We start from the raw sequence: 143,507 nt of genomic DNA, 5'->3' as shown, positions 1-143,507 counted from the left end.
AACAGGTGCCAAACATACCAATCAAGCAACCCTAGGAAAACTTTGCCAGGAGTGACCTTAAGCTAGGACAATTGTTGCCTGCTGTTGGTGCCCAGCTGCTATTTATAGGTATTGTCTAAAAAACCCACCAAGGCCTTTGCAGACAATGGCTTTGGGCTAGACAGGATTGATGTTCTAAGGCAGTAGACCAGCGGTCCCCAAACTGCGGCCCACTAAGGCCATTTATCCGGCCCGTGGGTGAGTGACAGGAGCACATCTAATTTTCCACGAATAAAATGTGGTATTTTGTTAGTAACTAATATCAATCATCAAAAAAGTTGCAAAAGTTTTTTTTCTAATTTTGTCCTCCAGTTACATTCATTTTCTTTTAGTTAAATTCCCTCCTCAAAAAAGTACACCAATTATATTTCTAACTTATTAACCATTATGCCAAAGTGCTTCCTTTTTTCTTTATACATTTTTCTATAAGCCAAGAAAACCTTGTCTAGCCAATCAGATGTTAACAAAAGAAATTTAAAAACAAGACATAAACATATATGAATTTCAGACTTCTTCCCCCCCTCCCTCTAAATAGTACATTCCCATTTTGTTTTTTACTTTAAAATAAGGTAGGTGCATTGTGTGTAGGGATTTGTTCATAGGGTTTTTTTTATAGTCCGGCCCTCCAACAGTCCTAGGGACAGTGAACTGGCCCCCTGTGTAAAAAGTTTGGGGACCCCTGCAGTAGATTCTCTTGGCCACTGCCAAGGGGCATACGACATCTCTTGAAAGACTGAGAGTTGCAGGAGAAAGTCATATCCCAGCTAGATGTCAGGAAAGAACATGAGATAGCCATCTTTAGGAGATGATGATTTGTTGGGATCTGTTCCTCATTCTAGAAACATAGAAGACTGATGGCAGAAAAAGACCTCATGGTCCATCTAGTCTGCCCTTATACTGTTTCCTGTACTGTATTTCATCTTACAATGGATATATGTTTATCCCAGGCATGTTTAAATTCAGTTACTGTGGATTTACCAACCACGTCTGCTGGAAGTTTGTTCCAAGGATTTCCACTCTTTCAGTAAAATCTAGCCCAAGAGACCCACCTACCCTATTTTTCGGAGTATAAGACGCATCGGACTATAAGATGTACCTTAGTTTTTGGGGAGGCAAATAGGAAAAAAAAATCTGCCTACCAGGTAGTCATCTGGCTAGCATCTTTAGTCTGGTCAGCTTCAGCACATTAGAGCGATGAAAAAAAGCCTGCAAAGACTTAGGGCTGGAAAAACATTCCTCAGAGAGAGTAACAGTGAAAGAGCTTGCAAGGTAGGAGGCTGGGAAGATTGTTAGCACCTCGTTAGAGGGGGGGAAGCTACAGAGTATAAAACACACACCAATTTTCAGCCTCTTTTAGGGAGAAAAAGGGTGCATTTTATACTCTGAAAAATACGGTAAGTGAAGACACAATCAGCACTTCAAGTTAACAACTGGAAGGATTTGAGCTTTGTTGGTAGCAGAATTGGGTAATATGGGTGGGAGGAGATGCCTGGTTGCAACAGATTTAGGCTCCTTCCTTCCTTCCTTCCTTCCTTCCTTCCTTCCTTCCTTCCTTCCTTCCTTCCTTCCTTCCTTCCTTCCTTCCTTCCTCCCTCCCTCCCTCCCTCCCTCCCTCCCCCCCCCCCCCCTCCCTCCTTTCTTTCTTTCTTTCTTTCTTTCTTTCTTTCATAGAAACATAGAAGACTGACGGCAGAAAAAGACCTCATGGTCCATCTAGTCTGCCCTTATACTGTTTCGTGTATTTTATCTTACAATGGATCTATGTTTATCCCAGGCATGTTTAAATTCAGTTACTGTGGATTTACCAACCACTTCTGTTGGAAGTTTGTTCCAAGGATCTACTACTCTTTCAGTAAAATAATATTTTCTCATGTTGCTTTTGATCTTTCCCCCAACTAACTTCAGATTGTGTCCCCTTGTTCTTGTGTTCACTTTCCTATTAAAAACACTTCCCTCCTGGACCTTATTTAACCCTTTAACATATTTAAATGTTTCGATCATGTCCCCCCTTTTCCTTCTGTCCTCCAGACTATACAGATTGAGTTCATTAAGTCTTTCCTGATACATTTTATGCTTTCTTTCTTTCTTTCTTTCTTTCTTTCTTTCTTTCTTTCTTTCTTTCTTTCTTTCTTTCTTTCCTTCTTTCTTTCTTTCTTATCTCTCTCTCTCTCCCTCCCTCCTTTCCTCCTTCCTTCCTTCTTTCTTTCTTCTCTCTTTCTCTCCCTCCCTCCTTTCCTCCTCCTTCCTTCCTTCCTTCCTTCCTTCCTTCCTTCCTTCTTTCTTTCTTATCTCTCTTTCTCTCCCTCCTTTCCTCCTTCCTTCCTTCCTTCCTTCTTTCTTTCTTCTCTCTTTCTCTCCCTCCCTCCTTTCCTCCTCCTTCCTTCCTTCCTTCTTTCTTTCTTATCTCTCTTTCTCTCCCTCCTTTCCTCCTCCTTCCTTCCTTCCTTCTTTCTTCTCTCTTTCTCTCCCTCCCTCCTTTCCTCCTCCTTCCTTCCTTCCCTTCATCCCTTCTCCCTCCTTCCCTGCCTCCCTCCCAAATGTATTCACCATGCATCTCACAATTCGGGCGTTTCTGAGCAGAGGTTGAGTCTCGAAATTGCTTGCATGTGTGATCCTTCTTTAAGGATCTCTTTTGTGGGTTTAATTTCAAGTATGAGAATCCTGTTACGTCTTCAGCCATTGAACCAAAAAAGCTTGCTAGCTGTGAACAGTGCACCCAGGGTTAAAATCTCATATTCTCCAGTTGTTTCCTTTGCTTTCACTTTGCAGTAAAATAACACTGAGTATTTCAAGTATTTTATAGCAATTACTAATCGTAAAATAGTGCTGGGCAAAGTAACTATTCACAGGAACCGAAACTAGAATTGCATCTGTCAAAAGGATGAAGGAACAGTTCCCGTTTCTTGGGTTATACAGTAACCTTCACCAACTGATCACCTGTGAGATAAATTGGGCCACAGTTGCCAACCTCTGTGTGCCCCAATCAGATGTGGCACCATTTCTACCTGGGAAGTACAATACAAACCCTCTCCAAGGCTACATTCTTGGAAAAGGTCCAAAGTACGCTGAAAAATGACTCAGGAGCCTCCTAATCACCCGAGCAAAAGTTGTGCAAAAGTTCGTTTATTTCAGTAATGCAGCTTGAAAGGTGAAACATAATTTATTTATTTATTTTATTCAAAATCAGGGGTCCCCAAACATTTTACACAGGGGGCCAGTTCACTGTCCCTCGGACTGTTGGAGGGCCAGACTATTAAAAAAAACTATGAACAAATCCCTATGCACACTGCACATACCTTGTTTTAAAGTAAAAAACAAAATGGGAACGTACTATTTAGAGGGGGGAGAAGATCTGAAATTCATATATGTTTATGTTTTGTTTTTAATTTTCTTTTGTTAACATCTGATTAGTTATACAAGGTTTTCTTGGCTTATGAAAAATGTATAAAGAAAGAAGGAAGCACTTTGGCATAATGGTTAATAAGTTAGAAATATAATTGGTGTTGCACTTTTTGAAGGAACATTAAGGAGGGAATTTAATTAAAAGAAAATGAATGTAACTGGTTGACAAAATTAGAAAAAAAACCTTTTGCAACTTTTTTGATGATTGATATTAGTTACTAACAAAACACTGCATTTTATTCATGGAAAATTAGATGGTACACTGTGTTGTTTGAATGTATGTTGAGAGAAAAATTTAAAAAAAATTACCCCCCCCCAAAACAGTTCTTCCTTCCTCTGTCCCTCCATTCATTTCATTCTTCCTTCCTTCCTTCCTTGTTCCCTCCATTTCTCCTTCCTTCCTTCCTTCCTTCCTTCCTCTCCACTTCTCCTTCCCTCCCTCTCTTTCCCTTTTCTTTCTTTCTCTCTCTCTTTTCCCTGTGCTCTTGTCACTCACTGGCGGGCCGGATAAATGGCCTCAGTGGGCCGCATGTGGCCCGCGGGCCATAGTTTGGGGACCGCTGCTCAAAATAATAATATATGAGAGAGACTCATTAAGTCAAGGATCTGTTGATCCTAGACTTTAATGAAGCACAGTGGATGAAGACCAGCCGATGACATGGCTCCCTAAATTAACACAGTGGAAACTTCAAGCATTTTGGAGTGTGGGCCTCTCCATTCTTCCTCCATGCTCTGGGTCCTTGGTTTCCAAATGAGATGCAAAAGTTTCCACAGTCTGTGTTGATTTACTTTTAAAAAGCATGCGCAGAAGCAAAAAATGATGCCACCAAGAGAATCAGTTCAGGGGTGTGGCAAGCCTGGGTCACTGCCAGTTCTAGTGACCCAGGCCGAGAATCTACTACCAGTTCTATAGAACCGGTACAAACTAGTAGGAACTCTGGTGTAGAGCTGTGTTTTTCAATCACCATCCATGCATTCCATCAAACATCCATAAGCAAGCAACTTCCCAAGTTTGCAGACTTTTAAAAACTTTCCACTCAACATACTTTTGAGAAATCTAGATACAGTGTTCCCTCGACTTTCGCGGGAGATGCGTTCCGAGACTTCCCTCGAAAGTTGAATTTCCGCAAAGTAGAGATGCGGAAGTAAATACACTATTTTTGGCTATGGACAGTATCACAAGCCTTCCCTTAGCACTTTAAACCCCTAAATTGCAATTTTCCATTCCCTTAGCAACCATTTAGATTATTACTCACCCTGTTTCTTTATTAAAGTTTATTTAAAAAAATATTTATTAAAGGTGGACAAAAGTTTGGCGATGACATATGACGTCATCAGGTGGGAAAAACCGTGGTATAGGGGGAAAAAACACAAAGTAGTTTTTAATTAATATTTTTAAAAATCCGTGGTATAGACTTTTTGCGAAATTCGAACCCGCGAAAATCGAGGGAACACTGTATTGCATATACAACTCATGCAGGGCATCCTAGACTGAGAAATGTCAAATTGCGGAATGAAACATTGGCTTGGAGCAAAAGTCTCTAAACTTCGCAACTTTAAGACCTGTGGACTTCAACTCCCAGAATTCCCCATGGGGCTGGCTGGGGAATTAGGGAAGTTGAAATCCATGTATCTTAAAATTCCCATGGTTGGAAAACACTGCTGTAGAGAATACAGAACAAAAGAGCAGAAGCTTCTTTTCATAGTGTAACAGTCAGCATTGGGTTGTAAAACCTTTTACTACCAGTTTGCGCAACTGTGGGTGGGCAGTATTTGTTTTTTGTTTGTTTGTTTTCCATCCATCAATCCATTTATTAGATTTCTATGCCGCCCTTCTCCTAAGACCCAGGGCGACTTACAGTAAGCAAATACAAAACATATAAGAAATCTAATACAGTGATATCTTGTCTTACAAACTTAATTGGTTCCGGGATGAGGTTCTTAAGGTGAAAAGTTTGTAAGATGAAACAATGTTTTCCATAGGAATCAATGGAAAAGCGATTAATGCGTGCAAGCCCAAAATTCACCCCTTTTGCCAGCCGAAGCGCCCGTTTTTGCGCTGCTGGGATTCCCCTGAGGGTCCCCTCCATGGGAAACCCCACCTCCAGACTTCTGTTTTTGCGATGCTGCAGGGAAATCCCAGCGGGGGAATCCCAGCATCGCAAAAATGAGCACTTTGCTGGCAACGGAAGTCCAGAGGTGGGGTTTCCCAGCGAAGGGAGCATCAGTGAAATCGCAGCATCACAAAAACACCGAAGTTCTCGAAACCCCACCTCCGGACCTCTGTGTTTTTGCGATGCTGCGATTTCACTGAGGCTCCCCTCGCTAGGAAACCCCACCTCTGGACTTCTGTTACCAGTGAAGCGCCCATTTTTGCACTCCTGGGATTCCCCTGCTGGGATTCCCCTGCAGCATCACAAAAACATGGAAGTCCGGAGGTGGGATTTCCCATGGAGGGAAGCCTCAGGGGAATCCCAGCAGTGCAAAAATGGGTGCTTCGCTGGCAACGGAAGTACGGAGGCGGGGCATCCCAGTGGCGGCGGTGGGTTTGTAAGATGAAAATAGTTTGTAAGAAGAGGCAAAAAAATCTTAAACCCCGGGTTTGTATCTCGAAAAGTTTGTATGATGAGGCGTTTGTAAGATGAGGTATCACTGTATTAAAACCTCAATACTAAAATACATAGAAATCTAGCTTAAATTATATTCTAAAAACCCTTATACACTGCTCAAAAAAAATAAAGTGAACACTTAAACAACACAATATAACTCCAAGTAAACCAAACCTCTGTGAAATCAAACTGACCACTTAGGAAGCAACCCTGATTGACAATCAATTCACATGCTGTTGTGCACATTCAACTTTGTACAGAACAAAGTATTCAATGAGAATATTTTATTCATTCAGATCTAGGATGTGTTCTTTGAGTGTTCCTTTTATTTTTTTGGAGAAGTATATTTAAAAACCAATCATCCACATTCAACCATAGGCCGGGGTAGATGTCAAAATTTGAGTGACCCCAGACGTGCCGGCAATAGTGCATTTTCAAGGTCTTACAGAAGACTGGGAGGGTGGGAGCGGTACGAATCATGGGAGGAGTTGATTCCAGAGGGCCAGGGCCGCCACAGAGAAGGCCCTTCCCTTAGGCCCCACCAGACGGCATTGCGTGGTTGACGGGACCTGAAGAAGTCCTTGGAGAGGGGCGGCATACAAATCTAATTAATAATAACAATAATAATAATAATAATAATAACAACAACAACAACAACAACAACAACAACTCTGTGGAACCTAACTGGCTGCTGGGATACATAAGGCAAAAAACAGTCCCATAGGTAATCTGGGCCCACGCCATGTAGGGCTTTATACGATAAACCGCACCTGAAAGGCTTCTACTGGGAAAAAAATACGTTTTTAATATGGACTTTTTCCTTTGAATGATTTAACCAGAACCGCCTTCTACCGCGCGAATCCCAGCGGCCGATAAGGTCCCACAGAGTTGGCCTTCTCCGGGTTCCATCGACTAAACAATGTCGTTTGGCGGGCCCCAGGGGAAGAGCCTTCTCTGTGGCGGCCCCGGCCCTCTGGAATCAACTTCCCCCGGAGATTAGAACGGCCCCCACCCTCCTTGTCTTTCGCAAGTTACTTAAGACCCACCTATATCGCCAGGCATGGGGGAACTAAGACATCTCCCCCAGGCTTATTATATTTCATGTTTGATGTGTATGTGCTGTATGGTTTTTAATTGTTGGGGTTTGTATATATTTTATTATTAGATTTGTTCCATTGTTATACTGTTTTTATTACTGTTGTGAGCCGCCCCGAGTTTTCAGAGAGGGGCGGCATACAAATTTAATAAATTGAATTGGATTGAATTAAGTCCTTCCAAAAAATATAAATCTTTGTCTTATTTATAAACAATCTTTTTTTTTTCAAACAGCAGTATCCTGTTTAACTAAAATTGGAAAATCCGGTTATTTTTATACGTCTGCTTATATCTCAACATTATGAAACCGACAGTGCTATTCCATTTCTTCTTTTTCCCCTTCTCTAGGCAAACTATACATAATGTTCTCCCGGTTAAGAATAGCCGTTCCCCCCTGTAGGTTGGCACATCGTAGCATGCATAGGAGGGAAAAGGGGAAGCCTTTGATGCTGAACCCCAGGACAAACAAGGTCAGTATCGTGGGTGAGTTATATGCCATGTCTTAAAATCACAGAAGGGTTGTGAAGCTTAAAGTAAGGTGGAAGTTTTGTGTTGGCTGGGGAATTCTGGGAGTTGAAGTCCAGATCTCTTCAAGTTGCCAAGGTTGGGAAACACTGCATTAGAGGATGAAAAATGCTGAGTTAGAGTTGTAACTTGTAACGGTTGCAAGTGAGTTGGTTACATGGTGAGGAATTGAAAACCTATTTTTATTAAATGCATCAATGTCCAGCTAAGATTCCGTCAGAAGATGTTCTCAAAAAAAAATTGGACTATGCTGAGATGAGTAGAATGACAATGAGACTTAAGGACAGACAGGACTCTGAATATTACAAGGTTTGGATGAAGTGTTATAAATGGATAGAAAGTGAGTTTAGTTAGAGTCGGGATTAAGATAAAAACAGCAAGAAAAAGAAGAGAAAAGAAATAAATTAACCCAGATGATATTACAGTATAAGGTTTTTTAATTAATACTAGTATTAAAGTATATACAAAAATAAAGAATAATAATAATAATAACAAATGTGTTTAAGATAACCTGAACACAAGAACAAGTGAACACAAGAACAAGAGGGCACAATCTGAGGTTAATTGGGGGAAAGATCAGAAGCAACGTGAGAAAATATTATTTCACTGAAAGAGTAGTAGATGCTTGGAACAAACTTTTAGCAGACGTGATTGGTAAATCCACAACTGAATTTAAGCATGCCTGGGATAATCATATATCCATCCTAAGATAAAATACAGGAAATAGTATCAGGGCAGACTACATGGACCGTGAGGTCTTTTTCTGCCTATGTTCTATATTTCTTTGTTTCTATAACTCAGTGTTTCCCAGCCGTGGCAACTTGAAGATATCTGGACTTCAATTCCCAGAATTCCCCAGCCAGCATTCGCTGGCTGGGGAATTCTGGGAGTTGAAGTCCAAATATCTTCAAGTTGCCAAGGTTGGGAAACACTGCTATAACTTAAAAATAGGAGAAATGATAAGGGAAGAGATTAAAAACACTATATTGATAGTTTGCCAAATGAAAAGGTTTTTTCTTTCTTTCTGGAAGTAGGAATCACTCAAGGAAAGGGAGGAAGTAGTTTTTTGGAGGTTAAAGGAGGAAAGGTGAGAGGAGGAGGAGGAATGGTAGGTGGGAGAGATGAAGAGTGCAAGACGGGAGTGAGGAAATGAATTTTGCATGCAGGCTATTGATTTACTAAATAAGAAAAAGGTGTAAATAAGGGTATACAAAATATGGACTAAGGTACTATTTGTAGTATGTATGCATTGACATTTGTATGGGTATGTGTTAAAAAGCAAAAAAAAAAAAATGGTTTGGCCAGAGGACTTCTCCAAACCTGGAATATGGAGCTAATTTTATCTTTCCCTCTTGCTGTCTCTATTCAGGGTATGGCTTTTACCTTAAAAGAACGTCAGATGTTGGGGCTTCAAGGACTCTTACCGCCGAAGATTGAGACGCAGGACATCCAAGCTTTACGTTTCCATAAGAATGTAGCCAAAATGACAGATCCCTTAGAGAAGTAAGAGCCTGTTGGAGGACAATTGCTTTTGGGGTGCTGATTCTCCACTCCTTGTTGGTATTGAATTCCAGTTAGGATTTGGGGAAGCACAATTGTAGATATTTATTTATTTTATTTTATTGATTGATTGGATTTGTAAGCCGCCCCTCTCCGAAGACTCGGGGCGGATAACAACAGCAATAAAACAATGTACAATAATAATCCAATAAATACTAAAAATGATTTAAAAACCCATTAATATAAAAAACCAAACATACATACAGACATACCACCCATGAAATTGTAAAGGCCCAGGGGGAAAGAGCATCTCAATTCCCCCATGCCTGGCGGCAGAGGTGGGTTTTAAGGAGCTTACGAAAGGCAAGGAGGGTGGGGGCAATTCTAATCTCTGGGGGGAGTTGGTTCCAGAGGGCCGGGGCCGCCACAGAGAAGGCTCTTCCCCTGGGTCCCACCAAACGGCATTGTTTAGTTGACGGGACATGGAGAAGGCCCACTCTGTGGGACCTAACTGGTCGCTGGGATTCGTGCAGCAGAAGGCAGTCCCTGAGATAATCTGGTCCGGTGCCATGAAGGGCTTTATAGGTCATAACCAACACTTTGAATTGTGACCGGAAACTCATCGGCAACCAATGCAGATATCCCATGTGTTCTGCCAGGCTCTCTGATAGGAGCCTCCCGAAAATTCAAGGGTACAAATTTCAGATACACACACGTTTGAAAATTCAAAACAATGTTCTTTATCACAAAAGTCAAAATAAACTAAGCATTCTTTTTGTATTGCAAAGAGCACTCGTCCCAAAACAACCGGGTAGTCTGTACAATTTCCTTTAAGCAGTCATTAAGTACTTAGCTAGCAGCTATGAAGAAACTTCACACCCCTTCTTCTTCCAATGAAGTGAGACAGACACACACACACGTTGCTCTGCTTTGGTTTCAAAGGCGTGAAAAAGCAACAAAGTCCAGCACACAAGATTCCTGCAACAGATATTCTTCCACAACGGCCAAATCCCCATGCTGCTATTTATAGCAGCAGCCCTAATTACTGGAGCCCCACCCAAACACAGGTGGCCTCCCTTATTTCCTGTAATATGTTCTTACTTGGTCTCTTCTACGCTTGCGTGGGTCCAAAATGTCATCATCTGAAGCTATAGAAGATAAGGAAGATTGACTGCCTTGGCTGTGTGCCAAGCCCTCCTCTGTCGAGTCACTCCCACTTTCTTCTTCGTCCGAGGAAACTAAACTCTGAACTGATTCTATCGGCAAAAACACAGGCCTGTGACATGTTGAAGTTTCCCCTGCATCCACCTCCCCATTCCCTGGGGCAGGAGCTGGGCCAGAGCCAACCACAACAGGCATGAAAGCTGTCTGGGTGCTTTTGGGCCAATCACAGGAAAACTTATCAGTTCTAGTCCCGCCTTAGGCATGAAAGCTGTGGGTGATCTTGGGCCAATCATCAGGAGGCTGTGAGTTCTAAACCCAATAGGATTGAAAGCCCAATAAGTAATTTTGCGCCAGAGGGAGACACTGGATTCTATTCCTGCCAGGCACAAAAGCCAGTTGAGTGATTTTGGACCAATCACCAGAAGATGTTGAGTTCGTGTCCCATTTTAGGGACCTAAGCCAGCTCGGTATCTTTGGGTCACTCTTTCTCGGCCCAACCTACCTCACAATAACACCGTGAGGAAGATAGGAGGAGGGATATTAGATATGTTTACTACCTTGAGTTATTTGTAAAAATATTTATTTATTTACTTACTTACTTATTAATTGAACTTCTATGCCTCCCTTCTCTGTAGACTCAGCGCAGCTCACAACAAGATAAATACAAAATGCAAAAATAATAACTGAAAGAGTAGTAGATCCTTGGAACAAACTTCCAGCAGACGTGGTTGGTAAATCCCCAGTAAACATGCCTGGGATAAACATATATCCATCCTAAGATAAAATACAGAAAGTAGTATAAGGGCAGACTAGATGGACCATGAGGTCTTTTTCTGCCATCAGTCTTCTATGTTTCTATAAAGCAATCAGAAATCCAAAACCTAAAAAGAATTTAAAACCTGATACGTTAAAAAACATTCATCCCATAATAAACACTGCTCAAAAAAATAAAGGGAACATTTAAAAAACAGAACATAACTTCAAGTAAATGAAACTTCTGGGAAATCAAGCTGTCCACTTGGGAAGCAACACTGATTGACAGTCAATTTCACATGCTGTTGTGCAAATGGAATAATTGTGCAAATGAAATATTCAATTAGAATATTTTCATTCATTCAGGTCTAGGATGTGTTATTGGAGTGTTCCCTTTATTTTTTTTGAGCAGTATACATTCACATCATTGGCCAGAGTAACATAGAAACATAGAAGATTTCTGACAGTCTCAAAATGGGTGAACAGTCAGTCAGGCGGTAGGGAAAGCAAGTAGGATGCTTGGCTGCATAGCTAGAGGTATAACAAGCAGGAAGAGGGAGATTATGATCCCCTTATATAGAGTGCTGGTGAGACCACATTTGGAATACTGTGTTCAGTTCTGGAGACCTCACCTACAAAAAGATATTACAAAGACGGGCTACAAGAATGGTGGAAGGTCTTAAGCATAAAACGTATCAGGAAAGACTTAATGAACTCAATCTGTATAGTCTGGATGACAGAAGGAAAAGGGGGGACATGATCGAAACATTTAAATATGTTAAAGGGTTAAATAAGGTCCAGGAGGGAAGTGTTTTTAATAGGAAAGTAAACACAAGAACCAGGGGTGGACACAATCTGAAATTAGTTGGGGGAAAGATCAAAAGCAACATGAGAAAATATTATTTTACTGAAAGAGTAGTAGATGCTTGGAACAAACTTCCAGCAGACGTGATTGGTAAATCCACAGTAACTGAATTGAAACATGCCTGGGATAAACATATATCCATCCTAAGATAAAATACAAAAAATAGTATAAGGGCAGACTAGATGGATCATGAGGTGTTTTTCTGCTGTCAGTCTTCTATGTTTCTACGTTTCTATATAAGATTGGTGTCAGAAAAAGACTTCATGGTCCATCTAGTCTGCCTTTATACTATTTCCTGCATTAACTCTAAGTAAAATATTAACATTCAATGGCCCCAAACCTGCCAGCAAAGGTAGGTTTTTAAAGCCTTACGAAAGGCCAAGAGGGTGGGGGCGGTATGAATCTCCGGAGGAAGTTGATTCCAAAGGGCTGGGGCCACCCCAGAATAGGCTCTTCCCCTAGGCCCTGCCAGACTGTATTGCCTGGTTGACAGGGCAAAATAAAGGCTGGATGAAAAGAAAACCTAATTATTTTTCCAGAATTATCCCCCAGTGTGGCTGAAAGTTTAGGTCCCGACTCTCTGGTGAAACTGTTGTCTGGATCTTGAAAAGGTGTATAATTATGTGTGCTTGTACATACATATGTATTATCCATCAATGTTTGTTTGCTTATAAAATGGATAGGCTGCCCATTTTGCCTCAAGGTAACTCTATGTTGTGTATAGTATTTTTTTAAATCACAGTAGCCTTCATTTTAAGCATTTGTTTTTCTTTCTTGACTGGGAACATATTTTATGGCCTGAGCGTTAATATATAATCTTCCTGGCTGGAGTAATCGAAAGCTGGTTAATTGACCATAAAGTGATATGCGATTGGACTGCATACTTATCAAGAGAATTCCGTCCCTAATTTACAAATGTTGACTAATCAGACTTGCATTCATTTTTGTTTTCTCCTGACACAAAGTTTTCTGCAATCTAATCCAGGCCCTGTTTTTATGGGCAGTAAATTGAAGTTCACGAAGTTTATTTCTGAATAACTACGTACAGCATTCGGGTCGGTAGTCCAAGGTCATTTTCACAGCCGCCTACTGTATACGCAGGAACTAATGTTTGCAGCCGTTTCGCCCGTAATGTGGAATATGGAATCTGAAACTGGCGTTGATTCGAATGTGCATTCCGTATTAAAAATAGCTCTTGTCACCTGCTTTGTTTTCCAGGACGACTTTCGTTTGCCTATCGTCTTCATCCCTCAGTCCAGCAAATTGGAATCTTTGCCATTCATGGTGTAGCCAGAAGGAAGATTACTGAGATAGATAGATAGATAGATAGATAGATAGATAGATAGATAGATAGATAGATAGATAGATAGATAGATAGATAGATAGATAGAAATATTATTATTATTTATTAGATTTGTAGACTCGGAGCAGCTCACAACAACAAAACACAGTACAAATCCAATAGTTAAAAAACAGTTTAAAACCCTTAATATAAAAACAGTCATACATCCCAGACAAACCATGCATAAAACGAAACGGCCCAGGGGAATCAATTTCCCCATGCCTGACGGCAGAGGTGGGTTTTGAGAGGTTTGCGAAAGGCAAGGAGGGTGGGGGCAGTCCTGATCTCCGGGGGGAGTTGATTCCAGAGGGTTCGGGGCTGCCACAGAGAAGGCTCTCCCCCTGGGTCCCGCCAGACGGCATTGTTTAGTCGACGGGACCCGGAGAGGACCAACTCTGTGGGATCTAACCAGTCACTGGGATTTGTGCGGCAGACGGCGGTCTCGCAGATATCTACTCTTTCAGTAAAATACTATTCTCTCAAGATCAAAAGCAACATGAGAAAATATTATTTGACTGAAAGAGTAGTAGATGCTTGGAACAAACTTCCAGCAGACATGGTTGGTCAATCTACAGTAACTGAATTTAAACATGCCTGGGATAAACATACTGTATATCCATCCTAAGATAAAATACAGGAAATGGTATAAGGGCAGATTAGATGGACCATAGGTCTTTTTCTGCCGTCAATCTTCTATGTTTCTATGACAGAGAATGAGGTGGCTTGATGGAGCCACTGAAATGGTCAGTCTGAGCTTAAATGGACTCCAGGGGATGGTAGAGGGCAGGAAGGCCTGGGAGAACGTTGTCCATGGGTTCACGATGGGTCGGACACGACATTGCGACCAACAACAGCAAGCATCCCCATGGTCATGAGGTCAAAATTCCACCATCTGGCAACTGGTTCATATTTCAGTGTCCTCTAGTAATTATTGCATAAGTTGATATAGAATTAATTTAATATAGAAATGAAAGTTTGAATTAAGATGGATACAATATAGAGTTTGATATTGTTTATACCAGTGTTTTTCAACCAGTGTGCCGTGGCACACTAGTGTGCCGCGAGACATGGTCAGGTGTGCCGCGAAGCTCAGAGAGAAAGAAAGCAAGAGAGAAAGAAAGCAAGGGAGAGAGAGAAAGAAAGCAAGAGAGAGAAAAAACAAGAGAAAGAAAGAGAGAGAGAAAGAGAGAGAGAGCAAGAGAGAAAAGAAAGAAAGAGAGAGAGAGAAAGAGGGAGAGAAGGAGAGAGAGAGAAAGACATAGAGGGAGGGAGAGAGAAAGAGAGCAAAAGAGAGAGGAAGGAAGGAAGAGAAAGAAAGAGGGATGGAGAGAGAGAGAGAGAAAGAGGAAGGAAGGGAGAGAAAGAGGGAGGCAGAAAGAAATAGAGTGAAGGGGAGGAAGAGAGAGAGAGAGAATTTTTTTGTCCAAACTTTTTTACCGCCCCCCCCCCCCAATGTGCCCCACAGTTTCGTAAATGTAAAAAATGTGCCGCGGCTCAAAAAAGGTTGAAAATCACTGGTTTATACTGATGTAATGTAACTTTTCAGTGTAAGGTGGGAAAAAGATTGTTGTGTTTTGAGGTTTTTTTTTATTTTGATATCATTACACAAGTACTATAGAATGTTCTTTATAATGGAAAAAAACAAGCCTCCACTGAATGATTAATAGAAAAGGAAAAGGAAAACTTATATATATGTTTTACTTTAAGCATGGTTTTAGTGTTTGTACTTATGTATTATTTTTTTATTCTATGTTGGAGAAAAATACTATTTTTATTTGAAAAAATAAAATAAAATTCAGTGTCCTAACCACCTTTTGCGACTTTCAGTGACAAGCAAAGCATATCCCAGGCAGCTTCTTTAGAAAATAAAATTCATTAGCGACAGAAAACCAATCTTGTTTTTTGATGGTTGAGATCGCTCTGCCCCAAAGAGGTAAATATTAACGCACACACATTTCAAATTGCTTCTCCACTTCTCTGCTCGCAGGTACATCTACGTGATGGGAGTCCAGGAAAGAAACGAGAAGCTGTTCTACAGGATCCTACAAGACGATATTGAACAGTTAATGCCGATTGTCTATACACCAACAGTAGGCCTTGCGTGTTCCCAGTACGGGCATATTTTTAGAAGGCCAAAGTAAGGACAGCCATGATTTCTTTAATGTTTCTGCTCTTTCATTCTGGAAACTCAATAGCTGATCTGCTATTCTTTTTTTAATTTTATGTGCATTATTTAATAAGCTGGTATTCCTTAATAAAGCACCAAGGCTTGGCCTTCTTCAAATTTATTAACAGGGCCATGTTAGCACAACTGGAGAAACTCGAATCTAAAGTTACGAGGGTTATCTCCACCCGGGTTAGAGTTCATTTCATTGCATCTCCTTCCACAAGCCCAACACATGAACCATACGTCTTATGCTATGAAGTTAGTTGGGGGAAAGAGCAAAAGCAACGTGAGAAAATATTATTTTACTGAAAGAGTAGTAGATGCTTGGAACAAACTTCCAGCAGACGTGGTTGGTAAATCCACAGTAACTGAATTTAAACATGCCTGGGATAAACATAAATCCATCCTAAATACAGGAAATAGCATAAAGGCAGACTAGATGGACCATGAGGTCTTTTTCTGCCATCAATCTTCTATGTTTCTATTCTTTTTTCTCTCTTATTTTTTAGTGGGGGTATAATGTTAGTTGTATTGTTTGAAGGGTGTTTCATTTTCTTTTCAATGTTGCTTTTAAATGTAAATAAATCAATAAAAATCTATTTTAAAAAAAGGAGAACATATATCGCAGCACCATTGAGAGTGTCTTGACATACGGCATTCTAGCTTGGTATGGGAGCAGCTCTGTAGCGAACAAAAAAGCTCTACAGAGAATTATTAAAACTGCCCAGAACATCATTGGGCTCCAGCTACCCGCCCTGGATGACATCTTCACATCTCGCTGTTCTAGGAAGGTGCATAACATTCTCAAAGACTCTTCTCATCCTGCTTACAATCTTTTTGAACTGTTGCCTTCTGGCAGAAGATACAGAACAACTAGAACTCAGACCACACGTTTAGTGAATAGTTTTTATCCCAGAGCTATACTCGCACTTAACAACGAACTAAAGGGTCACCATTAGTGAACTGTTGGACAATATTACTCAGTTTGTCATGTAGATGGTTGAGTGGTTTAGGGTGGGGAATTTGTAGTGGGTGGGACATTTTATTCTATTTTTTAATTCTATTTTTTATTCTATTTTTAAATTTACCTATTCTGATTTTATGTATGGTGGGACTGGTCTCTGGGTGTCACACGACTTTCGTTGCCAATGACAATTCATCGTTTTGACAATGACAATAAATTTGTTGTTGTTGTTGTTGTTGTTGTTGTTGTTGTTGTTATTATTATTATTATTATTATTATTATTATTATTATTATTATTATTATATACCTGGTTGATTCTTGCATTTTCTGCCTTGATTTCTTTTTGCAGGGGATTGTACATTGCCATAACAGATAAGGGCCACATCCGATCTGTTGTAAGCAACTGGCCAGAGAATGATGTGAAGGTATGGACAATGTTTTCTTTTTTTCATGTGGAACTTTCTATAGTGCCAATAGAATTCCTCGAGTGCAAATAGATAGGGGGCATGCTTGCAAGCTAAACTGTTTGCTTGTTTCAGTTAGGCTATTAAACCTTCGACAACACCGAGCAGAGAATTTTAACAGAGCGTGGATGTGTGATAAAGCCAAGACACAGACTTAGTTAAATAAGTATTATTTACATATAAACAAAATATAAACAATCCAGAATAAGCACGAAGCAAATACAGAATAATACGCACTGAGCAATTACAAGATTAGCGCAAAGCAAAATACAATACAGTGGTACCTCATCTTACGAACGCCTCTTCTAACGAACTTTTCGAGATACGAACCCGGTGTTTAAGATTTTTTTGCCTCTTCTTCCGAACTATTTTCACCTTACGAACCCAAGCCGCTGCTGCTGGGATGAAGGGGTTTCTTTTTCCCCTCTTTTTTGAAGAAAGAAAAGGGAGGGGCGGCTTGGAGGGGGAAAGAGTTTGCATTTAAAAAAGTAGGAGAACAGCGTGCTTGCAGAGGCACTGAAAGGCTGTCTTTTGAAGAAAGAAAAGGGAGGGGCGGCTTGGAGGAGGAAAGATTTTGTAGAGAACAGCTTGCTTGCAGAGGCACTGAAAGGCTGTCTTTTGAAGAAAGAAAAGGGAGGGGCGGCTTGGAGGGGGAAAGACTTTGCAGAGAACAGCGTGCTTGCAGAGGCACTGAAAGGCTGTCTTTTGAAGAAAGAAAAGGGAGGGGCGCCCCCCTTGCCTTTCCTCCTTCCCACTCACCCTTTAGCCTAGCCTTGCTTCTTCCACCCGCCCCCTTTAGCTGCTCCTCCCTGCCCTCTGTTCGCCTCCCTTCTAAAGTTTGGGATTTTCCTGAAGGATTTGCACGCATTATTTGCTTTTACATTGATTCCTAAGGGAAACATTGTTTCGTCTTACAAACTTTTCACCTTACGAACCTCCTCCTGGAACCAATTAAGTTCGTATCATGAGGTACCACGCTAAAATACAATATAGATAATAAGCACGAAGCTTATACAAGCACGAAGCCTAAACACGACTCCCCCATCGCAGGCAAAAGTAAAGGAAGTGACTGAGCAAAAGAATGAGCTTTTATAGCTTCAATGAGGAAGTGACGAAACAGCCTTGAATATTAACTCTTAAAGTACAAGTTAACTCTTTGAGTGCACATTAACTCTTTAAGCACAAGCTTAGTACAAGTGTACAATATGCAGTTTACTATGGCAATCCCTAACAACCATGTACCCTGTACTAACATAAACTATGAATTCTTTGTCACATTGTCTTTCCTTCTTCAAGTGATCTGATGCGGTTCTATATCTGCTTTTGTCCTTCAAGGCTGTTGTCGTGACTGATGGAGAACGTATCTTGGGCCTTGGGGATCTGGGAGTCTACGGAATGGGAATCCCAGTTGGCAAACTCTGTTTATACACCGCCTGTGCTGGAATAAAACCTGACAAGTGCCTTCCTGTCTGTATTGATATTGGAACGGACAATCAGGTAAGTTGTTTACATGTTCCACACCCGCCAGGTACCAGTTGCCTGTCTGTGGTGTTCATTGGCTGGGTGAGATGCCACAGAGTGGGAGTTTAGCTAGATGACCTTGAAGGTTCCGTCCAACTCTTGGTACTGCAGGTAGTCCTCGACTTACAATACAGATTATCTCTGGGACCGCCTTCTGCCGCACGAATCCCAGCGACCAGTTAGGTCCCACAGAGTTGGCCTTCTCCGGGTCCCGTCAACTAAACAATGTTGTTTGGCGGGACCCAGGGGAAGAGCCTTCTCTGTGACGGCCCCGACTCTTTGGAACTAACTCCCCCCAGAGATTAGAATAGCCCCCACCCTCCTTGCCTTTCGTAAGCTCCTTAAAACCCACCTCTGTCGTCAGGCATGGGGGAACTGAGATATTCTTTCCCCCTAGGCTTCTACAATTTATGCATGGTATGTTTGTATGTATGATTGGTTTTTATAACAAGGGTTTTTAGCTGTTTTACTATTGGATTGTCACATGCTGTTTTTACCACTGTTGTTAGCCGCCCCGAGTCCACGGAGAGGGGCGGCATACAAATCCAATAAATAAATAAATAAACAAACAAACAAACTAACTAACTAACTAACTAACTATTTTTATTTATTCATTCATTCATTCATTCATTCATTTATTTATTTAGTGACCATTGAAACTTACAATGGCATTGAAAACAGAGATTCATGACCATTTCTCACAGTTACGAGGGTCGCCCATAAGTAATACACCACATTTTTTTCTTCAGCGATTATTTATTGAACATAATGTGTTCTGCCGGGCTCTCTGGTATGAGCCTCCCAAAAATTCAAGGGTACAAATTTCAGACACACACACACACGTTTGAAAATTCAAAACAATGTTCTTTATCACAAAATGCAAAAGAAACAAAGCACCCTTTTTGTATTGCAAAGAGCACTCGTCCCAAAACAATCTTGTAGGCTGTACAATTCCCTTAATCAGTCCTTAAGTACTTAGCTAGCAACTGTGAAGAAACGTCACAGCCCTCCTTTTTCCAACGAAGTGAGACACACACACTTTGCTCTGCTTTGGTTTCAAAGGCGTGAAAAATCAACAAAGTCTGGAAAACAGCAAAGCAAGGTCCTGAAGAACTGTGATCAGATAATCTTCCACAACGGCCAAACCAACATGCTTCTGTTTGTATCATCAGTTCTAATTACTGGAGCCCCACCCAAACACAGGTGGCCTCTCTTATCTCCTGTAATATGTCCTCAATTGGTCTCTTCTACGCATAACTCTGCGCCTGCGTGGGTCCAAGACTTCCGCATCCGAATCGACCGAAGATAATGGAGATTGGCTTCCTGGGCTGTGTGCAAGCCCCCCTCTTCCAAGTCACCCCCACCTTCTTCTTCGTCCGAGGAAACTGCACTCCCTGACTCTCTCGGCAATAAAACAGGCCTATGACATGTTGATGTTTCCCCTGCATCCAACTCCACATTCCTTGGGGCAGGAGCTGGGCCAGAGCCAACCACAACACAATGTAACTTACACACAAGAAAGATTGATGTTTCTTCTACACTTCCTATTTTTCCAGGTTACCAGCGAGGCACAAGGGGGTGTATGCCCTCTCCATACCACTCCTTGTTCTAATGGCCTTGTTACTATGTCTCGGTATAGCTTGGCTATGAGACCTTTGACATACACTGAGCAGAGAATTTTAATAGAGTGTGGATGTATGGTAAGGCCAAAGAAAAAGACACAGACTTAGTTATGCTTAATAAGTACTATTTACATATATACAAAATATAAACAATCCATAACAAGCACTAAGCAAATACACTCCCTCCTCAAGGCAAAGCAAAAGTGAATGAGCGTTAAAGCATCATTGAGGGAAGGAGTTTTACTAGATAAATGGTCAAAGCAATGGAAACTGCAGTTTAATGTTTCCAAATGTAAAATAATGCACTTGGGGAAAAGGAATCCTCAATCTGAGTATTGCATTGGCAGTTCTGTGTTAGCAAAAACTTCAGAAGAGAAGGATTTAGGGGTAGTGATTTCTGACAGTCTTAAAATGGGTGAGCAGTGTGGTCGGGCAGTAGGAAAAGCAAGTAGGATGCTTGGCTGCATAGCTAGAGGTATAACAAGCAGGAAGAGGGAGATTGTGATCCCCTTATATAGAGCGCTGGTGAGACCACATTTGGAATACTGTGTTCAGTTCTGGAGACCTCACCTACAAAAAGATATTGACAAAATTGAACGGGTCCAAAGACGGGCTATAAGAATGGTGGAAGGTCTTAAGCATAAAACGTATCAGGAAAGAGTTAATGAACTCAATCTGTATAGTCTGGAGGACAGAAGAAAAAGGGGGGACATGATCGAAACATTTAAATATGTTAAAGGGTTAAATAAGTTTCAGGAGGGAAGTGTTTTTAATAGGAAAGTGAACACAAGAACAAGGGGACACAATCTGAACTTAGTTGGGGGAAAGATCAAAAGCAATGTGAGGAAATATTATTTCACTTGAAAGAGTAGTAGATCCTTGGAACAAACTTCCAGCAGATGTGGTTGGTAAATCCACAGTAACTGAATTTAAACATGCCTGGGATAAACATATATCCATTGTAATATAAAATACAGGAAATAGTATAAGGGCAGACTAGATGGACCATGAGGTCTTTTTCTGCCGTCAGTCTTCTATGTTTCTATGAGTACTGGCGCCCTCTTATGGCAAACCAGCCCAAAATATTTAAGGTGATAGTAGAAGAGACTACAATAGGTAGTTTACAATGGCAAACCCTAACAACCATGTACCTTGTACTACCAGGCCTTACTCTCTGTTCTTCTGTTCTGTTCTTCTAATGGCCTCACTCTCTGTGCCCAGCGACTAACCCTACTTCTGTCAACTGCAGATGAATGAAACTTACACACAAAAAAGAATGATGTTTCTTCTACACTCCCTATTTTTCCACGTAATCTTTGTACCATTCTATGGCCTTCCTCCATAAACTGTACACAAACGTTTGTGATTGTTCCCAACAGTTTCTTTCTCCGTAGTGAGAAATTCAACGACGATACACTGCTTGTAACATACGTAACTTACAGACACCATTTCATAACACTATACTATCTGTCTGAAGAAACGCAAAATTTACACATGCATTCTTGACAATTCAAGTAATGTATATCTAAAGTTTTGCATTCGTACCATAACTGTAGGCGGAGAGAAAAAAATGTGGTGCATTATTTTCTGGGCGACCCTCGTACAACCTCTGCAGGATAGCAATAGCATTTAGGCTTATATACTGCTTCATAGTGCTTTCACAGCCCTCCTGAAGCAGTTTACAGAATCAGCCTCTTGCCCCAAAAATCTGGGTCCTCATTTTACCCGCCTTGGAAGGATGGAAGGAACAAAACACAAATCTGGAGAATATTCTGAAAATGGCAAAGAATGGAAAGGATGGCTTGCCAAAAGAAAATATATAATAGCAATAGTAAATAGCACTTAGACTTATATACCACTTTATAGTGCTTTTACATTCCTCTCTAAGTGGTTCATAGAATCAGCCTATTGCCCCCAACAATCTGGGTCCCCATTTTACCCACCTCGGAAGGATGGAAGGCTGAGTCAACCTTGAGCCGGTAATGAGATTTGAACTGTTTGGACAGGGAGTCATTGCTCACAGTTACTCATGCCCTCATCACGCTCTCTACATGGGGCTACCTTTGAAAAGTGTTCGGAAACTTCAGATCGTGCAGAACGCAGCCGCGAGAGCCATCGTGGGGCTTCCAAGATTCGCCCACGTTTCCTCAACACTCCGTGGCTTGCATTGGCTGCCAATCAGTTTCCGGTCACAGTTCAAAGTGTTGGTCATGACCTTTAAAGCCCTACATGGAATTGGACCAGATTACCTCCGGAACCGCCTGCTACTGCACGAATCCCAGCGACCGATAAGGTCCCACAGAGTTGGCCTTCTCCGGGTCCCGTCGACTAAACAATGTCGTTTGGCGGGCCCCAGGGGAAGAGCCTTCTCTGTGGCGGCCCCGGCCCTCTGGAACCAACTCCCCCCAGAGATTAGAACGGCCCCCACCCTCCTTGTCTTTCGCAAATTACTCAAGACCCACCTTTATCGCCAGGCATGGGGGAGTTAAGATATTCCTTCCCCCTAGGCCATTATAAGTTATGCATGGTATGTTTGTGTGTATGTTTGGTTTTTATAACAAGGGTTTTTAGTTGTTTATTAATTGGATTGTTACATGCTGTTTTTATCATTGTTGTTAGCCGCCCCGAGTCTGCGGAGAGGGGCAGCATACAAAGCCAATTAATAATAATAATAATAATAATAATAATAATAATAATAATTCTGAAAATGGCAAAGAATGGAAAGGATGGCTTGCAAAAAAAAAGAAGATATAATAGCAATAGCAAATAGACTTATATACCACTTTATAGTGCTTTTACATTCCTCTCTAAGCGGTTCATAGAATTAGCCTATTGCCCCCAACAATCTGGGTCCCATTTTACCCACCTCGGAAGGATGGAAGGCTGAGTCAACCTTGAGCTGGTGATGAGATTTGAACTGCTGAACTACAGCTAGCAGTTAGCTGAAGTAGCCTGCACTGCTGTACTCTAACCACTGGGACAGACTTGTTAGCTTGCTGTGTGTGTGAGAGAGATTTTTTGCCTAGGCTGCTGGATCTCCTAATAAAGGCAACATTTACTACAGAGGGTTCACCATGTTTGGGAGATGAGTCATGTTCTGTCAGGCTCTCTGGTAGAATCCTCCCAAAAATTCATAGGTACAAATTTCAGACAAACACACGTTTGAAAATTAAAAACAATGTTTTTATAATGAAAAGTCATTTAAACCAAGCCCTCTTTTGGTATAACAAAGAGCACTGGTCTCCAAACAAACTGGTAATTTGTACAAGTCTCTTATCAGTTCTGTGATACTTAGCTTGCAGCTGTGAGGCAATTCACAGTCTTTCTTCTTTCACAAAGTGAAACACACTTTGCCCTGGTTTAGTTTCAAAGCGGGGAAAAATCAGCACACAAAAGGTCAAAGTCAGCAAGGCAGGCACGAAACACAATGATCAGATAATACTCCACAATGGCCAAACCCACAGGCTGCTATTTATAACAGCCTCACTAATTACCACAGACCCATCCAACCACAGGTGCCCTCATTTTCTTTGATAATAATCTCTCAGTTGTTGCTGCCTATGCATCGCTCTCCGCATGTATGGCTGTATCATTAACTCTTGTTCTGAATCCAAGGAGGAGAGAGATAATTGATCTCCTTCTGAGCTGTCTGCCACACTCTCCTCCTCCCTGTCACTCATGTCTTCTTGGTCAGAGGAGCCTTCATCACCAGATTCCACCGGGGGCAAAACAGGCCTGCAGCATGTGGATGTCTCCCCCAGAGCCACAGTCCTTGGGGCAGGAGCTGGGCCAGAGCTAACCACAACAAGTCAGACCAGGGAATCAGATTTGTTTAACAACTGCATGAGTTACTTAATGGCCACATACAGTAATTTGATTAATGACTTCAAGGATTCTTTCAACAACCCCAGTTTAAAAAAATGTAAAAACGGGTCTGATCAGGCGACGACTCGCTTCATAACTGCGCCACTTAGTCCCGGTCTCAATTGTGATCGTAAGTCAAGGACTTTCTGTGCAAGGAAAGGCTTTTCAGTATCTCCTGCGAATATCCGTGTTTCCAGAGTACCTCCGGAACCGCCTGCTACCGCATGAATCCCAGCGACCGATAAGGTCCCACAGAGTTGGCCTTCTCCGGGTCCCGTCGACCAAACAATGTCGTTTGGCGGGCCCCAGGGGAAGAGCCTTCTCTGTGGCAGCCCCGGCCCTCTGGAATCAACTCCCCCCGGAGATTAGAACAGCCCCCACACTCCTTGTCTTTCGTAAATTACTCAAGACCCATCTATACCGCCAGGCATGGAGGAGTTGAGACACATTTCCTCCAGGCTTTTTTTAATATATTTATGATTGGGTATGTATATGTTGTTTGCTTTTAAAAATATGATAGGGTTTTATGTGCTTTTTAATATTAGATTTGTTTTCGCTGGAATATTGTTTTTATTATTGTTGTGAGCCGCCCCGAGTCTTTGGAGAGGGCCGGCATACAAATCTAATGAATTGAATTGAATTGAATTCCTAGGAGTGGCGAAATACAGTGATCCCCCGATTATCGCGAGGGTTCCGTTCCAAGACCCCTCGCGATAATCGATTTTTCGGGATGTAGTGGTGCGGAAGTAAAAACACCATCTGCGCATGCGCGCCCCTTTTTCCATGGCCGTGCATGCGCAGATGGTGTTTTTACTTCCGCACCTGGGAAGACCCAGCAGCTGAGGAGCCGCCTGCCTGCCCGCTTGTCCGCCGCTTTTCAGCTTGTCCGCCGCTTGTCCGGCCGCCGCTTGTCCGGCCGCCGCTTTTCCGCCGCTTTTCCGCTTGTCCGCCGCTTTTCCGCTTGTCCGCCCGCCGCTTTTCCGCCCGCCGCTTTTCCGCTTGTCCGGCCGCCGCTTTTCTTGTCCGGCCGCCGCTTGTCCGCCGCTTGTCCAGCTGCCGCTTGTCCGCCGCTCTGGGAGTTGAAGACCCAGGGAAGGTTCCTTCGGCCGCCCACCAGCTGATCTGCTCGGCAGCGCAGTAGCAGCGAGGAGCCGAAGATGGGGTTTCCCCGTTGCCCACGCAAAGGGGAAACCCCATCTTTGGCTCCTCGCTGCTACTGCGCTGCCGAGCAGATCAGCTGGTGGGCGGCCGAAGGAACCTTCCCTGGGTGCCGCCCGCCGCTCGAGAGCAAGAGGGGGAGAGATAGAGAAAGAGAGAGAAGGAAAGAAAGAGATGAGAGAGGGAGGAAGAGAGTGTGAGAGAGGAAGAAGCAAGATAGAGAAAGAGAGAGAGAAAGAAAGATGAGAAAGGAAGGGAGTGACGTCATCAGGTGGAAAAATCGCGATATAGCGTTTCGCAAAGATCGAGATCACGAAACTCGGGGGATCACTGTATAATTCAGTGTCAGAGATCGGATCGGTGATTTAACTCTTTTTCCCCCCTTCTATTTTCTTAGACACTTTTGGAAGATCCGTTTTATATGGGGTTGTATCAGAAACGAGACCGCTCGCCGCTTTATGATGAACTCATCGATGAATTCATGGAAGCCATTGTAGACAGGTATAAATCCTGAGCCTTACTCCCCGGCAAGAAATGGAAATGTTACATAAATCCCTGCAGCCGGTTAGGTCCCACAGAGTTGGCCTTTTCCACGTCCCATCAACCAAACAATGTCGTTTCCTGCCTAAGCAGAGGGTTGGACTAGAAGACCTCCAAGGTCCCTTCCAACTCTGTTATTCTATTTTATTCTAATAAATTTTTTAAAATTAATTTTTAACTAATTTATATTACACACAACATAAAACAGTGCATAGTGAATTGTGCCCACCACCCAGACACACACACATTCCCCACCGCCGAATCGGGGGTGTTTCTTGTATAGTCCACTTGACCCAAGAGCAATATATATATTTACATATTATAGAGTGATTCCAATTTATTTCTTGTAGCTTGGTCTCGGATTCTGCTCGTCATATATCGTCTTACCTTGTCCCATCGTCCCATCAGTTGTCCCAACTCAGTTTCATTATCCGAATTTATCCTTTATCCATAATTTCAAATTGAATATGGTCCACCATGTACCTATACCAATTTTGCATTGTCCATTTTGTCGCATCCTTCCAACCCAAAACTATTACTGCCTGAGCGCTTTCTATTGCTGCTTTTTTTATTTCTCTAAATTCTCCCATCGCATTGCTTTTAACTAGTACTGCCATTTCCTTAGTGATTGTCCATTGTATATTTAGCATTCTATTGATATCCTCTTTCACTTTTTGCCAAAATTCCTGCACTGTCGGGCATTCCCAAAACATATGCATAAACACTCCTTTGTCTTGACACCCATGCCAACAATTCCCCCTGACATTCTGCTGAAAGTGTGCGAGTTGAACGGGATTAAAATACCACTTATGTAATATTTTCCTTCTCATTTCCCTGATTCTTGTATTTTTAATTTTCCTTATATTTTCTACTATATTTTCCATCTCTTGTACCTCTACTTTTTAGTAGAGGATTCTATTTTATTCCACGGCCAAGATGTGTAGGATCTTTTCATGGATGACTAAAATGCCTTGCTGTTCATTTTATATTCCCACGTGTGCGGTAGGGAAAGCAAGTAGGATGCTTGGCTGCATAGCTAGAGATATAACAAGCAGGAAGAGGGAGATTATGATCCCGCTATATAGAATGCTGGTGAGACCACATTTGGAATACTGTGTTCAGTTCTGGAGACCTCACCTACAAAAAGATATTGACAAAATTGAACGGGTCCAAAGACGGGCTACAAGAATGGTGGAAGGTCTTAAGCATAAAACGTATCAGGAAAGACTGAATGAACTCAATCTGTATAGTCTGGAGGACAGAAGGAAAAGGGGGGACATGATCGAAACATTTAAATATATTAAAGGGTTAAATAAGGTCCAGGAGGGAAGTGTTTTTAATAGGAAAGTGAACACAAGAACAAGGGGACACAATCTGAAGTTAGTTGGGGGAAAGATCAAAAACAACATGAGAAAATATTATTTTACTGAAAGAGTAGTAGATCCTTGGAACAAACTTCCAGCAGACGTGGTTGGTAAATCCACAGTAACTGAATTTAAACATGCCTGGGATAAACATATATCCATCCTAAGAGAAAAGACAGAAAATAGTATAAGGGCAGACTAGATGGACCATGAGGTCTTTTTCTGCCGTCAGACTTCTATGTTTCTATGTTTCTATGTGCCTTCCAGGTATGGCCAGTCCACCCTCATTCAGTTCGAAGACTTTGGCAACCATAATGCCTTCCGTTTTTTGAGGAAGTACCGAGAAAAATATTGCACTTTCAACGATGACATACAGGGTGAGTGATCGGCCCCAATGCTATTAGCATATTCCCCGTCTTCCCCTTTGGGTTCTGTGGTTTTTAAAAAAAAAAATTGGTTGGTTTATTTTTTTGTTCTTTTGCTTCTATGTGGATCCTTTTCACCCATGTGTCCTTCCTTAGGGACCGCGGCAGTTGCTTTGGCTGGATTATTGGCGGCTCAGAAAGTCATTGGGAAACCCCTAACAGACCACCAGATCCTCTTCCTTGGAGCTGGAGAAGTGAGTTTTTGCGCTGGTTTGAATCTAAGACACCTGCACAACTGGCAAACTGGAGGTTGCCAGTTGTGTTTTGGGGTTCTGGTTTTACTTTGAAGATGTTTCGTTTCTCATCCGAGAAGCTTCTTCAACTTGGATGAGAAGCATAAAGTCTTCAAAGAAAAACCCAAAAGTTCCAGTTGCCTCTTGAAAAAAGCAACTTTTGGGACCATCGTAACCTGGATGACTGAGAATCTCCATGGACATATCCAACATGTTTTCCGTTTGCCCAGGTTCGCCTGGTGCACCAGTTGCGGCCCTATTTGGACCGGGAGTCACTGCTCACAGTCACTCATGCCCTCATCACCTCGAGGCTCAACTACTGCAATGCTATCTACATGGGGCTACCTTTGTAAAGTGTTTGGAAACTTCAGATCGTGCAGAATGCAGCTGCGAGAGCAATCATGACTTCCCTAGGTATGCCCATGTCACACCAACACTCCGCAGTCTGCATTGGTTGCCGATCAGTTTCCGGGCACAATTCAAAGTGTTGGTTATGACCTATAAAGCCCTTCATGGCACCGGACCAGGGTACCTACGAGACCGCCTTCTGCCGCATGAATCCCAGCGACCGGTTAGGTCCCACAGAGTGGGCCTTCTCCGGGTCCCGTCAACAAAACAATGTCGTTTGGCGGAGCCCAGGGGAAAAGCCTTCTCTGTGGCGGCCCCGGCCCTCTGGAACCAACTCCCCCCGGAGATTAGAATTGCCCCACCCTCTTTGCCTTTTGTAAGCTTCTTAAAACCCACCTCTGCTGTCAGGCATGGGGGAACTGAGATATTCTTTCCCCCTAGGCCTTTACAATTTATGCATGTTATGTTTGTTTGTAGGGATGTTTGGTTTTACAATAAGGGTTTTTTAGTTGTTTTAGTATTGGATTTATATGATGTTTTTTATTACTGTTGTTAGCCGCCCCGAGTCTACGGAGAGGGGCTGCATACAAATCCAGTAAATAAATAAATAAATTTCTCTCACAACAATCCATTGAGGTGGGTTGGGTTGAGGTGAGAGACTGACTGGCTCAATGTCACTTAGCTGGCTTTGCTGCCTAAGGCGAGACTAGAACTCGCAGTCTCCTGCTTTCTAGCCTGGTGTCTTAAGCACTAGAGCAACTGGCACTCATTGCTATTATTTTATTTACCGTATTTTTTGGAATATAAGATACACCGGAGTATAAGATGCACCTTAGTTTTTGGGGAGGAAAATAGAGAAAAAAATCGGCTTACCAGATATTTATCTGGCTAGCATCCTTAGTCTGGTCAGTTTCAGCACCTTATTTTATTCCCTGGTTAGGACTTTTAAAAAGCCTTGTTCAGAGAGAGTAACAATGAAAGAGCTTGCAAGCGGATAAGAGCTGGTTAGGGCTGGAAGGAAACATTTGCAGCAAGTAGAGCAATACAAAAATCCTGGAAAGTCTTAGGGTTTGGAAAACATTCTTCGCAGAGAGTAACAATGAAAGAGCTTGCAAGGTAAGAGCTGGGAAGATCGTTAGCAGCTACTGAGGGCTGGAAAGAAACATTCAGAGCAAGTAGAGAATGAAAAAAAAACTACAAACACAGGATTTGGGAAACATTTTTCGCCGAGAGTAACAATGAAAGAGCTTGCAAGCTGGTAAGAGCTGGGAACATTGTTAGCATCTGGTTAGGGCTGGAAAGAAACTTATTTGAAGCAAGTTAGAGCAATGAAAAATAACCTGCTAAGACTTAGGGCTTGGAAAACATTCTTCGCAAAGAGTAACAATGAAAGAACCTGCAAGGCAGGAGCTGGGAAGATCGTTAGCACCTAGTTGAGGCTGGGGGGAAAAAGCTTTGGAAAAAAGCTACATTCAGAGCATAAGACACATCTGAATTTTCAGCCTCTTTTAGGGAGGAAAAAGGTGCGTGTTATACTCCAAAAATACAGCATTTAAAAAAATTCTGCATGGCAAATCTCTTTATAATTGTATCCTCAAAAGCTCTTTTTCTCCTTGGTGGGAAAGTGGAATAGCCATTCAATCAGCATATAAAAACCATTAGAGAGATATTCTAAATGTTATTTTCCCCTCCTTTCTTCAATGATTGTTTCAGTGCCCTGTGGAAACTGAATTCCAAACTCCTTTATCGATAATAATAATAATATACAGGGTACCTCATGATATGAACTTAATTGGTTCCAGGAGGAGGTTCGTAAGGTGAAAAGTTGGTAAGATGAAACAATGTTTCCCATAGGAATCAATGTAAAAGCAAATAATGCGTGCAAATCCTTCAGGAAAATCCCAAACTTTAGAAGGGAGGCGAACAGAGGGCAGGGAGGAGCAGCTAAAGGGGGTGGGTGGAAGAAGCAAGGCTAGGCTAAAGGGTGAGTGGGAAGGAAGAAAGGGAAGGGGGGCGCCCCTTCCTTTTCTTTCTTCAAAAGACACCCTTTCAGTGCCTGCAAACACGCTGTTCTCCTAGTTATTTAAATGCAGCCTTTTCCCCCTCCAAGCCGCCCCTCCCTTTTCTTTCTTCAAAAAAGAGAAAAAAAAGAAACCCCTTCATCCCAGCAGCAGTGGCTTGGGTTCGTAAGGTGAAAATAGTTCGGAAGAAGAGGCAAAAAAATCTTAAACACCGGGTTCGTATCTTGAAAAGTTCGTTAGAAGAGGCGTTCGTAAGATGAGGTACCACTGTATGTTATAATAATAATTTATTAGATTTGTATGCCGCCCCTCTTCGAAGACTCTCCGAAGACTTTATCGACACAGCTCTGCCAAACCATAGTTTTTCTACTCTTTGTCTCCTCCATCAGGCTGCCCTTGGTATTGCAAATCTCATTGTCATGGCTATGGTGGAAAATGGTCTTTCTACTGAAGATGCTTACAAGAAAATTTGGATGTATGATAAAGACGGCTTATTGATAAAGGTACAGTGCCTGTGAATTTGGAAAGACTCAATGCAGTGTTCGATCCATGTTGGTTTAGGTTTCCCAAGCGGTTCTTTATTTTATCATCTTCTAGGGCCGAGCGGAAAAAATTGATGTCAACCAAGAGCCCTTTACTCATCCAGCTCCAGAAAACATGCCAAGATCTTTCTTGGACGCAGTGAGGGTTCTCCAGCCTTCTTCCATTATTGGTGAGAGTTTCAGACAATTCCTGAGTTACTTTTCTGAAGGTTTTTCTGCTTCTACATTGCTGATGTTGGAGTTTCCAAGTGTTTAAAGCAGTGTTTTTCAAACTTGCAAAATTTAAGATGTGTGAACTTCTTTTTTTGAGGGGAGGGTGGGGTGGGTGGGTGTATACATTTTTTATTTTTCTGCACCTTAAAATAAAACATTGTATAAAAACAAATACTACAACAATGCTTATCATAATATATACAGTGTTCCCTCGATTTTCGCGGGTTCGAACTTCGCGAAAAGTCTATACCACGGTTTTTCAAAAATATTAATTAAAAAAGTACTTCGTGGTTTTTTCCCCTATACCACAGTTTTTCCTGCCCGATGACATCATATGTCATCGCCAAACGTTCGTCTGCCTTTCATAAATATATTTTTAATAAACTTTAGTAAATAAACATGGTGAGAATAATCTACCGTATATACTCGAGTATAAGCCGAGTTTTTCAGCCCAAAAAATGGGCTGAAAAACACAACCTCGGCTTATACTCGGGTCATTGACAAAGTCACCACACGAGGGCGCCATTGCTTGAGCCAGAGCGAGGAGGCACCAGCTTTTGTCCCCTCTCGCACGCTGTAGTTCCTCTCCCTGGCTCAAGCAAAGGAGGCAGCCATTTGCTCCAACCGAGAGGGGAAAAAAGCAATGGGAAGCCGGTGAGGTCATGTGTGTGTGTGTGTGTGTGTGTGTGCATGCCCCCTCTCCCCCCCACCGTGAAAAAAGCCAGCTACCTCTTGCTGAAACCCAGAGGCTTTTTTTTTTACTCCCTGTGTGTATTTGTCAACAGGTTTACAGTAACTATTCCTTGCTCTCTCTGCATTGCCCTTAGTTGGATTAAAAAGGCCCCCTGCTGTCAGATTCTCCTCCCCCTCCTTTGAAAGGATTTAAACTGTTTAAAAAATGGTATTTTGTGGTAGTTGCTGTCCTTGCTTGGATAGGATCTAATAATGTGTTATGAGGCAGAGCTAGACAGGAATTCTTTTTCTATCTGTCTATCTTTCTATCTATCTATTTTTCTATCTATCTATTTTTCTATCTATCTATCTATCTATCTATCTATCTATTTTTCTATCTGTCTGTCTATCTATCTTTCTATCTATATCTATCTGTCTGTCTGTCTATCTATCTATCTATCTATCTATCTATCTGTATCTATTTCTATCTATCTATCTATCTATCTATCTATCTATTTTTCTATCTTTCTATCTATCTATTTTTCTATCTATCTATCTATTTTTCTTTCTTTCTATCTATCTATCTGTATCTATTTCTATCTATCTATCTATATCTATATCTATTTTTCTATCTGTCTGTCTGTCTATCTATCTTTCTATCTATCTATATCTATCTATCTATCTATCTATCTATCTATCTATCTATCTATCTATCTATCTATCTATTTGGTTTTCTATGCTGATAACCTCACAGCAGCTAATGCTGAAGCTCTTCTTTGGATACACTTATTTATTTGTTTATTTATTTAATTGGATTTGTATGCCATCCCTCTCCAAGGACTCAGGGTGGCTCACAGCATATATAAAAACAAAACAATAATGTAAATCCAATTAATGATGAGAAGGAATCTAGTTTTGAAGGATTTTAACTCTTAGGTTTTAGCTTTGTTGCTGATCGAGCTACTTTTTTTACTTTTTAATTTATTGTTAATATTGTTAATTTGTTTACCCTCTTTTAAATTTACAGAGCTAGTTTACTGGTTTTCTTTAAAATAAATATTCTAAAACATGTCTCAATTAATGTAATTTTATTGTTTTCCATTTTTATAAGTTACCAGTAGCCACTGCATTTTCTAACCTCGGCTTATACTCGGGTCAATACGTTTTCCCAGTTTTTGTGGCAAAAATTGGTGCCTCGGCTTATACTCGGGTCGGCTTATACTCGGGTCGGCTTATACTCGAGTATATACGGTAAATGGTTGCTAAGGGAATGGGAAATTGTAATTTAGGGGTTTAAAGTGTTAAGGGAAGGCTTGTGATACTGTTCATAGCCAAATATAATGTATTTACTTCTGCATCTCTACTTCGCGGAAATTCAACTTTTGCTGGCGGTCTCGGAACTCATCCCCCATGAAAATCGAGGGAACACTGTATATAATTTTTTTTCCTTTTTCCTACTAGACATTCAACAGAGGCTTTTATAGCTCTATCCCTTTTATAATTTCATAGCTTTTTCTAGCATTATTAAATAACCACTATCAAAGATTTTTCTCCACCTTACAATAAAACATTAGCTAAATATTAACATTAATAAAACCTCTTATATCCAAATTTTCATTTAAACTTTCATATCTTCATCAAATTAATTTATCCAATGTCTAATATCATATACACAACTTATCTCATAACTATTAAACTCTCTATCTATAAAATAAAGAAAAAAACTTCCCATTTCCCAACACTTTAACTTATCAAACTCATATTCTAGAAATTCTATATGTTTAAGCTAATATTGATATCTAGGTTTTGTGTTATGTCATTATTTAGTGCTACCACCATTTCTTTTCTTTGCCATCTGGATTCTAATATTTCTCTCTCAATTCTCTTGTCTCAATTCAAAAATAATTAGTTATTTTAACTTAAATATATTTTAACTTTCCATCCATTGATGAGATGTGTGAACTTCAACTCTCAGAATCCCTCAACCAACATGGCTTACTAGGGAATTCTGGGAGTTGCACACAAGTCCAGTTGAAGTCTTGGCTGGAGAATTCTGGGGATTGAAGTCCACCCATTCTTGCCAAATTTGACAAACTACTGGTCTAGACTCTAGAGCCGTGATGGCAAACAATTCCATCTGTCCGTCCATCACCCTGGGGGGGGGAATCATTGACCCCCTCAGAGAGGGTCCGCAACTTGGGCGTCCTCCTCGATCCACAGCTCACATTAGAGAACCATCTTTCAGCTGTGGCGAGGGGGGTGTTTGCCCAGGTTCACCTGGTGCACCAGTTTCAGCCCTATTTGGACCGGGACTCACTGCTCACAGTCACTCACACCCTCATCACCTCGAGGCTCGACTACTGTAACGCTCTCTGCATGAGGCAACCTTTGAAAAATGTTCGGAAACTTCAGACCGTGCAGAATGCAGCTGTGAGAGCAATCATGGGCTTTCCCAAATATGCCCATGTCACACCAACACTCCGCAGTCTGCATTGGTTGCGGATCAATTTCCGGGCACAATTCAAGGTGTTGGTTATGACCTATAAAGCACTTCATGGCATTGGACCAGAATATCTCCGAGACCGCCTTCTGCTGCACGAATCCCAGCGACCGGTTAGGTCCCACAGAGTCGGCCTTCTCCGGGTCCCGTCAACTAAACAATGTCGGTTGGCGGGCCCCAGGGGAAGAGCTTTCTCTGTGGCGGCCCCGACCCTCTGGAACCAGCTCCCCCCAGAGATTAGAACTGCCCCTACACTCCTTGCCTTTCGTAAACTTCTCAAAACCCACCTTTGTTGTCAGGCATGGGGGAATTGAAACATCTCCCCCGGGCCCATAGTTCCCTCTAAGCTGAGCAGTGAGCAATCGCTCACTTAAAAATCATCATCAACTCAGAGTTTTCCAAACCTGCCCAGAAGCCGAGAGGGAACGAGTGAGAGGGAAGGAGAGAGAGAGGAAGAGAGAGAAACAGATAGAAAAAAGAGAGGAAGGAAAAGAGAAAGAAAAAGAATGGGAGTAAGGAAGAGAGAAAGAAAATCAAAATCTAGTTTGAAACTAGCTCAACTATTTAAGTGGCATTTTGATATTGATAGAGTTGCCCTATTATGAGCTCACTGTTATAGACACACAGTACAGTATTTTATTTTGAAATTCTCTGAGGCAAAACAGGGTGGGTTTTTTGTTTGTTTGTTTGTTTGTTTGTTTGTTTGTTTGTTTATTATTTCTGTGCCGCCCAGTCCCAAAGGGACTGCTGCTCAGACACTATACTTTCCCGCCCACCCCCCAAAAAAATTAGAGGGAACACTGCCCAGGCCTATGTAATTTATGTATGGTATGTTTGTGGGTATGTCTGCTTAAACATGGGTTTTTTTAACTATGTTAAATTTTAAATTGTATATTATTAGATTTGTTATGAATTGTTTTATTGTGTTGTGAGCCGCCCCGAGTCCACGGAAAGGGGCGGCATACAAATCTAATAAATAAATAAATAAATAAACGTATGGCACGCGTGCCGGAAGTGGCACACATAGCCATCTCTCTGGGCACGCAGAGCCAGAACAGAATAGTATTGAAAGAGAAAGAATAAAGTGAAAAGAAGTCCATTTTTACAGTCAGGACGGGTCGCAAGCGCCAGCCTTGGCGGGAACGCCGGAAAGGCAGCCCACTCGCCTCTGCATCTCATGCAGCAGGAGGAAGCGGGGCATTGCCGGTGCCCTTGAAACTATCCAGCTGTCTTTGCTCTTTTTGAGCAGAGCCAGTAAAGAAAGCAGCCTGCCGAAAAAGGGCGTGGAGGTTCACAATCTCTGAGCCACCGCGCCACATACACAATACCACACTACGGACCCTAGTTTGCAAATGTGGTCCTTGACCTACTCTGCTACACAAATAATTCCCTCAACACTGTCAAACTATTTACTATCTGCATTATTATTACTAGCAGTGTTCCCTCTAATTTTTTTGGGGGGGGGGGCGGAAAAGTATAGTGTCTGAGCAGCAGTCCCTTCGGGACTGGGCGGCACAGAAATAACAAACAAACAAACAAACAAACAAACAAACAAACAAATAAAAAACCCACCCTGTTTTGCCTGAGAGAAATTCAAAATAAAATACTGTACTGTGTGTCTATAACAGTGAGCTCATAATAGGGCAACTCTATCAATATCAAAATGCCACTTAAATAGTTGAGCTAGTTTCAAACTAGATTTTGATTTTCTTTCTCTCTTCCTTACTCCCATTCTTTTTCTTTCTCTTTTCCTTCCTCTCTTTTTTCTATCTGTTTCTCTCTCTTCCTCTCTTCCTCTCTCTCTCCTTCCCTCTCACTCTTTCCCTCTCGGCTTCTGGGCAGGTTTGGAAAACTCTGAGTTGATGATGATTTTTAAGTGAGCGATTGCTCACTGCTCAGCTTAGAGGAAACTATGATTGCTAGTAGTTTTTTCTCATTATTCCTATCACCCATTTCCTCCCACTTATGACTGTAACTTGTTGCTTGTATCCTTTTTATTAATATGGATTGTTTCCTGATTGCTTATTTGACCCCTATGACAATCATTAAGTGTTGTACCTCATGATTCTTGACAAATGTATCTTTTTCTTTTATGTACGCTGAGAGCATCTGCACCAAAGACAAATTTCTTGTGTGTCCAATCACACTTGGCCAATAAAAAGTTCTATTCTGCCCAATGAATGTATCTGGTGTGATAGTATGTGTGTCACTTTTTTATTTTAAATGTTTAGTTTTAAGAAAGTTTTTAAAATTATTATCCTATTAATTGGCCTAGAACAGGAGTGGGCAAAGTTGGCTCTTCTATGACATGTGGACTTCAACTCCCAGAACTCCTGAGCTAGCATGATTGGCTGAGGAATTCTGGGAGTTGAAGTCCACAAGTCATAGAAGAGCCAACTTTGCCTACCACTGGCTTAGAATGTTTTATTTATTGTATTTTTTACTAAAATGTTGTAAGCTGCCCCGCGTCCACGGAGAGAAGCAGCATATAAGTGCAATTAATAAATAAATAAAATAAATAAATATTCCAAATATTTCCAGGCAGGTCGGGCAGGAGCTGCCCTAAAAAGTATCGGGCTATCAATCTTTAGGGTCCCCGCAGTGTTGAGAAATTTGGACAGAGTGCGGTCACTGCGGGAACATTTTGGAGTGCAGCAACACACACATTTCCCAAATTCATTCATCGGCCGGTGCAAGATGATAGACTTAATGGCTCAGAAGCCTGACGGCAGAGATAGGTCTTTAAACTTTTGCAGAAGGTGGGGAGGGTGGGGGCAGTACAGAATATCTGGAGGGAGTTGATTCCAGAGAGCCAGGGCCACCACAGAGAAGGCTCTTCCCCTAGGCCTCGCCAGACGACATTGTCTGGCTGACGGGACCTGGAGAAGGCCGACTCTGTGGGACCTGACCGACCGCTGGGATATATTATGCTCATTTTCTTTGACCTATGGTCTAATTTCCACTTTTCAGGTGTCGCCGGGGCTGGGCGGCTGTTTTCTCATGATGTCATCAAAGCGATGGCCGACATCAATCAAAGACCCATCATCTTTGCATTGAGTAACCCCACCGTGAAAGCAGAATGCACTGCTGAGGAGGCATACACACTAACGGAGGTGAGTTAAAAATACATGAACAATTTTGGGCGACGTTTCTTCTGGGTTTCGCAGTTTGGCTCACTTGAAGGAGCTGTCCAAAGGAAGTCCTCTTGTGGAGGTGGAGAGAACTCATGATAAGATATGTTGTGGTTGGCCCGCATCTGGCTCCTTTGATTACGGACTTTGAGGAGAATGAACCAGGTCCATCTGGGTATCATAGGTCAGTGTGTTTACCAGAGGAATGGGAAAGTGAGAATAAGGGAGAGTTAGGGCCTGGGGAACCTCCAGAGACTGCAGAACCCCCAGCTGTGGTAGGGTTGGAGAGAGATATTGTGGACCCAATATTAGACACTAGGGTAAGAAGAATGCGGGGGAGACCAGAATATCTCCAGCGACGTAGATCTAGGCATTGAATACTTCTATGCGCAGCTTGTCATCACTGATATTATAAAAGGGAGGAGGATGGGAAACCTCGGTGCAAAATTTCAATGTTCCTATATGGAGAGAGAGAATTAGCAGATGAACAGTCTCTCTCTTAAATCCTTCTGCAATCCTGAAACCTTGCTTTCTGTTTTCAGGGCCGTTGCCTATTTGCGAGTGGCAGTCCATTTGGGCCTGTGACGCTGAGTGATGGCCGGTCCTTCATACCCGGCCAGGGAAACAACGCCTACATATTTCCAGGTAAAGCCTGGGAATTGCTGCCTCATTGATTATTTGTTGTTGTTATCCCAGAAAAGCGAGCTCTACTTTTTATCTATAACTACAGTTCATGTAGTCTTTTTATAGGGCCTGCTATCTTTCTAAAATCAATGGACTCTGGTAGTCCAATAGGCTGTTTGTTCATTTGTCTTCCTTCCTTCCTTCCTTCCTTCCTTCCTTCCTTCCTTCCTTCCGTCCTTCCTTCCTTCCTTCCTTCCTTCCTTCCTTCCTTCCTTCCTTCTATCCATCCTAAGATAAAATACAGAAAATAGTATAAGGGCAGACTAAATGGATCATGAGGTCTTTTTCTGCCGTCAGTCTTCTATGTTTCTATGTTACTATGCTTTGCATGAACCATACAAATGATTGTTATAATATAGAATCTTTATCTGTCTGTCTGTCGCAGGTGTGGCTCTTGCTGTTGTCCTGAGTAGCGTCCGACACATCAGTGACAATGTTTTTTTGGAAGCTGCAAAGGTAAATTAAATGAAAGGCTGGTTGGGAACTGAGCACACCCTCTTTTCCAGTTCATTCATTCATTCATTCATTCACTCACTCACTTATTCACTCACTCAGATTTTTATCTTGCCCTTACAGTGGTACCTCTACCTACCTCTACTTATGAACTTTTCTAGATAAGAACCAGGTGTTCAAGATCTTTTTGCTTCTTCTCAAGAACCATTTTCCACTGACAAACCCGAGCCTCTGAAACTGTAACCTCAAAAAGCCGGGAGAAGCCTCCGTGAGGCCTCTCTAGGAATCTCCTGGGAAGAAACACGGCCAGAAAAGGCAGGGAGAAGCCTCCGTGGGGCCTCTCTAGGAATCTCCTGGGGAGAAACACGGCCAGAAAAGGCAGGGAGAAGCCTCCGTGGGGCCTCTCTAGGAATCTCCTGGGAGGAAACAGGACCGGAAAAGGCAGGGAGAAGCCTCCATGGGACCTCTCTAGGAATCTCCTGGAAGGAAACAGGGCCAGAAAAGGCAGGGAGAAGCCTCTGTGAGGCCTCTCTAGGAATCTCCTGGGAAGAAACACGGCCATAAAAGGCAGTGAGAAGCCTCCGTGAGGCCTCTCTAGGAATCTCCTGGGAGGAAACAGGGCCAGAAAAGGCAGGGAGAAGCCTCCGTGAGGCCTCTCTAGGAATCTCCTGGGAAGAAACAGTCTAAAGGTTGACTCAGCCTTCCATCCTTCAAGGTGGGTAAAATGCGGAGCCAGTTTGTTGGGGACAATATGGTGACTCTGTAAACTGCATAGAGAGGGCTGTAAAGCCTCATAAAGCAGTATATAAATCTTAAGTGCTACTGCTATTGCTACAGGGCCAGGATGAGAGGTCTTCTCCTGGATAAAATGCCTTATTTTTCTCCTTCTTCCATTTTTTTCCTGTTTAAAAGACATTGTCCCAGCAGTTGAGTGAGGAAGAGCTGGCAGAAGGGAGACTTTATCCTGCACTTTCCAACATCAGAGAAGTATCCATTAACATTGCTATTAAGGTAAGGAGCCATTTCAGGGGGCGGTGGGAATCCAAGCAAGAAATATAGATTTCTAGTCCTCAACATTTATTGATTTGATTTGATTTGATTTGATTTGATTTGTATGCCGCCCCTCTCCATAGACTCAGGGCGGATCACAACAATAATGAAAAACAATGTATCACAAATCTAATATTAAAAAGTCTCTAAGAAACCCTTATTTAAAAAGCCAGACACACACACACAGGCATACATAGAAACATAGAAGACTGACGGCAGAAAAAGACCTCATGGTCCATCTAGTCTGCCCTTATACTATTTCCTGTATTTTATTTTACAATGGATATATGTTTATCCCAGGCATGTTTAAATTCAGTTACTGTGGATTTACCAACCACGTCTGCTGGAAGTTTGTTCCAAGGATCTACTACTCTTTCAGTGAAATAATATTTTCTCATGTTGCCTTTGATCTTTCCCCCAACTAACTTCAGATTGTGTCCCCTTGTCCTTGTGTTCACTTTCCTATTAAACACACTTCCCTCCTGGACCTTATTTAACCCTTTAATATATTTAAATGTTTCGATCATTGTCTTCCCAGGTGCGGAAGTAAAAACACCATGGAAAAAGGGGCGCGCATGCGCAGATGGTGTTTTTACTTCCGCACCACTACATCCCGAAAAATCGATTATTGCGAGGGGTCTTGGAACGGAACCCTCGCGATAATCGGGGGATCACTGTATATAGGCCAGGGGTAGATGTCTCAATTCCCCCATGCCTGACGGCAGAGGTGGGTCTTCAGAAGCTTTCGAAAGGCAAGGAGGGTGGGGGCCATCCTAATCTCTGGGGGGAGCTGGTTCCAGAGGGTCGGGGCCGCCACAGAGAAGGCTCTTCCCCTGGGTCCCGCCAGACGACATTGTTTAGTCCACAGGACCCGGAGAAGGCCAACTCTGTGGGACCTAACTGGTCGCTGCAACCACAATTGAGCCCTTTATTTCTGTTGCTAAGCAGGACCTGTCATGGTTCCAATTAACATCTGAGAAATAAATCAAGAGTCCAATCCTAGGATTTCTCCCAAGTTCCACTTTATTAAGAGAGCCATGTTGGCACACACCATAGTCATCCTGGTACTGATTTGATTTAATTAATTTAATAATTTAATTTAACCTCCGGGACCGTCTTCTGCCGCACAAATCCCAGCGGCCGATAAGGTCCCACAGAGTTGGCTTCCTCCGGGTCCCGTTGACTAAACAATGTCGTCTGGTGGGCCCCAGGGGAAGAGCCTTCTCTTTGGCGGCCCCAGCCCTCTGGAATCAACTCCCCCAGGGATTAGAACTGCCCCCACCCTCCTTGTCTTTTGTAAATTGCTTAAGACCCACCTATATTGCCAGGCATGGGTGAATTGAGACATCTCCCCCAGGCTTATGTAGGTTTATGTATGGTATGCTTATGTTGAATGGTTTTTAAATATTGGGTTTTTAATGTGTTTTCTTTTAAACATTAGATTTGTCACATTGTACATTGCTTTATTATTGTTGCGAGCCACCCCGAGTCTGCAGAGAGGGGTGGCATACAAATCTAATAAATTATTATTAATTAAATTATTAATCATTATTAATTTAATTTATTCGACTTCTAAATCACCCAATCCCGTAGAACTCAGGGCGGCTTACAACAATAAAAACAATGAAATTAAATTAATTAAGTAAGAGTGTATGAAAGCGGCTAAGAAAATAAAAACAATAAAAAAAAGATATTGATAACCAAAGGAAATAACAGTATACTGTATACCGATTGTATTTTTCCCCAGAATATAATTTGATATCAGAGAAGATGGTTTATGACTTTCCTCCTCACAAGGGAATGTAAATGATATATATTATATTGTTTGTTTATTGTTATAGTTAACATTGTTTATTGTATTTAAATAATTATTATTATGATTATAATTATTATTATTTTTGTCTGTATGTGTTTTGTTTTGTTTTTCTGTTTTTTAATTTTCCTTTTTGTTACGTTTTGTAAATGTGTATATATATATATATATTTTAAATCAATAATTTTTTTTCAAAAAAAATAAATAAATAAATAATAATAATAAAAAACAATATAATGAGAAAGGTCATAAAATGGGACAAAATTCGGTGTTCGTCTTGCTTAGCAACAGAAATTTGGGGCTAGGTTTTGGCCATATGCTCAGGGCTGCCTATAATTTAATCTTCACTTTGTTGTTTCCTTTTAGGTCATGGAATATTTATATGCCAATCACATGGCGTTTCATTACCCAGAACCAGCAGACAAAACTCAGTACATACGATCCAGAATCTGGACTTCTGAGTATGAATCCTTTCTACCAGATTTGTATGACTCGCCAGTGCCTTCCACCTACTCCTCGGGCAAAAGGCGCTCTTGAAATTCTGCTGGGACCCCCCCTGTCTGGAACAACATTTTGAAGTAGGACCGCCGAAGACCTAAAACTTTCTTTTTGTGCTAAACTTCGGAACTGGGCGCGTAGCAAACGCTGAGTTTACTCCTTAGCTTGGACTTCTCTTTTCTGAGGTGCCATTCCTATGGATGGCTGGTTCGCAAAAGTGAAATTTAATATATTTTCTATTCTCTCAATGAAGCTAAATGAACAAATAAGGGAAAACCCTTAATTCTTTTTTTTTTAATTGTTACTGGTCTGCTGTGTGATTAAGGTTTTTCTGTACTGTCTCCTGTATGACTGTAAGATGGATGGGTTTACACCAAACAGATTAATTAAGAAGACAATGTTAGTAAGTCAAGGAAAGAGATTTGGCCTAGTCCTGCTTCCTTCCTTCCTTCCTTCCTTCCTTCCTTCCTTCCTTCCTTCCTTCCTTCCTTCCTTCCTTCCTTCCTTCCTTCCTTCCTTCCTTCCATCCTCCCCTTCCTTCCTCCCTCCCTCTCTTCCTCCTTCCTTCCTTTCTTTCTTCCTCCCTCCCTCCTTCCCTCCCTCCTTCCTTCCTTCCATGCATCCTCCCTCCCTTCTCCCCTTCCTTCCTCCCTCCCTCTCTTCCTCCTCCCTCTCTTCCTCCTCCCTCCCTCCTCCCTCCTTCCTTCCTTCCCTTCTCCCCTTCCTCCCTTCCTCTCTTCCTCATTCCTTCCTTCCTTCCATCCTCCTTCCTTCCCATCCTCCCTCCCTTCTCCCCTTCCTTCCTCTCTCTCTTCCTCCTTCCTTCCTTTCTTCCTCCCTCCCTCCCTCCTTCCTTCCTTCCATCCTCCCTCCCTCCCTTCTCCCCTTCCTTCCTTCCTCCCTCCCTCTCTTCCTCCTTCCTCCATCCCTCCTTCCTTCCTTCCTTCCTTCTCTCTTTTCACAGGAGAAGCATCGAGAAATGTTGTCCTCCCTTTGTAGTCTACCAAAAAAAACCCAACCACAACAACCCTAAGTCTTCATTCTGCTGGAAGCATAAATGGGTGACCAAATCACTCTGTCCCTTTTCACACTGGTTCTGTCTTTCTGCAATCTCAGTGGTTCTCGTCGCAGCCCTACGTGTTGAATTTTGTAGCATGAATCGCACGAAGCCAGATTTGCTGAAAGGAGAGGCTTTCCCCACTTCCTTACAGGGTGGATTCAAACACACAACGCTGTCCTTTCTTAGCTCTACGTTTTCTTCCTCTCTGGGAAATGTCAATCATGGTCATCACGCAGTGCTGCCATCTCCTGGATCTCTGTGTGTCTCTATGTGCTGACATTCTGCACTTGAATAATTCAGCTTTGATGGTGGGACTTGCCTTGCATCCCTTCCCTGGCATTTGTTATACAGAGGGGCTGTTTCCTCCCTCTCTCTTCGTCTTTTCCCCAAGTTTTCTCTTTCTTTTTGTTCTTCATGCTTGAACTGTAACACTCCTGAGCTTCATGATGGCTGCTTTCCTCCCAGGTCTCTGTCCCATGGATCTCATCATTGGGGTGGGGGGGAATGTGTGCTTCGTTGTACCCCATCCTATACCCTAAACCAGGGGAAGGCAAAGTTGGATTTTCGATGACATGGACTTCAATTCCCAGAATTCATTCATTCCTTCCTTCCTTCCTTCCTTCCCTCCCTCCTTCCTTCCTTCCCTCCCTCCCTCCCTCCCCCTTCCTTCCTTCCCTCCCTCCCTCCCCCCTTCCTTCCTTCCTTCCCTCCCTCCCCCCTTCCTTCCTTCCCTCCCTCCCCCCTTCCTTCCTTCCTTCCTTCCTTCCTTCCTTCCTTCCTTCCTTCCTTCCTTCCTTCCTTCCTTCCTTCCTAATCGGCTCAGGAATTCTGGGAGCTGAAGTCCACAACTCATAGAAGAGCCATCTTTGCCTTCCCCTGCCCTAAACTAATGTTTCTCAACATTAATCATTTTAAGATGTGCGAACGTCTACCACGTTTCCCTGAAAAGAGGACCCTGTCTTATATTCTTTTGAACCCCCAAATAAGCACTTAGCCTTATTTTCGGGGAGGTCTTATTATTGTGAGGCTGTGGAGCAAGATGGGCCTTTTTTCGCCGTCTTACCTGATTTACAGCTGTCTCCCTAACCTTAACCAAAGGAAATGGTATTTTTTTGTGGGGGTTGTACCTATTTTCGGGGAAACACAGTATCCCAGAATTCCCTAGCCGGCATGCCTTAAAACGGGCAAGATTGAGAAACATCACCCTTGGAAAAAAACAGATGTCACTCCAATTAAAAATAATAATAATTTCTTTTTATCTCCAGGTAACCCAAAGGTGGTTTTTCAGGGCGCCAACTGGACTTTCTTGTTGTGTCTTTTTCGCTTCAAAATCCAAGAAGTTGTTTCAGTTGTGACAAGACAGTGAGAAATGGGAGGATTTATATTCTTTGCTAATCTGCAATCTTTTAGAGCAGTGTTTCCCAACCTTGGCCACTTGAAGATATTTGGACTTCAACTCCCAGAATTCCCCAGCCAGCATTCGCTGGGTGGGGAATTCTGGGAGTTGAAGTCAAAATATCTTCAAATGAAACACTGTTTTAGAGGATCGTTGAAGCACTTGGGGTTTAATCTCTTTCTCCAAGGTCGCCTGAGTAGTGCTCCTGATTCCTGTAGCCTGCAATTTGGATGAGAAGCGAAAAATAAAAAAGTTTAGTTGCCTCCTAAAAAAGCACTTTTGGGACAACCATGGATGACTGAGAATGGTTCTATAAAACTCCAGGTAACCTTGGTTTGTGACATGCATTTTATATATATACGTCAGATCTGGGATCTTTTATTTAAACCATATATTTATTTATTATCTGTCCGGTTCTTTATCTTACCCTGTTTCTGGGAATCTGTTCAATGATATAAAAGCTGCCCTCTTGGATAAAGTCAATCTTCAATTCGCCTGTCCAACAAAAATAAAAATGTTGATAGTAATACCATCTCCGTTTCCTCCCGATTCAATTCTGCAGGTTGCGCTGCCTGCTAGAGAAATCAATTCGATACGACAGCGCAGAATGAAAAAAATAAGTGGATGCTTTGACTTTTATTTTGTTTTATTCATCGGGGAATGCAAGAGGGCCGAGCGAACGTCCCTGCGAGAGATGATGCCGCCGCCACATTTTACTTGAAATGATAAATGAAAGGAGATGGTCTCAAAAATATCACTGATTCCCATGACTAAATCCCTTTTCTATTTCCGAGAAACAGTGAAAGGATTTCCATGTGTGTTTGACATATTCCTGACGTCTTTTCACCATACTTGGAAGTTAAATTGCCAGTTTAAATTGTCAAAAGCCTTTTGTGCCTCCAGAGATGTCAGTGCCCTATGTTTTTCAGGGTGCTGTTCATAACATTCTAAAGTATTTAAGATTATATTGTCCTTAATTTGTCTTTTAGGTAAAAATCCATTCTGATCTGACTATATAAATTCATTTAAGTATGTTTTAAGTATGTTTGCAATGATTGATGCAAAAATCTTATAGTCAACATTTAACAAAGATAATGGCCTGTAGTATTTTATATTTTGTGTATCAGTCCCTTCTTTCGGTAACAGAGAGATACAGTAGCACCTCATGATACGAACCCCTCGCCATACGAACAACCCAAGATACGAACCCAGGTTTCAGAAATTTTTTGCCTCTTCTTACGAACTTTTTCTGTCTTACGAACTCGCCGCCGCCACCACCGAGAAGCCCCGCCGCCTGGCTGACACCTTTTGAAACAGCCGGGGGGCTTCTCAGCGTCCTCCTGAACCCGAATGCCAAACCCGAACTTCCGGGTTCAGCATTCGGGAGGCTGCCGAGAAGCCCCCCGGCTGTTTCAAAAGGTAACAGCCGGGCGGCGGGGCTTCTCGGCGGCCATCCGAACCCGAACTTTTGCCGAACTTCCGGGTTTGGCATTGGAAGAATGCTGAGAAGCGCCCGGCTGTTTCAAAAGGTGACAACCGGGCGGCGTTTTTTTGCGGGGGTTTTTTTGTTGCACGGATTAATTCATTTTACATTGTTTCCTAGGTCCAAATACTCTTCAGATACCTTATAAACCTTGGCTGGTAGTCCATCAGGTCCTGGGGCTTTACCGTTCTTTTGTTTCTTAATAGCTTCTGACAGTTCCATCATTGTTATCTTAGCATCTAATAGTTTCTGAAATTTTAGGTAGATTTGCCTTTTCTAAGTATTGATAAATTTTTTCATCTTTGATAGCATTTGTTTATATACTTTTTGGTAGAATTCCCAAATTATTTCCTTTTTTCCATCTTCTTTAAAATTTAATTCTCCTTCATTTAATTCTTCATACATTGTGCCTCTTTAAGTAAGAACTGTCCCAGTGCTGTCTCTTTTTTTTTTTTCTGATGACAGGATGAATTTTCATATTAATTTGGCACCTGGAACATTACTCAGAAAGGCCTGACTGAGATCGCGCCTAGATTCAGTTTGGAATTGTAGTCCCAGCAAAGCTAGGACAGCAGCTTGAAAGAAGATTAGGGGAGGCTGCGCAATTCAACCACAAATTCGTATCAGGAAAGACTTAATGAACTCAATCTGTATAGTCTGGAGGACAGAAGGAAAAGGGGGAACATGATTAAAACATTTAAATATGTTAAAGGGTTAAATAAGGTTCAGGAGGGAAGTGTTTTTAATAGGAAAGTGAACACAAGAACAAGGGGACACAATTTGAAGTTAGTTGGGGGAAAGATCAAAAGCAACATGAGAAAATATTATTTTACTGAAAGAGTAGTAGATCCTTGGAACAAACTTCCAGCTGACGTGGTAGATAAATCCACAGTAACTGAATTTAAACATGCCTGGGATAAACATATATCCATCCTAAAATAAAATACAGGAAATAGTATAAGGGCAGACTAGGTGGACCATGAGGTCTTTTTCTACCATCAGGCTTCTATGTTTCTATGTTTCTATGCGTGATAACTATTGAGAAACATTACAATCTTTTTTTACTGTGCCCAACTGAAATATTTTGTATAGACCTTGGTTTTTTTCCTCCTAGTTTGGTTAATTGGGAAAAGATTGAGGGATGTCACCCTACCCATATCAGAAAAGCATCCTGTGCTATTATGTTTCTTTGCTTGTTTTCCTTTTTTCCGTATAATGTAGAAATATCGGTGAAACTGTACTGTTTTATCTGGGGCGCTTCGAAGGTTGCCTTATGCCAGTCGTACCTGTCCAAAGGTATATGGTGTCCATTGGTAATTTTAAAAAACGCAAAAAATAGTGTGGGGTCAACGAAGCAGTGGAAGTGATGTGCCGGTGCCTGGAGGCTGTTGGGGCCTGGATGGGTGTCAACAAGCTCAAACTCAACCCAGACAAGACGGAGTGGCTGTGGGTTTTGCCTCCCAAGGACAATTCTATCTGTCCGTCCATTACCCTGGGGGGGGAATTATTGACCCCCTCAGAGAGGGTTCGCAACTTGGGCGTCCTCCTCGATCCACAGCTCACATTAGAAAAACACCTTTCAGCTGTGGCGAGGGGGGCATTTGCCCAGGTTCGCCTGGTGCGCCAGTTGCGGCCCTATATGGACCGGGAGTCATTGCTCACAGTCACTCATGCCCTCATCACCTCGAGGCTCGACTACTGTAACGCTCTCTACATGGGGCTACCTTTGAAAAGTGTTCGGAAACTTCAGATCGTGCAGAATGCAGCTGCGAGAGCAATTATGGGCTTCTCCAAGTATGCCCATATCACTCCAACACTCCACAGTCTGCATTGGTTGCCGATCAGTTTCCGGTCACAATTCAAAGTGTTGGTTATGACCTATAAAGCCCTTGATGGCACCGGACCAGAATATCTTCGGGACCGCCTCCTGCCGCACGAATCCCAGCGACCAGTTAGGTCCCACAGAGTTGGCCTTCTCCGGGTCCTGTCGACTAAACAATGTCATCTGGCGGGACCCAGGGGAAGAGCCTTTTCTGTGGGGGCCCTGACCCTCTGGAACCAGCTCCCCCCTGAGATTAGGATTGCCCCCACCCTCCCTGCCTTTCGTAAACTCCTTAAGACCCACCTCTGCCGTCAGGCATGGGGGAACTAAAACACCTCCCCCTTGCCCATGTTGTTTTGTTGATTGATTGACTGTGTGCCTGTTTTTATATATACTGTTTTTATGAGATTACTAATTTTAAATTGTAATTAGATTGGTGGGCATTGGATTTGGTATTATGTACTGTGCTGTTTTTTATTATTGTTGTGAGCCGCCCCGAGTTTGCGGAGAGGGGCGGCATATAAATCCAATAAATCTAATCTAAATCTAATCTACTTGGTTACCCAACTTTTAACATTCTTTACCTGAGAAATAATAGGGAAAGAATATTCTTGAATTTTGTTTCAAAGTGGCCTTTTGCCCAGTTCTTCCCTTGCTTTCATGGTTTTGCAGCCATGTATGAAAACATTTCCTATTGGTCCAAGAAATGAACATGGGTTATATAATTGACCAGTGTCTGAGTAAACTATAGGAGCTCATGTTCATCAGGCTAGCACATATGGTTTAGATCAGTGTTTTTCAACCAGTGTGCCGTAAGACATGGTCAGGTGTGCCACGAAACTCAGAGAGAGAAAGAAAACAAGAGAGAGAGAGAAAGAAAGAGAGAGAGAGAGAAAGAAAGAGAGAGAGAGAGAAAGAAAGAGAGAGAGAAAGAAAGAGAAAGAAAGACAGAGAAAGTAAACAAGAGAGAGAGAAAGAGAGAGAAAGAGAGAAAGAAAGAGAGAAAGAAAGAAAGAGAGAAAAAGAAAACGAGAGAGAAAGAGAACAAGAGAGAAAGAAAGTAAGAGAGAGCAAGAGAGAGAGGGAGGGAGGGAAGGTGGGAGAGAAAGACATAGAGGGAGGGAGGGAGAAAGAGCAAAAAAGAGGAAGGAAGGGAGAAAGAAAGAGGGATGGAGAGAGAAAAAAGGGAGGGAGAGAGAAATAGAGCGAAAGGGAGGAAAAAATTTTTGTCCAAACCTTTTTAGCCCCCCCCCCTTCAATATGCCCCAGGGTTTTGTAAATGTAAAAAATGTGCCGTGGCTCAAAAAAGGTTAAAAATCACTGGTTTAGATGAATTCATAATGAGTGAGTGGTAGTTTCTACTATAAAGTATACTACAAAGCGTTGGCAGTATTTACTAGACTGTACGCTTCAGTATAAATTCAAGCCAAATAATATTTTATCTCATATATTTATCAACAAAGTTCTCAGTTGGGTTGTCTCAAATCATCCCAAGGAGGTTGAAGTTTAAGAAAGGCCCTGAATGTCTCAATGCTCAAAATAGAGGTGATAGCTATCTGCAAAGTTTAATTGGCATAATTGGCTTTAAGCATGCAGTCTGAGTAGTCTATAACAGTGCTGCTTGCAACTTTTATGTCCTGTGGACTTCAACTCCCAGAATTCCCCAGCCATGCAGAAGTCTGGGAGTTGAAGTCCATACGACTTAAAAACAGCCAAGAATGAAAAGAACTTCTGCATAAATTATGTACTGTATGCATGTAGTTGGCTGAATTTGAGTACGTGATTTAAATATTATTGTTAAAATATTAGGTTGAGATGTATCTCTTGTTGACCGATAACGTTTCAAGATGTACAGATTCCAAGAGAAATCACCTTTGAACTGTTCATTCCGGTTCCACATGTTGTAGGAGATTGTTATTGTTGTTGTTGTTATTATTATTATTATTATTATTATTATTATTATTATTATTATTATTAATTAAGTAGGAGGGGTTTTCAAATTCTGAATGCTCAGAAACAAATGCCATGTATATGTATGTTAAAAGTTTTTCGTTTTAATCACAGTTTTCAGTTTTTAATCACAAGGTTCTCTTTGGAGCACTTAACCTTGAGCTTCTTTTAGTCAAATTCGTAATAATACTTTTTTTTAATTGTAAACTGTCTGGAGTCACTTAGGTAAGATTGGTAGTATAAAAAGGTGATAAATAAAAAAAATATTTTATTTTATTTATTAATCAGATTTGTATGCCGCCCCTCTCCGCAGACTCGGGGCGGCTCACAGCAACAACAATACAATGTAAACAAATCTAATATTTAAGTTAATTTAAAAAACCCCAGTTTAGAAACCAATCATACACACTAGCATACCATACATAAATTTTATAAGCCTAGGGGGAGGGAAAATGTCAATTCCCCCATGCCTGACGACAGAGGTGGGTTTTAAGGAGCTTACGAAAGGCTAGGAGGGTGGGGGCAACTCTGATTTCTGGGGGGAGTTGGTTCCAACGGGTCGGGGCCGCCACAGAGAAGGCTCTTCCCCTGGGTCCCGCCAAATGACATTGTTTAGTTGACGGGACCCGGAGAAGGCCAAGTCTGTGGGACCTAACTGGTTGCTGGGATTCGTGCGACAGAAGGCGGTCCCGGAGATATTCTGGTCCACACTTTGAATTGTGACCGGAAACTGATCGGCAACCAATGCAGACTGCGGAGTGTTGGTGTGACATGGGCATATTTAGGAAAGCCCATGATAGCTCTCGCAGCTGCATTCTGCACGATATGAAGTTTTCGAACACTTTTCAAAGGTAGCCCCATGTAGAGAGCATTACAGTAGTCGAGCCTCGAGGTGATGAGGGCATGAGGGACATAATAATACTTTTATGGATAAATGCCATCTTTCCCTCCACCCAACTCCGCCACTCCAATTTAGGTAGAAGTACTGTCATTAAGAAAATTACATTACATCACTTTGAGATAACTTGATGAATAAATAATTCTGGCATTATTTATTATAATTCATTATTATAATAAATAATGCCAAATTCTGCCTCCCGCCCCCCCTTTTAGGGAAACTTTAGTGCCATTTAAAAATGTTTTTAATTGAAAACATGTTCCCTTGTAAATGTATTCCTGTTTGGGGGAAAAAATGGACAACCTGTCTATTCTATTCAGATGGTTTTATTTTTAAGACTTTTCTACTTGGTGATTCTCTCTTTTTTTTTTTTAAATGATGACGACTGGTGCTGTTAGTTGCTTTGAACTTCCAACAGCTGTCTTAAATGATCCCATCTGGATGCCTCTTTGGGAGTATGATGGAAAATAAACACCAATTCCGAAGGAAGAGATTTTATTTTTTTTTTAAATTTTTGGTAAAGGTCACAATTTGGATTTTTGAATTCCAGACACTGGGTGGAGTTGGAGCGGACTTTAGCTGATTAGTAAACTTGGTTTAAGTCTCCTTTAGCATCATATACTGTGGTTTCCCGAAAATAAGGTCTTATATTATATATTTTTTTGAACCCTGAAATAAGCACTTGGCCTTATTGCATGCACTCAAAACCGGATTGGGCTTATTATCAGGAGATGAATTATTTTGGAGGAAAACAGGGCATCTAATTCAACGAGGAACTTGTTCACACGAGCTGAAAACCAATAAAACCCTTTTTGGGAGCCCTAACTTGAGCCCTAATTGGCCCTAGTTTGAGACCATAGAAGAAAAAAGACATCAGTTTCTTATTGGCCATGTTTCTTTACTTTAGCCACTTGAAAGTATGTGGACTTCAACTCCCAGAATTCCTCAGCCAGCCTAGCTGGCTGAGGAATTCTGGGAGTTGAAGTCCACATACTTTCAAGTGGCCAAGGTTGAGAAGCTCTGTTATAATGTGAATAAAGGCAAATAAAAACGGCGCTTCCGATCTCTTGCATATCGTGTTGAAAACCTGAACAGGGAGTAACGGCACCTCGATTAATACTGATTAAGTAACGTGTAGATTCCATTTTTTTCTGGCAGCGAGATCTTACTTCTACACATGTGCAAGAAAGAAAATCCTGCAAGGGGACATAATAATAATAATAATAATAATAATAATAATAATAATAATAATAATAATAATAATAATAATAATAATAATAATAAATAATTTATTAGATTTGTATGCCGCCCCTCTCCGGAGACTCTACGCATGTGCGCGCGAGAGATTTCAGTGATCTTTTTGCTTCCGCGCAAAAGATTGCCAAAATCTCATGGCGCATGTGTCGTTATGAGATTTTGCTTTTGAGATTTTGAGACCACATTTGGAGTACTGTGTTCAGTTCTGGAGACCTCACCTACAAAAAGATATTGACAAAATTGAACGGGTCCAAAGACGGGCTACAAGAATGGTGGAAGGTCTTGAGCATAAAACGTATCAGGAAAGACTTCATGAACTCAGTCTGTATAGTCTGGAGGATAGAAGGAAAAGGGGGGACATGATCGAAACATTTAAATATGTTAAAGGGTTAAATAAGGTCCAGGAGGGAAGTGTTTTTAATAGGAAAGTGAACCCAAGAACAAGGGGACACAATCTGAAGTTAGTTGGGGGAAAGATCAAAAGCAACATGAGAAAATATTATTTTACTGAAAGAGTAATAGATCCTTGGAACAAACTTCCAACAGACGTGGTAGATAAATCCACAGTAACTGAATTTAAACATGTCTGGGATAAACATATATCCATCCTAAGATAAAATACGGAAAATAGTATAATGGTAGACTAGATGGACCATGAGGTCTTTTTCTGCCATCAGACTTCTATGTTTCTATGCTTCCGCGCATGCGCATAAGTAAGATCTCATTGGGGCGCATTTGCGCGCCTGCCAGACACCCAAAACTGCGGACGCAGATCAATTTTTGCTATCGGTACGGCATCCTTATCCATACCTATATCAATCCACTACTGCATTTTATTACATAAAACATTTTCCTTCTCTGCAGCAGCTGGATGACTATAATGTTGAGAGTGTGATTTCTTAAAGGACTGTTGGATGCAGCAGGCTGGTATATAAAGCCTCTCGGAGGGGAATTTAAAGAAAATTATGCCTTGGTGGGGAGTATTTCTCCCAACTCTCAGGATCTAAATCCTCCCCCCCCCCCCCTCCCGGCCTGCCCAGAGTACTGTATACAGTATTGTTTATTGCAAACGGAGCCTTTGAAAACAAACATTGTGTTTCTGAGCTGCAAATGTTTTGATAATGTTATAATTGTACAAAGAGACAAGCCGTGGTTTTGTCTATTTTCATAGTAAAAGCTTTCCCTTTTTTGCCTACAGTTATGTGTGTGGTTATTGTTGTTGTTGTTTTGCCCGAGTTGCACAAAGGCCTCTTCTCATCTACAGCAAGGACGTCTGCCGGAGTTGGTGGGCTATGTATCCAACAGCTCAGGAAAGAACCCAAAGTTAGGAAGAACTTTGGAGCTGGGGTGGTGCAGTGGTTAAGAGTGCAGCACTGCAGGCTACTTCGGCTAACTGCTAGCTGTAGTTCAGCAGTTCAAATCTCACCACCGGCTCAAGGTTGACTCAGCCTTCCACCCTTCCAAGTTGGGTAAAAGGAGGACCCAGGTTGTTGGGGGCAATATGCTGATTCTGTAAACCGCTTAGAGAGGGCTGTAAAATCACTATGAAGCAGTTCATGAAAAATCAACTCCCCCCAGAGATTAGAACTGCCCCCACCCTCCCTGTCTTTCGTAAACTACTCAAGACTCACTTATACCGCCAGGCATGGGGGAGTTGAGACACCTTTCCCCCAGGCTTTTTTTTTATACTTTGTTGTATGTTTGGTATGAATGTGCTGGTTGGTTTTTTAAATAATGATAGGGTTTTATCTGTTTTTTAATATTAGATTTGTTCCACTGCTATATTGTTTTTATTACTGTTGTGAGCCGCACCGAGTCTTCGGAGAGGGGCGGCATATGAATCAATCAATCAATCAATCAATCAATCAATCAATCAAATAAATAAATAAATAAATAAATAAATAAATAAATAAATAAATAAATGCTATTGCTATTGCTAAGAAGTTGCATTAGTAGAATTCCTTGATAGCTGCATAGCTTGTGATATCGCCACAACCTGGATCAACACGAAGGAAAGAATAGCGAAACCTAAGTGGATATGGCAGGAAAGGTATGCAGGTAGTCCTCAACTTATATAACAATTCATTTAGTGGCTATTCAAAGTTACGATGGCGTGGAAAGGAGTGGCCTAGAACTGTTTCGCACAAACGTTGCAGCATCCTTATACAGTAGTACCTCTACCTACAAACACCTCTACTTAAGAACTTTTCTAGATAAGAACCGGGTGTTCAAGATTTTTTTGCCTCTTCTCAAGAACCATTTTCCACTTACAAACCCGAGCCTCCGAAACTGTAACCGGAAAAGGCAGGGAGAAGCCTCCGTGGGGTCTCGCTAGGAATCTCCTGGGAGGAAACAGGGCCTCCACCCTCCCTGTGGTTTCCCCAATCACATGCATTATTTGCTCTTTACACTGATTCCTATGGGAAAAATTGCATCTTATTACAAACTCCAAAGTCCCTTCCAACTCTGTTATTCTATTCTATTCAAATGACTCCTATGCCTCTTCATAAAACTGGAAAAGATGCAGTAAAAAGTGTAAAAAAGAATATTAGAATGTGCTGAGATGTATAGATTGACCCTTAGTTAAAATAAAAGGAAGAAACAAAACTTTTTAACATGGATATATTTTATCAATGGTTAACCAACAAAAACACACAGGTTAGAATTTTAAAAAGAATTGAAAGAGGTAATAAAAATTTGTATTGATAATATTGCAAGATGGACAAACTAATTGTTTTATTATTTTATAATTAATGTTGATAGGTTTATTAACATTGCTATAGAGGTGGGTTTTAGCAGGTTCTGACCCGTTCTGGAGAACGGAGGAAATGGGGATTTTGCAGTAACCTTCCCCGGCTACATCCACCAAGCCAGCCAAGCCACACTCACAGAACCGATAGTATTTTTTTTTTAATTCCACCACTGGATTACTAGTATGATTATGGTTATTGTCGTACCTTTACTTAAAATTAGAGTAGAAGAAAGCAAGGGGTTTCCTTCCTATCCTATTTAATAGATAGTAACCTATTAATACCATGTAGCATTATTCATGTTAAAAGTTTAAATTAAGACTTGTCCAGTGTAGAAGTCTCCAGTGAGGATAGACTATTTTTCATGAATGAAATAAAGGCATTAATGAAATGACGGTTGAGGTACTTTGCATAAAAATAATGCTTATTCCAGAGAAGAATGGACGAGGGAATAGGAGGGCAACTAATAAAATTCGCAGATGACACCAATAATAATAATAATAATAATAATAATAATAATAATAATAATAATAATAATTTATTAGATTTGTATGCCGCCCCTCTCCGAAGACTCGGGGCGGCTCACAGCTGGCGGGGGTAGCCAACACCCTTGAAGACAGGCTCAAATTACAGAAAGACCTGGACAGACTAACACAATGGGCCCACACCAACAAAATGATGTTCAACATTGACAAGAGCAAAGTCCTTCACCTAGGTAAAAAAAAAAACTGGACACACATACAGCCTGGGAGAAATCCCTCTCAGCAGTAGCGACGGCGAAAGAGATCTCGGAGTCTTGGTGGATAATCAACTAAACATGAGCCAACAATGTGCAGCAGCAGTCAAAAAAGCCAATACAATCCTAAGCTGCATCAACAGGGGAATACACTCCAAGACCAGGGAAGTCTTAATACCACTCTACTACGCCCTGGTCAGACCACACCTGGAGTACTGTGCTCAGTTCTGGTCACCACACTTCAAAAAAGACATTGAAACTCTGAAGAAGGTGCAGAAAAGAGCAACCAAAATGATCAGGGGTCTACAAACCAAGACTTACGAAGAGAGACTGCGGGAACTGGGCATGGATAGTCTAGAGAAAAGGAGGGCCAGAGCGGACATGATAGCAGTCTACAGGTATACGAGGGGTTGCCACAGAGAGGAGGGGATCACTTTATGCTCCAGGGCACCGGTGGGCCGGACGAGGAACAACAGCTGGAAGCTGACCAAGGAGAGATTCAACCTGGAAATAAGGAAGAACTTCCTGAAGGTCAGAACGAACAACCAGTGGAACAACCTACCAGCGGACGTTGTGAACTCCAATACTCTGGACATTTTAAAGAGGAAATTGGACTGCCATTTGGCTGGGATGCTATAGGGTTCCTGCTTAGGCAGGTGGTTGGACTTGATGACCCGCATGGTCCCTTCCAACTCTAACAATAAATAAATAAAAGACCCAAAATAAGGAATTATTCATTCTCCAATGCACTTGCAAGGAGAGTCCAGGATGGGTAATTCTTCAGTCTGATTGGTAGGGACTGAGTTTAATTTAAATATTAGGCAGGTGCCGCCCCCTTAGCCCTCCAGTCTTAAAAACTCAGTCGCAGTAAAGGGACTTTGAGTTTTTGCTCTACCAATAGTATTGGTTTGAGAGGTTTAGGCTTTAAATGTTATTTGATGTTTTTTGATGTATTGATTATTATTAAATCTGTCTTTTTCTTTCCCCTTTTTCTCTTAGGTGCAGCTGGGGGTTTCTCCTCAGGCAGCTCTGGTTTCAGACCTCCAGTGGGTCTAATCCAGTTGACTGCAGCTCCTCCTTGTCTGTGAACCCACACAAGGGCCTGGCTTGTGGGTTCAGGAGTGAGCGCCCGGGGAAACTACCTCCGAGGTAGACTCCGGAGGAGAGGAGCCGGTTGACGCCGCGGGGGGGTCCGCCCTCCCCCGTGGCGAATAAACCAAGGGGAGGGGGCGCAGAACAGGCCTCGGAGGACATCCGCGCCCCCCCACCCCCCCCCGCCCCCCCCGATCGCCCCGCTCACAACACTTATGAAATTGGGCTGATTTCGCCGCCCGTGGCACAGCAGGGAGCCTTCTGGCCGTTTGCCTGTCAGTTCCGACGGCCATGTTTGTTGGAGGCCGATGTCGGAGGTTTCGCGCCCAAAGTGTTTGCGGTTGCCAGGGCAACCGGCCGGCGGCCATTTTCTTCAAGGAAAGTTGAAAGCGAGGCGGGGCTTAGCCGGCCTGTTTGGGCGCGCTAATGTTACAACTGGAATCTGCCCTAGCTACACGCAGGCGCAGTGGAGCAGTTGCCTGTCATTCTGCCATTTTCTGGTCAGAGCAGTTGAGGAGTTTTGGCCTTGATTTCTTTCTGTCTCAGGCAATCTCCTTGTTTTCGTGGCAATATGGCAGATCAGGCGGGCCAGTTGGTGGAGGAGCCCTCTGCAGGGCCTAGCACTCCAAAGGAAAAGCCCCAGAAGGCCAAGGTATCTCAGGGGGCCTCGCTGAGGGAAGCAGAAAAGCGCATCCGGGCCCTGGAGAAGCAATTGGAGGCTTCTCAGAAGGTAATGGGCCCTGTTCCTTCTGCCAGTCAACCCGGTCCTTTGATGGCCTCCCCCACGTTCCTGCCAGGGGTTGTAGGCTCAGCCACGGAGAGAGATTGGTCTCCAGAGAGAGTGAGGCTGCCAGCACCCAGGGCTGAGAGACAATGTGCTGCAGGACTGTCTGCATATCCAGCCTTTCCAGCACCCCAGTCTGGCCAGGCAGCCACTTTTACACCTACAGCTGCAGGCCTGCGCAGCTCCAATGATGCCTGGCAGAGCATGCCTCAGTCCTTGCAAGACCTCATTGCCACAGCTTATACCCAGGGTGTGGCGGTGGGGACTCAACAACATCAGCAGTCTCCAGTGGGACTCCCTCCAATGAGGTCTAGAGACCCCTGGACTGCCCCTGTCACCCTCTCCATGGAAGGCTCAATGGATGAGGAGCGGTCATCTAGAGACGATTTCAGTGGGGCTGAGGATGAACTTTCTGGTGATGAGCAGCCCCCTGAACCACCCAGTTTTCCTGGACTCTTTAAGTCATCCCTTTTCAGGGTTCTTTTGAATAAAGCCAAGATGACCATCGAGCAAGCAGGTGAGGGGGACCAGGCAGCGGCTTCTGAGACGGCCCAACCGGCAGGGGGCCTATTTGTCTTCCCCAAGCAGGAGACGGTCCACATTCCGTCTTCCCACCTGTTCAGAGAAACTATCCAGCGCCCGTGGGAGAACCCAGCCGCCGCACAGGGGCCATCTAACCTGGATCGCAGATTCTATACATTTGACCAGGCGATGGAGGACCTGCTGGAGTTTCCAGTGGTGGATAAACCGGTGACGAGCCTGGTGTCCAATGCCCTGGTTCCCTCAGAATCTCAGGAGGGTCTCAGAGCAGAGGACAAGAGAGCGGAAAATGTGGTGCGCAGGACTCACCAGATGGCGGCCTGGGCTCTGTGAGCCGCTTCGGCGGCATCGTTCTTCAATAGGGCCACGATGCTCTGGATCCAAGAACTGCAATCCAGGGTTAATCCGGAAGATACTAGACTCCGCCAGGACCTCAACAAACTCCTGGTGGCCACGGAGTTTTCGGCGGACGCTACGGTCAACGCCGCCAAATTTGCTTCCCGTGCAATGGCCTCCTCTGTGGCCTCCCGTCGGCTCATTTGGCTCCGGAGCTGGCAGGCGGACGTTAAGTCCAAATGGAGCCTGGCATCTGCCCCATTCAAAGGCAAGAAACTGTTTGGGGAGGTCCTGGACGACGTCCTCGTGGAGGATAAAGACAAGAAAAAGGTCATGCCTAGGGCAAACAGGAAGCAGGATAGGAGATTCACTCCCTATCAGAGAAGGCAGTCCTTTCGGTCTGAGCCCTCCTCGATGGGCACCCAGGCGTCGAGGCCGTATTTTCAGAGCTCATTTGGCCAGGGGTCCTTTCGGGCGGATAGGTCTTTCCAAGCGGACAGGAATAGATCTTATCAAGGCCGCCGCCCCTTTAGAGGAGGAAGCAGAGGCTTCAAGAAGTCGAAGTGACTCCGAGCTCAGAGGCTGTCTGGGCGGAAGACTGATGTCCTTCCATGCAGCATGGGCGGCGACGTCCTCAGACCCTTGGGCGGTATCTACAGTTGGCCAGGGCCTGAGAATAGAATTCTTCTGCCCTCCACCTCACAGGTTTCTCCCGTGTCGCGTTCCATCAGATGGGGAGAGAAGAAGACTCCTATTCAAAGAAGTCGAGCACTTACTGGACATTGGAGCTATAGAGGAGGTTCCCTTGACACAGCAAGGCAGGGGCTTCTACTCGGCGATCTTTCTCATTCCCAAGTCGTCGGGGGGAGTGCGGCTGATTCTGAACCTGAGGCGCTTGAACCTCTATGTAAAATACAGGAGGTTCAAGATGCACTCTCTCAGATCAATACTGGCAGCCATCCGCCACAGAGACCTCATGTCCTCCATAGACCTGAAGGAGGCATATCTCCATGTCCCAATATTTCCTCCTCACAGACAATTTCTCAGATTCTGCATTGCCGGAGCACATTTCCAGTACAGGGCGATGCCCTTTGGCCTATCATCAGCCCCGAGAGCATTTACAAAGTTGCTGGATGTCCTTACGGCGCACCTCAGATGTCAGTCGGTACGCCTCATGGCGTATTTGGACGACATCGTGATTTTGTCCAGAACACCGGATCGGGCACTAAAGGACCTACACTTAACCATACAGACCCTGGAAGACCATGGTTTTTCCATAAACTGGGACAAAAGCCACCTGACGCCCACGACTCGCCTGGCCCATTTGGGGACGACGATAGATTCCGAACTGGGCGAGGTCTTTCTGTCACGGGACAGGCAATCTACAATCAGGAGGTTGGTGAGAGAGCTGCGCCTCCAGCAGTACCCAAGTCTGCTATTCCTGTCCCAGCTCCTAGGGACGCTAGTGTCATGCATTGGCATACTGCCGTGGGCAAGGTTCCACCTTCGACCATTACAGTGGTTCCTTCTCCCCTTTCAGAAGCAGAAATCGAGCCATTCGCGCAGGAAGGTTTTCCTCAATGCCAGGGTTCGCAGATCTCTCCGGTGGTGGGTGTCTCCAGCCTTGAGCAGCGGTTCCTCCTTTCTGGACAAGGAATTCCTCACGGTGACGACCGATGCGAGTCTGCGGGGGTGGGGAGCACATCTTTCCTCACAAATAGCCCAGGGCCTGTGGTCGCAGCAAGACCTTTACAACGTCAACATAAACTTCTTGGAGCTGAAGGCAGTGTCACTGGCCCTCCACAGCTTTGCTCACCTGGTGAAGGATCAGCACGTATTAATTATGACCGACAACGTAGCCACGCGTTCCCACATCAACCGACAGGGGGGAACTCGGTCAGGGAGGCTGATGGCAGAGTCGGAGTCTCTTTTCAGGTGGGCAGAGACCAATCTGGCATCGCTTTCAGCGGAACACATCTCTGGGGTGGAGAACGTTTGTGCAGACTGGCTCAGCAGGGAGACACTAGATCCAGGGGAATGGCAACTGGAACCCGGGATCTTCCTAGAGATCACCAGGAGGTTTGGGGTGCCAGTTCTGGACTTGTTTGCAACGTGTCTCAACTCCCAGCTTCCCCGCTTCTTCTCCCGATTTCCATCCCAGGGAGCGGAAGGAGTGGATGCTCTGCGCCTCAGATGGCCTCCGGGTCTTTTATATGCGTTTCCACCGGTTTCCATCATTCCCAGAGTAATTCGGAAAATATTGCAGGAGCAGGCAGAGGTGCTGTTGTTGGCCCCCTTTTGGCCCCGTCGGATCTGGTTCGCAGACCTGATGCAACTCTCAATTGCTCCGTCATGGCGGATTCCGGACCACCGAATCTCCCTCTTCCAGGGGACCATGTCACACCCGGAGCCTCAGTGGTGGCAGCTAACCGTGTGGCGCTTGAGCGGGAACGTCTGAGGAGTCACGCTCTGCCAGACACGGTTATCGATACTATACAGGCTGCCCGTAGGCCTTCTACCAGGAGGATCTACCAGGCCACTTGGGAGGCCTTTTCTAAGTTCTGTGCACTACGACAGGTGGAGCCTCAGGTAGCTTCTCCTCCTATGGTACTGACATACCTGCAGGCAGGTCTGGACAAGGGCCTCGCCCCGAATACTCTTCGTCGGCATGTGGCTGCTTTATCCAGTATCATTACATTGGACAGTCATCGCCCCTTGAGCAAACATCCATGGATACGAGACTTCCTGAGAGGGGCGGCTAATCTTAAACCGCCAGTCATTCATCGCTTCCCGTCATGGGACCTGTCCTTGGTGCTTCACTCCATCACAGCACCTCCATTTGAGCCTCTACGGCAGGTTCCTATACGGCTGTTGACTCTTAAGACTGCCTTCCTGGTAGCCATTACGTCTGCCAGGAGGGTCTCAGAGATTTCGGCTTTGTCTACAAGACCGGACTTATGTCGCTTTCATCCGGACAGAGTGGTCCTTAGGCTGGACCCGGCTTTCTTACCTAAGGTGAATACCACTTTTCACAGGGCACAAGACATCGTGCTACCGGATTTTTGTACACATGGAACTCACCCTTTAGAGTTGAGGTGGCACAAGCTGGACGTGAGGAGAGCCCTTAAAATCTATATTCGCAGGACTCAGTCCTTCAGAGCTTCAGAGGCCTTGTTTGTATCCTTTTCAGCACGTTCTCTGGGGTCCAGAGTTTCCTCCCAGACCATCAGCCGGTGGCTCCGTGACTGTATATCGGAGGCGTACAGAGCTAGAGGTTCGCCGGTGCCACATGGCATCACTGGACACTCAACCCGCAGCGCCGCCACCTCGACGGCATGGAGGACACAGGCGTCTTTAGAGGACATTTGCCGGGCGGCCACTTGGGCTGCTCCCTCAAGCTTTATAAAGCACTATCGTATAGACTCTTATGCTTCATCAGAGGCAGCTTTTGGGAGGAGGGTCCTACAGGAGGTTTGTTCCTTTGCCGAGCCACTGGTCCAGCCTTCTCCCTCCCTCTAAGTTTTTCTTGGGCATATCCCATCCTGGACTCTCCTTGCAAGTGCATTGGAGAAGGACCGTTGAACTTACCTGAACGGTCTTCTCGATGCACTGCAAGGAGAGTCCAGACCCACCCAGTTCTGGACCAGGGGCCATGTTATGGTTTAAGGTTCCTTTCTTTGAAGTTGTTGTGTTTTTTCATATGGTTCAATAAATGTGTTGGACTTTACTGCTCCTTCGTTTTAATGAGACTGGAGGGCTAAGGGGGCGGCACCTGCCTAATATTTAAATTAAACTCAGTCCCTACCAATCAGACTGAAGAATTACCCATCCTGGACTCTCCTTGCAGTGCATCGAGAAGACCGTTCAGGTAAGTTCAACGGTCCTTCTGCTTTCTCTTCAGTTGCTGATACATTGACAGTCACTTTCAAAGGTTTTTATAGAAGCCCACCTTACAAGCTAAGCAAAGCACGTTTCTTATTGTGGTTAAAAGCAGACTTGGGACTTTAGAGTTCTGTCCAGATATGGAATTGATCTGATTTTAGTGTGCTACATTAAGCTGACTTATTGTAACCATGGTTTACTGAATAAATCAAAGTTGCTCAGGTTCGTATAATACTGTAAGCCAAGACCAAGCAAGCAAAAGTATGGTTTTAAGTATGGGTTTTTAAAAAAATTATGCCCAGACAACATGCTGTTCAGATAGACATGAATTTTTTTGCTTTAATGAAAAAAATGTATCAATAAAACATATTTTTTTAAAAAAACTGGAAAAGGTGTTAGGAGACTCTTGATTATTATTAATCACTGCACATCAAGACAAAAAGATACAAGAACATTTTTTTCCTGAACGCCATCACTCTGCTAAACAAATATTTCCCTCAACACTGTCAAACTATTTACTAAGGCTGCACTACTATTACTACTAGTTTTTTCTCCTCATTCCTATCACCCATTTCCTCCCACTTATGACTGTTTAGCTGTAACGTTGTTCTATCCTTAAGATTTTTATTAATATTGTTTCTTCATTGCTTTATTTGACCCCTATGACAGTCATTAAGTGTTGTAACTCATGATTCTTAATACAAATTTATCTTTTCTTTTATGTACACTGAGAGCCTATGCACCAAAGACAAATTCCTTGTGTGTCCAATCACACTTAGCCAACAATTCTATTCTATTTTGCTCCTATGAACTAACATTGCCAGAGTAAACAAGCTGGAGCTTCTTCGGGGTGGTGCAGCAGGTAGAGTGCTGTACTGCAGGTCACTGAAGCTGACTGTAGATCTGTAGGTCAGTGGTTCAAATCTCATCACCGGCTCAAGGTTGACTCAGCCTTCCATCCTTCCGAGGTGGGTAAAATGAGGACCCGGATTGTGGGGGCAATAGGCTGGCTCTGTTAAAAAGTGCTATTGTTAACATGTTGTAAGCCGCCCTGGGTGGCATAAAATCAATCAATCAAACAAACAAACAAACAAACAAACAAATAAATAAGCATAAAAACAGAAGATTGACGGCAGAAAAAGACCTCATGGTCCATCTAGTCTGCCCTTATACTATTTCCTGTATTTTATCTTAGGATGGATATAGGTTTATCCCAGGCATGTTTAAGTTCAGTTTCTGTGGATTTACCAACCATGTCTGCTGGAGGTTTGTTCCAAGCATTTACTACTCTTTCAGTAAAATAATATTTTCTCACGTGGCTTCTGATCTTTCCCCCAACTAACCTCAGATTGTGCCCCCTTGTTCTTGTGTTCACTTTCCTATTAAAAACACTTCCCTCCTGAACTTTATTTAACCTGTTAACATATTTAAATGTTTCGATCATGTCCCCCCTTTCCCTTCTGTCCTCCAGACCAGGGGTAGGCAAAGTTGGCTCTTCTATGACATATGGACTTCAACTCCCAGAATTCCTCAGCTAGCATGACTGGCTCAGGAATTCTGGGAGTTGAAGTCCACAAGTCATAAAAGAGCCACCTTTGCCTACCCCTGCTCCAGACTGAGTTCATTCAGTCTTTCCTGATATGTTTTATGCTTAAGGCCTTCCACCGATTCTTGCCAACCCTTTTCTTGGCGGGGCCAGAAGAGGGCTCAGAATTTTACAAAGGCTGAGTAAACAGACACAGGCGCCTCCGACTTCCGGTGGTGGGCCTGTCTTATATTGGGCGGTATAATTGGCGCTTGGCTTCGTTTCTACTTCCGCCGGCGTTGCCAGTCGCACCTCTTTAACTCGTGGGTCCGGCCGCACCGGGGCTCGGCTTGCAAAAGCTTCGCTTTGAGTTGCGGGTCCGGGAGCGGAGACAGGAGGGGGGTAAGAACGGAGCTGTCACCATCTTTTACCACATACAGTACTTTGAGGGGGGGGGGGGGGGGAGAATTTCACAATATTTGATGCTTCTTCCTCTTTAAAGAACCAGATCTTTCCTGCCCTGGCTTTGCCCCCCCCGCCCCCGCTTCTACCTCCCCTACTCCAAAGACTCCCCTGCCTACTCCCATCCATTTTGGGGAGTGGAGGGAGGGGGGAAAGGAGCAATCCCTTTCTTTCTTAGAAGGCAGAAGAAAGGGGCAATCTCCCCCTCCCTGCATAGACTTCCCCAGCTTATTCCGCCCCCCCCCCCCCAAACTGCTGGTTAGTTATAGGTCTTATTATGTCTTTTATTTATGAGTTATATAGTTATATGTGTTTTGGTTAGTTATATGTCGTATTTTCCTCGTTTATCGTTACTTTTTACTTATGTTTATACAAACTGCTACTATCCTGTACATGTTTGATAAATAAAATAAAACAAATAAAAATAAATTTGGGTCTGGGGTGCTGGGGTATAATTAAGGGGGAAGGATCCTACCAGGGCAACAACAACAATTTCCGATCGTTTCTTCTCTTCCTAGCAAACATGCAACTAAGGACAGCATCTTTCTTTCTTTCTTTCTTTCTTTCTTTCTTTCTTTCTTTCTTTCTTTCTTTCTTTCTTTCGTCCTTCCGTCCTTCCACATTCACTCACATTTTTTCTCTCCCATTCTTCCATGTTTTTCCCTTCCTTCCCTCCCTCCCTCCCCTGACTTTCACTCACATTTTTTCTTCCATTTCTCTTTCCTTCCTTCCCTTCTTTCCTTTCCTTCCTTCCATTTCTTTCCTTCTGTTCCTTCCCTTCCTTCCTTCCTTCATTCCTTTAATTTCTTTTCTTCTGTTCCTTCCTTTCCTCCCTCCCTGCCTTCCACTTTCACTCACATTTTTTCTCTCTCCTTCTTACCATCCTTCCATCCATCCATCTCACAAATGCCTCAGCCCTGGAATCTGAATTGCTGTCCCCTCCCACCTCTACCCCCATTTAAAAAAAATATTATTGTTGTTGTTGCTATTATTATGTGCTGGACTGGAACGGTTTTCCCGGCCTGTCCTGAGTTTTTTGTCCAGCAGATTATTCTTCCTCCTGTTGCTGCTTTTCTAACATACAGTTTAGTTCTTGCTGGTGGCAGAGACCTCATCCGCCTGTGAGGGGAGCTGCCAGTGGATAGAAAGGAGTCTGTAGCAAGTGGTTATTTATTTATGTGATTGATTGATTGATTGATTGATTGTCTTTGGTACCACTTGAAGTTGCGCTGGCATAGAGAGTCAAGTCAGATTGCAACGAGTTGTAAGGGTTAGCATTTGTCTGTTTTGCTTTAGGAAAGAAAAAAGAGAATAGAACAGAATAGCGTAGAATAGAATTTTTTATTGGCCAAGTGTGATTGGACACACAAGGAATTTGTCATTGGTGCATATGCTCTCAGTGTACATAAAAGAAAAGATACATTTGTCAAGAATCATAAGGTACAACACTTAATGATTGTCATAGGGGTCAAATAAGCAATCAGGAAACAATATTAATATAAATTGTAGGATACAGGCAACAAGTTACAGTCAAACAGTCATAAATGGGAGGAGATGGGTGATAGGAACGATGAGAACATTAATAGTAATAGTAGTGCAGACTTAGTAAATAGTTTGACAGTGTTGGGAATTATTTGTTTAGCTGAGTGATAGAGAAAAAACTGTATAATTGTCTTGATGTGCAGGGCTCTGTAGCGACGTTTTGAGGGCAGGAGTTGAAACAGTTTATGTCCAGGATGCGAAGGGTCAATAAATATTTCCACGGCCCTCTTTTTGACTCGTGCAGTATACAGGGCCTCAATGGAAGGCAGGTTGGTAGTACAGTGTTCCCTCGATTTTCGCGGGGGTTGCGTTCCAAGACCTCCCGCGAAAGTCGATTTTCCGCGAAGTAGCGGTGCGGAAGTAAAAACACCATTTTTGGCTATGGACAGCCCAAAACTACCCCCACGCACCCTTTTTCAAGGCAGCGCAAGGAGCCGGGCTTGAAATTAGGGCAGGGAGCGACGAAAGTGCAGAGGCCGGCAAAGATTGCTTTGAATGTCGGCTGCCCCCGCCCCCCCAGCGCCTCCGGCCCCCTCGCCGCTACCGCCCGCCCGCCCGATCCACCCCTCTCACCGGCTTTCTTTGAACACGGGTCCTCCTGCAGCAGCGCTGGCGGCTACGGCTTCTCATCCTCCTCATTCGGCCAGTAGCCGCTCTGAGCGCTTTGAGAATGCCTGCCTCGCCCCTCTCACAGTCCCTTAGCTGAGAGCACTTTCGTCCCAGCTATCAGTGAGGGGGCTGCAGGAGAGGTGGGGGCAGGCGTTCTCACAGAGAGGGAGAGGGAGAAAGAGAGAGAGAGCAAGAGGGGGGAGAGTGGAAGGTAGAGAGAGAGAGAAAAATGATAGAAAAAGGGAGAGAAAAGAGAAATGAGAAAATGAAGCAGAGAATGAGAGGAAAGAAAGAGAAAGAGAGAGAAGTGACTCTTGGTGATGACGTATGACGTCATCGGGTGGGAAAACCGTGGTATAGAAAAAAAACCGCGGAGTATTTTTTAATTAATATTTTTTGAAAAACCGTGGGATCACTGTAATTGTTTTTTTCTGAAGTTCTGGAAAGCTGCAGAAAAAGCATTTTGCTGAATGCAATGTGTGGGGTGATGATGTATGTGTTTTATTCCTAGCTGAAAATGTTCCTCGGATGACGAACGTGAAATCAGGTAAAATAATAAAATAAAATATCACTTACTGCTTGTATGTACACTGAGAGCTTATGCACAGGATACAACTTCCTTGTGTATCCAATCATAGTTGGTCAATAAAGAAATCGTGAGGAAGAGGATAGAAGAATAAAGTTAGAAACCATCAATTCTTAAATACTTATGTAAATTAAACTTTTGGCTGGGATTCCTATTCCAAAGTAAGTCTTGTTTTCTTTCCTTTCCTTTGGGCATCTAGTATTTTTTTATTTAAAAGTTTTGACATCTGGAGTAGTTTTATTTTTTAAAAAAATCAAGAAAGGAGACTCCATCCAAATCTGATGTCCAGGTATTTTTCTTTTCTTTTAGTTGTCCTTGTGCCATTGAGAAAAAATGTCCATGGATATAACATTTCTGGGGACAGGGTCTGCGTACCCATCTCCAACGAGAGGGGCCTCAGCGACGGTAATCCGTTTTGAGGGAGAATGCTGGCTGTTTGACTGCGGCGAGGGAACCCAGACGCAATTTATGAAAAGTAATCTGAAAGCAGGTGAGTTGGAGATGTTATAAATAACTTTCCAGACCCTAAAAGAGTGATAACAAACTTTTTTTGGTTCACGTGCCAAAAGGGAGTGCCCACACCCATTCCCTCCCTCCACATACATGCGTACGCCCCATGCTTCCCTGCGCATGGGCACAACCCACCCCCGCACATGCGCATAGGCCTCACTGAATCCCCAACGGGCAAACTGGAAGTTTGGAAAAATGGACTTCCAGTTTGCCTGTTGTGCTGTTTTTCACACTCCGAAGGCTTCAGGAAAACCTCTTAAAGCCCTGGATTATGAAAAGCAGCAGAACGGGCAAACCGGAAGTCGATTTCTCCGAATTTCTGGTTTTCCTGTTGTTCTGTCGGGCTCTCTGGTACACTCCTCCCAAAACTTCACAGGTACAAATTTCAGACACACACACGTTTGAAAATTCAAAACAATGTTCTTTATAATGAAAATTCACTTACACTAAGCCCTCTTTCGGTATAGCAAAGAGCACTCGTCTCCAAACAAACTGGTAATTTGTACAAATCCCTTATCAGTTCTGTGATACTTAGCTTGCAGCTGTGAGGCAATTCACAGTCCTTCTTCTTTCACAAAATGAAACACACTTTGCCCTGGTTTAGTTTCAAAGCGGAGAAAAATCAGCACACCAAAGGTCAAAGTCAGTAAAGCAGTCATGAAACACAACGATCAGATAATCCTCCACAATGGCCAAACCCACAGGCTGCTATTTATAGCAGCCTCACTAATTACCACAGCCCCACCCAACCATAGGTGGCCTCATTTTCTTTGATAATAATCTCTCAGTTGTTGTTGCCTATGCATCGCTTTCCTCATGCGTGGCTGTATCATTAACTCTTGTTCTGAATCCAAGGAGGAGCTAGATAATTGATCTCCTTCTGAACTGTCTGCCACACTCTCTTCCTCCCTGTCACTCATGTCTTCTTGGTCAGAGGAGCCTTCATCATCAGATTCCACCGGGGTCAAAACAGGCCTGCAGCATGTGGATGTCTTCCCCACATCCACAGTCCTTGGGGCAGGAGCTGGGCCAGAGCTAACCACAACACTTGTTGGGCTGTTTTTCACACTCCGGGGTCACCAGAGAGCAAAGCGATGTTTCCAAGGCCGAAAATCAGCCAGTGCATCTTATACTCTGAAAAATACGGTATATAAAATTACAACTAAAATAGTTAAAACCAACCAAACAGATTCAAACATCCATTCATTGGGTGGGACAAGATGTTAAAATCTCAATGGCCTCAGGCCTGCCAGCAAAGATGGGTCTTTAAAACTTTACGGAAGGCGGGGAGAATGGAGGCAGTACCGATCTCTGGGGGGAGCTCATTCCATAAAGCCGGGGCTGCCACACAGAAGGCTCTTCCCCTAGACCCTGCCAGACGACATTGTCTGGCTGGTTGGAACCGGAGAAAGCCGATTCTGTGGGACCTGACCGCCTGCTGGAATCTATGAGGCAGAAGATTGTCCCATAAATAATCTAGTTCCGTGCCATGTAGGGCATCATCATCATCATTATTATTACCGTAATTAGATTTGTATGCCACCCTTCTCCGAAGACTCGGGGCGACTCACAGTATTTGTTTGTTTGTTTGTTTGTTTATTTATTTGTTTATTTATTTATTTAGATTTGTATGCCGTCCCTCTCCGTAGACTCCGTAGGATGCAAAAGCAACACAACAAATCTAATTAATTAAAAATGACTGCTAAAATCCCATATATAATATAATCAGTCAACCAATTCATTCACAGCCACACATTACATCTCGTAAACAGAGGGAGGGGGCTTGATCTAATTGCCCCATGCCTGGCGACCTAAATGAGTTTTGAGGCTCTTGAGAACGGCGAAGAGGGTGGGGGCAGTGCGAATCTCTGGAGGGAGCACTTTGAATTGTATTTGGAGACTAATCAGTAGCTAGTGCAGCTCGCGGAGTATTGTACTGATACGGGCATATCTCGGGAGGCCCATGATTGCTCGCGCAGCTGCATTCCGTACTACCTACAGTCTCTGAACACTCTTCAAAGGCAGCACCACGTAGGGAGCATTGCAGTAGTCCAACCTCGAGGTGATGACGACATGAATGACTGTGAGTAGAGACTTCCTGTCCAGGTAGGGCCACAACTGGTACACCAGGCGAACTTGGGCATCCTAGTGGGTATTACACATTGGCGGTTGTGTTGCATATTTTGAGCGACAGGGAGCCGCAGCAGAGGGATGAAAGAGCCACATGCAGCTTCAGAGCCACAGGTTGCTGACCCCTGGCCTTATTTATTTATTTATTTATTATTCATTCATTCATTCATTCATTCATTCATTCATTCATTCATTCATTTATTTATTGGATTTGTATGCCGCCCCTCTTCGTGAACTCGGGGCGGCTAACAACAGTGGTAAAAACAGCATGAGACAATCCAATACTAAAACAGCTAAAATCCCTTGTTATAAAACCAATCATAAATACAAACATACCATGCATAAATTGTAGAAGCCTAGGGGGAAAGAATATCTCAGTTCCCCCATGCCTGACGGCAGAGGTGGGTTTTAAGGAGCTTACGAAAGGCAAGGAGGGTGGGGGCTATTCTAATCTCCGGGGGGAGTTGGTTCCAGAGGGTCGGGGCCGCCACAGAAAAGGCTCTTCCCCTGGGCCCCGCCAAACGACATTGTTTAGTTGACAGGACCCAGAGAAGGCCCACTCTGTGGGACCTAATTGGTCGCTGGGATTCGTGCGGCAGAAGGCAGTCCTGGAGATAATCTGGTCTGGTGCCATGAAGGGCTTTATAGGTCATAACCAACACTTTGAATTGTGACCGGAAACTGATCTCACCAGGTGACCTTCCCTGTGCTAAGGCAGCCATCCCCAACTTTTTTGGCTTTGTGGAGTGATGGTGGTAGGGGGAGAGAGGACAATTTTGTGTGCGTCCATACTGTGTGCTCACCACTTGCGTGGCCCTGTTCCCATGGGCCGCAACCAGTAATGGGCTGCTGGTCACGCGGACCGGTGTACAGCTCCAGTTGAAAAAATGGGAGCTGTGCGCGGGACTGCGTGTCCCCAATACTCCCCGTGTAAGATTTGGCTTCTGCGCATGCGCAGCAAACAAAATCTTGTGTGAGGACTTGCACACGAGTGAGATTTTTGCTGATTTTTTGCTCCTGCGCATGCAAATATGTTCAGTGAAAATGACCGAAATCTCGCTCACGCGCATGTCCTCACATGAGATTTTGCTTGCTGTGCATGCGCAGAAGTTGAATCTCATGTCGACAGGCGCATGTGCGACTGCGGCGGCCTCGGACGGCGCACCAGTGGCGCCGAAGATGAGTGACTCTTCACTGGCTGCAGCCCAGTACCAGGAATTGGGGATGATGCGAAAGTATGATGCTACAAATAAAAGTAGAGAACAAAATGAGATCAGCTTTAGGACTTCCTTCTAAATCCTTTTTCTGCTGCTACCCTGTTTCCCCGAAAATAAGACGTACCCCGAAAGTAAGGCGTGTCAGAGGTTTTGCAGAATTTGCTAATATAAGGCACCCCCCGAAAATAAGTCGTAGTCAAGTTTACATACGGTACAGTGGAAAAACATACGGTACCATTCAAAGCTGTTCGTAGCGGTACCGTAATAATGTGGCATCCCCTGCTGGCCCCTTCCATCGCTTTGTACCGTCCAGTACAGCAGGCACAGTCTGCTGCTGTCTCACCGCCATTACCGTCTCCACTACAGTGCGTAGACTGTAGTTCCTCTGGTGGCTGGAAGCTGCAATAGCGGGAGTATACTGTTGTACCATATAAGTGCCGTTGTTTGTGTGTGTGGGTGCCATACTGACAGGTACCGTATACTTTCTTTGGGGGTGTCAGCTTTTCTGCCTGTGAATTTGTCTTATTTGAGAAATATAAGGCACCCCCCGAAAATAAGACGTACCGTGTTTCCCTGATAGTAAGGCAGTGTCTCACTTTCTTTTTACCCCCAAAAGCCCCACTATGTCTTACTTTCGGGGTATGTCTTACATTGGAAAGGAGGCGGGCGAAGGAGGGCGCAGCTCCGGACCCCCCCCTTTCCACCCCTTGTCGCCCGAGACAAGGAGCAGCGAGGCAGGGGAAGAGGCGGTGGCTTCCGAGAACATGTTGCTGTTATTTCGTTGACAGAAAGCCTGCAGCGAGGCACACCGGAGCAGTAAATGGAATTACTACTCGGGATACAATCTTGCGCCCGGAGCGCCTCTTTAGCCCCAAAGCTGTTTCCCTGCAAGTGAGCGGATGTGCACCATCCCCGGAAGCGAGCCAGTTTATGCCCTGGAAACCAGCTACTCTTCCAGCCAAGGCACCTTTTGAACTGGGGGATACCCCCACCACCTGGCAATGCACAATGGCCCTCCTTGCTCTCCCTTCTCCCCCACCCCACCCCAAGGTTGGGCTTCTCCACGCGCTTCTGTTCAGCCCCAACTCCGAGTGAACCACCTTCCCTCTTTCCCCAACGGAGCGGCGTTGCAAAAAACAAACAAACACATCTTACCTCTCCCCTTCCCCCAACCCCAGCCTCTTTCACACAACCCGACCCGGAGAGAGCGCTGGAGACGGTGCACGATTTGCAGAAGTTTCTCCTTTGTCGGGCGACAAGGGGTGGAAAGGGGGGGGGGTCCTTTCAAGCGGCGCTGGGCGAAAGAGGGCGGGCGGCCAGCAGCAGAAGGCGAGAGGTGCCTTCTTCTCCGGCTCTCCGGCAGATCGAGCACGCAAAGAGGCACCTCTCACCTTCCGCCGCTGCTGGCCGCACTCTTTCGCCCAGCATCGCTTCGGAAGCCGCCGAACGCCGTCAGGGGGGCGCTTGGCGACCGCCTCTCCGCTCGCCAAGTGGCGGTCGCCAAGCGCCCCCCTGACGGCGTTCGGCTTCTTCCGAAGCGACGCTGGGCGAAAGAGGGCGGCCAGCAGCGGCAGAAGGTGAGAGGTGCCTCTTCGCACGCTCGATCTGCCGGAGAGCCGGAGAAGGAGGCACCTCTCGCCTTCTGCTGCTGGCCGCCCGCCCGCCCTCTTTCGCCCAGCGCCGCTTGAAAGGACCCCCCCCTTGGCTTCTGCTGGGGGTGGGGGGGTCCGGACACCCCCTTCTCCGGCTCTCCGGCATATCGAAGAGTGGAGCGGGGAGAGCCGCCTGGCAGAGCGCTTGCAGGCGGCGGCGGGGGGGGGGACGACAGCGGCGGGGGGGACGTATGTCGAGGTTCTACTGTCTCTTCATACCGTGTTTCCCCGAAAGTAAGACATATGTCTTACTTTTGGGGTATGGCTTATATTAGCCGACCCCCCTGAAACCCCCCATATGTCTTACAATTGGGGGGGTCTTACTATCGGGGAAACACGGTAGCACTACCTTTGGAGCAAAAATTAATATAAGACAGTGTCTTATTTTCAGGGAAACACGGTATTATCTCCCATTTATTTTTAATTTTTCATGCTATCCATCTTATGTTGCTAGGGAAGATTACCAAGATTTTTATAACTCATCTGCACGGAGATCACATCTTTGGCCTTCCTGGACTCTTGTGTACAATCAGCATGCAGTGCAGTCCAGAAGCCAACAAGCTGCCGGTGGATATTTATGGACCCTTGGGGCTAAAGGATTTTCTCCAGAGAACTATGGCTCTTTCCCGTTCCCAGCTGGTTTTCCCTTACGTGGTCCACGAACTGGTTCCCACACCCAACCAGTGCCCTGAGGAAGAGTGGGACGATGTGTTTTCCGGGAAGAGAGAAGAGGAGAGCTGTCCAGGACCACCAGGAGACATTATTTGTTTGAATCCTGCAGATGATTCGTACTTTTTGGTGGACGGCGGGCCCGTCGTAATGAAGGCTTTCAGACTGTTTCACCGTATTCCTTCCTTTGGGTTTTTGGTGGAAGAGAAGCCACGGACTGGCAAACTCAACGTTCAGAAATTGAAGGAATTAGGTAGGAGTGGCATCCTTGACTTAACAATCATTCGTTTAGTGTCTGTTACTGTTTTTTTTTTTAATAAAAGTTTTTATTTACAAATATACAGAACATAAAAGACAATCATAACAGTTGGCAATTGAAACTTAGTACATTACAATATGTCTGGATGTAAAAATACAACAATTAATAAATATATAGACTTACAAAAAAGAGATAGAGAGAAAGTAGAGAAAAGAGGGAGGGAAAAGAAAAAGAGGAGAAGCAAAGAAGAGAAAAGAAAAAGAAAGAAGGGTGGGCGAGTGTACAGTGGAGCTGTGTTAAGCATATGAACTAATTTTAAATTTATTAGCTCATTACCTTAAATCAAAATTAGTCATATAGATAGATAGAAGCAAGCGTTGAATTAATCACAGTACAGAGATTTTGAAATTAGAAGTAAAATTTCATATTTATATATCTAATATCTCTTACAACTATTAGAAAAGAAAAGGAAGGGTTTTATACCAGATTTGTGTCTGGTCTAATATATACAGATCATTCCATCGTTTAAGCAGATTGTTCTCTTTTTTTTAACCACCTGTAGAAGGGATCCCAACAATTGTTAAATGAAGTGTCTGTTACTGTTGTACGTACTCCTGGTCAGTTGGAGGATGATGAAGAGATTGAGGACTCTGATTCAGATAGTGTTTATGAATTAGTGGGGGGCCCGGGGTTACAGGTAGTAGAACAGGTGGGAGGCCAGCCAAAGGATGGGGCTATGAGTTCAGGATCTAGCAAGGGAGAATCAGACGCTCGCTGGGTTAACCCTAAATTCAGAAGGGCCCAAAAGCGTAGAAAACAGAGGTCTGGAAGAAGATATTAAGGAGAGGAATGGGTTAAATACTGTAGTGATGTATTTGGCACATCAGGGGGTCAGTGGGGAAGAAGGGTGGAGTTTCAACGTTGCCGATGAGAAAAATGGAGGTTTTCTTGCTGCTCTCAAGTAAGAAAAAGTTTTCTGTGTGATTAACAGTCATGGCTGCTGTTTTTAGAGATCAGGCTGTTAGGAAAATAAATCTTGTTAAGTGGAGGAGAAGGAATGTGAGAAATGCGGTCAAGGGAGATAACGGACCAACAGATAAGTGCATGTATGAAATGTGTTTGAATTCCAGAAGAGCAGAGAAATAAATGGAGTTTCTTTATTCATGATATAATGCATTTGATAAGAGTTATTTGTAATTGCTAAATTTCTACCAGAAACCAGAACAGTTACAGAGACAAAAAATAATATGCAGTGGTACCTCTACCTATGAACTTAATTCTTTCTTTGACCAGGTTCTTAAGCAGAAAAGTTTGTAAGAATAAACAATTTTCCCCATAGGAATCAATGTAAAAGCAAATAATGTGTGCGATTGGGGAAACCACAGGGAGGGTGGAGGCCCTCTTTCCTCCCAGGAGATTCCTAGAGAGGCCCCACAGAGGCTTCTCCCCGCCTTTTCTGGCCCTGTTTCCTCCTAGGAGATTCCTAGAGAGGCCACACAGAGGCTTCTCCCCGCCTTTTCTGGCCCTGTTTTCTCCCAGGGGATTCCTAGAGAGGCCACACAGAGGCTTCATCCTGCTTTTCCTGGGCCTGTTTCCTCCCAGGAGATTCCTAGAGAAGGCCCCATGGAGGCTTCTCCCTGCCTTTTCTGGTTACAGTTTCGGAGGCTCAGGTTTCTAAGTAGAAAATGGTTCTTAAGAAGAGGCAAAAAAATCTTGAACACCCAGTTCTTATCTAGAAAAGTTTGTAAGTAGAGACGTTTGTAGGTAGAGTTACCACTGTATATGCTTTTGTGCATTACATCTTCAGATGCATGGAGTACAGTGATCCCTCGAGTTTCGCGATCTCGATCTTCGCGAAACGCTATATCGCGATTTTAAAAAAAATATTAATTAAAAAAAAACACCACTTCCGCGTTTGGCTTCGGGAGTCAGCTGGGAAGTGGCGCGGCTGTTTTAAAAGGTCGCCGCCGGCCTGGGGGGCTTCCTAGCACCCCCCCGAACTCCCAACCCGGGTTTGGGGGGGTGCTGGGAAGCCACCCATGCCGGCGGCGACCTTTTAAAACAGCCGTGCGGCTTCCCAACTGAGTCCTGAAGCCAAACGTGGAAGTTTGCCTTTGGCGTTTGGCTTTAGGACTCAGTTGGGAAGCCGCGCGGCTGTTTTAAAAGGTCGCCGCCGGCATGGGGGGCTTCCCAGCACCCCCCGAACCCCCAACCCGGGTTTGGGGGGGTGCTGGGAAGCCCCCCATGCCGGCGGCGACCTTTTAAAACAGCCGCGTGGCTTCCCAACTGAGTCCTAAAGCCAAACGCCAAAGGCGAACTTCCGCGTTTGGCTTCAGGACTCAGTTGGGAAGCCGCGCGGCTGTTTTAAAAGGTCGCCGCCGGCATGGGGGGCTTCCCAGCACCCCCCCAAACCCCCAACCTGGGTCTTCCCGGCCGCCCACGCAAAGGGCAAACCCCGGCTCCTCGCTGATGCCCGCCGCTCGCCCGCCCGCCAGCAAGAGGGGAAGACCCAGGGAAGGTTCCTTCGGCCGCCCAACAGCTGATCTGCTCGGTAGCGCAGCAGCAGCGAGGAGCCGAATCGGGGTTTCCCCTTTGCGTGGGCGGCGGGGAACGCAAACTCCACCATCTGCGCATGCGCGGCCATGGGAAAAAGGGCGCGCATGCGCAGATGGTGTTTTTACTTCCGCAACCCTACATTGCGAAAAATCAATTATCGCGAGGGGTCTGGGAACGGAACCCTCGCGATAATAGAGGGATCACTGTATACACTGCTCAAAAAAATAAACGGAACACTGAAATAACACATCCTAGATCTGAATGAATGAAATATTCTCAGTGAATAATTTGTTCTGTACACATGTGCACAACAGTATGTGAAATTGATTGTCAATCAGTGTGCACAGAATGGGCACAACAGCATGTGAAATTGATTGTCAATCAGTGTGCACAGAATGGGCACAACAGCATGTGAAATTGATTGTCAATCAGTGTTGCTTTCTAAGTGAACAGTTTGATTTACTTGGAGTTATATTGTGTTGTTTAAGTGTTCCCTTTATTTTTTTGAGCAGTGTATTATTAGTACTCTACATGCCTGTCAATTAAAACCACCTCACATAGGAGGTCAATACAGAGAGTCCTTGTTTAAGGACCACAATTGGGAATGGCAATTTGTGTTAGTACAAGGTACATGGTTATTAGAATTTGCCATTGTAAACTACCTATTGTAGTCTCTTGTACTATCACTTTAAATATTTTGGGCTGGTTCGCCATAAGAGGGCGCCAGTACTCCTTCCCTCAATGATGCTTTAACGCTCATTCGCTTTTGCTTTGCCTTGAGGGGGGAGTGTATTTGCTTAGTGCTTATTATATTGGATGGCTTAGTGCTTATTATGGATTGTTTCTATTTTGTATATATGTCAATAGTACTTATTAAGCATAACTAAGTCTGTGTCTTTTTCTTTGGCTTTACCACACATCCACACTCTGTTAAAATTCTCGGCTCAGTGTAAGTCAAAGGTCTCATAGCCTAGCTATACCGAGACATACCAACAGATTGTTAAGTGAAACCGTTGCTAAATGAAACCATGGCAGTGCTTGTAATCTGATTTAATTTCCCTTTGCTTTGCAGACCTGCAAAAGTTGTAAGCTTGAGAATTGGTTGCAGTTACTTTTTCATCACTGTTGTGACTGCAAATAGTTGCTAAATGAAGCAGTCACTAAACGAGGACTACTCATAATATTCTCCTCTGGGAAAATTTAAATAAGAGATTTTCAGTTCCGTTTCCATATCACCAGCCGAAGTAGACCAAAATTCTGCAGCACTTCTGCTGATATCACATGCGTGATTATGACACATAGTTTAGTGACTAATAAGCTTTCCGAGCAGATGAAATGTACAATTCGTACTTGAGCTTGTTATTTTGTCCCCCCTCCACTGCAAAAAATACAAAAATGTTAAAGAAAAGGATGCTAGAAGAAAGAGAAAAGGTTGTGGGTGAGGTGACAATACTGAGACTGATAATAAAAACCGAGAGGGAAAAAAATGGTTTAGATTTTGTGTGCATCGTTTCAAACAAAAAGTATTCAGAGTGTCTAGAAACTTGATCGCTTTAAAAAGGGACAGTCGGTGGAATTTAGGGGTATGGAGTTATTATGCCAGAGGTCTTTTTTTAAAAAAAATGAAAAATACACAGCACAAAAGTTAATTTTGTGTTAATTTTGAGCTGCCCCGAGTCTATGGAGAGGGGCAGCATACAAATCTAATAAATAAATCTGAGTATTGTATTGGCAGTTCAGTGTTGGCAAATACTTCAAAAGAAAAGGATTTAGGGGTAGTGATTTCTGACAGTCTCAAAATGGGTGAACAGCGCAGTCAGGCGGTAGGGATGCTTGGCTGCATAGCTAGAGGTATAACAAGCAGGAAGAGGGAGATTATGATCCCACTATATAGAATGCTGGTGAGACCACATTTGGAATACTGTGTTCAGTTCTGGAGACCTCACCTACAAAAAGATATTGACAAAATTGAACGGGTCCAAAGACGGGCTACAAGAATGGTGGAAGGTCTTAAGCATAAAACGTATCAGGAAAGACTTAATGAACTCAATCTGTATAGTCTGGAGGACAGAAGGAAAAGGGGGGACATGATCGAAACATTTAAATATATTAAAGGATTAAATAAGGTCCAGAAGGGAAGTGTTTTTAATAGGAAAGTGAACACAAGAACAAGGGGACACAATCTGAAGTTAGTTGGGGGAAAGATCAAAAGCAACATGAGAAAATATTATTTTACTGAAAGAGTAGTAGATCCTTGGAACAAACCTCCAGCAGATGTGGTAGATAAATCCACAGTAACTGAATTTAAACATGCCTGGGATAAACATATATCCATCCTAAGATAAAATACAGAAAATAGTATAAGGGCAGACTAGATGGACCATGAGGTCTTTTTCTGCCGTCAGACTTCTATGTTTCTAAATAAAATAAAGAAATAAATAATTTTTAAAAAGCTGGCCTAAGTCCCATTGGGATTGGGTTATAGAAACATAGAAGATTGACGGCAGAAAAAGACCTCATGGTCCATCTAGTCTGCCCTTATACTATTTCCTGTATTTTATCTTAGGATGGATATCCCAGGCATGTTTAAATTCAGTTACTGTGGATTTACCAACCATGTCTGCTGGAAGTTTGTTCCAAGGATCTACAGTGATACCTCAAGATACGAACCCCTCGTCTTACGAACAACTCGTGATACGAACCTGGGGTTCAGAAAATTTTTGCCTCTTCTTACGAACTTTTTTCGAGTTACGAATCAGCACTCCCCCGAACCCGGGTTCGGGGGGGTGCTGGGAAGCCCCCCAGGCCGGCTGCGACCTTTTAAAACAGCCGCGCGGCTTCCCATCTGTCTCCTGAAGCCGAACGGCAAAGCCGAACTTCCGCATTCGGCTTCAGGAGACAGATGGGAAGCGGCGCGGCTGTTTTAAAAGGTCGCAGCCGGCCTGGGGGGCTTGCCAGCACCCCCCCGAACCCGGGTTCGGGGTTCGGGAGGTTGCTGGGAAGCCCCCCAGCCCGGCGGTCACCTTTTAAAACAGCCGGGCGGCTTTCCAGCAGCCTCCCGAAGCCGAACAAACCCGAACTTCCGCGTTCGGCGTTCGGAGGCTGCTGGAAAGTCCTACTTCTCCCCCCCAGCCAAAACCCCAAAGCCTGTTTGCTGCCACACGATTTAGCCAGGACAGGAGCGAAGTGACGTGGAGGAATGGGGAGCTGAAACCGGGCGGTTTCAGCTTTCCCTCGCTTCACGTCACTTCGCCGCTAAATCGTGTGGCAGCAAACATGCTTTGGGGTTTTGGCTGGGGGGGAGAAGTAGGACCTTCCTAACTCCCTCCCCCCCAGCCAAACCCCCAAAGCATGTTTGCTGCCACACGATTTAGCGGCGAAGTGACGTGGATGGATGGAAAGCTGAAACCGCCCGGTTTCAGCTCCCCATTCCTCCACGTCACTTCGCTCCTGTCCTGGCTAAATCGTGTGGCAGCAAACAGGCTTTGGGGTTTTGGCTGGGGGGGAGGGAGTTAGGAAGGTCCTACTGCTTCCTCCCCCAGCCAAAAACACAAAGCCAGGCAGCCTCCAGCCGCCAAAGGAGCCTTCTGATTCTCCCCGCTTCTCTGTCCCGCTCATTACCCGTGTCCGGCAGAAGCTGCTGCCCGATTGCTCTTAGCCGGCAGGATGCAAAGTGCTGGGGTGGAGGGGTGTCCTGAGAGCCCCCCCACCCCAATGCGAGCGGCGGAGAGTCACCCATGGCCGGCAGAAGATCGCTCTTGCTGACCTGATGCCTCGCGGTGAAGCCGGGCAAGAGCGATCTTCTGCCGGCCATGGGCAACTCCCCGCCGCTCGCCCATGGCCGGCAGAAGATCGCTCTTGCCCGGCTTCCCCGCGAGGCATCAGGTCAGCATTCTGGACGGGCGGGCGGCGGGCGAGGATGGGGGAAGCCTCGTGGGGAAGCCGGGCAAGAGCGATCTTCTGCCGGCCATGGGCGAGCGGTGGGGAGTCGCCCATGGCCGGCAGAAGATCGCTCTTGCTGACCTGCTGTCTCGCGGGGAAGCCGGGCAAGAGCGATCTTCTGCCGGCCATGGGCGACTCCCCGCCACTCGCCCATGGCCGGCAGAAGATCGCTCTTGCCCGGCTTCCCCGCGAGGCAGCAGGTCAGCATCCTCGGTGGGCGAGCGGCGGGGAAGCCGGCGGCTGTGGCAGCTGCTGCAAGAGGCTTCCCCGCCTCCTCAAAGCAGCCTCCCAAACCCGAACTTTCGCTGAGAAGCCCCGCTGCCCGGCTGTCACCTTTTAAAACAGCCGGGGGGCTTCTCAGCAGCCTCCCAACGCCGAAGCCCCCAGACTGTTTTAAAAGGTGACAGCCGGGCGGCAGCGTTTTTTTGCGTTTTTTTGTTGTTGTTGCACGGATTAATTGACTTTACATTGTTTCCTATGGGAAACAATGTTTCATCTTACGAACCTTTCGTCTTACGAACCTCCTCCTTGCACCAATTAAGTTCGTATCATGAGGTATTACTGTACTACTCTTTCAGTAAAATATTTCTCATGTTGCTTCTGATCTTTACCCCCCAACTAACCTCAGATTGTGTCCCCTTGTTCTTGTGTTCACTTTCCTATTAAAAACACTTCTCTTCTTGCATAGAAATTGAATATATACTGCTCAAAAAAATAAAGGGAACACTCAAATAACACATCCTAGATCTGAATGAATGAAATATTCTCATTGAATACTTTGTTCAATCAAACTTTAACCGCTCCAAACTTGACTGTAAAAAATATGACTTCAGCAACCGAGTTGTCAAAGCATGGAACTCATTACCTGACTCAGTAGTGTCAAACCCTAACCCCCAACATTTTCCCCTTAGACTATCCACGATTGACCTCTCCAGGTTCCTTAGAGGTCAGTAAGGGGCGTGCATAAGTGCACCAGTGTGCCTTCTGTCCCCTGTCCAATTGTCTCTCCTTATCTCATTTATCTTTTCTTCCTTTCAAATATGTTCACCCATACTTTTATATATTTTCTTCTATTCTTTTCTTTATTTATATTATTACATATCTATTCTCTTCAATGTGTATTATGTATTGGACAAAATAAACAAACAAACAAACAAACAAACAGATTGTCAATTAGTGTTGCTTCCTAGGTGGACAGTTTGATTTCACAAAAGTTTGATTAACTTGAAGTTATATTCTGTTATTTAAGTGTTCCCTTTATTATTATTTTTGAGCAGTGTATAAATAAATAAATACATTTTATTCCTCTTCTTGAATTTCTAGGAATCCCACCGGGCCCCTTATATGGGAAGTTGAAAGAAGGTGTTCCGATTACTCTGGAGAATGGGACAATCGTTTCTCCTACAGATGTCTTAGAAAGTCCTTTTCCTGGAAGAAAAATTTGTATTTTAGGCGATTGTTCTGGTGTGGTTGGAGACGGGGTGACCTCGCTTTGCTCCGAAGCCGATATCTTGATTCACGAAGCCACCCTGGATGACAGCCAGATGGACAAAGCTAAAGACCATGGCCACAGCACTCCGAAAATGGCTGCTGAGTTTGCTAAGCTATGCAAAGCAAGGAGATTGGTCCTCTCTCATGTTAGCCAAAGGTACAAGCCCACAGATCAGATAGGGGAAGGAGACGCAGATGTTACGGAGCTGAAAAAGCAAGCCGAGATGGTTTTGAACGGACAAGAAGTGGTTCTGGCCGAGGATTTTATGACAATTAGTATCTCGGTTAAAAAACCATAATAGGACTCCTGCGCAACAAAACGGAAATAAATTGGCAGGTGTGCAAAACCTCTCTTCCTGCTGTGACTTGTCTTTCAGGGGATCATCTTGGAAGGGACTGAAGGAAGCCAGGTTTGAATTAGGATGGGCCTCTGTATGAACATCTGTCCTTTATTGCGTTCCGATGGATTTGTAATGTTGACACGGATTAAATGTGCTTTGTGCGCTGGGCTTCTCTCTGTAAGGGGGATGCCTTCCTTGTAGGGCAAACTCTCTTGTGTTTTAGTACCTTATTTTTCGGACTACAGTGATACCTTGTCTTACGAACTTAATTGGTTCCGGGACGAGGTTTGTAAGGTGAAAAGTTTGTAAGCCGAAACAATGTTTCCCATAGGAATCAATGGAAAAGCGATTAATGTGTGCAAGCCCAAAACTCACCCCTTTTGCCAGCCGAAGCACCTGTTTTTGCGCTGCTGGGATTCCCCTGAGGCTCCCTTCCATGGGAAACCCCATCTCCGGACTTCCGTTGCCAGCGAAGCGCCCGTTTTTGTGCTGCTGGGATTCCCCTGCAGCATCGCAAAACCACGGAAGTCCGGAGGTGGTGTTTCCCATGGAGGGGAGACTCAGGGGAATCCCAGCAGCGCAAAAACGGGCGCTTCGCTGGCAACAGAATTCCGGAGGCGGGGCATCCCAGTGGCGGCGGCTTGGGTTTGTAAGGTGAAAATAGTTTGGAAGAAGAGGCAAAAAAATCTTAAACCCTGGGTTTGTATTTTGAAAAGTTTGTATGACGAGGTGTTTGTAAGACGAGGTATCACTGTACAGTAATACCTCGTCTTATGAACCTAATTGGTTCCCGGGGGAGGTTCGTAAGATGAAAAGTTCGTAAGACGAAACATTGTTTCCCATAGGAAACAATGTAAAATCAATTAATCCGTGCAACGGAAAACCCCCCCGCAAAAAAACGCTGCCGCCCGGCTCTCACCTTTTAAAACAGCCGGGGGGGGGGGGGGCTTCCCAGCGTCCTCCTGAACCCAAACGCCAAACCCGAACTTCCGGGTTCGGCGTTTGGGAGGCTGCCGAGAAGCCCCCTGGCCTGTTTTAAAAGATGAGAGCCGGGCGGCGGGGCTTCTCAGCAGCAGGTTCATAAGAAGGAAAAAGTTCGTAAGAAGAGGCAAAAAATTTCTGAACCCCGGGTTCGTATCTCGGGTTGTTCGTAAGACCAGGGGTTCGTATCATGAGGTACCACTGTATATGGTTGAAGACACAAATAGGGAGATTTCTCCACCACTGGCAGAAATATGTAGGAAATTAGAACAGAACAGAATAACAGAGTTCAAAAACACATTGGAAGTCTTCTAGTCCAACCCACTGCTTAGGCAGGATATCCTACAAATAATGGTCAATATAGATATCCTCGCTTAATGACAATTTGTTCAGGAGCTTTTTGGAGTTATACAATCCTTGTCTTACAAACATTTGTTTAGTGACTGTTTAAAGTTAGAGCAGCAACAACAAAAAAGCAATTTATCACATTTTCACACACAGCATCCCCATAATCATGTGGTCAAAATTCAGACTATTGGCCACAGGCTCATATTTATAAAGCCTGCAGTGTCCCAGGATCATGGGATCACCTTTTGAGCAAAGTCGTTTGTGTGTGCTTCTGGAAATTGATTTTTCTGCAACCAACTCTGATAGGGTAGTATTAGTCATTCGGGGTGGATGTTTTCACTGCTTAGGGCATTGCAGTTCATTTGAAGAATCCGAAGACGCATTGTGAAATGTGGCTTATCCATTTTTTAGAAAAACCTGTTCTTGCCTTTTTTATTTTTCCATCCAAGTGCATCCAGGAGTTAAAACCCGCCTTCACATTGTTGAGGTCCCACCTTCACTCAAATACCCTTGATCTGATGTTAAACTCTGCGAACACAAGAGGTACATAGGTCAAATACACTGCTCAAAAAAATAAAGGGAACACTTAAAAAACAGAATATAACTTCAAGTAAGTCAAACTTCTGTGAAATCAAAATGTCCACTTAGGAAGCAACACTGATTGACAGTCAATTTCACATGCTGTTGTGCAAATGGAATAGTTGTGCAAATGAAATATTCCAGGACAATATTTCATTCATTCCAATCTAGGATGTGTTATTTGAGTGTTCCCTTTATTTTTTTTTGAGCAGTATTATTTCCCATATAGCGTTTGATTTGAATGGAAGAAGATTCCAACTACAGATACTCCTGGACTTAAAATAGTGACCACTGTGACAAGTGACAGGACCATTTCCCAGATTTATAACTATTTCAGTATCCCCACAGTCGCATGTTCAAAATTCGGAAATTTTGCAACGGGCTCATATTTATGATGGTGGCATGTCTTGGTGTCTTGCGACCTTCTGACGGACAAAATCAATGGGGAAAACCACTTAACAACCGTGTCACTTAACTAAAGAACTGCAGTGATTCATTTAATTGGGGCAATAAACATTGTCAAATGGAGCATAACTCACCTAGCAGCTGTTTTGCTTAGCAATAGAAATTTTGCATTCACTTGTCCCATCTCCTGTTTTTAAGTATCAGGAACTGAGGTTATCAAAATGTTCCTTTGGTGGAAGCCAAATAGAATTTCTTGTAATAATCATAGCAGCTCTGTCTTTTCTACTTAACAATATGAGCTAAACAGTCATCCATTTTGATATAGATCTTAGGGCAGTGATGGCAAACCTTTTTTTCCTTAGGTACCGAAAGAGCTTGGGTGCATGCTATTGTGCGAGTGCCCACACCCATAATTCTCTCTCTGTTTCTCTCTCTTTCCTGTCATTCTCTGCCTCAATCATTTTCTCATTTCTCTTTTTTTCTCCCCTTTTTTCTATCATTTCTCTCTCTCTCTTCCTTCCACTCTTCTCTGTCTCTTGCTTTCTTCCTCTCACTCTTCCTTCCTCTCTCCTCTCTCTTTCTTGCTCTCTCTCTTCCTATCTTCTCTCTCTCTTTCTCTCTCTCTCCCCTCTTGCCCTCTCTCTTTTTCTCACTTTCTGTCTCCCTCTCTCCTTTCTCTCTCTCTCTCTCTCTCTCTCTCTTTCTCTAGTTCTTTCTCTCTTTGGTTTTCTTTCTCTCAATTCTCTCTTGCTTTCTCTCTCTCTCTCTCTCTCTTGTTCTCTCTATCTCTCTCTTCCTTTCTTCTCTGCGGAGGCCGGTGAAGGTTTTTCTTAGTTTGAATGTTCTGGGTGGGCTGGCAGGGGGATGGGGAGCCTGGGGAGGGTGAAAATAGCTCCCCCAGCCCCTGGAGCAGGGGTGGGCTGCTGCCCGGATGGGGGGGAACGCAGTGGGGTAGAAAAAATGGATCTCTACCCCAGAGCATCCAATTTGCACTGAAAGATGTTGAAAGAAAATGCAAGGCATCCTGCATAAGTCTTGTGGTTGGCTCTGGCCCAGCTCTTGCCCCAAGGAATGTGGAGGTTGAGGCAGAGGAAACGTCAACATGTCATAGGCCTGTTTTGTTGCCGCCAGAGTCAGGAAGTGCAGTTTCCTCAGACGAAGAAGGTGGGGGTGACTTGGAAGAGGGGGGCTTGGCACACAGCCCAGGAAGCCAATCACCATTATCTTCAGTCGATTCAGATGAGGAAGTGTTAGACCCACGCAGGCTCAGACTTATGCATCGAAGAGACCAATTGCGGAAATATTACAGGAGATAAGAGAGGCCACCTGTGTTTGGGTGGGGCTCCAGTAATTAGAGCTGCTGCTATAAATAGCAGCGTGCTAGTTTGGCCATTGGGGAAGATTATCTGATCACAGTTCTTCAGGATCGTGCCTCGCTGTGTCTGAACTTTGTTTGTGGATTTTTCACGCCTTTGACACCAAAGCAGAGTAAAGTGCGTGTGTATTTCACTTCGTGGGAAGAAGGAGGGCTGTGAAATTTCTTCATAGCTACTAGCTAAGTACTTAAGGACTGATTAAGGGACTTGTACAGCCGACAAGGCTGTTTTGGGGAAGAGTGCTCTTTGCAATACAAAAAGGGTGCTTTGTTTCTTTTGAATTTTGTGATAAAGGACATTGTTTTGAATTTTCAAACGTGTGTGTGTCTGAAATTTGTACCCGTGAATTTTCGGGAGGCTCATACCAGAGAGCCCGGCAGAACAATAAGCCACGCCCACAGTGTCGTAGTAAAAATGTTGGTAGCCCTTCATTGCCCTGGAGACCCTCTGGAGACTGGAAAGGGCCTGTTTCCCAACTTCTGGTGGGCCCAGTAGCCTCGTGTTTCACCCTCCCCATGCTCCAAAGGCTTTCCTGGAGCCCAGAAAGGGTAAAAATACCCTCCCTATCCCTCTGGAGGCTCTTTGGAAACCAAAAGCACCCCGTGCAAGCCAAAAATCAGCTGGCCGGCACACATGAATGTTAGAGCTGAGCTAGGGCAACAGCTCACATGCCAGCAGATATGGCTCTGCGTGCCACCTGTGGTCCCCATGCCATAGGTTCGCCATCACTGTCTTTTTCATCTGCCTTATTTTATTTGTCAATCAAGTATAGGATAGTAGTTTTATATAAACAGAACATAGAAAGTAATGACTAAAAAAACAATAGGACAGGGACGGTAGGCACAATGGTGTGCTTCTGCACGCCCCTTACAGACCTCTTAGAAAAGGGAAGAGGTTGACTAGACAATGTTAAGGTTGAAGATTTTTGGGTTGGAGGAAGGAATAAGTGTCAGATAGTGAATTCCAGGCGTTGATCACTCTATTGCTGAAGTCGTATTTTCTGCAGTCTAGTTTGCAGCAGTTTAAATTTAGTTTGAATCGGTTATGTCCTCGTGTATTACTGCGGTTGAAGGTGAAGTAGTCATTAACAGGAAGGACATTTTGGTATATGATTTTTGCGAACTAGGGTTAGATCAGTACGGAGGCGGCATAGTTGTAAATTGTCTAATTTCAGAATTTCAAATCCAAAGAGAGATTCAACCTGGAAATATGGAGAAATTTTCTGATAGTGAAAATAATCAACCCATGGAACAGAAGTTGCCTTCTGAAATTTCATCACTGGAAGCTTTCAAGAAGAGACTATCAAAAATGGTGAAGGCAGGGTTGAACTAGATGACTCTAGGAGGTCCCTTCCAACTCTGTTAACCTGTTAATCCTAAATCTGAGTATTGCATTGGCAGTTCTGTGTTAGCAAAAACTTCAGAAGAGAAGGATTTAGGGGTAGTGATTTCTGACAGTCTCAAAATGGGTGAACAGTGTGGTCGGGCGGTAGGAAAGGCAAGTAGGATGCTTGGCTGCATAGCTAGGGGTATAACAAGCAGGAAGAGGGAGATTATGATCCCCTTATATAGAGCGCTGGTGAGACCACATTTGGAGTACTGTGTTCAGTTCTGGAGACCTCACCTACAAAAAGATATTGACAAAATTGAACGGGTCCAAAGACGGGCTACAAGAATGGTGGAAGGTCTTAAGTATAAAACGTATCAGGAAAGACTGAATGAACTCAATCTGTATAGTCTGGAAGACAGAAGGAAAAGGGGGGACATGATCAAAACATTTAAATATGTTAAAGGGTTAAATAGGGTTCAGGAGGGAAGTGTTTTTAACAGGAAAGTGAACACAAGAACAAGGGGACACAATCTGAAGTTAGTTGGGGGAAAGATCAAAGGCAACATGAGAAAATATTATTTTACTGAAAGAGTAGTAGATCCTTGGAACAAACTTCCAGCAGACGTGGTTGGGAAATCCACAGTAACTGAATTTAAACATGCCTGGGATAAACATATATCCATCCTAAGATAAAATACAGGAAATAGTAAAAGGGCAGACTAGATGGACCAAGAGGTCTTTTTCTGCCGTCAGTCTTCTATGTTTCTATGTTAAATCTGTTTAAGCACCACCGCAAGAAAGCAAGCCAAGTTTGCTCTATTAAACCCTTCCCGTTCTCTTTTGAGAGCTGGCGGCAACTTCGAAACTAAGAAAACACACACCCGTCCCGTGTCTCCCTCCCTACCCATCCATCCCAACAGCCGCGCCCTCCCGCATCGTTCTCCAGGGAAATCTCCCAGTGCGTCACGGGACAGGCGTGAGCATGCGCAGTGACCTCGCCTGACTGGGGGGGGGGGATCGGGTTTTCGGAGCCCATCGGGGAGGAGAGCGAACGAAACGAGGCACTGGAGCCAAAGGAAGGACAGGCGGGGGAGGAGAAAAAAAAAGAGGGGGGGAGTGAAACCCCGGATGTGGCGCATGCGCGGCGGCCTGACTGGACGTGTCTGCGGCAGCGGCGGCAGCAATAACAACACGACGACGACGCAGGCGGCGGCGGTCGCCGTCGCTCGGAACGTCCTTCCCTCGCGCCCGGAGGCCGTTTGCGCGCGCGCGCGCCGTGAGGGAGCCGCGCCGCCCCTCCCCCTCCCATCCCTCTCTCTCTCTCTCTGTTTCGGGGAAGGCGGAGCTGAGGAGAAGAACGGCGGCGGCAGAAGAGGGGAGGGGGGCGGTGAGGCCCCCTCGCAGGCCGGCCGCGGCGGCGGCGACGGGGTCCCGACTGAGGCCCAGGTAACGCCCCTTCCGCCTCCGCTTGGGTTTCTCTCTCTCTCTTTTTTTTCCTCAGGAACAGCGCGCTCGCCTTTAATGCCGGAGAGCCGTAGCCCAGCCTCCCCCTCCTCCTCACGGGGCGGCCGGGACTGCAACGCCCATCATCCCCAGCCTGCTGGAAGGAGAGGGAGGGAAGCGTGGCCGCCCCATAGCTTGAGAGGGAGGCTGCGGCAGCCGCGTTGGCGAAGCGAGGAGAACAAAGAGTCTGGGCTCGCCTCCTCTTCCTCCTCCTTCCATGGGGAAGAGACTCCAAAACGGGGCATTGTAATTTATATACATATATTCTGCCTTGGATCCCGCTTCTAAAAATGGAGCTGGGGTCGTTCCCCCCCCCTCCCCCCGGGGTTGTAATTTGCGCTTCCTTTGCTGCTTTTTATTGTTTCCCGATTGCTTATTTGACCCCTGTGACAATCTCTTAAGTGTTGTACCTCATGATTCTTAACGAATTTTTGAGAGCAGATGCACCAAAGACAGATTCCTTGTGTGGTTCCAATCCACACTTGGCTAATAAAAGAATTCTAATTCTATTGCTTGCAGCAAGAAGTCGGGGAGGGCAGGAAAAAGTAAATAAATAAAGGAAAAAATAAATCAATTAAAAAAAATAAATGTGTGGCAGCGAAGACTATTAATGATGGAAATCCGGGGAAGCTTTATGGGGTGGGGGTATTGATGCTTTTAGTGATTCCCCCCCCCACACACACACTTTGTTTTTGCCAAGGACAGTTTTCCTGACCTACTCAAAAAGAGGGTTTTTTGGGGAAGGAAATCCCGGATAAATTGTGAATGAATTGGTTGCCTCGGGCTAAGTCTGTCCTCCCCCTCTATGTGCCTTTGATTTTTAAATTCCTCACATGACTTTTTTGGGGAAGTGGAAGGGAAAATGTGAGGAAGAATGAATGCAGCAAAAGTCACAGGAATTGAGTCCAAACTTGTTTTCTTTCAAGAATAATTGGTGGCTAAGTCTTTTTAAATAGGTGCCTGGATTGAAAGTTGTCACTGAATATAGGCTTTAAATCATGAATCTCCAATCTTGCAAATTTATGACTTGTGCATTTCAGCTTCCAGAATTCCTCAGCCAGCCTCCCAATTCTGCGAGTTGAAGTTCACAAATTACAAAGCTGGCAAGGTCGGTGATCGCTGCTTTAAATGTTGATTGTGATGGATAATTACATAATATTTCCAATACAGAAAGGGTAAAAGGTTTCGGTCCCCATGTTCCACTGGGAGGGGGAAACACCCCTCCTGCTTTCGAAGATAGTATTTGCTGAATAAGTAAATACATTCTGTGAAAATAAAAGATTTTTATCTTTGTTACTAGAATTTGTTACTGGTGTTAGGGAGTAAGGAACTTGAACGGAGTAGGTTTGTTTTTGTTTCATGGTTCTTCCTATACCACTTGTTTTCAGTATTAGTCAAACTGAAACCACTGTTGAAAAATATTGTAGAAATGAAAACTGATATTGGATATGAATACCAAATTAGCAGATAGAAATTAATTATTAGCCAGTTCAGAAATCTTCCCAGTGTGTGGAGGTGCCTGCTCTTCCTTGAGGGTTGAGAAATACCTAAATGAACACCTTGATATTAAAAACTTTGAAACTTTAAAATAGATTAGAAACTGTGGAATAGATGATTCTGACTCATCTATCTCAAGCATAAACTTCCTTGTGCCTATGGCAAGAAAAATCTAATCTGGATTTAATGGAAAAGAATCAATCTTAAAATTGATTCTTTGACCTAAAATCATTTCAATGTTTTGCATACCCTCATTCTATTCAATGTTGGCCTTCTGATGAGAGGATATATGTGGCTTTTCCCTTTTCCTCCTGTATTGCTCTAGAAGGTTAGATAACTCTCTGGAAGGGTTCCTCCAGTGCTGGAAAGCTGGAAAAACAAAAGGGGAATATCCATTGTTATTAGAGGAAATTGCTTTTCTAGATGAAGCCCAATAACAATTGGAAAAGTTTAGATCCCTCTCTATTTCAGAAGAGCATTGGCAAAATTTGTTTGTGAGTGTTAGAGCTTGATAGGAATTTCCAACAATCTACATGGGAAACCTCAGGTAAATTCTCAATTTAGTGAGGATTTTATCAAATTACAGCAATAATCTGCCTGTAAATAATTCCTTCCATCCTCCCAAAAAACCTTTTAAAATCTCATATTTAGATGTGACTCTTAATGTCATACGTCTTCAGTTGAGGTATATCTCTGACATTTCTTTTGTAAACAGTTGTGCATTATAAATATACCCTTATTGTTTTCAGATTAGCCATTCATTTTCCATTCTATTTAAAAGAACGTTTCCTAGTATTAATTGACAATTAAGAAAATGATACAGTGATACTTTGTCTTACAAACTTAATTGGTTCCGGGACGAGGTTCTTAAGGTGAAAAGTTTGTAAGATGAAACAATGTTTCCCATAGGAATCAATGGAAAAGCGATTAATGCGTGCAAGCCCAAAATTCACCCCTTTTGCCAGCCAAAGCGCCCATTTTTGCGCTGCTGGGATTCCCCTGAGGGTCCCCTCCATGGGAAACCCCACCTCCGGACTTCCATTGCCAGCAAAGCACCCGTTTTTGTGCTGCTGGGATTTCCCTGCTGGGATTCCCCTGCAGCATCACAAAAACACGGAAGTCCGGAGGTGGGGTTTCCCATGGAGGGGAGCCTCAGGGGAATTCCAACAGCACAAAAACGGGTGCTTCGCTGGCAACGGAAGTCCAAAGCTAGGGCATCCCAGTGGCGGCGGTGGGTTTGTAAGGTGAAAATAGTTTGTAAGAAGAGGCAAAAAAATCTTAAACCCCGGGTTTGTATCTCGAAAAGTTTGTATGACGGGGCGTTTGTAAGACGAGGTATCACTGTATCTCATTGCAAGAGTTATTTCTTGAAAACATTTATAATTTGTCATTTGCTTCTTACATTGAAGTTTCTGTTATATATTATAATTCTGTAGCATTATGATTAGTCAGCATATAAGGATGTGCATGCTTATACTGAACTTAACCCATTTCTGAGTTTGCACAATACACTTAACTGGCTGAGATTACACAATAAATTTCGTTCACATGTGCTTGGCTGCTTTATGGTTGATGTATCTTATGAATAGCCTTACTCAGAAGCAAATCCCATTGAAATTAATGGTGCTGATTCTCAGGTTTCAATTTATGCATTGTTCTGTACAGTATTGTCAATATTTATGCTATTCTTCTGAAACCATTTTTGAAACATTAGTCTTTCTGCTTACATGCAGTGTTTTTATCCTTTTTAATGATAACACCGTACATTTTCACACAAATATGATTATAAATTATTCTTCATTTTGTTTTTCCTTTTGAATGTCTTACTTGAATTTCTTTTTGATAATATTTTGATTAAATATTTGTTTAAAAATCTCAATAATGGACAAAGAGAAATGCATCAGGTTTAATTTTTTTGCTGCTGGATTTGGCTTCCATCTAATGATCAGTTTTATAGTCTGAAATGTTACTTTTTAATCCCTTAATTCATGCCTACACATACATTCTCTTTCTGAGAACCTTGCTCCTTGATAGAGAGGAAGTTGCCATTGGAAATAACAATAACAATATATTATATATCTAAGATGAATTAGTGAGAACTAATGTCTCCTTTGGATTCCAATTCCTGTGAGCCCCCAGCAACATGGTGTGTGTGTGTGTCAAGGTTATAATTGTTATTGTGAAATACTCTTTCCCTCTTTTTAAAAACAAAAACAAAACTCCAGAACAGTTTTTATACTATTTTACTGCCTACAGAGATAAAAGCTTTTGATACAGTATATTTTAATTAGTTTCTTCCTTGTTTGCACATGTTTTTTCTGGCTTGTTAACTAGGCTTTTCCTTATTATTACAGTTCTTGTAAATTGTTTTGTGCCTTACCAAGTGTGAATTAAGATAGAATTTCTATACTAATTAAATAAAGTTCATTTTTTTTAAAAAAACTGTAGAACAGGAGTAAACAATTAATGTTCTCAAGGGGCCACATGAGAAACTAGAACTCTTTGAAGGGCTGAAGGAATAGGCTTGTGAAGGTAGAATAGGCTTGCACACATAAATTGGGGAAAAATAATAGCAGCCGCCCTCAAAACAAAAGCAATGAAGTTTTATTGTGTATGGTGTACTGTTAATTGCATTTTATATCTAGTTGCCCATTGATCTCACAGTTGGACAGGGACAGCCAAAGAGCCAGTTCTGGCCCTGTGGGCTGTAAAATGGCCAACTCTGGTGTAGAAGAACACTTTTATTCCTGTAAAGAGAAAAGACATAATCAGACAGATTGAGTTACCGAACCAGTGAGCATATCCTGCTGTTGTATGGAAGTTTTGAAGAATAATTTTACTAGTAGGAATAATAGCATGCAAATGCTTTATGGTTCTACAAAGGGGGAAAAAGAGATGTTTCTTGAAATTAGTAAGGGGGGTTACAAACTCTATTTTCTAATTCTACTGAAATAAATTTAAATCACCAATCCTAATGATAATTTAAATCATATATGTCTAGATGTAATGATACGGAGTCTACTGAGAGGCAGCATACAAATCTAATTAATACTACTACTACTACTACTACTACTAATAATAATAATAATAATAATAATGTTTTATTTCCTTTCCCTACAAAATAATCATACTTTTAACTACTAAAGTTTAATTTATATTCAAAGAAATACATTTTTTTATAGTTTATCACACAATTTATAGAATATGGGTAGGATATGGTCAGTCTACCCATCCACATACCCATCTGGCCTGTTGAGGCTTTCCCATTTCTCTTGCAGTATATTATCCATGAAAGAAATGGAGATGAGCACACCTCTCAGATTGGAAAGACTGGCCAGGGAAAGCCTTTACTCTCACCTTTCCCCCCTCCATGCACTCCTGCAAGATCGTTTCATCCAGCTTTACCAAAAAGATGAAGTTATCACTGAATAAAACTCAACTTCTTGCGATTCATCTAAACAGTGCTTTTGGCATCAAAGTTCTGGAACTGGTTTACCATTGAACTTGGGCTGTCTGCTTTCCAGCTGATGACATTTTAAATGCTGAGTTCTTGTGCTGCTCTGGTCTAGAGCCATGTAAGATGACAACTGGCACCTTGAATTGCACATGTCAATTTGGATTGGTGTAAAGGGACCATTTGAAACCTCCACTTATTCTTTATTAGAATATTACTGGGAGATGCATGGCTCATGAATCAGGTGCTGAAGATCTGTTTATCTGTCTCTATTAAGAATAATGCTTTTAGCTTCTGCTCCTGTTTCCTCATATCAAATATATTATTTCTCTATATTAAACTTTCCCTTCAGGTACAAACTGTCATATACAGTTATTTACTTATTTTTCAGAATTTATATGCTGCTCCAATCCTGATAACCTGGGAGGGGTAGCAATAATGAAAGTAGATCTTTTCCAGGCTTGCTGATTAATGATGGGAAACTAAAGCAAACATGTAACTAGTATCTTTCCTGATACACGAACACTTAAAAAAGTATAAAAATATGCTTCCAGACAAAAAAAAATGTTTTCATCCTGAACTAATCATGGTAACTGGCAAAGATTCTTCTCTGTGAAGAAAAGGTGATAGGTATTGGATTCTCTTCTTCACAATTTAATGGATAGTCCAGGAAGGAATGAGCTAGAATATTAAGGATATAGCTGTGTGGTTGTGTCCTTCCTTCTTTAGAAGTCCCTCTAGCAACAAAGTAGAAATGGAAGAGCCTAAGGAAAGAGGGAGTTTTTAATTCACACATTAACAATGCCCTATGAGTTTTTAACACCTCCCTATATTGCTTTTTAGGGAACTAAACATTAGTAAATGATTGTTACTGTGGCATTAGGCAAGCTATGCAGAGGCTGTAATGATATTTAAAGCATGCAGAGTATGCTTCCCAATGCTGTCTCTTAATTGTTCCAAGTATCCCTTTGGGGCTGAGGAATGAAAAAGGGGGCATTGCATTGCAACAACATAGCACTCTCTTAATTGGAAAAGCTGTCATTCCTTGAATTCTGGTGCTTCTGTTAAAAAAGATGGTTGGGTTGACAGCATAGATTGAGATTTTATGGAGACAGACTGAAGCCACATATGCAAAAGTGCACATATGCTAATAGTGGCTCTGTGATTCAACCAACAGGTGTGTATTGCTAATGCTTTCTCAGAAATGATTTTGGAGCTTCCCAGTTATCTTGAAAGTTAAGTGTTAATTTTAGCTCTTACCTGGAAGGAGTGCAGAGTATCTTTTCCAATCAGTATCCATTCCTTCCAGTGTTAAAAGCAAGGAATGTATTAAACATGAAATGCTATTATTGGAATGTTTTTTGAGCTACATGTAAAGGTAGACAGCTACATGTAAAGAGATTATTGTTTGAGGCTAGTGAGAGCTAAGCATTTTGGATCGTTACCGTCTTTAGATTCTTTGGAGGTTGTGTGATTTCCTCCAGCCATTTCCAACACTATCTTTCCATGGAGCCTGAACTTTTACTGGAAGAAAGTCTGCACGCTTAATAACATTTGACTGAAATGCTATCTTTTAGAGGTGCAGATTTTCTCTCAGCAAGTGCCATTGTTCAATTTGTGACTCATCTGGAGCTGTGGAATGATTTGAGGTGCATATTAGTGTTTTAAAACTGCAAAGAAAGAAAATGGAAATAAGTGAGTGGTATGTGAAGAAAATTAATGACAAGAGCTTGTTTCCCTTTTGTTATACAGTATTTGGGTCTAGGGCCATCCAAGAACAAGGCAGATTCAAGTTACCTGGAAAGAAATAATTAATATAACATTTGCTATAGCAAGGTAGCTTTAAGACTGCTAATGGAGGGTGAAACAGAGCCATGGATAGTTAGACTATGGAAAAAGACTTGCCGGCTTGTTCTAAGCCAGTAAATACACCTAAGCATTTAAGCCCAGAGAGCTAACTGACTGTCTTTAGAATGCTGGGAAAATTGGGGTCTTGGACAAGATAAGTGTTTTCTTTTCTCCGTACTGAAGGAGCGGGTCCAGCAGTCACATGGGGTTGCTCATGTCCAATCCGGTGGAACTGAGCCTAGTATTAAAAAAGCTTGCCGGATCCGCCCCTTCCCCAGAATTCGCTCAGTTCGCATATCCTGCGGTTGTATTGTGATAGCTCGTTCAACATTCGTTCAACATTCTAACACCTTCCCTTCGATTTTTTCCTTCAAAAATAGTAAGACTGTTTATCCTTATTTGTTTTACTTGCACTGATAGCGCCAGCCGTTTGCGGCTCGGCTTTTTTCCCTTGGAGAAGTTGCGGTTTCGTTTTCCCCCGGCGGTTTTGCCGTGTACGATCCCCGCGGCCGCTTGTGGATTCTTTTAATCCTTTGGCCTGGAGGTTCTAGTGCAAGTATTAATTGATTGCCTTATTGATTCTTTATTGCATATATATTAAAGGGCTTAAAAAATACCTCCTGCGGAGTGAGACGGCTTTCTAGTCTCCTGGACTTAGTCGATCGCTTCCCCTTTAAGACATATTCGGAGCGATTTTTCGGCGCGAAGGCCTTCGCGCCCTTTTTAAATCTAGGCCTCTCGTGTTGGCCTCCTGCCAGCCGCGTAGGCCTCAGTCCACCGCGTGGATCCCGGAGCGGGCCTTGGGGGTCCCAGGCTAAATTCTCCACCGGCTAAGCCTCCAACCAGAGTGCCTTGGTTTACTTAATTGAAAAGTTTAGGGAGGCTGGCCCCGCTGGATTTGGGGGCACGAACTCTGGGTTTGCCCAGATTGTCCTCACGTCTCAGCAGCTTCGAGGCCTCGAAGCAGGATCCATTCCTCTTGGGAAGTCCTTAAAATTCTTCTCCTTTTCTATTCAGTTATTGGCTCAGCCTTGTCTTCTGTTAATTTTCAGACTATGGCTTCCTTTCCCAAGAGAGGCACAACTAAAGGTCCCAGAGAGGCCAGGCCTACAGGCGATGAGATTACTAGTATCCCCCAGGCCTCGTCCTCCTCTTCTCCTGGGGCCCGCCCCTCGACTAAGGTCACCAGGGCCGAGAAGAGAAGGGACCTAGCCCTACAAAGAATCCATGACAAATCAGCAAAACGTTTAAAAGTGCAGGCCCAAGTACTCAGTAGTCAAGACCCCCCAGAGGCTTCTAATCTACCTCCTTCTGGGGTCCCTGTGTTATCTCTGGATGAGCCTAACCTAGACAGACCCCAACCTAACCTATGGGGCATAGGGCCAGAGGAACCAGATATTATTGAAGATTCCTCCCAGCCAGGATCCTCCCAGGCCTTTAGGGATTCTTCTGCCATTCCTGCTGATATTTCTAATTTACCTCCTGAGTTCCAATCTATTTTTGCTGTGTTGTCTAAGGCCATTGATGCCAAACTCTCTTCCATCAATGAGCTTCCCTTACCTCCTCCTCCTTCTCGTCCCTCCCGCCCCTTGGGTTCTTCCCCAGCGGTTAGGGCTCCTATTCAGGATGATTCAGATTCCTCTCAGGACGAATATGAGGATATGGAGGATGATGAGGACCCTTTCCAAGGGCTATCAGATGATGAGGAATCCCAAATAAAGGTTCCTTCTCCAATTACCATTTTCCCTTCTCAATTATTCAAATCTCTCCTCCTCAAAGCTAGGATTTCTACGGGATTAGCGGCCCAGGAGAAACAAGCCTCCACTTCCACTGATCCCCCGGAGGAGAATTTACCTTATTTCACTGAGGAACAGGAGGATAACGAGGTAATTCCTATGCCTAAATTGTTTAAAGATGCCTTACTCAAACAGTGGGATTTCCCAGCCTCTAGTCTTAATCCCTCCACTAAAGACAGGAAGTTGTACAAACTTTCCTCTTCCTATGAAGAGCTTCTATCCTTTCCCAAACCGGATGAACCTGTCAAGATCCTTCATTCGGCAGCGGCTGTGCCGGGAGAGGCGGAGGAAGTCCTCCGCCCAGAGGACAAGCGCATTGAACAAATGCTCAAAAGAGGATTCACGGCAGATTCCTGGGCCATTAAAAGTTCTGCAGCAGCCTCCTTTTTCTCCAGAGCCATGCTGCTGTGGCTTCGCCAACTTCAACAGCATATTCCTCCCGATGACTTGAGAGGTCAACAAGACTTCAACAAGGTCTTTGCAGCTGCCCAGTACGTGGCTGATGCCACCTTGCAATCTACCAGATTTTCTGCTAAGTCTATTGCAGCTTCTACAACGGCAAGGAGACTCCTATGGATTCGCCCTTGGCAAGCGGGAGTACGCCAGAAATGGCAGTTATCCCAGGGTCCCTTAAAGCGCGACCTTCTTTTCGGTGATCTTCTGGATCCACTCCTCACGGAAACCACGGATAAGAAGAAAGTTTTGGGTCCAACCACAAAAAAGGCTACCAAAACGCAGTCCTTTCGTCGCCCGGGGCGCCAGCAAGATCAAGCGGCTTCCTATCAGAGATCTCCAGGTCAGTATTCCCCCCGCTTTCGTTCCCAAAGTAGGAACTCCAGGGGTAGAGGTTTTCGCTTCCAAAGGGGAGCTTCTTCTAACAGGGCCTCAAAAAAACCTAGATGGTAATCTTTCCTCTATTCCCATAGGGGGTCGTCTAGCTCATTTCGCCTCAAATTGGCGTCTCACCTCCAAGGACCCCTGGGTCATTGACACTGTTCAAACTGGCCTTCTTTTAGAATTTATTTCTCCTCCCCCCAAACGTTTTATTTCCTGCCCTTCTCCCAGGTCCTCCTCAGATTGTAACCGTATGGAGGAGGCCATTTCTCATCTATTGTCCATCAGAGCCATTCAACCGGTTCCTTCCGGTCAGAAGGGCCTAGGGTTTTACTCCATTTTATTTATGGTTCCGAAATCCTCCGGAGGTTGGAGAGCTATTTTGGATTTAAAGAAACTAAACCTATTCATCAAATATAGGAAGTTTAAAATGCACTCCTTATCTTCTATTTTGGCCGCCATTCACTCCGGAGATTTCATGGTCTCCTTAGACCTCACTGAGGCCTACCTTCACATTCCTATAGCCAAATGCCATAGGAAGTTTTTACGTTTTTCCTTTCAAGGCAGGCATTTCCAGTATAGGGCGATGCCATTTGGCCTTTCCTCGGCCCCTCGGGTCTTTACAAAGCTCTTGGGGTCCCTGGCGGCCTATATCCGGGCGTTTCCCATCCACATTTTATGTTATCTTGATGATATTTTGATTCATGGGAACTCCCTAGAGAAAGTGAAAACAGACCTTTCTGTCACCATGTCAGTCCTTCAGGACCATGGATTTTCCATCAACTTTGATAAAAGCCACCTCCAACCTTCCACATCCATTTCTCACCTGGGATCCATTATTGATTCAGAATCCTCCCAGGTCTTTCTCTCTCCCGAGAGAAAACTCAGTATAGTGGAGTTAATTTCCAACTTTTTATCTAATTCTTCAGTTCCCATAGTCACTGTATCTTCCCTTTTGGGGAAGATGGTGTCATGCATAGGCATCATTCCCTGGGCTCGCCTCCATGCTAGGGAACTCCAGTGGCTCCTGTTACCTTTTCAGAGATCAGGGCACAGCAACTCAAATCGACGCATTGTCATCCCACTGAGTGTTCGCAGATCCTTCAAGTGGTGGAAGTCTCCGGCCATGGACAGAGGATCCCCGTTCAGGTGCCCGGATCAATTTGTCATCACCACAGATGCCAGTCTATCGGGATGGGGCGCCCACGCCCAGGGGATGATAGCCCAGGGCACGTGGTCCCCGGAGGAAGCTTCCAGGCCAATCAATTGGCTAGAGTTAAGAGCCGTTTCCCTGGCTCTGAAGCATTTCTCTCCTCGCATTCCCAACCGGCACGTTCTCATTCTTACCGACAACATTGCCACGAAAAGCCATATTTGCAGACAGGGGGGCACGAGATCCAAGGCTCTCATGAGGGAGGCCCTCAAGTTGGGCCTTTGGGCGGAAAAACATCTCCAGTCGCTCCTAGCCGATCACATCTCGGGGAGTCTCAACGTCCAGGCGGATTGGCTATCCCGGGCAACGATAGACCCAGGAGAGTGGAACCTCCATCAAGACCTGTTCCATCAAATCACCCTCAGATTCGGCCTACCAATCCTGGATCTCTTCGCGACCAATGCGAACGCCCAACTCCCTCGCTTCTATGCCAGATTTCCATCCCCGGGAGCGGAAGCAATCAATGCCCTCCGGAGTCCATGGCCTCCAGGCCTACTCTACGCATTTCCTCCAATTCCAATCCTCCCGGACGTGATTCACAAGGTCCTCACCGAGAGGGCCCGAGTAATCCTAATCGCCCCTCACTGGCCCCGCCGGCCCTGGTTCGCGGATCTCCAACAGCTGTCCGTCCAGGACCCTTGGCGACTCCCCGTTTCGGGGGATATGCTGCGGCAGGGGGCCTCTTTCCATCCAGACCCGGAGTGGTTCCACCTCACCGCCTGGCTGTTATCAGGAGAGATTTAGAACTGCGTGGTCATGACCCCGATTCAGTGGAGGTCATTTTAAAGGCCAGAAGGGGTTCGACCAATCGAATCTACGACCACACGTGGTCCAAGTTTCACCAGTGGTGTCTACAGGAAGGTCTCTCCCCTCTGTGCATCCCCATACACAGAATAATTTCCTTCCTTATGCAAGGCTTCCATAAAGGACTTTCCACCAGCACCCTCCGGCGTCATCTGGCAGCCATTTCATCTGTCCTAGGGGGTCCCCGCAGACAGCCTCTCCGATCCTTCCCTGAAGTTCAGGAATTCCTCAAGGGCATAGCCAACCTCAGACCTTCCAAGGTCCACAGGTACCCATCCTGGGATTTGCCACGGGTTCTCCATTCCCTCACGCAGGCACCATACGAACCCCTAAAATCGGCGTCCCTCAGGTACCTATCCTTTAAGGTAGCATTCCTGGTGGCTATTACCTCTGCCCGACGCATTTCGGAGCTGGCTGCCCTCTCAATCAGGCAGGACCTTTGTCAATTCCATCAGGACAAGGTAGTCTTGCGACTGGACCCCACCTTCTTACCCAAGGTCAGTTCCATGTTCCACAGATCTCAGGATATTGTCCTACCTTCCTTCTGCCTCCAACGAGACCATCCCTTAGCAATTAGATGGCACACCCTGGATCTCACCAGAGCGCTGAGAATCTATATCCAACGCACAGGACCCTTTCGGAGGTCAGAAGCACTTTTTGTAGCCTATCATCCCAGAGTCATGGGGGCCAAAGTGTCTTCAACAGTAATAGGCCGTTGGATCAGAGGGACTATATCTAAGGCCTATGAGTCGGCCTCCCTCTCAGTTCCAAGGAACATCACAGCGCATTCCACCAGGAGCGCAGCCACCTCGGCCGCTTGGGCGACTCAAGCCCCGTTGGAGGAGGTCTGCAAAGCAGCCACTTGGGCCTCGCCAAATTCCTTCATCAGGCACTACAAGATTGATTCTTACGCTTCAGCGGACGCTGCCTTCGGCAGAAGGGTACTCCAATCCGTTATCTCACACGATAGCAAGCTAATCCCACCCTAGGGACCATCTATTGGGTATGTCCCATGTGACTGCTGGACCCGCTCCTTCAGTACGGAGAATAGGCGTTGATTGCTTACCTGAACGCCTCTTCTCGTACGGTGAGCGGGTACAGCAGTCACTTCCCGCCCTTGTATGTGTCTTCTTTACCTTTCTATATCTTTCTTCCTCTAACAATGAGAGTTGAACACTACAGAGCTTCACAACTGAGCCTAGTCTATGGATTCGCGAATTCTGGGGAAGGGGCGGATCCGGCAAGCTTTTTTAATACTAGGCTCAGTTCCACCGGATTGGACATGAGCAACCCCATGTGACTGCTGTACCCGCTCACCGTACGAGAAGAGGCGTTCAGGTAAGCAATCAACGCCTATTTTATGCGTTTGAGATAAAAGAACATTAAGCAACTCGTGCTGCAAGCTTGCCTTGAATGAAATGGGTAGCTGGTTCTCCTTTATCACCTAAAATATAACAGCAAAAACAAAACGTCTGTGAAACAGGTTTACAAAAAGAGGTTCCAGAGCGGGGTGGAAGTAGATTTTCCTCCTTTGTGCCCTTTTTACTAGTGTAATTGCTACCATAGTTTTATGTAAGCATGTTTTATGTATACGCTGTGAAAACAAAATAAAATAATGCAGTGCTTTAGACTGGCAGGCAGCAATGTGCCATAGAGTATATGGGATTGCAAATATAGTGCCTATCTGTAACTCCTTTTTTAGGATTGCACAACAGCTGCATGATGCCAAAAAAAGGTGTGGCTATTTTCAAGTGCTGCAGACAGGTGCTACTTTCACTGCATGCTTGGAAACAGATTTTTGCCTCATTTGTTTGTTTGGAATTTAAAATCAGATTTAATAATTTAACCCCGTTTTTCCAGTTTTATCTTAGTTTGATATCTGTCTTTCCCTGCTTGCCTATTGTTGCATCTATCATTCAATTTCTGCTTTATACGGTACTCATTATTGGTGCAAAATCTCAGTTCCATTTTTATTCTGTCCCTTGAATGCTTTATTTTGTCATGGAGGTCTGTATTGTTGTATTTTTGGAAGGCAATATATAAAGATGAGGATGAGGATGGTAGCAATGAGGATGGTAGCAACTATATCTTGTGATACCTCTGGGAAGGCTGTTCTTTAGGAGAAGTGAGGCACATAACCTGAAAAGAGGTGCAACTTTGCTGGATGTTGACCATGGTCCTTGTATCTTCTAACTAGACCGTTTTGCTTTGCTTTTTGCCTTCCTGAGGCGTGATATATCTTCTGTTGAGTTCTTGTGTGTGCCGGTAATTGTTTTTACCTTGCTTGTGGGTTGTAAATGTGTCCTTGTCCTTGTTGTTTTTGCATTTCTATGCTGTGTTTACTTGTAGCTGACCAGAATTATGATTTTTGAGATGGGCAGATATATTAATTGGAAGAAAAGAAAAAGACAGGAAGGAAGAAAAGTGGAAAAAGGAAGGAGGAAAAGAAAGAAAAGACAGTTGAGAAAGCTGTCACCACCCTTCTGGAGAATGGAAACACATTGACATGTCTTCTCCTTAATACTGATTTGGAAGTGTGCTAGGGCTCTCACAGCATGTGCAACAGTTACAAACTATGAATAACAACAACAAAAACCACCACAACAACAATAGTGAAATACAAACTGAAGCCTTACTTTATGGCTCTACAGTAGTTGCTTTCAGGTATCAAACCAGAGAACAGGAGCCTTATCTCCTTTTGAGATGAACACAGACGCCTCTGTATTATGATTTAAGAATGAATGTAACTGCAGATAAGGAAAAATGTAAATCCAGCTTTTAGCATTGATTAAAAAAAATAACAAGTAACATCTCAACAATCTCTCTCAGAATTGTGGGGACTGGAGACTAGACCCATATCTTGCAAGTGGACTCATGTAGATTAAGATTGTATCAATAACTAAGAACTAAATTGGCCAAAACCCGAAAATGTTTCCAAAATAAAAGCCAGAGACAGATTCTTTGAAGCAGAGAACAATTTCCAAATACCAGGATCCATAGAGCAAAATCACACACTTGAAAACAAAATAATCTGTTACATTATGTCTGATAAATTTTGCTTTCCCAACCAGGTGATCCTGACTAATTACTGCTTCTGTAAGTTGCAAATTTGATTCAAAACACTTAAGAGCACTTTCTGTTACCTCCTGTTGACTCCTTGGAGATTTCTGGCTCAGAATATTTCATCTTCTCTTGCGTTAGCTCTGCTATTCCAGTTTCCCTGTCCATCTGGAGCCACTGCCTTCTCCACATATCAGTCCATGGATCCATCCAAGCTTAGCAACTTTAAGACATGTGGACTTCAACTCCCAGAATTCCCAAGTCTTAAAGTTGCCAAGTTTGAAGACTTCTGCATTAGTCAGTTGTCATTTTCTGCTCAGTGACTATTTTCTTGATTCCCAAGTTATATCCATCCTCACTTCTGGCCCAAGAGAAGTTCACCTTCACTCCTACCACAGTCGTTTCTATGTTTTGCTTAGCCCTCCACTTCTGGAAATTATCTCACCACGTGGCTGTTTACAATCTCCATTTTGCTTGTATTTTTCTAGCAATCTTTGTCCCTATTCCAGATGTTCTTTTTTCCAAGTGATCTCCCTTCCCCCTTTGATGTTTCACCTACTTCATTTTAAGAAAAGGGTTTTTTTTTAACAATAAGTGGAACTGAGGAGAGCCTGTTAGCCAAGTCCAGACAAATTTTCTCCTCTCACCCACCTCCCATTTTGGACTTTGAATTTTAAACTGATAAATAATCCCCCTTGTCTTACCTGGGAAAATCTGGCCTCACCTGTCTTGTCCTCCCATAGATTCCAAAGCATTGCAGTTGTTTCTAAAAGTGGGTGGAAATGTCTGTGCGTCTTATACAGTGGATATTGCAGGGGGGTTTGGTGCATAGCCGATCAGCTGTTCTAGAATGGGTTGTGGTGGCAAACAGACCGTGGTGGCGGTGGCAAAAGGGTAGTGGTGGCGAATGGACAGCAGCAAAAAGTCCACTGTGGCAAATGGGCTGTGGCAGCGTTGAATGGGAAAGATGAATATCAGATGGATGCTGGGAGGCAGAGGCTGGTTTTTTTCGCTTGCTTTTTCCTCCCCAAAAGCTGGGTGGGTCTTATAGTCTGGAGCATTTTATAGTCTGAAAAATATGGTAATCCTCAATTTACGACCACAGTTGAGCCAAAATTTCTGTTGCTAAGTGAGACATTTGTTAAATGAGTTTTGCCCATTTTACAACTTTTCTTACCACATTTGTTAAGTGAATTGCTGCGGTTAAGTTAGTAACAGGGTTGTTAAGTGAGTCTGCTTTCCCCATTGACTTGGCTTGTCAGAAAATCCTGTCACAAAACAGGATCACAAGACTCCAGAGCACTGCAACCGTCATAAATATGAGTCAATTCTCAAGCATCCAAGCATAAATCAGGGACTTTGGGGATGCTATGATGGTCATGAGTGTAAAAAATGGTCATACCGGTAAGTTACTTTTTAAAGTGCCATTTTTAGATGTTTTTTAATATTAGATTTGTTTACATTGTAACACTGTTATTATTATTGTTGTGAGCTGCTGTTATTGTTGTGAGGCGGCATACAAATCTAATAAATAATAATAATAATAATAATAATAATAATAATAATAATTATTATTATTATTATTTCAAATGGTCACTAAATGTACGCACTTGCAGGTTGATAAAATGAGGACCCAAATTGTTGGGGGCAATATGTTTACTCTCTGTAAACCACTTACAGAGGGCTGCAAAGCACTGTGAAGCGATATATAGGTCTGTTTGTTTATTTATTTGATTTTTATGCCGCCCTTCTCCTTAGACTCAGGGCGGCTTACAACATGTTAGCAATAGCACTTTTTAACAGAGCCAGCCTATCGCCCTCACATTCCAGGTCCTCACTTTACCTACCTCGGAAGGATGGAAGGCTGAGCCAACCTTGAGCCGGTGATGAGATTTGAACCACTGACCTACAGATCTAGTCAGCTTAAGTGACCTGCAGCATAGCACTCTATCTGCTGCGCCACCCTGGCTCTGTTGCTACTGCCCTAAAACTCAATAAAAACAATGCAATGAAACTTGGGGGGGAAAGGCGGATTTATTGATGCAATGTACCTAAAAAATTATTCATACTTCTCCTGGGCCCTGTTTCTAACCACCACTACCCCTTTTAAACTCCAAGGGAGGCACACCTCAGTTTGGAGAACTCAATTCTGGATGAAGAGACTCCATGACTGAGAATGAACTGTCAGTCTTGATCTGGCTTGGTTGAATTTGGGAAGGGAAGGACTTATTTACGCTTTTCTGGAAGCAAATGGAAGTTTACCCTTTCTCTGTACTATAGACAAATGGGTAAGACATTATCTGCTTTCAAGTCTGTGCTCATAGATACAATTTACAGGTAGTCCTTGACTTACAACAGTTCATTTAGTGACCAAAATTATAATGGCACTTAAAAAAGTGTCTTATGACAATTTTTCACACTTAACAACCATTGTGTCATCTCCATGGTCATATGATTTACATAGTTCATATTTATGATAGTTACAGTTTCCTGAGGTCTTTTTTCAATCATCTGACAAGCAAAGACAATGGGGAAGCCAGATTTATTTAACATACATGTTACTAATTTAACTACTCATTGATTGACTTAACAAATGTGGCTAGAAAAGTTGTAAACCTCATTTAACAAATTTCTCAATTAATAACATAAATTCTGTGCTTTGTTGTCATAAGTTGAGGACTATCTGTACTGGATTTGCAAAGTTAGCACGATTCAATTCCAATCTATGCTCTTTGAGAAAATTGGAAAGGGAAAGACGGCAAATTAAATTTAAAAAAGCAACAACAACCTTCCAACCTTGAAGTTTATGGGGGAAAAATATAATTGAGTTTAAGAGTACAGTACTTCTCCATCCAATTCATTTTACTCAATTTAAAGATTATAGTGGCAATAGAAAAATACGGCCTTGGTACCAACAGGAAACATTTAGTGGCTGCTCTTGTAATGTTTGGTTATTTCCTTTCTTTTAGGCTTTCTCTAGACATAGTCTCTGGACCACTGGTTGGCAGAGATCTTTGGTCCTGAAGTGAAGACTGTACCAATGGACAGCATGTCTATTACCAACACGCCAACCAGTAATGATGCTTGCCTGAGCATTGTTCACAGTTTGATGTGCCATCGGCAAGGAGGGGAGAGTGAAACATTTGCAAAGAGAGCTATTGAAAGCTTAGTTAAAAAACTCAAGGAGAAAAAAGATGAACTGGACTCCTTGATTACAGCCATAACCACAAACGGAGCTCATCCTAGCAAATGTGTTACGATTCAGAGAACACTGGATGGGAGGCTTCAGGTTAGTAGAAGCATATCTGGTGCTGTTATGTTCTTTATTTTATGTAGTGACAAAGAGAATAAAAAATCACCATGCTTGCCTATAACCCTGTGGAAATGGTGCTTATAGATGAATGCTTTTGTAGTATTAAATATATTAAATATTAAATATTTCCTCTGATTTTCCAGTGAATTTTCCCATGATTTCCAATCTTTTTAGGTGGCTGGCCGAAAGGGCTTTCCTCATGTAATTTATGCACGGTTATGGAGGTGGCCTGATCTTCACAAAAATGAACTCAAACATGTCAAATATTGCCAATATGCATTTGACTTGAAATGTGACAGCGTCTGCGTGAATCCATATCATTATGAGCGTGTTGTGTCACCTGGCATTGGTAAGTTTGTTCATAAACCGGTATGAATTGTTGAATTTAAATTAGAAATTGGGTTAGCTTTAAAAACCGATCCCCTGAGTCATCTGTTTTGATTTGTGGTTATCTTGCAAGCCAGTAGATTCCTGAAGGACCTTTCATCAATTGTGTTTCCCCCCTATTCTCTTTGGTTGTAGGGAAGATGTACCAGGAACACTGACAATCAGAAAAAAGTTTGCAATGCTTAAGTGCAATGTTAGTCATTCCAGCAGCCTTTGTTAAAAAAAAAATCCTTTCAAAGAAAGAAACTTAAAACTCCTGGGAGATATGTCGGTGAGAACAGCATCTCTGTCAGTAAAATATTCCAGGTTCTTTCCTGCCACTGTAGTGAGGAATTAGGTAAATTTCTACCAAGTGATTTCTTCTGGAAGAAATGTTCTCCTGGAGCTCCATAGAGACAGGCACATTGAGTCCTTCTGGCCTTGGATCCTCCAGTAATCTTGAATTCTTTGCTTACCTTTCCTTATCTTTGCCTTGCAGCATTCAAGAGGCCTTTTGTTTCATAGTTGTAGTTTTAATGTTGCATCTACTGATGTTAGCGACCAAGGCAGGTTTTGTGACAATTGAGCCATGTTTTGCAGCCTTTAGACTAAATAACCTTGTCGACATTGGAAATGTCTGAATATACTGAGATGCGCAGCAGGCGTTGTCAAGATACCAGAATTTATAGTGTGGCAATTAAGGAACCAGTGGAGATAAACAACGAAGACACGTTTGTAGAAAAATAGTAGCAAACAGTTTTACTCTTCAGTGCAAACAAAATATCTTCTGTCTTAGTCTTCTATTACAGGAACAAACTTTACTTTAGCTAGCTATATACAGTGATCCCTCGGTTAGCGCGGGGGTTACGTTCCAAGACCTCCCGCGCTAACCGATTTCCGCGTTATACTGGATGCAGAAGTAAAAACACCATCTACGCATGCGCACCATTTTTTTCATGGCCGCACATGCGCAGATGGTGGAGTTTGCGTGTGGGCGGCGGGGAAGACCAAGGGAAGGTTCCTTCAGCCGCCCAACAGCTGATCTGCTCCGCGCGGAAGCAGCGAGGAGCCGAAGATGGGGTAAAGGCAAAGGGGAAACTGAAGCTTTCTCCTGTGACAGGGAGGGAATTCCGGACAGCCCTATCCCTTCAACAGGAAGGCGGGACTGGCACCGCTTCTTCTTCTTCTTCTCGCTCGGGAAGATGAGACAATCGCCGTCGCCCGTCCTCGTTCCCGCCCTTTCCCACCCCGTCCGTCTTTTCCTATCCAAACGCGCTCTAGTCACGAAACTTCTGGCAAGTCGTGCTCAGTTGGCAGCCTCCGATGCCCCCGAAGGTGCAACCCCGAGACGGGAATTGTGGAGGAGGTTGGACGTCCGAAACAAACGTGCTGTGTGTGCGTGTGAGGAGAGGGTAGGTGGTGGATGGTGCGCGTGCGTGCGTGCGGGAAATGATCCTCGCAAGCTTTTAAATTAAAGAAACATAGAAACATAGAAGACTGATTATTATTTTGATTATTTTATTATTAATTATTTTTTAATTAATATTTTTTGAAAAACCGCGTTGCAGCGTTTCGCGCTAATCGAGAACGCGCAAATCGAGGGATCACTGTACAGTAAAGCTTGCTTACACGTAGATACTAAACCAGTCTAGGTTTCTCCGTATCAATACTACAGCTCTAACTCAGTGCTTAACTCATGGTCAAACAGCTCCAGACAACTAACAACCACCAACCAAACCACAAACCACACCCATTGTAAAGGTGCTTTGCATTTTATAATGCTCTGACCCAATCATGTTGCAGGTTACAGGTTACACCCTATGACTCATCAGTCATTACTGTAACATGGCTTACATCCTTCTTTTTACCTTATATGGTAACACAATGAAATATCACCTAGGATTGAGCAAATCCTTGACAGGAAAAGCTAGAAACATGGTTAGACCTGAAGAGTATTTGGATGGAAGAAATCCTTGTAGGCTACACTGAAAAATCAAAACACATTCTGGGGGGAAAAGCAGCAACAGAATAGCTTAGTGTTAATACAAAGAAAGCCACATGCCAGTCCATATAGTTTCAGGAGTAAGTTCAATTCAAGGTGGGATTACAATTAGATCAGATTTCATGGTACTTTGTGGAAGGCTCTTGAAAACTGTATTGTCTCATGGATTTTATTTTGAATGTGGTGGATAGATCTTTAATCATTCCTTAAATGTTTGCCTTGACAGAAAAGAAGAATTAATTGGTCTCTAGTCCAGCTTTGAAAGCTGTTTTTTAAAGTATTATTGTTATTGAACAAGAAAGAAATATTGCATTTCTGAAATATATGGCATTATATTCTAGAAATGATAGGATAGAGTGACATCTTTCAGTTTGATATAAAAAAATGTCAGGTAGAGAATTAAAGAACATAATTTAATAGTACTTTATAGGCATATTTATTTAAATGGCCATCTATTTCAAAATAGTGACTAGGTGGTAGTATATAGGGATCAAAACAAGAAACACAGCATAGAATTACCCACAAAGATAATGCAGTAACCTAAATCACAAAAATCACATCATCATTAGCAGCAGAGCTCACCTAATCTGACCAAAACACCTCATGAAATAACCAGGTCTTCGGGGCCTTACAAAAGGTGTATTGTCACAGGCTTTTTTTTTAATACATAAATCCAGGTTAGTGAGCTCCAGAATCCTAGAGAGTGAACAGAAACCCCCACCCTTCCAACCTGGTCTATAGGAAATACACCCAAAGGACTCGCTATTTAGCAAATAGTTTCTGCTGCAACTCCTGTTCCTCTACTACTACTCTTTGCAAGCCCTACTTCTGGAGAATAGTAACTCTTCTACTCACCTTAAGCTGCTTCAGGCTGTTTTAGTGTTACAAATAAACACAAACCACCTTCACACTCACTCCAATACCACAACTCCAACATAAAAATACCCAGCTGTCTCTCTGCTCAGCTTTTACTTTTGCTGGATTGGCTAGGGAGAGATCTTAAAGGGACAGGCAGCAATAGCCCAAGTGCTGGTCATTTTGCAGGCAGCCTATCCTCTCATGCATATATATATATATATATATTTCTGTTCATTTTTTTTTGTTTAAACATTTGGGTGTAAAAAATTTTATTCACTAGTATTTAAAACTGGTCTAATTACTATGTATTTTCTTTTTAAAGATCTTTCAGGATTGACTCTGCAAAGTTCTGGTAAGCTATACAAAACATTTTATGCATTATAAATAACATGGAATCTTAAATTTAAAGCTATATAAACATTGAGAAAACTATTTTTCTGCAGTAGAAAGAATAGCGAATTTTGTATTATGCAATTACATGAGTCACAAGGAAATGTTCTGTTATATGAATGCAGAGAAAGAGAAAATAACATTGTGATTGTTATGCTTGTTTGTGTTCTTAAAAGAATAAAGAAAAAATGCCAATTGTTTGAGACCTTTAACTGGTTACTCATTTTATGTGATTAACATTGCCACCTAATGGACTTAGTCAATAAAAAGATCTTTTCCAAGAACTAAAAGAAGTAGTTTAGCAATCTAAATGAGATATTGTACGTAGCTGAACTCTTAAATTTCTAATTTCTGTCCACTGATGCAGCGTTTCCCAACCGGTGTGCCGCGGCACACTAGTGTGCCGCGAGACACAGCCAGGTGTGCCGCGGAGCTCCTAGGGAAGCTCCAGCTGGGCGGGGTGCTGCGGGTGCCGGGGCGGGCTTTCCCGAAACGGATGGAGTATGCCCTCTCTCGCAGCCCCCTGGCTGGGAGCGCTTTCGCTGCGAGAGAGGGCTTTCTCCGTCCGTTTCGGGAATGCCCGCCCCCCCTCTCTCTCTCGCGCCGCTCCCCTTTTCTCTCAGCCCTCCCTGGCTTCGCTTCTCAATCCCTCCCTCCTTCCGTCTTTCCTTCCCCTCAGCCGTTCTGTCTGGGGGTCTCCCGCTCTTCCCTTCCCCGCCTCCCAGGCTTTGCCTTCACCACCCCCACCCCCTTTTTGGTTGGCAAGGAGTCCTTTGCCGCATCCTGCAGTTCGCACTCGGCTCGAGGCCGCTTTCCCTGGCTGCGCTGTTTCTTTCTCTCTCTCTCTCCCGTGAGCCGGGAGAAGGAAAAAAAAAACAACAAACAAAAACTTCTTGCAACGGGCCCGCGCTCGCGCTCGTGCCCGCGCTCGTCCCTTCAGCAGCGAGGGAGGGAAGTCAGAGGGCGAGGGAGCGAGCGAGCGCTCTTGTCCTCGGTGCCCTCTGCAGCCTGCCTTCCTTCTTCTTTGCCGCCGCTGAGGGACGGAGAGAAGGATAGAAAGGAAAGAGGGAGGGAGAGATAGAAAGGAAAGAGGGAGCGAGGAAAGAGGGAGGGAGAGATAGAAAGAAAATAGATACAAAGGAAAGAGGGAGGGAGAGATAGAAAGGAAAGAGGGAGGGAGAGATAGAAAGGAAAGAGGGAGGGAGAGATAGAAAGGAAAGAGGGAGCGAGGAAAGAGGGAGGGAGAGATAGAAAGAAAATAGATACAAAGGAAAGAGGGAGGGAGAGATAGAAAGGAAAGAGGGAGGGAGAGATAGAAAGGAAAGAGGGAGGGAGAGATAGAAAGGAAAGAGGGAGGGAGAGATAGAAAGGAAAGAGGGAGGGAGAGATAGAAAGGAAAGAGGGAGGGAGGAAAGAGGGAGGGAGAGATAGAAAGGAAAGAGGGAGGGAGAGATAGAAAGGAAAGAGGGAGGGAGGAAAGAGGGAGGGAGAGATACAATGGAAAGAAGGAGGGAGAGATAGAAAGGAAAGAGGGAGGGAGAGATAGAAAGGAAAGAGATAGAAAGGAAAGAGGGAGGGAGGAAAGAGGGAGGGAGAGATAGAAAGGAAAGAGGGAGGAAGAGATACAATGGAAAGAGGGACGGAGAGATAGAAAGGAAAGAGGGAGGGAGAGATAGAAAGAAAAGAGATAGAAAGGAAAGAGGGAGGGAGGAAAGAGGGAGGGAGAGATAGAAAGGAAAGAGGGAGGGAGGAAAGAGGGAGGGAGAGATACAATGGAAAGGGAGGGAGAGATAGAAAGAAAATAGATAGAAAGGAAAGAGGGAGGGTGAGGTAGAAAGGAAAGAGGGAAGGAGAGATAGAAAGGAAAGAGGGAGGGAGAGATAGAAAGGAAAGAGGGAGGGAGGAAAGAAAGAGGGAGGGAGAGATACAATGGAAAGAGGGAGGCAGGAAAGAGGGAGGGAGAAATAGAGTGAAATGGAGGAAGAGATATTTTTTTTGTCCAAACTTTTCTTTAGCCCCCACCCCCCGCCCGAGAGAGAGAGAAAGAGAGACATAGCAAGAGAGAGAGAGAGAAAAAGAAAGAGATAGCAAGAGAGAGAAAGAGAGAGAGAGAGAAAGAGATAGCAAGAGAGACAGAGAGAGAGACAGAGAAAGAGAGAAAGATAGAGAGCGAGAAACAAAGAGAGATAGCAAGAGACACAGAAAGAGAGAGAAAGAGAGATAGCAAGAGAGAGAAAGAGAGACAGAGAGAGAGAAAGAAAGAGATAGCAAGAGAGACAGAGAAAGAGAGAGAGAGAAAGAGATAGCAAGAGAGACAGAGAAAGAGATAGAGAAAGAAAGAGACAGAGCAAGAGAGACAGAGAAAGAGAGAGAAAGAGAGAGAATGAAAGAGATAGCAAGAGAGGCAGAGAGAGAGCAAGGGAGAGAGAAAGACATAGAGGGAGGGAAGGAGGGAGAGAGAAAGAGAGCAAAAAAGAGAGGAAGAAAGAAAGAGGGAGGGAGAAATAGAGTGAAATGGAGGAAGAGATATTTTTTTGTCCAAACTTTTCTTTAGCCCCCCCCCCCCCCCCGGTCCCCCCGTTCAGTGTTCCCCAGGATTTTGAAAATATGAATAATGTGCCGCGGCTCAAAAAAGGTTGGGAAACACTGCACTAATGTGTGGGTTAGATACACTTAAACCTGGAATAAATCAATTGAATAAGTCTGATCCACCCTACTGTGATTTACTTGGCTAGTTAATGGATCTTAGCTGCTTTCTATGTGCAGTTTCTTGTACACATATGGATTTTGGATTTATTATATTTCCAAATGGATAAAATCCCAAATGAGTTTTATTTTGTCCTCAGACTAGAATTAAATCCATTCCCATTGACTACATTGAAAAAAGGCCTCTGTATGCTAAATGGGTTTCTTTTTTTCATAATAGGGTTGTGTGGGAAGGATGCTGGCTCTGAGTTTATTTTCATAAGCGTCAGTTGGATATGACTGCTAATGGAATTGATTTTTGCTGATGTATAAGAGCTTTCAGCTTCTCCCATGCACCCTCGAAATCTCCTTGGGGGAATGGGGGAGGAAGAGGAGAAAGTCTGTTTCTGCTCATTGAGTGTTCAGTTTCAACATATATCTGTAGCAGCAATAGGGCAACAGCTCTGTGCCCTTCACAAGTTGCTTTTGTTGTCTTGCCAATGATTGATTTATTGTTTGCATTTCCTACAGGAATTGTGGAAGTTGTTTGTATCATTTTGATACCATGGGCATCTCTCAGTTGGGGATGGGTGTTCTTTATTTTTTGTGATTATCTTTTTGCCTTGTTCTGATTTACATAGTGTTGTTGTTTATCTTTATTGATGTAGTATTTTGCCTAAAGTACTTAGGCATTAAAATCCTTTAACTGGGCAAGATATTTGTAAGTTATTTGTAAATAAATAGTTGTCAAGTATAATCTGTAGGGTCCAAAATAATTTAAATGTCCATAGAGATGCTAGAGATTCTTGACATAAACATGCAAGAGCATGGATGAGAGGATTATTTTGGTTTATTACAGTGGACTTTAATATTTATAAATAAGAAATAATGATTTTTGTTTTCTTTCAAAAAGGTTATCATTATCACTTGGAAACTTTCGTATGTTAAGCTTAATTGTGTATCCTGACAGCATTCTTCCATTTTATTCTGAATATCTTAAGTGTATGATTATTTCAGGTACTTTTAGGATCAGCCTGCTCTTTTCCTTAGAAAACTTTCTCAAATCTATTTATTCCACCTATGCTTCTTTGTGTAATCCTGTGAAGTGATCCTTCTCTATCTGTGGCATCATGTGAAAATAGCTTTTGTGTGTTTTACAGCAGTCATTTGTGTATTTTTCTCCTCAATCTTTTAAACTTGTCTTTTATCACAGCACCTGCCAGCATGTTAGTAAAAGATGAGTATGTACATGAATTTGAAGGGCAGCCGTCACTGTCATCCGCTGAAGGCCATTCAGTTCAGACAATTCAGCATCCCCCGAGTAACAGAGCACCCACTGAATCCTATAGTACTCCAGCTATGTTAGCGCCTTCTGAGCCTAGTTCTGCCAGCACTACCAACTTTCCCAACATTCCTGTTCCTTCCACAAGTAAGACGTTTATGATGACCACCATTTGAAAATGCATGTTGTCCATCCCACTTTGTTTTAGAAACTCGGCCATGATTAATCAGGCTATTAATATAAATGGAATTCTGTTTGATAATTATATTGTATATAATAATTACAATAATATAAATTTATAATTATATATAATTAATTAGATCTAATTGCAATTTGGTTAGATTTTTATGTGTTTATTCTCGTTGTGTTCCTTTCTCATTGTTTACTTTATTGTTCTGTTATTTTACTTCTGTTTACATGCTTTTTCATTTTTCTTCCTTTTTATTATTGTAAACTGCCTAGAGTAGCATCCACAGTGAGATAGGCAACTAATAAATTTAACAAATAAATAAATGAATTACCATTAACTTAATGGTAAAAATAATGATTGTTACTTGATTCCTTTCATGGATATAGAGCTGTGATCCAGATTCCTTCCTTCCTTTCTTCCTTCCTTCCTTCCTTCCTTCCTTCCTTCCTTCCTTCCTTCCTTCCTTCCTCCCTCCCTCCCTCCCTCCCTCCCTCCCTCCCTCCCTCCCTCCCTAATTTATTGATTTCATTTATGTGCTGTTTCAGTCTGCTGTGTCTTGGCATCTTATAATTCTTCATAAAACATAGAATGGGAATAGAGAGGACGATGGGTATTCATGCACATGTATATTGTATCTCTCATTGGGTACAAATTATAACCACCAGATTTTAGCTTCCGGATTAAAAAAACATGTTTAGTTTTCAGTGCCAGAAAGAGAATTGTGGAAAACTGGAAATCTATACATTATGTTAAGAAAGAAAAATTAGAAAATAGACCAGTGTTTAGGGAGATGTATAGTAGTTAGATAAATAGTGCCCCCCCCCCCATATTTTAAAAACATTTTTTCAATGTCTCCTATTTTGCATAAGTTTAAAAGATTCCCTGATTCAGGGTTGTTAATGTTGCAGCCGCAGGCCGAATGCATCATGGGCTGGCCATGCCCACGCCCAGTTTAAGCGAAGGGGGGGAAAGTCATAATACGTCAAATGACACTGCCGTGACGCCTCTGATTGACACCCCTGCCTTAGATGAAGAAAATAACTCCATGCTTTTACAAGTTTAATAAGGACCCCAGTTCCACGCACTGCTTTTTATATCTTTAGCTCCAGGTCTAAGTAGACCAAACAAAAAGGGAGCAATCAAGATCTTATTTTGAATGCCAAATAAACACTCTTACATAATACAGGAGGATTGTGCTGGTGGCTTCTGTCCTGCTTTTTTGGTAGAGTGGTATTCTTTGTCCTTGCATCAAATTGCCCCATTCACGTTTATTACTTAGAATTAAGCAGCTATATTAATATGTAGAAAGGTGTTTTATTGGTGGTTTTATTACTGTAATCATATTAACGGCAGAAACCTCCGGCTTCTAACAGAGTAGTCATTCATTTTTTTTAAAGCAACGGTGAACTGTTTTACATTTTTGCCAGGCCAACCCACCAGTATGTTGGCAGGTAGCCACAGTGATGGACTCTTACAGATTCCTTCAGGGCCTCAGCCAGGGGCACAGCAGAACGGCTTTACAGCTCAGCCAGCTACTTACCACCACAGTAAGTGAACTGTTTACATTCCATTCCATTCCAGGGTTTAGTTTAGTTTAGTTTGCATACTTTTCCTTGAAAAGAGATGGGAAATAAACGGGCATTTTTCTGTTATCTTTTTTAGATAGTACAACAACCTGGACTGGTAGCCGTACTGCTGCCTACACACCTACTATCCCCCACCATCAAAATGGACACCTTCAACACCACCCACCTATGCCTCACCCTGGACATTACTGTAAGCATGCACGTGTTATTGTATGCATGGCTTAATTGGTGTAATGAAATCATGATTTCCCGAGAGACAGCAAGAAGTAGCGCTGAGCTGAAAAAAATGAAGAAATATTTGGTCATCTATGAAGCTTTGTAACTTATCTCAGGCGAGTTAGTGGCTGGGTAATATATTGTATCATGCTAAGTCATAATGTGGTTTGGGTTAGGACTTAGCTCTGAATTAGCCCATTTGTGGCTTTCTCCTCCTCCCCCCCAAAAAAGCATAGCCAATCATAGCTACTGCATTTTATATTAACATGGTATAAATAGAGCCATTTGACAAAAGGCACTTGGAACCTTTTAGAACCTTTGGGATATAAATGTGTACAGTGGTACCTCAAGATACGAACCCCTCGTCTTACGAACAACTCGTGATACGAACCCGGGGTTCAGAAAAATTTTGCCTCTTCTTACGAACTTTTTTCGAGTTACGAACCGGCGTTCGGAGACTGCTGGGAAGCCATGCGGCTGTTTTAAAAGGTGACAGCCGGGCGGCGGGGCTTCCCAGAAGCCTCCCGAACGCCGGTTCGTAACTCGAACAAAGTTCGTAAGAAGAGGCAAAATTTTTCTGAACCCCGGGTTCGGTTCGGGAGGTTGCTGGGAAGCCCCCCAGCCCGGCTGTCACCTTTTAAAACAGCCGCGCCGCTTCCCAGCTGTCTCCCGAAGCCGAACGCGGAAGTTCGGCTTTGGCGTTCGGCTTCAGGAGACAGCTGGGAAGCGGCGCGGCTGTTTTAAAAGGTGACAGCCGGCCTGGGGTGCTTCCCAGCACCACCCTGAACCCCGAACCCGGGTTCGGGGGGGTGCTGGGAAGCCCCCCAGGCCGGCTGTCACCTTTTAAAACAGCCGCGCCGCTTCCCAGCAGTCGCCGAAAGCCGTTTTTTTGCGGGGGGTTTTTTGGTTGCATGGATTAATTGACTTTACATTGTTTCCTATGGGAAACAATGTTTCGTCTTACGAACCTTTCGTCTTACGAACCTCCTCCTTGCACCAATTAAGTTCGTATCATGAGGTATTACTGTACTTTTTTTAAAAAAAAGAACAAGAAAATGTTACCATCTTTCATATCATTCTAGAACTCTTCGACTCCCAGAATTCAGTCCCTTCAATCCCATATTCTTCTTGGGAATACAGTGTTCCTTCGATTTTCGCGGCTTCGAACTTCACAAAAAGTATATACCACGGTTTTTCAAAAATATTAATTAAAAAATACTTTGCGGCTTTCCCCCCCCCCATACCATGGTTTTTCCCACCCGATGACATCATATGTCATCGCCAAACTTTCATCTGCCTTTAATAAATATTTTTTTAAATAAACATTAATAAATAAACATGGTGAGTAATAATCTAAATGGTTGCTAAGGGAATGGGAAATTGCAATTCAGGGGTTTAAAGTGTGAAGGGAAGGCTTGTGATACTGTTCATAGGCAAAAATAGTGTATTTACTTCCGCATCTCTACTTTGCGGAAATTCAACTTTCGCGGGCGGTCTCGGAACGCATCCCCCGCGACAATCGAGGGAACACTGTAAATATAATATTTATATAGAGTTTTTGTAGAGCTTTTATAAAATGACCTAATTCTTTGATTAATATATGAGTAGTCCACAGCTTATGACCGCAATTGAGCTCCACATTTATGTTGCTAAGTGAGCAGTTTCTAAAGTGAATTGTGCCCCATTTTATGACCTTTCTTGCCACGTTAGTTAAGTGAATCACTGCAATTATGCTAGTAATGTCTGTTAAGTGAGTCTGATTTTCCCATTGACTTTCCTGTCAGAAAGTCGCCAAAGGAAATCACATGACTCTGGGACACTGCAACCGTCAAATGTGAGTCAGTTGCCAAGCATCTGTAAATCATGTGACCACAAAAATGCTACAATGGTCATAAGTGTGAAAAATTGTCATAAGTAACTTTTTTCAGTGCCGTTGTAACTTTGAACGGTCACTAAATGAACTGTTGTAAATCAAAGATTACTTGTACTGGTCTGGAAATAATTTTTTTCCTTTAAATAGTTGAGAAACCTTTACATCAAATTTGAGTTTATTTCTAAAGCATGTATTTAATATTCGGCACTGTGGACAGACACCATCCTAGTTTCCGCTATGTGGCTGATTTGCTATACATATGACAATGTTTTACTGCAGAAAAGAATTCATCTCAATCCAGGTAGAAATTAGGGAAGTTTGGTCCAAATGTATATCAGAACATTTTGGGATGAAATGTTTTGGGCTGACAGTTGTTGAGGGGAAAAAAGGTGTTGAAAAAAGTGAGAAGAGGGTTGGTTGGACATATTGGATGTATAGAGCCTAAAGAGATCTTGATAATAGCTAGGAGAAAATAGGAAAAGAGAGCTTCGGAGAAGATGATGAGTCTGAAATGTTGGGTATCAGTGACCAACAGGTGGTAGGTAAAGGAATCCTGGGGAGGTTAGGATGGAGATCAGGCATCCAGTTAAAGCCAGGGACCTGGGCACCTGGAAGTCACCAAAGAAAGGTGGTGAGATTGTAGGTAAACCAGCACACCAGTCATGGAGAAGAATCGGTGGGGAAGGGTGCCCCAGCTTTTCCATGCTTGCTCCAAAAGACCCTCTAAATCAGGGGTTCTCGGACCTTGGCAACTTTAAGATTTGTGGACTTCAACTCCCAGAATTCCCCCAGCCAGCTTTGCTGGAAGTTGAAATACAGAAGGACCCTGATCTAGATTTGTTTAATTAATGTCAAATCAGGACAACCAAAGTGTTCTAAGTGTTCAAAATATTTTGGTTGCAGTGAGCCCAAGTCTATTTTTGGGTGCAACTCCTGAAAAACTATGTGTGGGTTTATCTGTTTTGTATCTAGCTCTGGTATTTACATTTATTAGATGTAGGCAGAAAATGGTCTTTTAGGGATAGGAAAACTTGCAAGGAACAGTGTGGGTAAAAAGTATGACTTTTTAATTGTTTTTTTAAAGGGCCAGTTCACAATGAGCTTGCATTCCAACCTCCAATATCAAATCATCCAGGTAGGTGCATTTGTTTTAATGAGTATTCAGTTAAATGCTTATTCCATATTACAGAATTAAACGGGTACCTTGTGCCCTCTTTAAAACTCATCAGTTGTATAAATGCCCCTCTATACTACAGTGATACCTTGTCTTACGAACTTAATTGGTTCCGGGACGAGGTTCGTAAAGTGAAAAGTTTGTAAGACGAAACAAGGTTTCCCATAGGAATCAATGGAAAAGCGTTTAATGTGTGCAAGCCCAAAATTCACCCCTTTTGCCAGCCGAAGCACCCGTTTTTGCACTGCTGAGATTCCCCTGAGGCTTCCCTCCCTGGGAAACCCCACCTCTGGACTTCCGTGTTTTTGCGATGCTGCGATTTCGCTGAGGCTCCCCTCGCTGGTAAACCCCACCTCCGGACTTCCGTTGCCAGCAAAGTGCCCATTTTTGCAATGCTGGGATTCCCCTGTTTGGATTCCCCTGCAGCATCACAAAAACACAGAAGTCCGGAGGTGGGGTTTCCCATGGAGGGGAGCCTCAGGGAAATCCCAGCAGCGCAAAAATGGGCGCTTCGCTGGCAATGGATGGTCCGGAGGTTGGGTTTCCCAGCGAGGGGAGCCTTCGCCTGGCAACGGAAGTCCGGAGGCGGGGCATCCCAGCGGCGGCGGTGGGTTCGTAAGGTGAAAATAGTTCGGAAGAAGAGGCAAAAAAATCTTAAACCCCGGGTTCCCATCTTAAAAAGTTTGTATGACGAGGGATTCATAAGATGAGGTATCACTGCACTCAAATATTAAGGAGTGGGGAACCTCTGTTCTCCAGGCCAATCATGGTCTGTGGTTTCCTTATGTGTTTCTTGCCTTGTCTGTACTCTTTCTCCCATGGGTGCAGGACTCAGTCTTTTTTTTAAAAAGGTTCCAATGGAGTGCTAAAAAAGTCAAAATGCTGCAGGGTGTGTGAGAAAAGGGCTAACAGACCATACCCTACATTTTGCACTCCTCCACCATTGCACCCTCCTTCACTTGCACACTCCTTCACAGCCCTCCAAACCCCTTTTCTTCTCTCAGGGCCTTCCATCCGTGTTCAGCAGCTTGGCTTTTTAAAAACCACTGCGACCAATGAAGATATTTTTTTAAAAATGATTGAGATTTTTGAGACCTGTGAACAAATCTGGTCAAGAAAGTGTTTTCCTGCGCTCATTAACTCTTCTGGTTCTTGCAGTGCTGATCTTTTTTAATCAAGCCTCTCTTCTTCACCCTCGCCTCCCCCTCTAGCTCCAGAATACTGGTGTTCAATTGCCTATTTTGAGATGGATGTTCAGGTGGGGGAGACGTTCAAAGTCCCTTCAAGCTGTCCAGTTGTTACTGTTGATGGATATGTGGACCCTTCAGGTGGGGATCGCTTTTGCCTTGGTCAGCTTTCCAATGTACATAGAACAGAAGCCATTGAGAGAGCCAGGTAGGTTTTGCGACTCTGGAAAAGGAAGCGTTCTGATTTGTCCTTTGTTTTGGGGTACTTGTGGGTTAAGCTTTGAAAGTTTGTCCTCCTGTTTAACTGCAGTATAGCTGGTACTTGCTTAATGATCCTTAATTCCACGATTAAAGTTACGACACAGCCAAATGAATGTTATTTACATCCAGGACAGGCCATTACGGCTGATAAGAACATAAGAAGAGCCATGCTGAATCGGGCCAAAGCCCATCGAGTCCAGCATTCTGTGTCACATAGTGGCCCACCAATTCTTGAGCAGAAAGAGAAGGCAAATCCCTCCCTTTCCCTTGACCCCCAACAAATGGTACCGAAAGGAATCCTGCCTGCCTCAACCAACATAGAGGTGGCACATGGACATCTGTTTCAATAATCAACAATACACTTGGCATCCATGACTCTGTCTACACCTGCCTTGAAGCTATCAAGGCTGACAGAAGTCACGACCTCTTCTGGAAGTGAATTGCATAAACCAACGACCCTCTGGGTGAAGAAATATTTCACTTTATTTGTACTCACATTTGTCTTTTTGGCCCCCCTGCACTCTGCTGCCTCTCCATTCCGCCCTCTGCTCTACTGCCCTGCATTATGCCACCGCCCTCTTGCCCATTGTCATTTTCTTCCTGCTGCTAAGCTGTGCCCAGCCTGGTCCTTCACAATGGCTTCTCAGCAGTGGAAGGAAGAATATGGCAAAGGTCAGTGGTGACGCAAGCTGGCCAGATGGGCAAGAACAGAGCGGAGATAGACGAGTGGAGGGACTTTAGGTGAGGGCAGGAGAAATGGGTGGTCATTGCCTAATGATGTTGTGGTCCTGGCCAAACAACCTCAGTCAGGACTCTGCTGTGTTGTCAAGTGATGTTTTAGCTCATGAGCACATCGCTTAACAAGGGAAAATGTGGTTCCATTTGGGGTCATTAAGTGAGCACTACCAATATGCATCTTCTTTAGATGTTCTTCACTATTGACTCCGAATATTCTTCCTCAAGTTCACTCACTTATCATGCTCTGTCTGTTTTATGATTTCCCATCAATAACGTAAAAAAATGATCAAGTTGGTATTGATTCTGAATGACCACATAGATTTTCTTCAAGTTCTGTTCCCAACTTGTCCACCAGATCTTCCAACAATGCCCTCGTTGCTTATGTAATTGTCTGCCCATTTTGTTGTTGGTTATTGTCTTCTCTTCTCTCCATTCCTCCTGCCTTTGCAAGCATTATATATCTTCGCATGATGTGTGCAAACAACATAAAATTACACTAAACCCATGTCAGATTTTTTTTAAAAAAAAATGAAGAATAGAAGTACCTTCACCTGCCAATGGGGTTATCATGTTTTTATTTATTTATTTATTATTTAGATTTGTATGCCGCCCCTCTCCACAGACTCGGGGCGGCTCACAGTAAGACACAACAATTCATAACAAATCCAAATAACTTTAAAATATTTTTTAAAACCCATTTTTCTAACAAACACACACACAAACATACCATGCATAAATTGTACATGCCCGGGGGAGGTGTTTCAGTTCTCCCATGCCTGACGACAAAGGTGGGTTTTAAGGAGTTTATGGAAGGCAGGGAGAGTAGGGGCAGTTCTAATCTCTGGGGGGAGTTGGTTCCAGAGAGTCGGGGCCACCACAGAGAAGGCTCTTCCCCTGGGGCCCGCCAACCGACATTGTTTAGTTGACGGGACCCGGAAAAGGCCCACTCTGTGGGACCTAATCGGTCGCTGGGATTCGTGCGGCAGAATGTTGTTAGAGTTGGAGTCACTATTCCAGGGTATTGATGCTGTCAGTGGTCTGCTTAAGACATTTATGTACTGTGTCTATGAACTAAGCAAAACCTCCCTCCTGCTTCTTAAAGAATAGAGAGATTGATATCTGTGCTTCAAAATCACAGATCCAAGTGCTAGGAAACATGCCAAGGCTGTAATTAGATTAAGAAATGGAATATGTTTCACACAGATGTTTCTAATTTGTATTCTACAGCCACCACGTCATAAGTTATGGGGATAAGAATCTCTGCCTGGGTATCATATGTTACATGTTGAGTTATATCTATTCTGAGAGATCCCTTTTTATGTAATTAGAATTCCCAGTGGCTGATAGCCTGAAGTGGCGCTTTTAATTAACGAATTGCAGAAATGTTGAATTCTGGTGGCATGCCAGAACAGCGATGGATGAAATGTATTTGTTTTCATTCTTAATCAGCATTCTGCATTGCACTGTGCTCCTTTCTCTGCAATAATTTAATAATTTCCACAGAACTTGATTTTGCTGTTTATTTAAAACCCTGCTGGATGCATTTAATATATCTGTTAAGTGAGTCCTAATAACACTCAGCTGTGACCTCAAAAAGGTTTTATGAAAATCAAAATAAGCGGAAAGCCTTTCATTATAAAATAAATTACTGTCCTGTTTTTCTACTCAGACTTGGCATAGTTAGCCTCGGACTCTCACCATCAAGCATATCCCTTGCATGCATGAGTTGTCTGTATTGAAACTGTGATCCACTGCTTAGAAGTGAATTAGACACACAGTCCTCAGTTTACAGCCCAAATTTTCTGTTACTAAGCGTGATAGTTGTTAAGTTTTGTCCCATTGTGAATCCTTTTTTGCTGCTGCTGTTAAATGAATCACTGTAGTTGATAAGCTAATAATCTGGTTGTTAAGTGAATCTGGCTTCCCCCATTGCTTGTCAGAAGGTCGCAAAAAGGGATCACATGATCGCGGGGCACTCCAACCATCATAAATACGAGACAGTTGCCAAGAATCTGAATTTTGGTCACATGACCAAACATTCAGATTCTTGGCGGCTGACTCGTATTTCTGCTGGAATGGTGAAAAACTGTTGTAAGTCACTTTTCCCCGTGCTGTTATAACTTTGAATGGTCACTAAGTAAACTGTTGTAAGTCGAGGACTACCTGTAGGTCCTTTCAAAGGAATTGGTACCCGTACGTAGCAGTCAGTCTTGAAATGCAGAATAGGGAGGCCAGGCTTAGGACTATGGCCATTTCATCAAAGCCCATCAGGAAAGAAACACTTGGTAATAAGTTTCTGATTCATCTTTGTTTAATCCTGACCTCTTGCCCTGAACATAAACTAGCAATTGGCTTCCTGTAGTTGAATGTGTTTGGAGTCTAAGTACTCAGTCTTGAAAGTTATTCCTTAAAAAAAAAAGGCTGACTCAAAAAACACTTCCACCACTTTTCCCGCTACTGAAATGGCCTGACTCTTATCTTTAGCCTGGGTGCTCTTAACAAATCACTTGAGAACCGAGGCTGTTCAAGGTCTACTGAACATTTGCTTACTCTTTAGTTAGAATATCATAGGTATGAGCTGCCTTGACTTAAGTCAGTGATAGCAAACCTATGGCATAGGTGCCACAGTTGGCACGCGGAGCCATATCTGCTGGCACACGAGCCATTGCTCTAGCTCAGCTCCAACATGCATGTGTGTGCCAGCCAGCTGGTTTTTGGCTCTCACAGAGGCTCTGGGAGAGTGTTTCTGGCTTCCAGAGAGCCCCCAGGGGGGCGGGAGCCTTTGGAGCCTGGGGAGGGCGAAACACAAGCCTTCTAGACCCACCATAAGTTGGGAAATTGACCATTTCCGGCCTCCAGAGGAACTTTGGGGGGCGGGAGAATCTGTTTTTGCCCTTCCCATGCATTGAATTATGGGTGTGGGCACTTGCGTATGCGCGATATTCCATGTGCAGGTTTTTTTAGCACTGAAGGAAAAAACGGTTCGCCCTCACTGACTTATGTCATTTCGAAGGGCAAATACAGGTTTTCGTTTTCTTTTTAGAATAGAATAGAATAGAATTTTATGTTTATTATGTTAGTCTGTTTTTCTAATGGTTACACCAAACTGACTTTTGGCAGATCCATTGGACCAGAGGTGTCAAACTCAAGGCCCCTGGCCCAGATCTAGCCCATGGAGTGCTTAGATCTAGCCTGCAGGCCTGCCCTGAAAAGAACCGTCCCACGGTGTCTCTGCCAATGAAAACATAGCTTACGAGAGCCGCCCTGAGTCTTTGTAGAAGGGGACACAATCTGAAGTTAGTTGGGGGAAAGATCAAAAGCAACATGAGAAAATATTATTTTACTGAAAGAGTAGTAGATCCTTGGAACAAACTTCCAGCAGACGTGGTAGATAAATCCACAGTAACTGAATTTAAACATGCCTGGGATAAACATATATCCATCCTAAGATAAAATACAGAGAATAGTGTAAGGGCAGACTAGATGGACCATGAGGTCTTTTTCTGCCGTCAGACTTCTATGTTTCTATGTTTCTAATAATAATAATGTATAGCCCTCTCAAGCTCTGTTTTCACTGGCAAAGGGTTTCAGTAGGCTGTTGCAGCTGAAAATGGCACTCGGGAGCCTGTTTTTGCTGACATAGTGCTTGGACCACCACAGACGCCCCTGACACAACAACAACAACAACAACAATAATAATAATTATTATTATTTATTAGATTTGTTTTATTTATTTATTTATTTATTTATTTATTCGATTTTTATGCCACCCTTCTCCTTAGACTCAGGGCGGCTTACAACATGTTAGCCATAGCACTTTTTAAAACAGAGCTAGGCTATTACCCCCACAATCCGGGTCCTCATTTTACCGACCTCGGAAGGATGGAAGGCTGAGTCAACCTTGAGCTGGTGATGAGATTTGGACAATGAGAGCTAGAAACCTGATCCTTACTGGGTGAAAGGGAAGACCTTCCGAAGATGATCAGTCTGCCCTCATGACCTCTGCTGGAGGGAGGGAGGAAGGGAAGGAAGGAAGGAGGGAACAAGGAAGGGGAGGGAGGGAGGAAGACTCGAGGCAGCCATGAGCTGGCCATGCCTCCCAGGGGTCAAACACAACCCCGATGCAATTTTGAAACCCCTGCATTGGATTGCAATTGTCAAAATTCTCAACCAAAAAATAGCTATAACAGACACCCAGATTTTGAAGTCGTTTTATACATTCAAGCCTAGATTCCATTGGGGTATCACTACAAATGTCTATGCCATCTTACTGTATTTTAGGGTAAAGGCAGGTCTCGCTTCTTAAGACTCAAGTCTTCAGAGAGTTTGCTTAAGAACGACTGACGTTGAAACCAAGTAAAGCTGATTTGTCGATGGTTCAGTTTTCCCCATTTTATTAAATCTTGGCTTCTTTGTGTCATTTTTTTTCCTCCTATCAGGTTGCACATAGGTAAAGGCGTACAATTGGAGTGTAAAGGGGAAGGTGATGTCTGGGTTCGGTGCCTCAGCGATCATGCAGTGTTCGTTCAGAGTTACTACTTAGACCGAGAAGCAGGACGGGCCCCGGGAGATGCGGTTCACAAAATATATCCTAGTGCCTACATTAAGGTTTGTTAACAAAATATTCCTGCATTTTAACATTGTAATAACAGATTAATAATTTCACTTGTCTGGTTCTGGATTGGCAGTGCCAAACCCTAACCTCTTCTTCACAAACTTCTGTTCTTCTCAGTGTTGACTTTTTAACCTCCTAAAATTTACAGGTGCTGGAACGTATGATCCCATGCTATGTAGATGTAATGTTGTAAGGTCTTATTTGGGGGGATATAATTATTTATGCAAATGGATCATAAGATCTACAAAATCTTTTTTTTCTCTCTAAAAGTTCATATCACCCAATGTAAATAAGTAATTGACTTTAAATATTGTGTTTGAACATAACACAGAATAATTCTGAGAAACATGTATTATTAAGCATAATTGCAATTCTATTGCATTTAATCTGGAATGTTTTTCATTTTACTACCCCAAAGATTTTTTTTAAAAAGATTTGCAGATAAATGCTTAGAGCAACAGTCTGTAGAAATGGTCTACAGTGTTCCCTCGATTTCCGCTGGGGATGCGTTCCGAGACCGCCCGCGAAAGTCGAATTTCCACAAAGTAGAGATGCGGAAGTAAATACAGTGATCCTGCGCTCGTTGCGAGGGTTCCGTTCCAGGACCCCCCGCAACGAGCGGGTTTTCGCGAAGTAGCGCTGCGGAAGTAAAAACACCATCTGCGCATGTGCAGATGGTGTTTTTAACTTCCGCAGCGCTAGCGAGGAGCCGAAGATTGGGGGCGGCGCTGGTGTTTTAAAACGTCGCCGCCGACATGGGGGGCTCGGTAGCACCCCCCCGAACCCCCAACCCGGGTTTGGGGGGGTGCTAGCAAGCCCCCCATGTCGGCGGGGACGTTTTAAAACACCCGCGCGGCTTTCCAATGAGTCCCGAAGACAAACGCGGAAGTTTGACGTTTGTCTTCGGGACTCATTGGAAAGCTCCGATGGTTTTAAAACAGTTGCGCTGTTCTCCGCTGACTCCTGGCGAACTTCCCCGCTTTAGGAGTCAGCGGAGAACGGCGTGCCTGCTTTAAAACGATCGGAGCTTTCCAATGAGTCCCGAAGACAAACGCGGAAGTTTGACGTTTGTCTTCGGGACTCATTGGAAAGCTCTGATCGTTTTAAAACAGTTGCGCCATTCTCCGCTGACTCCTGGCGAACTTCCCGGGCAAAGGGCGGGTGAGCGGGTGCTGGGGGGGGCTTTGCCCTCCCGCCAGCAAGAGGGGGAAGACCCAGGGAAGCCGCCCAGCAGCTGATCTGCCGGGCGCCATCTACGCATGCGTGCCCATAGAAAAAAGGGCACGCATGCGCAGATGGTGTTTTGACTTCCGGGTTCAAAAATCGCAAATTACCCTGTTCGCAATGGTCGGGGACGCAATAACCGGGGATCACTGTACACCATTTTTGGCTATGGACAGTATCACAAGCCTTCCCTTAACATTTTAAACCCCTAAATTACCATTTCCCATTCCCTTAACAACCATTTACTCACCATTATTACTGGTACTCACCATTGAATAAGACACTTAGTGATCCTGATATTTATAAACATAATTATTTATTAACAATAATCTTTTTTTTGGTTATTTGCAAAAATTATTAGTTTGGCGATGACATATGACGTCATTGGGTGGGAAAAACCGTGGTATAGGGAAAAAACCGCGAAGTATTTTTTAATTAATATTTTTTGAAAAACCGTGGTATAGGCTATTCGCGAAGTTCGAACCCGCGAAAATCGAGGGAACACTGTACTTTTCTGTGAGGGCCTCCGGTTCTGCAGTCCCACTCCTCAGACATGGCATTAAGAACGGAAAGCAGTTTTCACATCCTGCTTATATTGTTAAATAATCTTCCATTACGTTTTCTCAGGAACATTTTCATATAATTTGGTTCCTAAGCTGTCAATGTGTCTTTGCGGCTTTCAATTCAAGGCTCTTTAGAAGCCACAAGCATAGGTGCTTTGTGCTCAGCACAAACAATAGAAAATGGATTGTGCAGTGCTGTAAATAGCTTTACTTTTACAATTTGAATAAATCAAGAAGGCCTTGGATGTTTCCTGATAGGAGTTAGGTTAAACATCTTCAAAATCACAAAAGGTTGGATTCTTTAGTGTTCTGTCGAGCTCTCTGGTAGAATCCTCCCAAAAATGCACAGATACAATTTCAGACACACACACTTTGGAAATTCAAAACAATGTTCTTTATATTAAAAATGCAAATAAACAGAGAACTCTTTTTGTATAGCAAAGAGCACTTGTCTCCAAACAAATTGGTAATTTGTACAAGTCCCTTATCAGTTCTGTGATACTTAGCTTGCAGCTGTGAGACAATTCACAGTCCTTCTTCTTTCACAAAGTGAAACACACCCTGCTCTGGGTTAGTTTCAAAGCGGGGGGAAAATCAGCACACAAAGATCAAAGTCAGCAAAGCAGTCATGAAACACAACGATCAGATAATCCTCCAAAATGGCCAAACCCACAGGCTGCTATTTATAGAAGCCTCACTAATTACCACAGCCCCCCCCCAACCACAGGTGGCCTCATTTTCTTTGATAATAATCTCTCAGTTGTTGCCTATGCATCGCTCTCCGCATGCATGGCTGTATCATTAACTCTTGTTCCGAATCCAAAGAGGAGCTAGATAATTGATCTCCTTCTGAGCTGTCTGCCACACACTCCTCCTCCCTGTCACTCATGTCTTCTTGGTCAGAGGAGCCTTCATCAGCAGATTTCACCGGGGGCAAAACAGGCCTGCAGCATGTGGATGTCTCCCCCATATCCACAGTCCTTGGGGCAGGAGCTGGGCCAGAGCTAACCACAACACTTTAGGTGCCAAATATTGCAGTTTGCAAAAGAGTGAATGCAGAGGATGGAAGGTGACCTTAAAACCATGCAGTTATTCTTCAATCACCATATTTTTCAGTATATAAGACGCACCGGAGTATAAGATGCAGCTTAGTTTTTGGAGAGGAAAATTGGGGGGGGGGGGGGGGATCTGGCTAGCGTCCTTAGTCTGCTGCTCAGCTTCAGCACCTTATTTTATCCCCTGGTTAGGACTTAAGAAAACCTTATTCCAAGCAAGCAGAAATGACTGCAAAGACTTGGGGTTGGGGGGAAAAAACCTTTGGAGAGATTAGCAATGAAAAAGCTTGCACCTCATTAGGAGTGGGAAAAAAAGTTTTGAAAAAGCTAGATTCTGAATATAAGACACACCCAAATTTTCAGCCTTTTTTGGGGGGGGGGGGGGGGGAGGTGTGCTTCCAAAAAATACAGTAAAATAGCCAAGGAGAGAGAAGTCATGTGTAGCTAGTAGTCCTTGTGTGTTTTTTAAATTATTATTATTTTTACATAGATCACAATCCTGTGCAGGGGCAGTTCCCCCCCTAGTTCAGTTGGACTCTTTGTTTTCGAGACGGCTTCTGCTCTACAGTAACGCCGCTTCTTTTTCAGGTATTCGATTTACGCCAGTGTCACCGCCAAATGCAACAGCAGGCTGCCACGGCACAAGCCGCGGCTGCTGCTCAAGCTGCCGCCGTGGCAGGGAACATCCCTGGGCCGGGATCTGTCGGAGGAATTGCTCCAGCGATCAGTAAGTGAAACCGGTGAAATCTTTCATTCCTCCATATATTTTCAAATGCTTTCAGTGGAAAAAAAGGAAATTCGGAGGAGTGCATCACACATTCCCAAAGTTAAGAATCGTGCACTTCTGGTAGTTTAAAACACAATCCACATTTTTAGTTTCCAGGTATATGTGAAAGTTAGGATTTATATCTCCTTATCTGCGTTTTAGAAACATAGAAACAGAAGACTGACAGCAGAAAAAAAACCTCATGATCCATGTAGTCTGCCCTTATACTATTTTTTGTATTTTATCTTAGGATGGATATATGTTTATCCCAGGCATGTTTAAATTCATTTACTGTGGATTTACGAACCACGTCAGCTGGAAGTTTGTTCCAAGGATCTACTACTCTTTCAGTGAAATAATATTTTCTCATGCTGCTTTTGATCTTTCCCCCAACTAACTTCAGATTGTGTCCCCTTGTTTTTGTGTTCACTTTCCTATGAAAAACACTTCCCTCCTGAACCTTATTTAACCCTTTAACATATTTAAATGTTTCAATCATGTCCACCCTTTTCCTTCTGTCCTCCAGACTATACAGATTGAGTTCATTAAATCTTTCCTGATAAGTTTTATGCTTAAGACCTTCCACCATTCTTGTAGCCTGTCTTTGGACCCGTTCAATTTTGTCAATATCTTTTTGTAGGTGAGGTCTCCAGAACTGAACACAGTATTCCAAATGTGGTCTCACCAGCACTCTATATAGCGGGATCACAATCTCCCTCTTCCTGCTTGTTATACCTCTACCTATGCTGCCGAGCATCCTACTTGCTTTTCCTACCACCCAACCACACTGCTCACCCATTTTGAGACTGTCAGAAATCACTACCCCTAAATCCTTTTCTTCTGAAGTTTTTGCTAACACAGAACTGCCAATGCAATACTCCGATTGAGGACTCCTTTTCCCCAAGTGCATTATTTTACATTTGAAAACATTAAACTGCAGTTTCCATTGCTTTGACCATTTATCTAGTAAAACTAAATCATTTACCATATTACAGACCCCTCCAGGAATATCAACCCTATTGCAGAGTTTAGAGTCATCGGCAAATGGGCAAACCTTCCCTACCAAACCTTCCCCTTTTCCTCTTTGTTTTTTTCTCTGTCTCCTCAATACACACATTCAGGTCAGCAAAGGATTGCGGTCTTCAGCGTTACCAATGTGCATGCACGCCAGTGCTAGATTTGGCTTCTGCGCATGTGCAGCATGTGAAATCTTATGCGAGGACATGTGAGCAAGCGAGATTTCGGCAATTTTCACTGATATTTTTGTTACTCTACATGCTCAGAAGCAAGAAATTGGCGAAAATCGCTGAAATCTCACTCACGTGAGTGTCTTCATGCAAGATGTCGCTTGCTGCTATGATCCAGAGTTCAAGCAGTTGTGCCCCACAGAACTCTCCCGTCGCCCCTGTGCACGGTCACAAGACTGCACAAGCCGCACCACATTTATGGCTATTTGCAGCATTCTGTGGTCACGTAGCCATTTTTTATGAAAGTGGTTGATTTAACAGCAACAAAAATGGTTGCAAAATTGGCTGAGTCACATGACTGACACTGCTTTACAACCGTTACAACTTAATAATAATAATAATTAATAATAATTTATTAGATTTGTATGCCGCCCCTCTCCGAAGACTCGGGGTGGCTCACAACAGTAATAAAAACAGTATACAATGGAACAAATCTAATAATAAAAATTATATTAAAAACCCCAACTGTTAAAAACCATACAACACATACATACTGTTGTGATTCCATCTGAGGCTCCTCAGGGAACGGCTGAACCTCTGCCGGCTCCATGCTCAGAGGGGGAGGATGAGGAACAGGAGGAGGAGGAGGAGGCCCAGGCAGACGGGGAGGAGGAATATCAGGCCGAGGGAGAGGGAGAACAGCCTGAGTCCCCCGGGGTGGAGCTCTCCCCAGCAAGCAGCCTGGAGTCCTTAGATGAAAATGCACAAGCCATCATCGATCTCAGGCAGAGAAGAGCAGCACAACGAAGGGGACAATTAGCCAGGTATTTCCAGCCCTAAATAGGCAACAGCTGGGTTTGGGTGTGGTGCTCTCTGGAAAGGCTGAAAAGGCAGACCCACCCTTCCTGTATTGTGGAGTATTATCTTTGGTAGTCCTAGGACCTGGCTGTGATCTTTGGCGTCTCTGATTCTGGCTTGTGGCCTTGAAGGCTGAAACCTTGGGGGGAAAGGCGTGGGTCTTATTCTCTACAGTGGTGTGTGTGCCAGCAAGAAGTCTGCTGTATTGTCTGGCCGTCAGGACTCTGCTGTGAAGCCTCATAGCCTGCCTGTTGGGAAGAACAGGTTTTTCTCTGTGTTTATTTTTCAAACTATAAAGTGCCTTTGCTTTTACCAGCGTGTCTGGCTGTTTTTTCCAGTTGGTGTTGAAGTCTGGGGGCACCCAGACAGAACACATACCAAACATAAAATATAAGAAAGCCTTGGGGAGATGTCTTAGTTCCCCCATGCCTGGCGATATAGGTGGGTCTTGAGTAACTTGCGAAAGACAAGGAGGGTGGGGGCTGTTCTAATCTCCGGGGGGAGTTGACCATCATTGCAACAGGCCAGCTCCATTACAGTCGTAACTGTAAGATGATTATATAGCTTCACTCAATTATAATTATGACTAGTCAAACCACGATTTGCAAACAGATCATAAACTTCTTTTGTCAAGTCAGACTCCATGCTAATATTTAATCAGCTTTCTTTTTTATTGTGCTTTTTTGAGAGGAATTGTTTCCTTCTTTTTCACTGGAGAGCCCTTGTCTCTCTCTCTCCAGCAACACATGCCCAGGAGAAGTTGGTGGGATTTCTGGCTTTGTGAAAGCATTTGCAGATTCTCCCCTCTCCCCCCACTATTGGCATCAAGTGGGTGTTGCAACTCTTAAGGAGTGGTCCAAATTTTGGAAGCAGAAATCGGGTGTTGCAACAGAAACGAAGCAGCAAACTCTTTCTGTCTTGATGAAATTTTTAGTCAGAACATTCTATTATTAATAATAGAATAACTTGCATAAATTTGAGAGTGCAAGGAGCATAATGAGGAACTTAATTTTTTTTTGAAGAACCTTGACATCTGAAATGCAGCTGTGCTATGAATTATTCTTTAAATGCTTCCCAAATTATAGGCTCAATGAAATAGAGGTTAGTTAACTAAACCAAGAAATTGAGGTATATATTGGAAGAAGTGACAATCCAGTCCCATAAAGTTTTAAAAGAAACTAGAGAGATATTCTTATAATCACAAGGAATTGAGCTTTATTTAAGAGAGGCAGCATTTTTTTTACTGGGATATGTAGCTCATTTTTTTCCCCTCACAAGATGCTTGAGAATTTCAAGGTTTTATTTATCTAAATGTACTACTTGCCCAACTTCAAAGGACTTTCTTTTCTTTTATGTCGGATCACCCTGGTATATATATATCAATGGTGCCATCCTAGTTTCCCTTAATTTTAAAAATTTCAGCAAAAAACATGTGATACATACATTCATACATACATACATACATACATACATACATACATACATACATATATATACATATATATCTATATATATATCCTAGACCTATCCTAGTCTCCCTTAATTTTCAAATTCAGCAAAAAAGCATCTGACATATATATGTGTTACATGTTTATTTGCTGAATTTGAAAATTAAGGGAGACTAGGATAGATCTATTTCGGCCTTATTTTGACCTCATCAGCTAGCCATACCCATTGGAACTTGAACCTGCAACCTTTGCCTTGTAAGGCACAGAATTATCTTCTAGGCTACAGTATCCAATCCCTTCAGCTCTGCACCAGGGAAGGGTTACATATTTTTGTGTCAAATCACCCTGGTGTATTGAAGGAACATCACAGCTCCTTATTTGCCTCTCGGCCCAACACCCAGGGCCATTTCCAAGGCAGTTAATTTTATTGATAGCCGACAATTCTATCTATATATGTCACATGTTTTTTTGCTGAATTTGAAAATTAAGGGAGACTAGGATAGATCTATTTCGGCCTTATTTTGACCTCATCAGCTAGCCATACCCACTGGGACTTGAACCTGCAACCTTTGCCTTGTAAGGCACAGAATTATCTTCTAGGCTACAGTATCCAATCCCTTCAGCTCTGCACCAGGGAAGGGTTTTTTTATATATATATATATATATATATATATATATATATATATATATATATATATATATATATATATATATATATATATATATATATATATAAAAAACCCTTCCCTGGTGCAGAGCTGAAGGGATTGGATACTGTAGCCTAGAAGATAATTCTGTGCCTTACAAGGCAAAGGTTGCAGGTTCAAGTCCCAGTGGGTATGGCTAGCTGATGAGGTCAAAATAAGGCCGAAATAGATCTATCCTAGTCTCCCTTAATTTTCAAATTCAGCAAAAAAACATGTGACATATATATATATATATAGGTGGCACATGGAGCCATATCTACCAGAACTTGAGCTGGTGCCCTAGTCAGCTTCAGTGTGCATGCGGGCCAACTGATTTTCGGCTCGCACGGAGGCTCTGGGAGGGAGTATTCAGCTTCTGGAGGGCCTCTGGGAGGATGGGGAGGCGTTTTTGCCCTTCCCAAACTCCAAGGAAACCTCTGGAGTCTGGGGAGGGTGGAAAATGGGCCTATTGGGCTCACCAGAAGTTGGGAAATGGGACGTTTCCGGCCTCTGGGGGGGCGGGGGAGGTATTTTCACCCTCCCTGGGCATTGAATTATGGGTGTGGGCACTTGTGCATGGGTAATAGTGCATGCACAGGTGCTTTCGGCACCCAAGGAAAAAAATATTCACCATCACTGATATAGAGCATACACACATGCATGGCGCGCACACACAATTTTTAAACAAAAAATTCTGAAAACATCAAGGGCTTGTTTCTTCATCCATTTCTTTATTTGAATTTATTAGTTGTCAAACTCAAATCAACTCTGTTTCTAAATGGGGAGTCTGAACAAACCAAAAGTTCACGCGCTGGTAGATAGGGCTCCGTGTGCCACCTGTGGCACCTGTGCCATAGGTGCCATAGGTTCACCATCACTGCTATATATATATATATATCCCAGCATTAGAAAGAGAAAGAGAAACGCCAACACTCCGCAGTCTGCATTGGTTGCCGATCAGTTTCCGGTCACAATTCAAAGTGTTGGTTATGACCTATAAAGCCCTTCATGGCACCGGACCAGAATATCTCAGGGACCGCCTTCTGCTGCACGAATCCCAGCGACCAGTTAGGTCCCACAGAGTTGGCCTTCTCCAGGTTCCGTCAACTAAACAATGTCATTTAGTGCGATCCAGGGGAAAAGCCTTCTCTGTGGCGGCCCCAGCCCTCTGCAACCAGCTCCCCCCAGAGATCAGAATTGCCCCCACCTTCATCATCTTTCGTAAGCTCCTTAAAACCCACCTCTGTCATCAGGCATGGGGGAATTGAGATATTCCTTTCCCCCTAGGCCTATACAATTTATGCATGGTATGTTTGTGTGTATGTTTGGTTTTTTATAAGGGTTTTTAGTTATTTTAAATATTAGATTTGTTACATGCTGTTTTTATTATTGTTGTTAGCTGCCCCGAGTCTACGGAGAGGAGCGGCATACTAAATAAATAAAGAGAGAGAGAGAGAGAAAGAAAGAAAGAAAGAAAGAAAATAAAGTCCTTTGAAGTTGGGCAAGTAGTACATTTAGCTAAATAAAACCTTGAAATTGTCAAGCATCTTGTGAGAAAAAAAATGTGAGCTACATATCCCAGTAAAAAAAATGCCGCCTCTTAAATAAAGCTCAATTCCTTGTGATTATAAGAATGTCTGTCTAGTTTCTTTTAAAACTTTATGGGACTGGATCTTCTTCTAAAATTGGGTTGATGCCAGCACGTGGTTTTGGTGAAAGAAGTTGCTTAGAGCAGTGTTTCCCAACCTTGGCAACTTAAAGGTACTTGGACTTCAACTCCCAGAATTCCCCAGCCAGCGAATGCTGGCTGGGGAATTCTGGGAGTTGAAGTCCAGATATCTTCTAAGTTGACATGGTTGGGAAACACTGGCTTAGAGAAATGTTTAACGTCCCTGTCCCTGCTCTAGGTTTGTCGGCAGCTGCTGGAATCGGTGTGGATGACCTTAGGCGCTTGTGCATCTTGAGGATGAGCTTCGTGAAAGGCTGGGGGCCCGACTACCCGCGCCAGAGCATCAAAGAGACTCCATGCTGGATCGAAATCCATCTACACCGCGCCCTTCAGCTGCTTGACGAAGTTCTCCACACCATGCCGATAGCAGACCCCCAGCCCTTGGACTGAGACCGCACAGAGCTGTGAGCCACGACACGGAGCGAGGAGGGTGGATTGTAAAATACCATTTTGTTTATTACTATGGGGGAAGATATATTTTACTTCCATTCTGCTTAATCTCTTAACCAGGTTTTAAAGAGAAAATGTCTTTGCCACCTTGCTCTCAGCAGAAAGAAGCTGGACTTGTCACTCCAGATAGTTCACATCTTCAGACCTTCGGTGGGCTACTTGTGGAAACGCTGTCACCAGCCAGAAATTTTTTTAGATGGTGATCGGGCGGGATCACTGCTGCGCCTGTTTCTTGGACATCTCATTGATTCGTGTGAGCTTCTTCTCAGAATTTAACGGGGAGCTCACGCTGAACAATCCTATGCATTTCAGGGAGCCTGGAGGTGGGGGGGCGCGGGGGGGGGCTCACTTATGACTGCATTGTCCTTGCATGAGTCCAGCCCAGATGAGCAAAAATCATGTTGATTATTTCTAAAGGGAGGATTCATATGCTCTGCTCTACTGGGCACTGGGGCATGTCTCATCAGGAGTTTTTTATGTAAAATTTTTTATGTATGCCTATTATTTTAAAAATGCACTAAAACTGGGATGGGCTTCAGAGCTGGTATCCATTTTAAAAGGCAACGTGAAACAAACCGGTTAAAAATGTCTGCTAAATTCAGTAGCGCAACGTCCGCATTATTCTACATTCCCAACTGATTTTAACTTTTACCAGCACGGAACTTCTTAAATAACACTTGAGCAATGAATTGGGATCGCGTGAATTATTACTGAACTTGGCGTGCCATCTCAGACTTCTTAAATCATGTTTATGGTTGTACCGCTGAAAATCCAGATTTTATATTTTTCAAAATTTCTACTCAGGGCAAGCTGGCAAACTTGTTTTTATACTTCTCGGTTATTTTAAGCTGTTTATCTCATCAACGATCTTATCTATTTGCATTGACTTTGTATAGGGAATTTCAAGTAGAAGTTGCAAATGTAATGGCTGTATGACAGATGCATTATGCTTCTCTAGTTAATAAAACTATTAGAAAACTCTCCGCACTGATGAAAAGTGATGTACTTCGGCTGTGCGCTACCTTTTGAATCTGGGGCTCTGAATGGGGTTTGCCTTTGGGAATTGAAACCAGCCACAGTGAGATTTCCGTGCAGCATTTATTTTGGGATGTTGGGTTGCACATTTCTGCCATATTGTCTTCTCTAAACAGTCCTCGACATACAATCATTCTTTTAGCAACCATTTGAAATTACTTCAACCTTAGAAAAATATGACTTACGATTAGAAACTCAGATTTTGCAGCATCCCCAAGGTCAAAATTTGGGCACTTGGCTTGTATATATGACAGTTGCCGTGTCCAGGAGTGACATGATTGACATTTGAGGCCTTCTCAAGTCAGCTTCTAACAAAGCCAGCAGAGGAAGCAAGATTCACTTCATGCCCACACGATTCACATACCGACCGCAGTGATTTGCTTTAACAGCTGTGGCAAAAAGTTTGTAAAATTAGGTGTGACTTACTGCCTTGATTATTCTGATCCCAATTTGGTCATAAATCGAGGACTATCAGTAGGTGCAAGAGAAGAACACCATGTAGTGGCTTGAGAGGGCTTTTCCCCATCATCACAACCAACAGGGGTAAAGGGGTGGTGGGGTTAGACATGATCCAGAAGAGGAATCATAATCTCCTGCCTTATTTATTTATTTATTTATTTATTGGATTTGTATGCCGCCCCTCTCCGTAGACTCGGGACGGCTAACAACAGTAATAAAAACAACATATAACAATCCAATATTAAAACAGTTAAAACCCTTATTCTAAAACCAAACATACATACAGACATACCATGCATAAAATTGTAAAGGCCTAGTGGGAAAGAGTATCTCAGTTCTCCCATGCCTGGCGGCAGAGGTGGGTTTTAAGAAGCTTACGAAAGGCAAGGAGGGTGGGGGCAATTCTAATCTCTGGGGGGAGTTGGTTCCAGAGGGCCGGGGCCACCACAGAGAAGGCTCTTCCCCTGGGTCCTGTCAAGCGACATTGTTTAGTTGATGGGACCCGGAGAAGGCCAACTCTGTGGGACCTAACTGGTCCCTGGGATTCGTGCATCAGAAGGCGGTCCCTGAGATAATCTGGTCCGGTGCCATGAAGGGCTTTATAGGTCATAACAAACACTTTGAATTGTGACCGGAAACTGATCGGCAACCAATGCAGACTGCGAAGTGTTGGTGTTACATGGGCATGTTTGGGAAAGCCCATGATTGCTCTCGCAGCTGCATTCTGCACGATCTGAAGTTTCCGAACACTCTTCAAAGGTAGCCCCATGTAGAGAGCGTTACAGTAGTCGAACCTCGAGGTGATGAGGGCATGAGTGACTGTGAGCAGTGACTCCCGGTCCAAATAAGGCCGCAACTGGTGCACCAGGCGAACCTGGGCAAACGCCCCCCTTACCACAGCCGAAAGATGTTTCTCTAATGTGAGCTGTGGATCGAGGGGGACCCCCAAGTTGTGGACCTTCTCTGAGGGGGTCAATGATCCCCCCCCCCCAGGGTAATGGACAGACGGATGGAATTGTCCTTGGGAGGCAAAACCCACAGCCACTCCGTCTTATCAGGGTTGAGTTTGAGTCTGTTGACACCCATCCAGGCCCCAACAGCCTGCAGACACTGGCACATCACTTCCACTGCTTCGTTGACTGCCTTACGTGATGATTGATCTTGGATTCTCCTTCCTGCTGTGTGGCTCTCTTTGGTTCACCTGACTGTCTTGCTTTACCTTTTTGAGAAACTTGAAACAATTCGGAACCTTGTTATAAATTGCAACATTTAACCAGGTAAGGAACCAAAACGGAGCCAATTCTTTTCCATGTAAGGGGGGGGGAGGGGGGGGAGATATTTTGACAGGTCCCATATTGAGAGAGCCCCAGCTGTGGCATAAAAGTCATCTGTTATTCAAGAACCAAAGAATGATTTTCTTCAGAACTGTCATTCATATGCAAATGTGTGCAGTTGTGATTGAAGAGTCAATTAAAACTCATACAATCAATAAAAAGATTTGTTTAATTAGGGGGCAGCCCTAATGGAAATTAATTAATCCAGCATACCCCCACCCCCCCACATTCATAATTTCTAAAGAGCTGTAGTCCCCAGCCCCCACCGCACATGGCATGAAGAGTGGCTTTGCTTCTGGAATCCTTTTGTCTTTAACATATGGGTGCTTTTTCCAAAGAGGGTGTGCAAAATGACTACACAATATTGGACTAATCTTCAGAATTCACTTAGATTAGATTAGATTAGATTTATTGGATTTATATGCCGCCCCTCTCCGCAGACTCGGGGCGGCTCACAACAATGGCAAAACAGTACATAGTGACAAATCCAATACCCACCAATCCAATTACAATTTTAAGCTAAGAAAAATGCATAAAAACAACCCCAGAATATATAAGAAACAAGCACACAATCAATCAAACACCAGAACAACATGGGCAAGGGGGAGATGTTTCAGTTCCCCCATGCCTGACGGCAGAGGTGGGTTTTAAGGAGTTTGTGAAAGGCAAGGAGGGTGGGGGCAATCCTAATCTCAGGGCGGAGATGGTTCCAGAGGGTCGGGGCCGCCACAGAGAAGGCTCTTCCCCTGGGTCCCGCCAGACAACATTGTTTAGTCGACGGGACCCGAAGAAGGCCAACTCTGTGGGACCGAACCGGTTGCTGGGATTCGTGCGACAGAAGGCGGTCCCGAAGGTATTCTGGTCCGATGCCATGAAGGGCTTTATAGGTCATAACCAACACTTTGAATTGTGACCGGAAACTGATCGGCAACCAATGCAGACTGCAGAGTGTTGGAGTAATATGGGCATACTTAGAGAAGCCCATAATTGGTCTCGCAGCTGCATTCTGCACGATCTGAAGTTTCCTAAGTTTTACTTAGATATGAATTGCCCCACTGGACATGGCATATAACAACAACAATAGATGGAAGGGACCCGGGAGGCCTTCTAGTCCAACCCCCTGCTTAGGCAGGAAACACTACACTACTTCAGACAGATGGTTACCCAACATCTGCTTAAAATCTCCCAGTGTTGGAGCATTCACAACTTCTGGAGGCAAGCTGTTCCACTGATCAACTGTTCTGACTGTCAGGAAATTTCTCCTTAGTTCTAAGTTGATCTACTCTGCTCTTTCCAGATCTCGCATCATAGTTCCAAGCCCTACTTGGTGTTAGGTGCGGTTTTTCAGAGGGTGGAACGGGGGTGTCAGCATCAGAGGTTACAAAGGCTGCAATGGGTGAATAGCCTTTTCTTCCCCATTGCAAAACTTAGTTGTATGGGCAGAGAGGGTATTTAAATACATACATTTCTATTAAATTATTTCTGGCTAGTGAGTTTTCAGTTCCTTAGCATTCCAGGGGTGTATTTTTAGGTTTGCAACTTTGAGAATTTGTATTTTAAACAATCTCTTATGTTCTGTCTGGGTTTTCCCAGACCTCAACACCAACTGAAAAAACAGCCAGACACTCTGGTAAAAGCCAAAAGTATTTTATAGCTGGGAAAAATAAGCACAAAGGAAAACCTGTCTTCACAACAGACAAGCTATAATACGTTACAGCAGGGTCCTGATGTCCAGTCAATACCACAAGCTTCTTGCTGGCACCCCCCCCCCCCAAGGTTTCAATAGTCCAAGGCACAAACCAGGATTGTAAGCCACCAAAGTTCACAGACAGGTCTCACGAATCTCCAAGATAAAACTCCACAAGCCAGGAAGGGTGGGTCCGCCTTTTATCCTTTCCCAAGAGCACCACACCCAAACCCAGCTGTGACCTCTAATGCTGGAAATACTTAGCCAATTGAGTCCGTCTCTGATTAGCTCTCCTTTGTCGCATATCTATGATGTCTTGAGCATTTTCCCCTAAGGAATCCAGGCTGCTTGCTGGGGAGAGCTCCCCCTGGTGGGACTCTGGCTGTCCTTCTTCTTCAGCCTGGGATTCCTCTTCCTCGTCAGTCTCCACCTCCTGTTCCTCAGCCTCTCCCTCTGAGCTGGAAACCGACAGAAGGTCAGCCATTCCCGGAGGGGTCCCAGACTGAACCACAACATCTTATTTAAAAGAATCCCTGCGTAAAAGGACACAGAATTAATTGCTTTGTAAAATGGTGCATACCAAGTTGGCATCTTTAAGATCTGTGGACTTCAACTCCCAGAATTCCCCAGCCAGCCATCTCTAAAAGTTGCCAAGGCTGGACACACTCCTCGTGTATCCTCTACAAAAGGAGTAGAATGCCTGCAGCTGAGTCTCCTGTGTTTTGGAAGCTCCTTTGACAACTACAGGTAGTCCTTGAGTTACAATGAGTCACTTAGTGACTGGTTGAAGTTGTGTCAGATCTCCCCAAGGGACTTATGACTCAGTTCCGGTGGCTCCTCTCCCCATAGTCACATGACTGCGTGTCAGACATTTAGCAGCCAGCCCAACTTTACAGAGTTCGCAGTGTCCTGCAGTCACATGCTACGTTTTGTGATGCTTTCCCCCAAAACCTGCCATTTTCTTCTGGTTTTCAGCAAAAGTGGCCCAGACCAAATCATTGGTTTGTTTAAGCAGTGTTTGAGCCGGGATGGCGCAGCAGGTAGAGTGCTCTACTGCAAGCTACTGAAGCTGACTGTAGATCTGAAGGACAGCGGTTCAAATCTCATCACCGGCTCAAGGTTGACTCGGCCTTCCATCCTTCCGAGGTGGATGAAATGAGGACCTGGATTGTGGGCACAATAGCCTAGCTCTGTTAAAAAGTGCTACTGCTAACATGTTGTAAGCCGCCCTGAGTCTAAGGAGAAGGGTGGCATAAAAATCAACTAACTAACTAACTAACTAACTAACTAACTAACTAACTAACTAACTAACTAACTAACTAACTAACTAACTATTCTGTCTGGGTCACTCCGGAAGCCAATACCAACCCAAAAAGAGAAGCCAGACACACCGGTAAAAGGCAAAGGCAGTTTATAAAATTCAAGAAAAACACAGATAACAGAAAATGTCCTTACAAACAGGAAAATGCTGTATCTTCAGATATATCCACGAAGGCAAAAGTCCATGCAGCAATACAGGATTCTTGCTGCCAAGATGAGGCTGTAGATAGCAGACCTACACCTCCCACGGGTCTTCCAAACTGCTGGGCCACAAGCCAGGAACAGAGACGCCGAGAACAAAGCAGGACACCGTAACTCCAACTGATAACACTCCACATGGCTTCAAGGGCTTGCCTGCCTTTTAAACTCTGCTAAGGAGGACCACACCCAAGCCCAGCTGTTCCTAATTCAGTGCTGATAATACTTCTTTAATTGCTCCTTTCTCTGATCTGAATGTCTCTGTCGCATGTCAATGACGGCTTGTGCTTCATCACCTAATGACTCCAAGCTACTGGCTGGGGAGAGCCCCCCCCCCCGGACTCTCATGCTGTTCTCCTTCGTCCCATTCCTGACTTTCCTCTCCCCCGTCCGACTGTTCAGCCAACTCCTCTTCGCTGTCATCCTCCTCCGGGCATGGAGCCAGCAGAGACACAGCCGGTCCCTGAGCAGCCTCAGGCTGAACCACAACACTAACTAACTAACTAACTAACTAACTAACTAACTAACTAACTAACTAACTAACTAGCTAGCTAGCTAGCTAGCTAGCTAGCTAGCTAGCTAGCTAGCTAGCTAACTAAATAAACAAACAAACAAACAAACAAACAAATAAATAAATAAATAAATAAATAAATAAATAAATAAATAAGATTTACAAAAAAATGGTCAGCCAAAGGGAGAGACCTTTGTAAGGCTCCATTAAGGTCATAAGTCAAGGACTACCCGCATTGCTGAAGATCGGACAATTGCAAAATCTCCCATTTTGTCGTGTAATACCGATGAATCTTGTGGTACAGTGCTGAGAAGATGCAGAAGAAACTGGCTCCATCATTGCCTTGTTTTGAAGATTCACAAAACAGGTAAAGTCCAAACGGTTACCCATTCTTAGGTTATAATTCCTTGGAGAGGGGCGGCATACAAATCTATTATTATTATTATTATTATTATTATTATTATTATTATTATTATTATTATTATTATATGGGGCAGGAGCTGGGCCAGAGCCAACCACAGCAACAACAACAAATAATAATAATAATAATAATAATAATAATAATAATAATAACAACAACATAACAACAACAACAACTGCTGTTGTGAGCCGCCACGAGTCTACGTTGAGGGGTGGCATACAAATCTAATAAATAATAATAAACAACAACAATAATAATAACAGCAATAATAATAATAATAATAATAATAATAATAATAATAATAATAATAATATAATTTATTAGATTTGCATGCCGCCCTTCTCTGAGGACTTGGAGCGGCTCACAACAAGCAATACATGTACAAATCCAATATTTTAAAAAAACAATTTAAAAAAAAAACCTTATATAACAACCATACAATCCAGACAAACCATACATAAATCATAAATAAATCAAGCTCTCTTTCGGCTGCGACGGCTTCTTGCAAACCTCCACCAGTGAAAACGGCAGTGCACGCAGCCCTTCCAAGCTCCATTTTCAATGGCACTGCGGGCTAGTCCTTTGCTCCTTCCAGAGTGGGCCCATGTGCCACAACATTGAAGCACTCCGTAGTCTAGATCCAGCCCCTGGGCCTTGTGTTTAACTCTCATGTCCTAGAATAAAATCAGTTCTGTTTATCAAGTCCCCTCATTGGATGTCTGGGAATGTCTCAGGAACCAGAAAAGTGAGTCTTTCCAGATGAGGAACCTCCCCTCCCTCCTAGTTTTTAAGGTCCAACAAAAGTTAGTTATTTCATTGGGTCATCAGGACTAGAATACTGATTTTTACTTCTCATAGTGGAAGGGCTTGGGTTTTGGGGGTTTTTTTTTGGATTTTTGATACAGAGAATGGCTCATCCTTTTTATACCTAGGTTCAGTGATGGGCTACCAAAACTTTTACTACCACACTGTGGGCGTGGCTTATTCTGTGGGTGTGGCTTGCCAGCCATGTGACCTTGACGATCATGTGACCGGGGTTTGACTTAAAGGTCATGTAACTGGCTTAAAGGTGTTCTGTCTGGGTTCCCCCAGACTTCAACACCAACTGGAAAAAACAGCCAGACACGCTGGTAAAAGCAAAAGTACTTTATAGCTTGAAAAATAAACACAGAGAAAAACCTGTTCTTCCCAACAGGCAGGCTAGGAGACTTTACAGCAGAGTCCTGATGTCCAGACAATACAGCAAACTTCTTGCTGGCACACCCACCACTGTAGAGCATAAGACCCCCACCTTCCCCCCCCCCAAGGTTTCAGTATTCAAAGTCACAAACCAGAATTCCAAGACGCCAAAGATCACAGCCAGGTCCCAGGACTCCCAAAGATAATACTCCACAAGCCAGGAAGGGTGGGTCTGCCTTTTAGCCTTTCCAGAGAGCACCACACCCAAACCCAGCTGTTGCCTCTTTAGTGCTGAAAGTACCTAGCCAATTGGTCCCTTCTTTGTGTTGCTCTTCTCTGTCGCAGATCGATGATTGCGTGTGCATTTTCATCTAAGGAATCCAGGCTGCTTGCTGGGGAGAGCTCCCTCTCGGGGGCCTCTGGCTGTTCCCCCTCTTCCTCAGCCTGGGATTCCTCCTCCTCGTCTGCCTGCACCTCCTGTTCCTCATCCTCCCCCTCTGAGCAGGAAACCGACAGAAGATCAGCCGTTCCCTGAGGGGCCTCGGACGGAATCACAACAAAAGGTGGCCAACTTGATATCACTCATGTCAAGGGTTTGGTTAGGGTGCCTGGCCTC

The 143,507-nt window shown here is 43.6% G+C and overlaps 3 protein-coding genes across 13 annotated transcripts in view; all 3 read left to right on the top strand.

Moving 5' to 3' along the window:
* ME2 (malic enzyme 2) overlaps positions 1 to 42,395 on the top strand; it is a 70,578-nt gene extending 28,183 nt beyond the window's left edge. For 2 of the 3 annotated variants that reach the window (XM_070743560.1, XM_070743561.1), the window contains exons 2-16: positions 7,494 to 7,615; positions 9,040 to 9,173; positions 15,282 to 15,431; positions 16,775 to 16,850; positions 18,225 to 18,386; positions 25,452 to 25,555; positions 27,226 to 27,335; positions 27,480 to 27,577; positions 30,375 to 30,488; positions 30,583 to 30,697; positions 36,883 to 37,025; positions 37,586 to 37,688; positions 38,113 to 38,183; positions 39,093 to 39,191; positions 41,410 to 42,395. In XM_070743560.1, coding sequence (XP_070599661.1) covers positions 7,508 to 7,615; positions 9,040 to 9,173; positions 15,282 to 15,431; positions 16,775 to 16,850; positions 18,225 to 18,386; positions 25,452 to 25,555; positions 27,226 to 27,335; positions 27,480 to 27,577; positions 30,375 to 30,488; positions 30,583 to 30,697; positions 36,883 to 37,025; positions 37,586 to 37,688; positions 38,113 to 38,183; positions 39,093 to 39,191; positions 41,410 to 41,580 — 1,758 coding nt within the window. In that variant the 5' untranslated portion in view covers positions 7,494 to 7,507 and the 3' untranslated portion in view covers positions 41,581 to 42,395. Of the gene's footprint in view, positions 1 to 7,493; positions 7,629 to 9,039; positions 9,174 to 15,281; positions 15,432 to 16,774; positions 16,851 to 18,224; positions 18,387 to 25,451; positions 25,556 to 27,225; positions 27,336 to 27,479; positions 27,578 to 30,374; positions 30,489 to 30,582; positions 30,698 to 36,882; positions 37,026 to 37,585; positions 37,689 to 38,112; positions 38,184 to 39,092; positions 39,192 to 41,409 lie in introns of those variants that run through there. The other variant, XM_070743562.1, reaches the window with a different exon arrangement.
* A 20,936-nt stretch (positions 42,396 to 63,331) lies between these two features.
* On the top strand, positions 63,332 to 81,225 carry ELAC1 (elaC ribonuclease Z 1). 2 transcript variants are annotated; one of them, XM_070736411.1, is made up of 4 exons: positions 63,332 to 63,454; positions 66,561 to 66,741; positions 72,215 to 72,682; positions 80,510 to 81,225. In XM_070736411.1, exons 2-4 carry the CDS (start codon positions 66,585 to 66,587, stop codon positions 80,974 to 80,976), a joined length of 1,092 nt encoding a protein of 363 aa, XP_070592512.1. In that variant the 5' UTR covers positions 63,332 to 63,454; positions 66,561 to 66,584; the 3' UTR covers positions 80,977 to 81,225. The 2 variants fall into 2 exon arrangements, with proteins under 2 accessions (XP_070592512.1, XP_070592511.1); XM_070736410.1 differs by lacking the exon at positions 63,332 to 63,454 and adding an exon at positions 66,193 to 66,212.
* A 5,811-nt stretch (positions 81,226 to 87,036) lies between these two features.
* Positions 87,037 to 135,730, top strand: SMAD4 (SMAD family member 4). 8 transcript variants are annotated; one of them, XM_070743555.1, is made up of 14 exons: positions 87,202 to 87,482; positions 88,580 to 88,647; positions 105,015 to 105,334; positions 105,533 to 105,707; positions 108,907 to 108,936; positions 112,873 to 113,088; positions 114,559 to 114,678; positions 114,794 to 114,907; positions 117,891 to 117,941; positions 119,192 to 119,375; positions 124,606 to 124,774; positions 128,212 to 128,350; positions 134,476 to 134,701; positions 134,808 to 135,730. In XM_070743555.1, exons 3-13 carry the CDS (start codon positions 105,086 to 105,088, stop codon positions 134,685 to 134,687), a joined length of 1,659 nt encoding a protein of 552 aa, XP_070599656.1. In that variant the 5' UTR covers positions 87,202 to 87,482; positions 88,580 to 88,647; positions 105,015 to 105,085; the 3' UTR covers positions 134,688 to 134,701; positions 134,808 to 135,730. The 8 variants fall into 8 exon arrangements, with proteins under 8 accessions (XP_070599652.1, XP_070599655.1, XP_070599660.1 ...); XM_070743554.1 differs by lacking the exon at positions 88,580 to 88,647 and having other exon boundaries at positions 87,079 to 87,482; XM_070743552.1 differs by having other exon boundaries at positions 87,084 to 87,482; positions 134,476 to 135,730.
* Positions 135,731 to 143,507: the final 7,777 nt, after the last annotated feature.

Source organism: Erythrolamprus reginae, chromosome 2, assembly GCF_031021105.1.
Source record: "Erythrolamprus reginae isolate rEryReg1 chromosome 2, rEryReg1.hap1, whole genome shotgun sequence".
In the NCBI taxonomy this organism is placed as follows: domain Eukaryota; kingdom Metazoa; phylum Chordata; class Lepidosauria; order Squamata; family Dipsadidae; genus Erythrolamprus; species Erythrolamprus reginae.
Note: the sequence above shows the minus strand (reverse complement) of the source record. Positions and strands in the feature narration are given on the sequence as shown.

What these genes read in the sequence shown, in the direction of transcription:
- ELAC1 (XM_070736411.1), top strand. Translation starts at nt 66,585, where the DNA reads ATGTCCATGGATATAACATTTCTGGGGACAGGGTCTGCGTACCCATCT. An exon ending in GAAAAGTAATCTGAAAGCAG is followed by an intron (nt 66,742 to 72,214) that starts GTGAGTTGGAGA and finishes TTATGTTGCTAG; the next exon opens with GGAAGATTACCAAGATTTTT. An exon ending in TCAGAAATTGAAGGAATTAG is followed by an intron (nt 72,683 to 80,509) that starts GTAGGAGTGGCA and finishes TTGAATTTCTAG; the next exon opens with GAATCCCACCGGGCCCCTTA.
- SMAD4 (XM_070743551.1), top strand. Translation starts at nt 105,086, where the DNA reads ATGGACAGCATGTCTATTACCAACACGCCAACCAGTAATGATGCTTGC. An exon ending in ATCCTAGTGCCTACATTAAG is followed by an intron (nt 124,775 to 128,211) that starts GTTTGTTAACAA and finishes CTTCTTTTTCAG; the next exon opens with GTATTCGATTTACGCCAGTG. An exon ending in AGGAATTGCTCCAGCGATCA is followed by an intron (nt 128,351 to 134,475) that starts GTAAGTGAAACC and finishes TCCCTGCTCTAG; the next exon opens with GTTTGTCGGCAGCTGCTGGA.